At 37.9% G+C, this 144,179-nt stretch overlaps 1 protein-coding gene across 9 annotated transcripts; it reads left to right on the forward strand.

Annotated features, from left to right (window-relative positions):
* Nucleotides 1-21,182: 21,182 nt before the first annotated feature.
* EPB41L2 (erythrocyte membrane protein band 4.1 like 2) lies at nucleotides 21,183-106,758 on the forward strand. Of its 9 annotated transcripts, none has more exons than XM_058171864.1 (21): nucleotides 21,183-21,265; nucleotides 47,063-47,502; nucleotides 49,224-49,415; nucleotides 58,893-58,997; nucleotides 63,586-63,628; nucleotides 66,722-66,797; nucleotides 67,548-67,766; nucleotides 68,886-68,973; nucleotides 70,691-70,843; nucleotides 72,635-72,732; nucleotides 84,350-84,522; nucleotides 85,687-85,844; nucleotides 89,890-89,952; nucleotides 92,340-92,486; nucleotides 97,585-97,638; nucleotides 97,861-98,406; nucleotides 99,535-99,657; nucleotides 100,631-100,723; nucleotides 102,366-102,446; nucleotides 103,828-103,933; nucleotides 105,351-106,758. In XM_058171864.1, exons 2-20 carry the CDS (start codon nucleotides 47,077-47,079, stop codon nucleotides 103,930-103,932), a joined length of 2,943 nt encoding a protein of 980 aa, XP_058027847.1. In that variant the 5' UTR covers nucleotides 21,183-21,265; nucleotides 47,063-47,076; the 3' UTR covers nucleotide 103,933; nucleotides 105,351-106,758. The 9 variants fall into 9 exon arrangements, with proteins under 9 accessions (XP_058027847.1, XP_058027840.1, XP_058027854.1 ...); XM_058171857.1 differs by lacking the exon at nucleotides 21,183-21,265 and adding an exon at nucleotides 21,272-21,471; XM_058171871.1 differs by lacking the exon at nucleotides 21,183-21,265 and adding an exon at nucleotides 21,887-22,001.
* The last annotated feature ends 37,421 nt before the right edge of the window (nucleotides 106,759-144,179 follow it).

Raw genomic sequence — 144,179 nt, forward strand, 5'->3', positions numbered from 1 at the left:
TACCAGTTTCCAGATTTTGAATTGGTTGGGAGGGAAAGATACTTATAGTACTGCAGTTTTAATTACCTTGTTTCTTTACTATTCAATTCGGTGATTTTCAAGGTATGTTATAGCGTTCAAATTAAAGAGCAGGCTTGAGATATCTTTTTCATCAAAATTAGTATTCTGCTACAGAATGTTAAAAGACCAGTTGAACCTGGCCTGGTAACCAGCCTGAGTTCCTTATTTAATGGCTCTTTTCAAAGGGCAAACCTAATTGTTAGTGACTTACGTCCTGACTAAACTTGCATATTCCACTTACTAATTACCACAAAGATTGTATAAAGGCAGCAAACTTGCATTGTACATGGAACAGAAAAATGGAAATCTAAACACCAAGAGCCATCACCGCTTAACCTTTATATAGCACACCCTACAACAGGAAATGCCATTGAGGATTTATTTACTTATGGATTTGTGATTGTGGATGTAGGATCATCTGAGAAATGGATTAGTGATTGGAGTCTAGACTTCATAGTGATTTGTGTGTCTTTTATAAAGCTAGCAGATGTCACTTCATCTGACGGCTGAAAAATGGACAAGGGAGGAATCAATGGTCATGGTATATCTTGCCATTAATGTTTTTTGTTTTATTTTTTTTTGTTTTACATTTATACCCCGCCCTTCTCCGAAGACTCAGGGCGGCTTACAATGTATAGGGCAATAGTCTCATTCTATTTGTATATATTTACAAAGTCAACTTATTGCCCCCCCAACAATCTGGGTCCTCATTTTACCTACCTTATAAAGGATGGAAGGCTGAGTCAACCTTGGGCCGGGCTCGAACCTGCAGTAATTGCAGGCTTTGTGTTCTTAATAACAGGCCTTACCAGGCAGAGCTAAACCGGCCCAATGTTGGCTAAATGTTATGGAGAAATGCTGAAATATAGCTAAAACAGACATAATGGAACCCTAGTGAAATGGACAGAGCTAGTGAAGATACAAATTATAGAAATGAGAGGGAAACAATTGAAATTTGTGTCACTTTGTAGTTCAAAAGAAAGTAGTGAATATGCTGTGATTTCAAGCTTCAGCTTATATTGACCATATGTGACTGGGAGCCTACTCTCTACAAAATAATAATAATAATAATAATAATAATAATAATAATAATAATAATAATAATAATAATAATAATAATAATAATAATAATAATATAAAAACATGGAAAGTTTGCTACCTTAACTGAATGAATTTGCTGAATTTATGCTATTTCCATCTTTCAGTTTGCATTTCATTTTTCTAGTAAATCATTTTGTGCTCACTGGAGAGCATTATGTAATGAAATGTGCGTTGTTCTTAGCCTGTAGGCTTGAGCTGCAATGTTATGAATTTGGGATGTTTACTTTTTTAACTATTGCAATTAAGTTTTCAAAACCATATTCTTGTGGCTTTTCCAAATTCCCTAGCATGCTGTAGAAAGTTAGCACTCATCCATCTCCTAGAAGAATGAAATATTCTAGGAAATATTAAAAAGGCAGAATATTATACCTCTCTGGATGAGAAAAGGAGAAACATGCTCTTGGAAAGCAACCCCCACCTTTGTTAATAGCCCCAGAAAGGCTGTACCAGCTTATCTACAACACAAAAGACCTTCACCCTCAGAACATAATAGGATTAGCTCCCTACCCATCTCAACACATGACACCTGGGAAGATTACATCACCCAGCAAGATTCAACCAAGCCTAGGACTCAAGACAATCTACAAAGCTACCCCTGCATGGCCCCGTGGGAGTCTGACAACCAATCAGAATACATTTCTTACACAGGAACAGGAAGCTCCAAGACGGGGCCCAAGAGAGGGTATAAATCTCTCTCTCTCACACCCATGGACTCTCTTTTTTTGCCCAGGAGCTCAAACCATGTGGTCCTGTCCACCATTAAACCATCTTTCCAAGCAATCTCCATGTTTCCAGTGTCTTTCTTTCCACTTGGAATTGAACCCAGATGGACATTTCTTTCAACAATGCTATGGAAAACTGGTGTTTACAACTATTATGGCTTGGTGTTTTGGTTTTTTTAATCCTCTAAGATATGAAGACAATTGTTGCAGTTGTCTTACTTTGAAAACATGTAATCTTATCTTTTGTATGGAAACAAGGAATGATGATGTCTCTAATTGGGCTGCAGTGACGCATGGCTTTTTGATGGAGCACTTCTGTTTACTTACAATTGATCTGATCCTATCAGAGAGCTTTCTGTATGCTTAGGATCCAAGACACTTCCAGGCTTTATTGATCCCCAAATATATTTCTCAGCATTGTATGGTGAAGGTTTATTACTCTTCTAAGCAAAATCCATATAGCATACAGTTTCTGAATACAGAGTTTTGACACCATTCCAGCATGCCACATTGCATTACTGTATGAAGTCAGCACAAAGCAGGAAACTGCTTCAATGGGATGTCTGTTGCCTTTTTGTTTCCTGCCTTTCGAAAAGAAAACGTATCTCTAAGTAGAAGGATATGCGCTTGAGAGGCCATTATCAGAAGTTATTCACCAAAACAAGATGCTATGAAGCAGCTCACTAAAATCCAAGAATCTCATACTTTTGAAACAGGTTGATGGGGGAAAATGTGCCTCTCTCATACAACAACACTGGCAAATCTTTGCACTCTGAAGAGAGAAGGGAGGTGGGGAAGGGGGATGGAAATCTTCCAACGCTGTAAGTATTTTGAATTAATCTTCAGTCTCAAATGGACTGCAGAGAAAGTGTGTCAAACAGATCATTAAAAAGCAACATCCAGAATAAAAGGCATAATTTCAGCTTGATGCATATGCTGTGCAGTGATTCCTTTTCCGAGAAAAAGACTAGATTTTGCATTTTTGCTCATATGTATACATAACTGTCCTTTCCAACAAAACAGAGCACTCTTAATTGATTTCGCTGGGATTTTCAATGAGGAATGCAGAACTGGATCCAAAAATTTTCTTGTTCCAGTTGGATGAGATGCATTTTTGCAACCTAGTAAAACCATTGTTTTAAGAATAAATTGATTGTTGGATAAAAATCCAGATGTAAAACCTGCTTCCACGAGATTATTTTTTGTGAAACATTGTGGTTTCTATTTTTCTATGTATACTTTTTCAAAATTTATCCTTCATTGCAGTTATATCTTTTTTAAAAAATCCTTTTGAGATTTTGACTTTTTTTCTGACTAAAGGGCTATGTTGTGAAATAAAGGATATTGTTATCTCTCTATTTTTTTTAGGTGCAGAGGATATTGACAGTAGCATTAAGTAGGATGCCATGAAATATCTTGCACAACAGGGAGTTCACACTGTATAGAAGGATAAAGAAAATAAATGAGGGATACAATGAAAAGACATCTTAATAATAACCCGTAGCTACAGAATGCTAGTTGACCAAAATGAAAAGAAGTTTATAGAAATTTTATTATTTAGATTTTTTATTATTTAGATTTTGCTGAATACACTGCAGCCTCTTTTAAACTCAGCTTGCTTGTTTTTGGTCTCATTTTGCAAGAGCTCCTCTTTCCCCATATAGTTACAAATTCATTCATTCATGTATATCTGAGTGTGCACAAAAACACAGAAAGACACAGGTAGACACTCTCATGTAGAGTCAGTTATTTTTATATCACACACATTTTGAATCACAAATTCAAATTTTCATTTAAAACTTCAACAATATTTAACAAAAGAAATGCAAAAATACATGTTGTTTAATACATAATGAGGAAACTAGGCTAATACATGTAATTTAGGAATACATTTATATGGGAATATAGAAAAAAACAACAGTGGTAATCCTTTGTTTTTATAGAGGAAAAACTGGATCATTTTACAACTCTTCATAGCATATGAACTGGCAGACTAACTTTCATCCTAAGGTCTGAACGTAAAACAAATATGGGCGTCCATTCTATGTTTCTCTTTCCAAGACTGTTCCACATTTGAAAGGGAAAGTAGAATTGTACATTCCTATTAAAGATCATCTTATTAGATCATGCAAGTCTTTTTTAAGGGAGGGGAAAAACTTGCAGCAAAATAACTCTTTTCGATAGCAATATCTTGCAAATTTGTGCAACGAGATACAAGTTGCCATCAAGTTTGTTCTGAGTATAGATCTCTCCATCCAGCTGCAGAAGCTGGTTTTCTCTATTTCTTCTTGCTCTTTGCACTGTTTGCCTTTGCTTCCTGCTTTCTCTTTTATTTTCTCTGCCCCCAGTTCTTGACTCTAAGCCCTGAAAAGTATTACTCAATAACTATGATCGTTATTGTTATTTATGATACTATTAAATTAGTATTTATTAAATTATTTTCACATAATGGATGTTTGAGGGTCAATGAACAACCTGAAACTTCATGAAAGGATTGATGAGCTGAAGAGTTTGGGGACCTCTGATCAGGCACAATCTTGCTAGACAATAATATTAACTCAAAATTATTGAATGTACGTTGCTAATTTAAATTGATTTAGTATGGGTTTTCATAACCTAAATATCAGTTGTAACAACCAAAATGTAGGTCTCTATCCTGTTTTTGATTATAGCAAGTCAGAAGGGCCCAATTTAATATTTTGTATTGCTACACTTAGAGTGAGGTAACTAAAAGAATAAATATCAGAAGTAGTCATCTTCATCATCATCATTGTCGTCATCATCTTCATCTTCTTAGATGCAAGTGCAGGATCCGCTTTTTGGATAAAAGAACGCCATCTTGAAATGACAGCATCCAGGTCATGTCTGCATTTTGACAGAGATGGCTGTAGATGGGTTGGGACAAAAAAATTGACCAACCGGCTTATCATCTCGCTTTATGTTAGTTTGGTCTGTGTTCACCTTAGCACCGCCCTGGTGAGTGGGTAATATCCAGCAGTACCACTAAGAGTAGCAGACCTCACTGCCAAATATCAAAAGTAGTGATGGCCACATTTTTTAAATTATCACAACATTTATAGATTCCTACATAGCACTTAACAGAAAGTGTTCTGTGTTGTAGTGTTGTACCTCATGCATCTCTTCTCTGAACATTTCTCATCAACTGGCCAAAGTCACTTTGACTAAGGAGATCCATCACCCTAAGACTCTTAAGAGCCAGTTTTCCTTTATTACACAAACATTTGAACGTAACTTTTGATTGTCTTTTCTGACAGAGCCAGCAGCTAACCATCATGGGAAAAGCAGATAGACTTTCACTCGTCTTTGCCAACACAAGCTGGTTATAGTCTGTGTCTTGGCATTTTTCTGAGTCTCTTTATTCTGGGTAACGTTACTAGAGCAGAAAAGCCTATCTTTTGTCCTTGTTTATAAAGGGATATTTTATTCACAAGGATATACTGTATACAGTACTGATTTGCAAGAGAACAGCTGGACTGAAATTCAAACCTATAATATTGTACTTTGGCGATGGTCCCTGAACAGATAGTTCCATATTCTGGGTTCCATAGAAACAAGAACTTTGTTGAGATAAAAACACTAAGCTAACCTCTTTAAAAAGAAAATTAACACTTTAGTCTCCTTCCATGTTTTACCTGGAGAATATATTCGAATCATGAGTTGCATTAGTAGCGTATTTGTATACCTAGGGGATAGGTAATGTAAACCATCGGACTGGAAATGGAGAAAAAGAACATTTGCTTATAGTGATGTTTTGAAATATGTCATACTGTGGATTAACTTTTATTTGTAATTTCACAACAGGGTGCTCTGTCCCTCAGCAGAGATAACTATGATTGTAGCTCATTTGATTTCTTTAATGTTATTTCCACATTGTAAACCAGATGGTGAACAGAATAAGACACTGCTCTAATGATTTTTGTATTGTTTTATTCTTTTTAACATTGTAAGCTGCCCAGTCACCAATGAACAAAATAACGTAATTTCCCCCACCCCTATTGAAATCACCAAATTCTTCAAAGCCAGTGGGCAATTTCTTCCTGTACATAGGTACTATTGCAGAAGTAACTGCTCATAGATGAACATTGAAAAATAGATGATATAATGATGCTGCAATATATAATGATTGTGGCAACATAGTTGGCAGGATTGCAGAAGCTATGCACCGATACACAGAAATTTATTTATATACTTAATTGGAAATATATAAAGGGAAGGGATTCCAAAAAGAATTATTGGGTGAGTAGTACTGTGTATATATATATATATATTCTTATGTCTGCACATCCCCCAATTAATCAGAATAGTTACATATGTTACTAGATAATTCTGCTTATGAGGAGATATCTACATCCTTGTTCACATGAGGGCTTCTGAATTGGGACAAAGCTGGATGGATTTCATCTGTTCGCTTCAATCCACAGTTCTCTCTGGGGTCTCATGCTGCCACATACCTTCTATTTGCAGACTTCGTGAAATTCACTGTACAAAGAGATCACACCTTGCTGCTGTATACAAATGGAAGGCTTCAGCAATTAAATATGTTCCCTGCAATAACCGTGTGCTTAATACAATTCCATGTTCATAGTGTTTACGAACTGGAATAGACTTCTATACATTCTGGAGTACTAGTGTTAAATCTCGATAAAGTTTCTAGGAAGATTATCTCTTTTTAACCACTTTATGATGGCATTTAGAATAGAATAGAATAGAATTTTTATTGGCCAAGTGTGATTGGACACACAAGGAATTTGTCTTGGTGCATATGCTCTCAGTGTACATAAAAGAAAAGATACGTTCATCAAGGTACAACATTTACAAAAACATTTGTGGATATTCTAACTTTAAGTAAAGATTTTCATAACTTTTCTAGTATCTATTTGCTTAAAAAAAATTGGCCATGATTTTTTTTAAAAAATAAAGGTGATATGAAGAGAGCCAGGGTGATATAATAGTTCAGTTATGGGACTAGGACTTGGAGGTTCCAAGTTTCAAGCCCACCCTCAGCTATGGAAATTCTCAACTATGGAATTCACTGGATGGCTTTGAGCCAGTCATTCTGTCTCAGGCTAAACTTGAGAGGTACCCTGTTTCCAATTGTTTCTCTCTGGCCACCAAATGTAAGCACAATGGGTGTTCTCCAGATCCCTTAAATGTTGCCATTTTGTGGGACTAGGGACACATGTCTTTTCTATCATTCTCCCTGTCTTCAGGAACAGCATCCTTCCAGAGATACACATGGCGCATTTTATTTATTTATTTAACTTATATGGTGCCCATCTCACCTAGAAGCTACTACTACTCTAATTAAGTTAAATGGTGCTCTTGGAGGCATTATTGGATATAAATATAGAGCAGGTAGTCCTTGCTCACTGGCTATTTGTTTAGCAATCTGTTGAAGTTGTAAAGACTGGTCTTTATGACTGAAGTGCTGGCCACTGTAGCCATCCCATGGTCACATGATCACAATTCAGGTGATCCACTTACATTTTCAATGGTTACAGCATCCTGCAGTCCTGTGATTGCCATTTGCAACTTTCCTTGCTGACCTCCCACAAGCAAAGTCAATGGGGAAGGTGGCAGGGAAAGTCACCAATTGCTGTGGTAAGTCCCCCCTCAGGCTCATGTGATCAGGGCCACAGTGGCACAGCGGTTAGAATACAGGACTGCAGGCTATTTCTGCTGACTGCCGGCTAACTGCAATTTGGCAGTTCAAATCTCACCAGGCTCAAGGTTGACTTAATCTCCCATCGTTCCAAGGTCAGTAAAATGAGGACCCAGATTGTCGGGGGCAATATGCTGACTCTGTAGACCACTTAGAGAGGGCTATAAAGCACTGTGAAGTAAGTCTAAGTACTATTGCTATCAGTCCCTGCCTGCACCATCCTCTCCCCATCCTTCTTGTGCTTGCGCCCTGCTACACCATCAACCCCTGACCTTCCTGCACTCACATGCAGCCTGTCTCCCCTATCCCTCCTGCAACACCCCTCCCACCGCACCATTCCTGCAGTCATTACCTGGGATGCCCAATGCTTCTTGCTTAACAACTTATTATGTGGATCTTGCCCATCTTGGGGTTATGACAACAACTGTCAAGATTATCGCCCTTAAGTGATACAGTCTCGTGATATCGTCCTTTACCACTGCATCACTTAGTGACAGCAATGCCAGTCCCAATTGCTGTTGTAATGAGGACTACTTGTACTGTCAAATAAAGGATTGTTTTATTTCATGCCAGCCCGGTCTGCAACTGAAATGATGAAATGTAGCACTACTGACATTCAGATATGGTAAGCAGCCAAAACTGGTTATTGACTGCAATAAGTATGGGCCTTGATTCAGCAATAATCTGTAATTAAACTGTTAGGACTGCTTATATGTGAACACCTGGTCAAACGTTGCATTGGGACAATGTTTCTTAATCACAGGGAGCTCAGTAAATTATTCATATATCGTGTCAAATATAAACTATAATTAAGATTGGTCATCCTTATACATTACAATTGAACTACTTTGTCTTACCTATCACTTCATAAATGGTAATAAATTGGGGGAGAAGTTATTTTCTGCAGTCTTATAGTTATAGAAATAATTGCTGATAGATGTTGAAATTGCCAACTGGTGAGTCTTTATTTGTTCTAATTTGCTCAGCAATACCAATACAACATTAATATTGACATGGGTTGTTATGGTAGACCTTACTACTTCAATTCAAGTCTCAGTGCAGCTTTCTTTTAGGCCAACGGAAAGATGATGAACATTTGTGTGGTTGATACTGTTCCCAACCGGTATTAGTTATGATTCAGAAAATGGACACTTCTTTTCTACCTTTTATTCATGCATAAATTCATGAACAATGTTAACTGAAATTCATTTCTATAGACATTTCTGTAGCCTCTCTTTTTAAGAACACTAGCTTTTATTAAGAATAATGGCACCTGCATTATAATAGTAAGAGCAACGTATGGAACATGGCCTTTTGCCCAATTTAAACTGTTTATGAAGTCATTGCTTATGAAAGAATTGTGTATATTTCTCAGATAAAATCATATTGTAATGGTACATGAGAATAATCTTGGGAGACAGGAGGAATCAGATCAGAGGCAGCTTAGCCCACGGAAGGAGAGGGGCTATAGCAAACATTCCAGAAGAGGCCCTCTCTAGTTTCTTGGATTGTAAAGTTGAGGGAGATGAGAAGATGTGCTTTCAGACGTGCAATATTCTGTTAATGCAGAGATGGGCAATTAATTTTCCCAAAGCGCCACATGAAAAGTAAGGCTGTTGTGGAGGGCCGAATCAATATGGTTATGAAGGTGCATAGGCATGCAGGCACACACATACTTAAATTGTGGGGGGTGGGGGGGGGGAAGCAGTCGCCTTCAAAATAAAGGCAATGTAGTTATTATTATTATTATTATTATTTATTTGATTTTTATACCGCCCTTCTCCCGAAGGACTCAGGGCGGTGTACAGGCAAAGTAAAAAACGAACAATACAATATACAGTTTAAAATGCAAATTTAAAAAACTTATTATAATTGGCCTGAAACTTTAAAAATATATAAAAACTAAAACCCCATTTTAAAAATTAGTGGTAGAAAATTTAAAATCAATAAAATTTAAGCCAGCCCCGCGCGAATGAAAAGATATGTCTTCAGTTCGCGGCGAAAGGTCCGAAGGTCAGGTATTTGGCGTAAGCCCGGGGGAAGCTCGTTCCAGAGTGTGGGAGCCCCCACAGAGAAGGACCTTCCCCTGGGGGCCGCCAGCCGACATTGCTTGGCGGACGGCACCCTGAGAAGTCCCTCTCTGTGAGAGCGTACAGGTTGCACTGCAGGCATGGCATACACTTATTTGTATTTTTAATTTCTGACGGGGATAGCCATAGTGCCAGATGTGGCCCTGGAGCCATCAAATGCCTAGGTCTGTTTTAATATAACCTTACAAGAAAGTTAGAGCTATTACTTCTGGGTGTGCGTCTTGTCTGGACTACCTACTACTTCGAAATGGGTGCTGGCTGGGCAGACTCTACTGTGGGAAATGAGGCAAAGTCTTATGAAGCTTGTAGAACCTGAGAAAGGGAATAAGAGCCTTTCTTTTGTAAACCGTCCTCTCTTGGCTCTTTTGGGGTGTGAGCATGTAAATTATCACTTTTTTATTGAGGGAGAGAAGAATGCTGCCTGCCTTGAAGATGGTGGGAGTCAGAAGTGATATTCAGCAGGTTCTGACTAGTTCTGGAGAACCGGCAGCGGAAATTTTGAGTAGTTCGGAGAACTGATAAATACCACCTCTGACTGGCCCCACCCCCATCTATTCTCTGCCTCCCGAGTCCCAGCTGATCGGAAGGAAATGGGGATTTTACAGTATCGTTCCCCTGCCATGCCCACCAAGCCATGCCACCCGCCAAGACAATGCCCACAGAACAGGTAGTAACATTTTTGGAATCCCATCACTGGTGGGAGTGTACTAGCACCCAAAGATGCTCACTTGATCTGACCATTTCTGATAATTATTGCTGAATCTCCCACTGTTCCTTTTTAAGGGAAGGCTATTGGGAAGGTAATGCAATTCATATTCAGAGGATCTTATAAGAAAAAGTTTATCTGAATCCTTGTCATTTAAGCTCCAATCTTAATCATTTTTACATAATTCAGAAATGGCTGCAGTTCATAACTGTCCCTAAGATCTTGATGGAGGGAAATCACCACTCTGGGCCCCATTGGCTTTTGATACTGTCAACCATGGTGTCCTAATAAACCATCTGCAAAGAGTTGGGGGCAGCATACTTTGACAGTTGATCTTCTGGATGGGCAGTTATAGCATGTAATCATGAGGGACTATAGCTGTAACCCTTGACTGCTCCAGTATGTGCCAAAGGGACCTGTGCTGTCTTCTTTGTTATTTAATGTATTTATGAAGCCATTAGATGATATTTATTTGTCACTTTAGGTTGATATGTTATCAGTATACTGATGACACGTTTAGAATAAAGGAGAAACAAATCTATAACATGTAATAAATCTAAGTTTCTGGTTTTTAAGAAAGATGCGAAGTGTTATATGTTAATAACAACAATATGGTACTCAGTTTCCACTGATGGAACTTTCTGTTCCATCAAGGAAGTCTACTGCATCAGTGGAATCAAAGATGTTGCTTTCTGTATTATTATCTGAGATTCTATTTCTGGAGGACTTGTAGACCTCTGGAGCAATTTCTTTTCAAGACAGGAAGTATGAGCACAAAATCCTGTTACTGATGTGAACATCTGCTTTTACAACATTGGATCTTGCTCCCAGAAAAAGTCTTGTTTATTTGACTGTCAGCATAATCCAGTTTGTGCAAACCAATATGTTATGATCTCTGAACTCAATTGTACTGAATCTCAAATAAGATTGCAGCTGATATGTGAGAGATTCCCATCCCAGCTTATAAAGAATGGAATTTCAAACTGTTTTGTACTCAAATAAAAAAAGAACACTTGCTTTTGCGTCATCTCACTTAATGCTCTAATTTATGGTTCCTTTTTCATTTTGAGCTTGAAATACATCTATAGCTATTAAAATAACTACTGAAAGAATCATAAGGTTTGTGGATTATTTGATATAGATAACTAGGAATACTTTATGCCACTTACATGCTGTTCATTTCAAAGTATGTAATTAGTGGCACAGTAGAATAACAAGACTAGTGATAGTTATATATTAAATATTTTAAGGGGTTGCATTAGAAGTATCACAGATAAATAGGACAAGATTTGCCAAGAGCATAATTACGCATAAACAGACACTTGACAAAGACTGGTTTCCTCAATGGAATAATAAAAGACCAACATCTAAGGTGAAATTCTATTTAATAACATAAATAAATAAAAAATAAAGGAGTCAGTTTTGAGTTGCATGCAATATTTTCATCTGCTGTATTTTCTCTTCCCTATAATTTCAAATAAGTGGTGCCTACAAGGTTGATTAAATACAGTATGAAGTTCATTAAATACAGTTTAAGAAGTTCATACAATGACCGAAAACACTTCATACAATTATACCACGACCAGTGTAATGGCTTTTTGTATATTTGCAAATATTTTTTATTTTGTGTGTATCTTTTGCAAAAATGAAATTATATTGGAAATAAATGCGAACATTACAAGCTTTGTATACATGTAGCAGTTAAAGTATAGGCAGTTTTGAACCTGTACTTTAATAGCCTGTACTTTAACTGCTACATGTATACTTTATTTAATACAAACATCTGTACAGGATCTAGGAGGTTTCTTTAGCCTGGGCTAAGCATATGGGGGGGGACTTTTGCTTGTTACAGCTGTTAAAGAATTTTGTTTTCCCCTTCAGAATGATATTTAGTTATTAAACTTATATGCCATCCGATTTTATATGCCATCTGATTAAGAACAAGAAAAAAATAATCATATTATTCAAACTGGAAATTTGTATACTGTAGCGGAATTTTACATGCTAATCCTTAATAATGTAATGAACCACTTAAATGATATTTCAAGGATTATCAAGTCAGAGCCAAATCAGTGCAGGTGAATTTGGGAATGTTATTTGATTAGTTCATGACAGCTGTAAAGTCACCAATGACAACAAGTAAACTATACCAGACACACAATGATCAAAATACAATTGAACAGAATTTTAGATAGTCTTTCATCTCCTAATCAAAGCAATTTGTGCAGGGTGTGAAAAATATTTCCTTGTTTATTTATAAAAATAGAAAGATCTATGTAGCATGCAATATATCATGTAAAACAGCATTATCTTAGGTAACAATGAGTAAGATCAAACAATGTTTCCTTTCTGTTTTAATTAGGTTTTATTTATGTGTTAAAGAGGAGGATTACAATGAATTAAGCTGAAAATAACTGAACTGCAAAACAAAAGTTGAGTGGAAAAGCAAATGTTTCATGAATAACAAAAGAGAACAAAACAATATTTGTAGCCAAAAACCTGTTTTCCCATTTGGTTTTAGCCACACCTCCATTAGATATTTGCACTGTCAAAAGTGGATATAAATTAACTGCTTTTATTTTGAAACAAAAGCAGCTTTAAGGGCTTGTTTTGAAATATGCTTTTAATCCAGGCCAGGTATGTGACAGATGCCTGCTGTCTGACTTCTGACTGCTATTTGCCTTTCAAAATGTTGCTTGCAAGAAGCTACGGTATTTCAAAGGCAATGGAATATTTAATTGAAAGTTGAGATGAGACTTTATCATGAATGAAAGCCTAATGGAGGTGCTATCCTGGATGTAAACTTGTCGGCTTGGGGAAGAGAGATTCTGCATGCAGTTAACAAACATCCCAAAAAGTCTACATATAGCAGACTGAGTACAAAACAAAAAAACTATTTCCACCATTTTTAGTTGCTGTAAGAAAACCGAGAACAAAACATCTGTATGAAATCTTGAACATCTGTTACGCTGAATGACCTCCCTAGATGAATGTTTTGGTTATTACTGTTCTTCATTGGTCATAGATAAACACAGTGTTGGGTTTCACTTATCTTTGCTACCGGTTTGCTTGCGCCACTTCTGCACATGCACAGAAGCTTCTGTGTATGCGCAGAGCATATTTGATAGAATAGAATAGAATAGAATAGAATAGAATATTTTTATTTATAGACCGCCCTTCTCCCGAAGGACTCAGGGCGGTGTACAGCCAAGAATAAAATACAGAAAGAAAACAACAATACAAAACTAAAAACAACCCTTAAAAAACCTATTTGATATGGCTACTTATAGATAAAATATTACCCTCTAAAATTTACAAAAAATTTAAAACCCATAAAATCAATTTGATAATTTAAAATTTAAGCGAGTCCAGCAAGACGAAATAAGTAGGTTTTAAGTTCGCGGCGGAAGGTCCTAAGGTCAGGTATTTGTCGGAGTCCAGGGGGAAGCTCGTTCCATAGGGTAGGAGCCCCCACAGAGAAGGCCCTCCCCCTGGGGGCCGCCAGCCGACATTGCTTGGCTGACGGCACCCTGAGGAGCCCCTCTCTGTGAGAGCGCACCGGTCGTTGGGAGATAGACGTTGGCAGTAGACGGTCCCGTAGGTATCTCAGTCCAGGTGAAGCCTCCCGCCACCACTACTATTGGTTCGCCCGAACTGGGGCAAACCGGTAGCAACCCACCACTGGATAGCAACAACTTGCCAGACTAGACATAAAAGGGATGATTGATACTTAACCAACTTTAGATGGAATTACTATTGTAAGTAGCCTGTATTGCGCCTGTTCATGGCTTCAATTTAAACTTTCATCCAAAGGTCTCATCTGTGAAGACTCTCCTTTATCACATTCTCAGTTATCTTCTCAAAGTGTGCCTCATACTGGAGGTATCAGAGCTATTCGTCCTCAATGTAACATCATTTGCCATAGGTCATAAAATTGACTTTGTCTCAGGATTATTTTTCCAACTGAAAACCTTTCCATATGGATGGAAAGTAGAGTCTAGGTGATGGGATAAGTGTTGCAGAATTTGCAAGAATTGCAGGCTTGGTATTGCAATCAAAGTCCTGCCTCTTTTGTACATGCTCACAGGTAAAAGGGGTTGGGATTCAGTTGTGAAATGGAGAATGCCAGATTACAGATTCTCTCCTCCCCACCCTGCCCCTTGTTGATGCCCATGGGTAGAAAGGGGTTTTTCCCCCCCAATGCAAATTGACTAGACTAAATTAGATCAGGCCATCATTCTGACAACGATAGGCAGAGAAAGCAAGCATAGCAGTGGAGAGGCAAGAAGTGACACATAAGTTGAACCTTCTTACTTCTTTCTCTCTATAGTTTTCTGATCAAATAGCTGGTTCAGACTACGGTATAGTATTAGCCTTTCAAGATGGGAATGGGAGAACTTGCCACAGCCAATTCATCATGGCCAACTCACTGTGGGACGACTTGCCATGGCCAATTCGCCAGTGGTGGGATTCAATTTTTTTTTACTACTGGTTCTGTGGGCGTGGCTTGGTGGGGATGGCATGGCTTGGTGGGCATGGCAGAGGAAGGATACTGCAAAATCTCCATTCCCACCCCACTTCAGGGGAAGGATACTGTAAAATCTCCATTCCTTCCCCATTCCTTGGGAAGGTTACTGCAAAATCCCCCTTTCCTCCCAATCAGATGAGACTCAGGAGGGAGAGAATAGATGGGGGTGGGGCCAGTCAGAGTTAGTATTTACTGGTTCTCTGAACTACTCAACATTTCTGCTACCGGTTCTCCAGAACTGATCATAACCTGCTGAATATCACCTCTGCAACCCTCCGTGGGAAAACTCACCAAGGGACAATTTTAACAATTCTATTTAATTATTTAAAATAAATAAAATTATTTTAATTTTTTCCATTTTTGCCTCTCCACTGCTATGCTTGCTTTCTCTGCCCATCATTGTCTCTCCTTTTCCATTCTTTCTTTAATGACTATTCCACCAATTCTTTGATATTATTAGATATTCTCTTGTCCTGCGGTGAGTTGGCTGTGGCAAATTGTCATAGACTCCTTTGAGGTAGTCCAGGTCAGAGGCATAACCACGAGTACTCCCCCCCCTTTCCTTTCTCTCCAGAAAACTAGAGAGGGTCCCTTCTGAAATGCTTTCCCCACTTCCTCTCCTGTGAGCTTTTATATGCCAGTTGTCCAGTCTGCAGCTCCTCCTCATGTCTCCTAAGGTTATTCCCACATACTATTACATCTAGCTTGGGAGGGGGCAGGAGCAGGAGTTACAGGCATTTGAGTCTCAGGTGGTGTCCCTGCTTCCGTACTTATAGGAGCAGATGTCAGTGGTTGGCTTGGTGGGGGGCCGGACCTGTCACCGCCTTCAATTTACACTTTCAAGTGCCACTCTTGCTTGTTCTTCAAAGAAAAACAATTTTAAACGATACTTTTAAGAGTGTGGGCCCCATATTTCTCTTCATGGCTTAGGATACAATAGACTTTTATCTTTTTTCAATTAAGGAGACGTGCTGTACATATTACCATCCACCTTTCATCCAAGCAATAAATGTTAAATGCTCACAGATGATTTAATGAAGCTATTTAAATATGCAGCTTCCAAACCAAGCTAATGTGCAGACATTGATTAGACAGTAGGTAATAGCATTAATGCAAGCAGAAAGAAAATTAAAATGACCTGGAGGTGGGAAGCATTACCCTACGGGGCTTCTACCTCAAAAATACACTTCTGCTTAGTTAGATTTGATGCCATCCAGAAATATATTGCTGTTGAAGGCCCAACCCGTTAGCTGAAAGAATGGGCTAGCCATTATGATCATTATAAATGGCAGTAGAACTGAGTTAGTACATCCTTGGATGTTAGCGCCTTCCTGCTAATGACTTTCACATCTCCACTGAGGTATTACTAATTCAGTACCGGTAAGGCTGGACAGGTGCCTATTAATATGGAACTGGAATCCTCTACTTTTCAGGAACAGGGAAGAAATTTTACCGAAGTCCCAACGAGTTAATCATTCAGAGAAAAGACAATGGGGTGATTGGCAGACTTGAAGGAAAATGTTGATGTTCTCTTATGTATTCCCGATAAAATTATGCTTGCTTGTTCCTTCTAAATACCTCTAACATTAATTTATGTATTTATACAGTATATAATTCCCTTGAACCTGGGACCCATGACATAAATCAAAATAACGGACAACATAAATACTTGTTAAAGTCATATTTTAGCTGCCATTCCACCAAACTGCAGCAGAGTGTGTTGGAAACCAATGTTTGCCTCCAGAAAAAGGTTCTCAGAGGTGCAGTTGTTTTAAGTTCCTCTTTTCTCTAAATAGATTATTTTGAGAACTTTATGAATTTGTGCCACAGTTAGTTTTTCTTCCTTCCCTCCCATGCCCTTTTTATTCTATGGAAACACAAAAATGCAGTTATTAAAATCCAAACTGTTGTGTCATTGCCAAAATAAAAAAAAATGGAAAAAAAATAGAAAGCAGAAGCAAACAAAAGCTAAAAAATTCTAGTTCAAGATCCTGACCATTAATCCCATTTGGTAATAGACACCCCCAGATTGAACGAACTGTTTAAACTTTTTATGGAACTACAGTTTAATTTTTGGCGCTGAAGGCTGTAAGGAAGCAATGTCCCTCAAAAGCTTGCTTAAAGCTCATAAATTCCTCTTTGTCAAAGCATAAGTGAAAAGCATGACGGAGCAAGGAGACAGCATTGTTGTTTAAACCAACATTGCTGACAGCTAGACTGTTTACTCTCTGCCGAGGTTTTTCTTTTCTCTTTATACAAGCCTGTGTCAGTGGGTCACATTTTCAGCCAAGACAAATGGCTTTAAAAACATGAGAAGTATCAGAACGGAGTCAAAATCTGTGCATGCAATGGAAGGAATGTTAGATACCAAGTTTCTCCGACTATTAAGACAACTGGTTAAGGAAAAACGGGGAAGAAGAGACCTGCAAAATGCTTCCTTCTCTATTTGGTTTTTGTCTTGTCCAGGAAAACATCTTGCTAGTGACAATATGCTTGGGAGGCTTAATTGAGAGAAGGGGCTCATAGCTCCAGTTGTTTATAACACGGTGTTAATTAAACCTGCTGAGGCTAGTGTCATTAAAATCATTAAAAGCCATTATAGCATCAGAGTGAAAGAGGAACTGGCTTGCATGTCTCCTATGCATCTTCAGAGCTTCACAATCTTTAAGGGCAAAAGTTGCTGCTGCTTCATGGGTCAGTGTTGGAGAACATTCTTCCCATTCTTTCTGAGATTTTCTAAACCCTAGGGAAAATAGAAATGTGGAGAAAACACATAAGCTCTGTTGACTCAACTGCAAGTGCAAATCTTGCCAAGAAGTACGCTGTTGAGAAGTAATTGCTTTGCTCTTCTATGGTTCAAACATAGCAATGGCTTGGTTAACTACGAATTACTATGCTTAGTACCATAGGAGGTATTGTGCTATTCAGTTTGAAAATTGGTATGAGAAATGACATTTTGGAAGGCCCATCAGGTAAAATGAAACTGAATTAATTCTTAACTGATGTGTGACAAATCCCCATTTTAATATAAGTGGATTATGTTGATTTCTTTAAGGCCGCAGGCAACCTTAACCTGCCAGATGTTGGACTGCATCAATAATTATCCCACATCCATGACTTAAGAGTTTTGTAATATCAAAAGGAAATGTATTTTACTAAATACATTTTTGCAGGGGAGTTCATAATTGTAGATGGTAAAGTTAAACAACTTTGTGTTAAAATTCTATGCAATTGAATTTGTTTTATTCTCCCAACTTCACATCAATTTATGTCATCATTTTGGGTGATATGATACATGATTTATTATTTTAATCCTTTAGGTATGTGAAAAGCAAATAGCTATCCATGTATATCTATATACTTACACATTTATACTAAGCAGAAAATAAATGTTGAATATTGGGCTAGTATTCAAAGATTTTGCAAAAGAGCATAGATGTAAATGCTATGGGGGATAAGTCACCTTGAACAGAGAATTATTTTTTAAAATAAATATGATATAAATAATTTTAAAGTATAAATGGAATGAAAGAATGAATGAGATTAATCCAGGTGGACTTGGGGATTTCCCCAACAATTTGGCAGGCACCTTTATCCACATCTAGTAGATTTTTGGACTATGAAGGGAGCAGGGCACAGGATGAAATTGTTGTAGAAGCTGGGAAGTTGAGCTTCAGCCATTCCAGAGTGGGGTGATTCATTCCCTGGCTCTAGGTCCTTTCTTACTTAACATCTATTTGATACTTACTTGTCAGTCAGAGGTGAGGTACCATATATCAGTATGCTGAAGATCTGTTTATCTGTTAACTGTTTATTAGTCAACTTGTTTATTGCCATCCTAGCCAATCTGTGGATGCTATGGAAGTTCAGATTGGTGTCCAGAAGTGAAAGGAACCTGTGTGAGGAGAAATGAGTTCAAATAATTCCTACCAAGAAAGAATTGTAAGACTCCAGCAGTATGATAGGGTTGCATTCCAACCCCCGCCCCCTGCTTCCAATGCTTGTCTGTGACTTGAGCATCGGCGACTGATTGGTGCAAGCTATGTACCTTTGCCCAGCCCCAATTGCTGTGTCACTTATGGCCTGTTTTGGACCAAGATGTTCAAGGGATATTTATTTATTTATTTATTTATTTATTTATTTATTTATTTATTTAGTCACAACAATATATGTAGGTATCATACAAAAAGATTATATAGTGTATAAACATATATGAGTAAATATAAGGAGGTATAAGCATATATATAGGAAGAAAAAAAAATAGGACAGGAACGGTAGGCACGTTTGTGCTCTTATGCACACCCCTTATTGGTCCTCTTAGGAATGGGGTGAGGTCAATAGTAGAAAGTTTTTGGATAAAACTTTTAGGATTATGGGAAGAGACCACAGAGTCAGGTAAAGTATTCCAAGCACTGATGATTCTGTTACAGAAGTCATATTTTCTGCAATCTAGATTAAAGCGGTTGACATTAAGTTTAAATCTATTAGTTGCTCTAGTATTATTGCAATTAAAGCTGAAGTAGTCTTTAACAGGAAGGACATTACAATAGATGATTCTGTGAGTTAAGCTTAGGTCTTGCCGAAGGCGACGGAGTTCCAAGTTTTCTAAGCCTAGGATTTCGAGTCTGGTGGGATAGGGTATTCTATTGTTTCCAGAGGAATGGAGAACTCTTCTTGTAAAATATTTCTGGACACGTTCAATTGTATTGATGTCAGAGATGTGGTGAGGGTTCCAAACAGGCGAGCTGTATTCTAGAATTGGTCTAGCAAATGTTTTATATGCTCTGGTTAGTAGTGTGGTGTTTTTGGAAAAGAAGCTACGCAAAATTAGGTTTACAACTCTTAGAACTTTTTTTGCTATGTAGTTGCAGTGGGCTTTGGCACTTAGATCATTTGACATGAAAACTCCAAGGTCTTTAACGGGATGGGGGTCGTCTGTAAGGTAATTTCCATCTAGTATGTACTTAGTTTTTGGGTTCTTTTTTCCTATATGTAAGACTGAGCATTTGCTGGTTGAAATTTGGAGCTGCCAATTTTTAGACCAAGCAGTTAGATGATCAAGGTCGTTTTGAATGATAGAAGTATTGTCTGTGATGTTAAATAGTTTGACATATAATCTGATCCCCATAGAACTGGACTATTTCGCCCTATTCTACATAGGACTATCATTGAATTCAAAATGGAAACTACAACTGATCCAAAATTTGGAGCTAGGGAAATTTGCGATTGTAGAATTATATCTATTCTTAGATCTACAGGCTACCAATACTCTACATATAATTCAAATATGCTGGTTGTGGCTATTTCTAAACTGTGGCACCAGGATATATCCAGAATTGCCTTGCCCATCAAAAAAGCCCTATGGAGAATCCTGCGTCCTCCTGCACCCATCAGAGATTGGTGTGGTTCAGACAAAATGTCAAGCCCTTTTAATAAGACTCACTGCCTCATCTCCTTCACCTTAGGAATATAGCAAGTCTTCCTTTTATTCAGAAAAACACTGATTATTTTTTGATGCGTGCCAGTGTGTTCACAGTGAAAAAAGTGTCAGTAAAGGATATCTTATTTATTGCCTGGATTTCAAGATACCAGAGCCCAGAAAGGGCAGCTTATAAAATGTGGGTCATTATTATATTAAAATTAATTTTAATATAATTTTCCCTTTCGAATTTTGGGAATCATTTCGAATCCTAGCCATTGGGATGATGCCCCGGAACAAATAAAAACGAAAAAATATTAAGTGAGCTAACAAATCGTTCTACTTGGTCCCCCATTCGGTGCAAGTATCTCACATGGCTGCGTTTCTAGTCATCCCGAGGGCGATGCATATGGGACGCGACGGATGACATAAGAGACATTAAAAGCTCCTGACCTCAGTCATCGCGCTGCATCCCTGATTTATCTCCCGCCTAAAATTGCAACAAACGATTTGGCAGGAAAAAAAGGAACCACTGAAACATTTTAAATCGCCAATTCACTTAGGGCATCTTATCCTCCCACCTCCCACTCCCTTTGCATCTCTCGTCCCCAGAGCAGAAAACATTAACGCGAAGACAGCGCGCTCCCCGCGGGCCCGAAGGCGCGGTTCTTCAAACTTCAAGTCTGGCGATTGCTGGGGCGTGGCTAGAAAAAGCAGGAGGGAGTCAGGCAACTCGCCGTGCTTGTGATTGACGGGCCAGGGGAAAAAAAACAAAACCAAGAGGACATAGTCCAGAGCTGTCCCAGGCCTTTGATTGGCTTAGAGGCGCAAAGGGGGCGTGGTTCCAGGCGGAGGCAGTTTAGGGCTGGGGTGGGGCTGACGGCCTCGGCCAGGGAATTTCAATTTTGAGTCAGACTGAGGGAGACGGTGCGTGGGGACGAGCTGGAGATAGGCAGGTAGGGAGCGCTCAGCGCGCGTAGCCGGGAGCGAGTTGTGCCTGTTGGCGGGCTGAGCGCGCGGCTCGGCATCAGGCGCCTTCTTCTCTCCCCTTGGGGGCTCGGAGCGGGGGAAGCGTGTGAGGCAGGCAGCGGGGCACCGAGCGAGCGGGAGAGGCGGAGCGCAGAAGGCGCTGGGCTTCCCCTTCCTTCTTCGGGAGCAGGAGGTGAGTGGAAGTCTGTCGGCTCTGGGCAGCGGTTATTGCCTCTGTCGGGAGGTGCGGCTCCTGATCATTTTCAGTCCCAGACTTAGATCGGCTCGGTGGGGCATGTGGGCAGCGCTGCTTCTTGCTCTGCTCTGCTTTCCGCCTCCCCCCACCCCGTTCCCCCCCCCCTCCCCCCTCCGGTCGCCTCTTCGTCCTGTGGGCCAGATCGGTGATGTAGTTCGAATCGGTGGCGCCTCCGCCTCCGCCTCCGCGAAAGTCCGCCTGTCGGGCTGAGGGAGAGGAAGAGTGGGGGCTGCAGCAGTTCCGCCAGGAAGGCGCTTGTCCGCTCGGCCTCGGGGAAATCCGTTTCTCTCTTTTCGTGGGATGGAAGAAGGGGATGCGGTCTAGGGACGGGGTAAGGGACGGACGGACGGACGGACGACGAGGCCGCAACTTTCGGGCCGAGCCGGGTCCGAGCTCTTGACGAGTTGTTCGGTGGAGTGAGATGTAGAGATGCGCCGACGGCCGGGAGACGTTTCTTTCGAGCTGAGGTTGGGATCGGCGCCTTCAGTGCCAGTTGCAAAAAAAGAAAGAGAGAGAGAGAGAGAGAGAGAAAGAAAGAAAGAGAGGGAGAGAGAAAGAAAAAGAAGGAGGAAGAGAGAAAAAAGAAAGGAAAGAAAAAGAGAGAGGAAGAGAGAAAGAAAAAGAGAAGGAGGGAGAAAGAAAGAAAGAAAGAAAGAATCTCCTGCGCCGTCGGAAACTTCCTTTAGTTAAGCTGCATCCTGACGCTGGTGTTTGTTGAACTCTCCCTCCTTTTTTACACCTTGCCGCCGTATGTGTGTGTGTGTGTTGTGTGTGTGCGTGTGTGTGTGTGTTGAATACCCAAAGTGCACCCTGGGGCGAGTGTGAGAATGAGCAACGCCGACACTTTTTTGGAAGTTCGCCCACAAAATCTCGGGGCCGTAACTTATTAGGGAAGCCGATGCAAGTGGGAAAGGGGGAAGATCTGTCAACTCTGTTTTTACACGTTGGAGACAGCTGCTGTGGTTCGTTTTGGGGGGAAAAAACACTGGGCAAGATCACCATAAAAAAAGTGTTTAAGAGGGAAGGCGGGAGTTATTATGAATGCAGCTAAGGTAGGAATCTTATCAAAGTTATTGAAAAATGATGGTGATTATTCTAACAGTTTTGGAAAATATTGCAGTATTTGTGAGGATTATATCCCATCTAGTCTGCATCAGCCCAAGACAGTGGTCAGTAGGTAGTGCTCTCTCCTCCCAGAAACCCTATGAGGTAAATTGGACTGAAAAAAAATTATCCAGAATGCTTTGGGTGAAGATGTGCTTGAATTTAGGCCACTCCAATTCTACATCTACCATCTTCACAATTATGCATCAGTGATTCTCTTTAAAAATCTAAAACCCACAATAGCACTCTTATAATGATATTTTAAAACAAAAATTGTAAGCTTTTTCTTTTTGTTCCGTTAATCTAAATATTGAGAGGGTGGCATTATACAACAAGTTTCATTGAGGATTTTTCTATTGAACATTGATAGGACAGAAGAAGAAAAAAACTTATCCTTCTCCCCAAAGTAGTGGCGCTTGTAAAATCCTAAATTTAATTTATGAAATTTAAAAATGAATATTAGGACAGATCTGGTATTAGATTATGCTAACATAAGTCTGAATCGGTATGAGGACATGTACATACAGAAATGATCACTAGGATTATATGCACAATCTCTGCATTAAAGATTAAAGTGATAATTCTGGTTTAGGGTAGGTAAGATAGAGAATATAGGGTAGGTGAGATGGAGATGACTGAAGTCACCAAGAGTTGGGCTTAATCTGATGAAGATATTAGCTTCATACTTTGAAGAGTGAAGACCTATGAATATTATGTCCCATCTTTTAATTTTACCTAACTAATTGTTTTTTATTCCTGCGAGATATTCCAGGCTAGGATATTGTATGGTATGAGAAAATGGAATGGATGGAATAGGAAAGCTGTGACTTGTTTATTTTATAATGTTATGGGGAAGCATTGTTTCTGGATAGCTTGTTGATGAAAATGAGAGAAAGTGGCTAGGGAACTATTAAGGATGGTGGAAATATAGATAATAACTTTCTTTTATTTCAACAGAGCTCTGTCTAGATTGGCTTCAGTTTTGAATCTCAAAGGATTAACTAAACTAATATCTTTCTATTGTGACATACTCTAACAGGTTCAAAAGTATGATACAAAGGATTTTGTCTTTATTAGCTTTCCTTAATGTTTTCCTTCTTTGCTTTTTTCAGCATACTTTGAAAACATTTCTCTCTCTTTAACCAATCTTCTGTCCTGGAAAAGGCCCAATGTACATATCTTATATGTTATATAAGAATGGTACAGATGTGGCTTGAATACTATCTATATTTCTTTGCCATACCCTTTTTTCTGAATTTTTGTTCATCTTGTCTAATGAAAAGTTTTTGAAACCTTGATCATAGAATTGCTTTCTAAACTTTCAATTATTTTAATGAATATAGTATATTATCTCAGTATAGTTTATTTAGTGGTTTGAAATTTAGTTCAAGCTGTTGATCAGTTTTTGGAATAAGCTTAGAACATACTAGAAATAAAACTACAGTCTTAAGTAAAATGCTTTCAAAGTTGTTTTGGGGTGAAATGATTTGATTATTATATTGATTATTCAAGGCAGGGGTGAAATCCAGCAGATTCTGACAGGTTCTAGAGAACCGGTAGCAGAAATTTTGAGCAGTTCGGAAAACCAGCAGCAGAAATTTTGAGTAGTTTGGAGAACGGGTAAATACCACCTCTGGCTGGCCCCAGTGTGGGGTGGGAATGGAGATTTTGCAATATCCTTCCCCCAGGACTGGGAAGAGAATGGGGATTTTGCAGTATCCTTCTCCTGGAGCGGGGTGGGAATGGAGATTTGGCAGTATCTTTCCCCTGCCTCTGCTACCAAGCCACGCCCACAGAACCGGTAGTAAAAAATAAATTGGATTTCACCACTTAACATAAGCAACTTATGCAGCAATAATTTTGAGCAATTTTGTCCCTTCTCCTGGGAATTGGTTGAAATTTAGTAAACATACAGTACAAAGACGTAACTAGATAATAGAACAGAGAAAAATTGAGAAGTATATTTCAGTTAATGTAGGTTTTATAATAATATTTCCAAATTACTGAAAAGTTAATGATGTCCAGATGTAGCATGAGCTCTTGTACATGTAAACAGCAAAAACACCGCTAATTTTTAATCTCTCATTTCTATGAATTATTTCTAAATTTTATAGTACTGAATTTCCTTCAAGATCTGCAACGTATTGATTACCGTATGTGCCATCAAGTCAGTGTCAACTCTTTCTGACCACATAGATTTTCTCCTTGATGATTGGTCCCTGACTTTATTCTTCCGGTCCTCTACCAGTATCTTCAACAGAGCCACTAAAACATTCTTCCAGATCTACAGATGGGGGTGGGGAGGGGTTGGTTATGATTGGACTATCAAAAGTATTTGGAGTAAATTACCTGATTTGGGATGTATGATTGCTTGCCAGGTTAGGAAAAGTAAACATATTACCTTCCATTGTTTGAAGAGGAGGAATAACAGGCTTCCTTTTGAGACTGTTTACTTTAATTGTCTTGCTTTCCCTGTTTATACACAAAGACAATGAAAAGTGTAATGAGCAAAAAAGGATGCCTGCCTTATGAGCATACGTGTAGAATTATAGGTGTAATTATAGGTGTAATTCTGAAATAAACATTTTTGTTCTTTTTATTCAGTTTTACTGAAGTGGCATGTTTCTTTTAAAACCCAAGGGAAAGTTCGGTTCTTTTATGCTTTAGGAAACGTGTCTTTGATTCTTCTAGTTTGAGAAGAAAACGGCTAACATTCATGTGCTGAGAACCACAGAATGCCATCTTGCAAAACTAGATGGGCCTTTTTACTTCAGCACATGGAATGTAGTCTGTTCTGATATTAGTGGTGTCTTATTATTAATAAGTGGTGTCTTATTATTAAGACATTATTAATGAAGATCTACCTTTTCATAAGAACTTCTCTATATGAATGTTGCATGAATAGTTTCCTTTTTTTTGTTTTCCTTCCCATCTTTTAAAAATAAATGCTATTTTTATTCTACTTTAGCTTACTGTATTAAAAGTAAAGATTCAGGTTGAGCTTGATCCTGGGTGACTGCATGGGCAAATCTATGTCATTTTCTTGGCAGTCATTGAAAGTGTTTTGTTATTGTCTTTTCCCAGGATGCTGATTAGTTTTCCTAGCCTAATTTAGTGGTCTTTCAATGTCATCCAGAATTATCTAGTTGCTGCAACCTATCTGGCCATATTGTATTGTTATATTTTAATTTTCCTATTATAAAACATTCTGACATTTGCAAAAAAAAAGAAAAAGAAATTCTAGAAATCTACTCTTTGCTATCTAATTCTGTTATATAGTATAATAAAAACGTATTTACATTGTTAACATTATTTGTGTTAATATTATTTTTCTATTTAGCAAACCGAGATTAATTTAATCTGGCCTTTCCAGGATTTAATTTTTCTCAATGTATACCCTTTGAAGTGCCTTAGAATTTTTACTTGTTTTTTAAACTTGTTTCTTCACTTTTACATGCATGTTATGAGACTTGTTTATTAGATTTATATTTCACATTTCGTCCAAAAATTCAAGGCAGCATACATGACACTTGACCTGTAACTCTTGACTTTCAAGAAGATAAAACTAGAATACAGGTAGTCCTCGACTTAAAACAGTTTATTTAGTGATTGTTCAAAATTACAACTGCACTGAAAAAAAATGATTTATGACCATTTTTCATATACGATCATTGCAACATCCTCATGGTCATGTGATCAAAATTCAGAAACTTGGCAACTGACTCACACAACGATTGCAGTGTCCCGGGGTCATGTGATCTCCTTTTGCAACCTTCTGACAAGCCAAGTCAATGGGAAAGCCAGACTCACTTAACAACCATGTTACTAACTTAACAATTGCACTTGTTAAGTTATTATTCACTTAATAACTGTGGTAAGAAATATCTTAAAATGGAGCAAAATTCATTTAACATCTGTCTCATTTAGCAACAGAAATTTTGGACTCAATTGTTGTAAGTTGAGGACTACCTATATGTTAAAAAAGCTTAAACAAATCTGTGCTTATAGTTCTAGTTCCCACAGAATGTTTTAAATTTAGAAACTGGGAAGTTTATTTTACTAGAATATAGTGCGATCTAGTTCTGCCTACTGATTAAACTTCTTCAAAGGGAATGTGAAAAGGATAGTATAATTATTAAAGCTCATTGCTTGGTTGAAGTAGGTTCATCTAAGTTTAGCTTGTGGCCTTTGTTATAAGAGGATATTGATACTCCTTTTAAGATTTCTGTTAATAGCGAGGCAGTATTGTATATCTTGTACAATAATTTGTACTGGTTTATAACTTCATAGGAAATAATCCTGTTGAATCTGTTGCTATTAATTATGTGATATGCTGTATAAATATTTAATATGATTTACAGAATAGTTTTATATAACATTGTATCTTAGAATTTATTAAATATAATACCAATTACAAAATCAATTTATTATTCATTTGGATTATTTTATGATTCTAAATTTCCTCAAAGTTTTAGACATGTTTCAATTTGTTTATAATCATGGCAAACACAGCCCTTTCCATATGTGAAGCCACAGAGAAGCAGATTTCACCTTAGAGATAAAGGTACAAAATATTGCGAATATTGAACTGCTTCTGGTAAGATTGGATCAAGTTGCTCTAATGATAAATTGTTCTAAAGCTGAACTCAGGACAAGACATTTGATCAAAATATTATAAATTGCATACTTCTATTATGACATCTGATTACCTGCTATTTTTTATTAGCTATTTTTGCTATCTTGGGAATAAATGAAAATGTATGGGCCAAATGTTTTTGCCACATAGTACTTTCTTCAGCAAGTGGACTTAACAACTACCTATTTATATGGGTAACCTTGAATTACTTTTCACTTTGTTTAAATAAATTATTGATATTAAATATAACAAAGATTCATCCAATCCATCTCTTCCCATGAATCAAGTTATTTTAAAATAGTGTTAAAACAAAAATGTAGCTTTAAATATTAATATTCCTCTGCCTCATGGATATTGCATCAACTCATTCATTGGCCGCTTATCATAGTCTCTTCAAATAGTTTTAAGCACATCGCCTTTGCTTCAAATCTGGGACTTAGGTGCCTAACTCCTAATAGCTTGTGTGCTACAAAAGTAAGTGGTTTAACATCATCATGTGTTATTTTGGAATTGATAATGTAAACCTTTGTATTCTAATTTGAAGTCTACTGTTGAGTTATCCTATTTCAGGTCTACTCTTCTGTTTCCATGGTAGTGTTTTGTTAGAATAACATTCCACACTGGGTATAATTGTTCTTGATATCTAGAGAGTTCACCTGGAGAAGATTTAGGCTATGGATGGGTGAAAATGGAAGAGATGTCTTGCTATGTAACTGGAAATCCACATGTTGCATTGCTTGAAATATCTTGTAAGGAAAGATAATGGAGAAATCTGTTACCAGTTATCTTTATATATGCACAAAGCAATGTTAGGGATTTTTTAAAAATATAATTTGAAGTAGATTGAATCTGATTTTCAGGAAACCTAGTAGTAGGCCTGCAATCTAACCTTTGCCTTTTCATATGTATTCCAAATGGCAGCATCATACTTGTCAGCATAGTGCTGTATGATCAGAAAGCTGTTCTTTTGTTTCCTGCTGATGGTTTGTTTCCTCTGTCTTGCGTAAGTAGTTTTTTTTTTTAAATACTTCAGATATGTTACTAACATATTGTGATTCTTTTTCTTTATTCAGCAAATGTTGAAACTGATGACAGTGCACATTCGTGGAACGCATGGATGTAAGCTGCTGTGTATTTAAATAAACTGGTTATGGATTACAGCTTGTGTTTGCATTAAAAAATCAGGAAGGAAGGGGGAGCTAGCTAAAAACACTTTCTTACTCTTATTGGTGTAGGAGTCTTCATTCATGGAATGATAATTTTAGCTAGGTGGTATCCCCAATTTCACTAAAATATAAGAGTTTTTTGCAATTTGGAAACTCATTGCTGAACCATCAAGTATACTACTCCCCTACTCAATGCAGGAGTCTAAATTAAAATATGTCTGACAGATGGATGTCTAGTTGCTTTAATATATTCAGAATCAGAACTCATGACTAGCTGTTGGACTCTCTTGAAAGCAACTGTTCTGTTTTTCTCAACTGGTACAAAATATTTGTATTTGTTTTGACATAAAATCAAAGTGTTTTATTGCTGGTATGAAATATATCTTGAAATCTAGTGTTTTGTCAAAGCTGTATAGCATAAAGGAACTGCATTCTTGTGTATTAAAATGCATAATAATGAGCAAAGTTTTAACCACAATTAGTTGAGCAAGTCATAGTTTACATGGTATACAAATCACAGTGGCTGGACTATCACAACATGCTTTCTCAAAGAAAACTATGTTGTGGTGTAGCATAAATTTCTTGTCTGTCAAGTTGGCCCATTCAAAAACAACATGGGAACTAACTTCACAAGTTTACCATCTTTCATTGAATTTGAAATATAGGTAGTCCTCAACTTATGACCCCAACTGAGCCCAAAATTTATGTTGCTAAGTGAGATATTTGATAGTGATTTTGCCTCATTTTGGGACCTTTCTTGCCACGGTTGTTAAGTGCATCACTGCAGTTGTTAATGAGTAACATGGTTGTTAAGTGAATCTGGCATCTCCGTTGACTTTGCTTGTCAGACGATCACAAAAGATCATGACCCTGGGATATTGCAACCATCAAAAATATGAACCAGTTGTCAAGCATCCAGATTTTGATCATATGATCATGGAGATGATATAACGGCTGTTAGGTGTGAAAAATGCTTATAAGTCACTTTTTTCAGTGCCATTGTAACTTTGAATGGTCGGTAAATGAAAGTCAAGAACTACTGTAGTTTTATATTGTATGTGTGAGTTAAGTATCTAATAACCACTTTTTATATAGTTAAATCCCAAATTGCATGCACATTTTTCAATAAATAACTTCCCATAATTGCATGTAATTCAAAAGGAACCCATGCCAGGCTTTTCTTGAGGTGATGCTAAGTTAGTTCTGTAGACATGAAAAAAACCTAACGGTTCCTTTTGGGGTGACAACTATTGTTGTTTACCAAATAATTTTGCTGGATGATTGGAAATACTAAATGCTGGCCATTAGTGTGAACAAATGCTAAGAGTTGCATGCTTACCAGATCTATAGCAATATGATTAATGGAATCTGCTTGTCCCATTTATTTATTTTGCAATTTTATTCAAATTTTAATGGAAAATAATCCCTAAATGGAAAAATTTGCAATGCAAAAAGAAAAATTCAAGTACAGATTTGCAAGTGTTCCTTTACATATTTATCAGTAGTGGATTGCAATCCATTCATTTTTAATGAAAATGTGTATGTTTATTAATCTGAATGACAATGATAATATTGAGTAAGGAATATAAAACAATGTTAGTTCAGACAGTGATGTAAAGCACTTATGGAATGGTATCTATATATATAAAAGTGAAATACCACTCATGCATCATCACAAAATCTCCAGAACTGTAAAGCCTACAAACTTGAAATTTGCCACATACAGTATGTTCCTCTTGGCTTCTAGGTGCTCACTAAGAAAGTGACCCTCAGAGCATTAGTATTTCCTATATTATTATTAACACGCTCTGATGCTAAGGAATTCTACTCCCCCTCCCCACCTGAAAAGAAATCTGTTCCAAATGCAAAACACAAGCAGAGGAGAGGAGTTTCAGTTTCAGTTTTACTTTCACAACAGCAAGCAGCTTTACTACAAAACAGTTGAGCTAAGCCACCTCCAGGCTCTTTCCTGTCTCCTTGCTCACGCAGCAAATACTGTTTCACTTTCCAAACAGCCCTCTGATGCTAAAAAGTTCTACTCCCCCTCCCCACCTGAAAAGTGATCTGTTTCAAGTGCAAAACACAAGCAGAGGAGAGGCATTTCTGTTTTACTTTCACAGCAGCAAGCAGAGGATAGGATAGGGCAGGCTTCTGTGGGGCAAGCCTGAGTGAGAGAAGGGGATAGGATACGGGAGGCTTCTGTGGAGCAAGCCTGAGAGAGAGAAGGAATAGAATAGGAGACGTTTCTGTGGGGCAAGCCTGAAGGAGAGGGGGAGAGGAGAGGCTAATCGTAATTTTCAAGCTGTAAGTGTCAATTTATCAAGCCCAATCACATAGTTTTGTAGCAGAGCACATTTAGCTAATATAAGTATAAGTGCTATTGCTATTATGTCTCTCTCAATAGCTTTATTGCTATTGGTAGTGAGTGACCAGTCTTTAAAAAGATCCATGAAGTTGTATTTCAATCAAAGGAGAAATAACTAAGCACATGATTGAACAGGCTTTACTGAAAGTAATTTATCAGGGCATTTACATCTTATCAAAATTTTAGGGATTTATTTTGTTTAGATCCAGCAGAAATATGGATGTAGGTGACCATGTTGACAAAGCATGCTTAGATTTTTCACCAGTGCTTAAGAAAACAATGTTCATGAGATTGCAAAAATTTCTTGGAGAAATTTGATTTGATTTATACTGTATCTTTACATTTGTAGTGTGATAGTGTTACAAATTACGTGAAAAACGGGGGCGTTTTTGCCCTCCCCAGCCCACAGAAGCACTCTGCAGGCCTCCCAAAACCTCTGCGTGTCCTGTTTTTGTGAAAAATGGGCCCGTTTTTGTGAAAAAAACGGGCCCATTTTTTACAAAAATGGGATGGGTGGGGCTTTGGGAGGCCAAAAATGTCTGTATTTGGTGTATAAACATTTCCATCATCTTTTTTTGGGGGGGAGAGTGTGTCTTGTACTCTGAAAAGTACGGTAAAACCAATATAGCTGTGACCACAGAATACATGTTTTGTTTTTGCAATTTTTAATTATTTGTAGCTAAAGAAGGAGTCTGCTTACCAAGAGGGAAGAATTAGTTAAAGTAAAAGTTGGCTGGAACTTTGGAAAAAAGTAATCATGTTATCTTTCACAATTTCAAGGTCAGGAATAATAGCAAATTGGTATGATGGATTTTAACATAGTAGTAGTTTACATGAACTTAGAAGAAGATAAGAGCACATCCCATGGCTTGAAATCCTTAATGTTAAAAGTATTTGACAAGTTTGGGAAAACCTGCAAATTTAGATATTTTGCATTGAGATATTGCACAATTGCAAATAGTTCTTTCTAGAAGGAAAATATAAGCCATCTAAGGACACCATGTTGATATTCACCAGAGTTTCTGAAATGCTGGAAAGGAAAAGAGGCATCTATAGGAAATGGAAGGAGGGATATATTACAAAAGGAAGATACAAGGCAGTTTCTAGAAATAATAAGAATCAGAACAACTAAAATGCAGAACTGAACTGAAGCTTTTATGAGATAACCCAAACAAAAAGAAAGTCTTCTCAAGTTTTTAGTTATGAAAGAAGCCAAAAGAAAGGTAAATAGGCTGTTGGTTCTGTTGACAGAAGAAAGTGATGAATTTGTAACAGGTGACAAGGCAGAATGTCTTGTCTTATATTTTATAGTTATCTTTTCTTAGAAGACAATTAACTCCTAGGTTGCCATTATTATGTCTCTAGTAAAAAGGGGGGGGGATTGCAACTTAAGATGGTCAAAGAAAGATTAAAAAAATACTTAGCTAATTAAAATGAATTCAAATATCCCAAGCCAGATGAAATGCAGCCTACGATTTTGAAAGAATTAGCAGAGGTTAGCACAGAACCAGCATCTGCTCCAATTCTGAAGAAATCTGTTTGGCTAACACTCCTATAATAAAAATGTTAAAATCAAAATGAACAACATAATTTACTATGATAATTATAATTATAGTAACATAGACGCAGAGGAACAATCCAGCATCATGCCAAAATCCTTAATGGAGGTCCATTACTCAAAGTTCCACTTCCAGAATTCTCTTGATAGCTTCCCTAAAACCCAATAACATGGGATTTGATCTTGAGAGGTCCAATTCATTGCTCCAATGAATGAGAGCTGCAGGGAGAATACATGGCCCCCTTATTAGTCTTTAAGAGAAGCAATCTGGAGGGAACTTATCTTTTTTAATTTTATTGGACCCAACCATCACTTTCAATTGTATCCAGAAATAGTTTGTGTTGTAAAGATGTAGAAGCTCCTTCCACAACACCGGTAGCTGAATTTTTGACCATTTGAAGTTTCTGGATACTCTTAAAAGGCAACCGTATGTACAATAACTTCTTAAATGCGAGTTAATTAAGGCATAACTGGAAACAAGGGCCTGAAATCGAAGAATGGCCGTTATTGATGCACCAGATGTAGCTGTGCAAAAGCCTTCTTAGCCACACCTGCTACATAGTCTTTGAGCATGAACTGTCAGTTAGAAAACTCTCAAATTACAAACCATCACCTCATGAGGAAATGTGATCCAGAAGCAAGGATTTATTATCTCTGGAACTGGAATGTTTTCTACACCCACAGTCACTCTGTTTACTGGAATTAAACCTGATCTTGTTCTTCCCCACCCAGATCATAAACCCTCAGACATCCGATTAGCGCTTTTATTGGATCTCCTATTCAGCCTGGAATTGAGATGTACAAGTAAATATCGTGCATGTAGTGTTGATACCTGGCTATCTTCCATCCCCCCCATCCTAGTTCTCTTCAAAGTTGCTTCCAAGTTGAAATAGGAGGAGTGAGGGTTTTAAGAATTGTGACATCTCAATCCGAGTATCCTTTAGGCCAGGGTAATTCACCCAAATTACCATTGACTGGGACCTCCCTGTTATGAAGAAATGAAAACATTGGAAATCAATCGAGAGTGATCAGTGTGATTTCAGCACCACATCTAGGCCTGAATCCTGACTAAAAGTGACTAGATACGTTTCCTCCCCAACTGAATCTGTTGTTCTCACAATCTATAGGAAATGGAAGGAGGGATATATTACAAAAGGAAGATACAAGGCAGTTTCTAGAAATAATAAGAATCAGAACAACTAAAATGCAGAACTGAACTGAAGCTTTTATGAGATAACCCAAACAAAAGAAAGTCTTCTCAAGTTTTTAGTTTGTACAATACTGCACTTTTAGTTAAAGTAAAAGTTGGCTGGACCTTTGGTAAAAAGTAATCATGTTATCTTTCACAATTTCAAGGTCAGGAATAATAGCAAATTGGTATGATGGATTTTAACATAGTAGTAGTTTACATGAACTTAGAAGAAGATAAGAGCACATCCCATGGCTTGAAATCCTTAATGGAGGTCCATTACTCAAAGTTCCACTTCCAGAATTCTCTTGATAGCTTCCTAAAACCCAATAACATGGGATTTGATCTTGAGAGGTCCAATTCATTGCTCCAATGAATGAGAGCTGCAGGGAGAATACATGGCCCCCTTATTAGTCTTTAAGAGAAGCAATCTGGAGGGAACTTATCTTTTTTAATTTTATTGGACCCAACCATCACTTTCAATTGTATCCAGAAATAGTTTGTGTTGTAAAGATGTAGAAGCTCCTTCCACAACACCGGTAGCTGAATTTTTGACCATTTGAAGTTTCTGGATACTCTTAAAAGGCAACCGTATGTACAATAACTTCTTAAATGCGAGTTAATTAAGGCATAACTGGAAACAAGGGCCTGAAATCGAAGAATGGCGTTATTGATGCACCAGATGTAGCTGTGCAAAAGCCTTCTTAGCCACACCTGCTACATAGTCTTTGAGCATGAACTGTCAGTTAGAAAACTCTCAAATTACAAACCATCACCTCATGAGGAAATGTGATCCAGAAGCAAGGATTTATTATCTCTGGAACTGGAATGTTTTCTACACCCACAGTCACTCTGTTTACTGGAATTAAACCTGATCTTGTTCTTCCCCACCCAGATCATAAACCCTCAGACATCCGATTAGCGCTTTTATTGGATCTCCTATTCAGCCTGGAATTGAGATGTACAAGTAAATATCGTGCATGTAGTGTTGATACCTGGCTATCTTCCATCCCCCCCATCCTAGTTCTCTTCAAAGTTGCTTCCAAGTTGAAATAGGAGGAGTGAGGGTTTTAAGAATTGTGACATCTCAATCCGAGTATCCTTTAGGCCAGGGTAATTCACCCAAATTACCATTGACTGGGACCTCCCTGTTATGAAGAAATGAAAACATTGGAAATCAATCGAGAGTGATCAGTGTGATTTCAGCACCACATCTAGGCCTGAATCCTGACTAAAAAGTGACTAGATACGTTTCCTCCCCAACTGAATCTGTTGTTCTCACAATCTATAGGAAATATGGGCAACAGATGATAATTATTTCCTTTTCCTAAAATTCTTATCTCTGAATAGCAGCTGATCAGAGATGAAAGTTTCTGTCTGTCTTGCAAGGCTTTAGAAAAGTCCTAAATGTTATTGGAAGCTAAGTTCAGAAGAGTTTCCATTTTTTAGCAACATTGAGACATCCTCTAAGAAATTTCTTAGAGTGCTATAGTCAAGATTTAAAATAGCCTTCATGTAAACTGCTTGGTGCAATATGATCTTTTGGTTAAAAAAAATGAGTTTCTGTACTCACAATATTTACTTTGTACAATACTGCACTTTTAGTTAAAGTAAAAGTTGGCTGGAACTTTGGAAAAAAGTAATCATGTTATCTTTCACAATTTCAAGGTCAGGAATAATAGCAAATTGGTATGATGGATTTTAACATAGTAGTAGTTTACATGAACTTAGAAGAAGATAAGAGCACATCCCATGGCTTGAAATCCTTAATGTTAAAAGTATTTGACAAGTTTGGGAAAACCTGCAAATTTAGATATTTTGCATTGAGATATTGCACAATTGCAAATAGTTCTTTCTAGAAGGAAAATATAAGCCATCTAAGGACACCATGTTGATATTCACCAGAGTTTCTGAAATGCTGGAAAGGAAAAGAGGCATCTATAGGAAATATGGGCAACAGATGATAATTATAATTATAGTAACATAGACGCAGAGGAACAATCCAGCATCATGCCAAAATCCTTAATGTTAAAAGTATTTGACAAGTTTGGGAAAACCTGCAAATTTAGATATTTTGCATTGAGATATTGCACAATTGCAAATAGTTCTTTCTAGAAGGAAAATATAAGCCATCTAAGGACACCATGTTGATATTCACCAGAGTTTCTGAAATGCTGGAAAGGAAAAGAGGCATCTATAGGAAATATGGGCAACAGATGATAATTATAATTATAGTAACATAGACGCAGAGGAACAATCCAGCATCATGCCAAAATCCTTAATGTTAAAAGTATTTGACAAGTTTGGGAAAACCTGCAAATTTAGATATTTTGCATTGAGATATTGCACAATTGCAAATAGTTCTTTCTAGAAGGAAAATATAAGCCATCTAAGGACACCATGTTGATATTCACCAGAGTTTCTGAAATGCTGGAAAGGAAAAGAGGCATCTATAGGAAATATGGGCAACAGATGATAATTATTTCCTTTTCCTAAAATTCTTATCTCTGAATAGCAGCTGATCAGAGATGAAAGTTTCTGTCTGTCTTGCAAGGCTTTAGAAAAGTCCTAAATGTTATTGGAAGCTAAGTTCAGAAGAGTTTCCATTTTTTAGCAACATTGAGACATCCTCTAAGAAATTTCATTCCTGTGCTATAGTCAAGATTTAAAAGCTCCTTCCACAACACCGGTAGCTGAATTTTTGACCATTTGAAGTTTCTGGATACTCTTAAAAGGCAACCGTATGTACAATAACTTCTTAAATGCGAGTTAATTAAGGCATAACTGGAAACAAGGGCCTGAAATCGAAGAATGGCCGTTATTGATGCACCAGATGTAGCTGTGCAAAAGCCTTCTTAGCCACACCTGCTACATAGTCTTTGAGCATGAACTGTCAGTTAGAAAACTCTCAAATTACAAACCATCACCTCATGAGGAAATGTGATCCAGAAGCAAGGATTTATTATCTCTGGAACTGGAATGTTTTCTACACCCACAGTCACTCTGTTTACTGGAATTAAACCTGATCTTGTTCTTCCCCACCCAGATCATAAACCCTCAGACATCCGATTAGCGCTTTTATTGGATCTCCTATTCAGCCTGGAATTGAGATGTACAAGTAAATATCGTGCATGTAGTGTTGATACCTGGCTATCTTCCATCCCCCCCATCCTAGTTCTCTTCAAAGTTGCTTCCAAGTTGAAATAGGAGGAGTGAGGGTTTTAAGAATTGTGACATCTCAATACGAGTATCCTTTAGGCCAGGGTAATTCACCCAAATTACCATTGACTGGGACCTCCCTGTTATGAAGAAATGAAAACATTGGAAATCAATCGAGAGTGATCAGTGTGATTTCAGCACCACATCTAGGCCTGAATCCTGACTAAAAAGTGACTAGATACGTTTCCTCCCCAACTGAATCTGTTGTTCTCACAATCTATAGGAAATATGGGCAACAGATGATAATTATTTCCTTTTCCTAAAATTCTTATCTCTGAATAGCAGCTGATCAGAGATGAAAGTTTCTGTCTGTCTTGCAAGGCTTTAGAAAAGTCCTAAATGTTATTGGAAGCTAAGTTCAGAAGAGTTTCCATTTTTTAGCAACATTGAGACATCCTCTAAGAAATTTCATTCCTGTGCTATAGTCAAGATTTAAAATAGCCTTCATGTAAACTGCTTGGTGCAATATGATCTTTTGGTTAAAAAAAATGAGTTTCTGTACTCACAATATTTACTTTGTACAATACTGCACTTTTAGTTAAAGTAATTTTCAAGCACATTCCCAAGAAGTGTTGCTTCGGAAGACTAATAAGAAAACCTGACCAGCATTCATCAGCTGGTTTAGTATTGGAACAGCAAGTACTATACTTAGTTTAAAACTCAGTTTTATATATTTCTTTTAAAAATACCATCGATCCATTGAAAACATCAGAAGAAAATATCAGATATCTTGCCCACTAGCAATGGATGATTTTGTCCTCCTGTGTTTTCATGTAGATATTTAACAGGAATGGAAACAGCACTGATCTCTGTGACCCCACAAATGAAGGACTAAGGATGATCAACACCAATTGGTATTGGGCCTGTAGGAAGGAAGAGAACCAGCACAATACAGTTGTACCCATTCCCAATCCCTGGTACCAACCCAGAGGGTTATCCTGGTCAAGGATATTGAAATCCTCCAAGAGATCAAATAGAGCCAGGATGGATGCATTATCCCCATTCTTCTCCTGCCAGAAATCATCCAAAAGTGCAATCATTGCCATTTCTGTCCCACGTCTGGGCCTGAAACCTGACTGGAAGAGATCCATATAATCCACTTCATCAAGGATCTGTTGAAGCTACTGAACAACCGCCATCTCCACAACCTTCCCTAAAAAAGAAGGTTGGACACCACTTGGTATACTGGAAGCCAGCAATAGCTTCTTGTGGAGGGAGCGAATGCTCCTTGAGCAGGGATCTAATGAGCAGATGGCTGAACTTGCTGTCATAAGGGCCCTCTTCTCTTCTTCATGTCCAGCAGATTCAAAATGTTCTCAGAAAAGACAACAAGATTGTCCCAAGGCACCTCCTTCAGACCTGCACAAAGGTTGCCATCTAACTGGGAATGAAATTGAGCAATTTTGTCCAACAGATGCACTGAAAATTCCTCTATATGGCCTTACAGTTGAATCTCTAGGTACTCCTTACCTAGAAGGGCTCAAGTCACTTGGAACAAGACTGCCAGGCACACTTACCAGCTCTTAGCAACACCTTAAGTGTGGCTGTCACTGGTGTTTGTTCAAATTAATCCTTCATTGGCCTCCAGCGATAGTCTAGGTATCTATTCTCCCATTTCATCTCTCTCTTTTGGGAACTCTTCAAAATCTAGCAGTCACCAAGGGCTGAATTTTATGGTTACCAGGACATGATGTGACCATGATAAAGGAGCTAGAGGAAGCTTCCCCAACTCCAGATCATGTTGTCACTGCTGCAACAAGAGGACCAGATCAGGTATTTGACCATTGATCCATGTGAGACACTGGATGACCTGTAATAGGCCTATAGCTATCATGATAGGCATGAATTCCTAAGCCACTTCAGCCTCTACTCTTGGGGAAGGCAAGTCAAAATCTTCCAGGACTATAAGCCTGGGGAATTGCATTGCCAACCCTGATACGCAGTTGAGGAACTCAAATAAAGAGACAGCCACACAGTAGAGAGATTACTACTGTAGCAATACTATAAATTATAAATATTACCTATCAACTTCAGAATCTTTTAGAAATAGAGATACATTTCCATATAAGTATAACAAACAGGCAATTTTTGTCATAGGTTTTTGTCTGATAAAAAATATTTTCTCATAACTAAAACATCCTTTAGATTGTTTGAAAATGTAACAGATGGGTTGATTTTTCTGCCATTGCAGTATAGTAAAGCAGCTTACACCATTAATCTAAGGATAAAATGCCCTGCTTCCTATTCTGTGTTATATAAATGTTCTTGTAATCAGCATATAAACCACAACTCTTTAGATTTTTTTCTTATTGTCTTCCAGATTTTCAACAAAGTAATTCTGGGTTTATTTTGATTTTTTAACTAATGATTTTATCTATTTCTATAAATACTAAATAGCAGCAGTTTTTAATCTTTAGGCATATCCACTACCACTATTTTAGATATCAAACAAATAGATCAAAATATATATGAAATGTATCAGTCTGCATTCCATTTCTTGAAAACATGTATTTTTCCATTAATCTGTATTGTACTGTATGTGTTATTCTGTACATCATTTAATTAAATATTCAGTAGTTCAAATTGTCTGCAGCATTTTGAGTGTTCATTTCTTTATATGGGCCATGCTTCTCTTTCTGCTTATTAGAGGATTGACAATAATATTTGGGGGAAAAGCCCCTTATGGGGTGGGAGGAAACATTGGGCAGTAATATAGCCAAATCTACTGCAGTAACTATTAGAAGTGCATCTAAACCCTTATGTAAATTTTGAAATTTCCCCCTTTGTAATGAGGGATATAGAATATAAAAATCATAACTGCAGCAACTGGAAAGAAAGTTATTTGTTCATGAGTAGCAGAGGCCTAGCAAATTTATGCAGATATTCATTGATTTACAGTCTGTAACTTAGTGACTGTTCAAAGTTATGACATCTCTTCCAAAAGGTACTTATGACCTGGTTCCAGTCTTCCAACAGCCGGAGCCAGTGGTGGGCTGCTGCCAGTTGTAACAACCAGTTTGCCTAGCCCCGAAAATGTGAGCGCACGTGCATGCGTGAAGTCTTCGGCTTCAAAAACATGGCTATATAGGATAGAATAGCACCAGGGTGGGGGGGCAGGCCCGTCCCCGGGTCGCAACTACCGGTTCATTCGAACCAGCAGCAGCCTACCTCTGTAGCCCTCCCCATAGTCATGTAATCACATTTGGGACAATGGGCAATTGGCCCCAATTTACAACCTTTTGCAGTATCCTGTGGTCACATGACCACAATTTACAACAATTTTTGTTGCAAACTGGCTTTTGGTTTTGGCAAAAGTGCCCCATAGCAAACAGTGAGTTTGTTTCATGACCACAGATTTGCTTAATTATCACAAAAAGGTAATAAAATAGGATTGGTCATGTGAGTAACCTGCTTTATGACTTAATGGGCAGGCTCATTATGACATAAATCAAGGATTGTAGTGAATTGTTCATATTTATGAGATGAGATTGAGTTTTTGGACTTTGAAAGTGGCTGGGTATGGCTGGGATATCAATTTTAAAAAATCACTTGATAGGAAATATTAAAAAATTAATGATAAAATAATTTGTTTTAATAGTTACAAAATAAAATAGATTTATTTACTTATGCCTATTTAATATGCCTATTTAAGGCAGGGTATAAATGTAATAATCTTGTAAGGCTTCTTAAGACATTTTTCATATATTTTTGCTTGGTTTGCATCATAAATTGCATTGTTTTTCTTTTCTAGTGAGCCTTCAGAATGTGATTAGAAATATTCTGCTTTACTTTCAACAGTAATTTTGCCTGAAAAGGGGAATTGCAATTTTAATTATGACTCTCCAAAGGTGCTGGATTAGAATTAAAAACCATGTGTTGATCTTTGCTGTTTTTGGACAAAACATAGTTTAACCATGTTATTTCATAGTTTGTTCTTTAATTCGATTTTTTATCTCTAGCATAGAAATCATTTTTCATAAAATAGCATTTGTCGTAGCCGTTTATGATACACAATAAAACATCCCCCATGTATGATTTAAACTTTAATACTTTCATAGTAAAAATATAAAATAGAAATAGAAACAACTAATTCAGAGTAGTTTTTTTTAAATTTTATATTTTTATTGTGGAAATATTAAATATTCTACCATACATAGGGAATGTTTTAAAATATACATAATCACAATCCTCCAAAATAAAAATGATGTAACAAACTACCTACCATATCCTCTTCCGAAAAACTCCATCTTGAGTAGCTTGTAATATAGAATGTTAAAAGAAATGGGGCAAACCTTTATTTATTCATTTATCATATTTATATAGCTACCCATCTCACTAATAGCAACTCAGGGTACATAATAGTGACTATATAATGGTATGCAACAATCAAATAAAATCACAAATACATAAAACAATCATTAAAATATTTTTAAAATATCTTTATTAAAAGAATGTATTATAAAAAAATAATATAAATCACCAACCTTGTTCTAAGGGAAGACTACTCCACAGAGAGTTGACTCCAAATGAAAACCATTCTCTTTTCAGAGGTAGGGTTAATATACTTGGACCAAAATAGTCTGAAATTTTGGCGTGGTAATATTACCAAAGTGGTATGACTTTTGGCATGGGATTAATAGTTAACTGATGAACCATATATAGTTCTCAACTTACAACAGTTTGCTTAGTGACCATTTGAAGTTACAATCGCACTGAAAAAAGTGACACGATCATTTTTCACACTTAGGACTGTTGCAGCACCTCCATGTTCCTGTGATTTACATTTAGATGCTTGACAATTGACTCACATTTATGAAGGTTGCAATATCCCGGGGTTATGTGATCACCTTTTGCAACCTTCTGAAAGCAAAATCAATGGGGAAACCAGATTCATTTAATAACCATGTTACTAATTTAACCACTGCAGTGATTCACTTAACAAATGTGGCAAGAAAAGTCATAAAATGGGACAAAATTCGCTTAACAAATTTCTCACTTAGCAAGATAATTTTTAGGCTCAGTTGTGTGTCAGGCCTGGAAACCATACTAGACTTTAGGGTTCCAGACGCTGCCACATTTTTCCCCTGAGGGGAAGAAGGGGGGCTGAGGGGTATGGTAACATTCTTCAAGCGGTCAAGGTCGGATGGTGTTCACATCTGCAGGAAGAGTGGCGAGAAGATATTCGAATGAACTGGGAGAACGTGGGACCATGTGACCATCAAAGGGGTTAGGGGGGTGGGACTCTTGGGGTTTGTATAACTGGGAAAAGAATCCGGAAGTTCAGTTTTGGAATTTCACTCATTGTGTGCCAGTTTCCTCATGCTAGTAAAGAACTCTGAAAAACAATGGCTTCTGAGTTTTTTATGCAGAAGAGGTTTTTCTGGAACCTTGACATTGTGGTTGTAAGTTGAGGACTACCTGTAGTCAAAAAAATTGAAACAGCAGCAATAACAAATACGAGCTAGAGGCAAATGTAAGGAAGCAAGATTCATATACCCGTAGCTTTGTTGAAATGAAGAGAAGAACATGAGTATTTGTAGGTATTTAAGTGGTTTAAGAGGGATGTATTTTTGCAGGTTTGGATTGTTGCTGCTTATCTTTAGAAAAGACCTGCAGCTGCGGTTGATGCTTCAAATTAAGCAATAATGGGTTTGGCTTGGTTTTAACTTAATCTATATTATGACTCCAGTTATTGTGAATTGTAAACCATTGTAGGTTTCTTTGCTCAATGCATAACCCAGCCATTGGGGTCCATTTAACAATGGTTAAGGAAAGTTCTATAAAAATGGTGATCTTAATGAGGGTTCTTTTCCTGACAACTGTATTTTTACACATCCCCCATACGAGTTCAGTGTTATGGAATTTGCATTTCTCACTTTGAAAAAACATGGTGTCCTTTCTTTACTCTTTTTATTTTGTACCTGAATATCGTTATCATTATATCATTATTTCCAGAGTAAAGGGAAAGCCTATGTCCAAAGCAAATACAGACCAAGAAAAAATGTATATGAGCCGAAGTTGTATATGCTATGCATACAAATAAACATATGCAATGCAACTCTGTTACAATTGAGCAAATCCCAACATGTCCCTGATTACCTCTGAATGTAAGTCAACAAACAGAAATAGTGACTGAGAGAAAAACTAAAAACATCAGTGAACTGAATGAACTTAAGGTCAAAAAGAAGTGGGAAATGACTCATCAAACCCATTTGCTCTGGTATTTTCATGAGGCAACATTAAGTTTCTTTGTACTTCAGATTTATCATGACAGACAAATGAAGTTTCTCAGTAAATAAGGAGAATGAGTATACAATTCTATTGCCTTTAGCAAGCCTTTGATGGTTGCCTAGAAAAATTTTATTTGCTACAGTTGGATAATTCAAGGTGTTAATTACAAATCTAACAGAATGATTTATGAATTTGAGTGTTTCGTGGAGAAAGGGATAAATTGGAAAGCAAACAGAATTTCAGTATGGCAAAGGCAGAGGACCAAAATATAATTCAGATGAAACCTATCAAAATTCTGGAGTACTTAAGAATTGCTAATATATTTTTGTAATGACAAATAACCTGGACACAGATTTTCAATCATTTAAAATAAATCACAAACCAGAGTTGTAACAAAGTAAGAGAATATAAAGATTAAAATGAGATTCTTGTTTAATTTCTCAAGCATTGCCATTTAATCTACATTACAGGTAGTCCTCAACTTACAACAGTTCATTTAGTGACTGTTTGAAGTTACAACAGCCTTGAAAAAAGAGACTTAGGACTTTTTTTCGCACTTACCACTGTTGCTGAATCCCTGTAGTCATGTGATCAAAATTCAGATGCTCGGCAACTGGCTCATATTTTTGACAGTTGCAGTGTCCAGGGGCCATCTGATCCCCATTTGTGTACAATAAAACAGTCTCAAAATGTTAGAGAGATTTTTGCAGCCGTATCTTTTTCATTTGTTGAATAACTTTACATCATTTATCAGGAAAATGATCACATGTTTAATTAGGGTCGTGACATGTTTTAGAGCAGGGGTCGTCAACCCCCAGTCCATGGATTGGCACCAGGTTGCAGCATGCCAGAAACCGGGCCACAGAAACAAGTGAAACCCCATCCGTGGGATGCAGACAGCATTCAAAACCATGTGCCCTCCCGTCCGTGGAAAAACCTGTCTCCACGGAACCAGTCCCTGGTGCCCAAAAAGTTGGGGGCTGCTGTTTTAGAGTGCTGTTTTATACCCCTATCCACTCACTTTATGTCAGTATTGGTATATATAGACAAAGTTGCTTCCCATAGTTTCAAACTTGATTCTTTACCAATAGTGCTTGAAGAAGACAGGAATGAAACCCAAATCCTTGGGCATTCAAAGCAGAGAAAAATTCATCATACCAAGGGATGGAACAACACTCATGGACAATTGTATAGATTTACTCTGTCCTATACGATTTTTGTGCTACCCTGACCTCTAGGTACAGAGTATGGCAGGGCTGTAGAGCACTGGATGGCAGGGGAAAATGGGGTTTTGTGCTGTGTTCTTGTGCTGGCTGGCTGTGATATGGGGCTTGAAACAGTATTTCTCAATGGCAGTATGGGGATGAAGTACAGTCAGTGGCAGCTAGCTGACTCTACTTCAGCCCTAACCCTACCAAGGAGCACTGCTGTGCAAGATGGCTAAAAGGACATAGATAGAGAGACGATAGGTGGAGGAATTGAAGCCCCATTGTGATCATTAATGTAGACGGGTTGCCAAGGGCTCAAATTTTGACCATGTAATTGCAGTGGCTGCAACTTCGGAGATCAGTTGTAAATCCCTTCATTCAGCACTGCTGCAACTTAAATAGCCTCTGAATGAATAGTCATAGGTCAAGGATTATCTGTATGCAATTAATAGATTACCTTGAAGGCCTGGCATAATGTATAATCTCTCAGCAGTTCGGGCCGTTGTAAAATGTTTACCCCTCCACAATCATGTAACTACATTTTGAGGACTTAGCAAATGGCTCATCTTTATAACCACAATTTGTGGGGGTTTTTTGGTCCACTTTTTTGTCAGTTTCCAGCAAAAACCCCATTCAGAAGAATGGATTTGCTTAACAGCTGTGCTGTTTCCTTAACAACCACATGATTCACTTAATGACCACAGTGATCACTTGAATGCTTTGATTTTATGACTGCAACAACTTACAACCAAATTTCAAAAGGCCAACAGGTTGGGGTAATTGTCAGTTCTCAAGAGAGAATGTTCCAGAGGCCAAGGGCTATGTCAGACAAGACATGTCTTCTAATCTCTGCCAGCCAGCATTCCTTGACAGGTGGAACTGTTGCTTCTAAAAAGACTAGAAACTAGTTATTTTGAGTTTGCACATACTATAGATTAAGAATATTTACATAATTATTTGGTTTGAGTTCTGAGAACAAATTTGTGTACATTTCAGTAACTGAATAATAGATCCAAACAGCAGCAGATTTTTCTGGTAACTAGACATGCCATGGTTAATTGTTTTTGTTTGTTTTGTTTCATGTTTTCTTTTGAGATTAGATAAATGGAAAAAAGGTTATCTCATACTTATTTATGATAGAATGAAAGGAATAGAAAACATTTTCTATTTTCTGTTAAGGTTGAATTCGCCAGCAAAGTTGGGGCTTGGGTAGCACTACTCTTACTCGTTATAGAGCCTGGATTTTCATTTTACAATTGCATCATTTGAAGTATCTAAGACTTGCAAACCACTGATTGAATACACTGGTTTTTATTTCCCTAAAACTATATATAACTTCTGCTGTAGAAACTAAATAAATCAACATGTCAAAAAAATTCTGAAATAGAATTTTCAGTAATAGGAAAGCATGAATTGATTCCAGTCTGTTGCAAAATAAAAGTGTGTTTTTGACTAATAGTCCAAGTTTATATACACAGTTTTAATATGAATAGAGTAATGACTGGTCAAATTGTTTATCCTGTAATAAATCAATTAGTGTAGTTCAAAACCATATCTTTGCGGGTTTTTTGTGTCATTTTGTAATTATAGGCTAAAACATATAAAGAACGGTTGCAGGAACTGAGTATGTCTAGTTTAATGAAAAAAATGACTAGGGGTGACATGATAGCAGTCTTCCAATATATCAGGGGCTGCCAAAAGAAGAGGGAGTCAAGCTGTTCTCCAAAGCACCTGAGGGCAGGACGAGAAACAATGGGTGAAAATTAATCAAGGAGAGAAGCAACCTAGAACTAAGGAGAAATTTTCTGACAGTTAGAACAATTAATCAGTGGAACAACTTGTCTCCAGAAGTTGTAAATTCTCCAACGCTGGAAATTTTTAAGAAGGGATTGGAAAACAATTTGTCTGAAATGGTATAGGGTTTCCTGCCTAAGCAGGGGGTTGGACTAGAAGACCTCCAAGGTCCCTTCCGACTCTGTTATCCTATCCTATCCTATCCTATCCTATCCTATCCTATCCTATCCTATCCTATCCTATCCTATCCTATTCACTTTGAAATGGTAAAAAAATGGTATAGTGATACATCAGCATTTTTACTAAAATGTAGTAAATTTCTAAGAAATGGTAAATGCATCATTACATCTTATTTTATTCCACTTCTGTCATTCCTTCATTAACATCCTTTAGATGTGGTCTATCCATAGAAATAGACCCCATTACTGACAAAGTTGATAATGTGATTACTAATTTATGGCTCCATTATTTAAAGATCCCTTTTAATATTTCCAATGTTTTCATGTTTTGTGTCATTTTGTAATTTCCAGTATTAATTGCAATAAAATTCAAACTGAAAACGGCCCACAGTAAATGCCTTTTAGACTTCACTGCTAGTGTAATTCTATAAATGTCTACTTGGAAATGAGTCCCACTGAGTTCAGTTAACATTTTTCTTAGTAAGGATGATGATCCAGGTGGAAGAATGAAATATGTTCCTTAAACAGTATTTGAGGAAATGCATATAAACAGCTTCTAATTATATTTGTAGGGATTAAAAACTGGTGCATCTGATGACACATGTCTGATATTAATCTTTTAAAATGTGAAATATATAGTACATGTGTACATATGGTTAGCTACTTTCTGCATTTTATTATCAACTTTTATTACCTATACATCATGCTAGTTACTTTGCAGCATATTTTTTGCATTTTTACCACAATGATTCAGTAACTCAAAATTGAGCTTTTGATACTGTACTTTATCTAGAGGCCTATATTAATTGATAGGAATTACCAAAAAGTCATATATTTTAAAAATGTTCTAAACAAAAAAATTATATCGTATCTTTGTAGGGCAACCAGTGATAATGACAACTGAAGGTGGTTCAGATAGTGAAGTAAAAGAATCAGAGAATCTGAGGACTAACACAGGAAGTGAAAATGCTGGGGATGCACCCGAAAGTCAAGAAGATCAGAAACAAATGGAAGAAGGTTCTCCTGTCCTTCCAAGTGCAGCTATCCAAAAGAGCCTTAAAAGCTCAGGTGGAAAGGGCATTTCTCGTTTTATCCCCCCCTGGCTTAAGAAACAAAAATCATATAGCATATCAGAACCCAAAGATGAAACTAAGAAAAGAGAGCATCTAGCATCTGAAGAAGAGACAGCAGTGGAGGAAGGAGAATGTCATCTTTCAGAAGAAGAAGCTCAATCTAAAGGAAAATTAGAGGACATTTCTGAGAATCTTCAAGAAGCTGAAGTGGGTGGTGATAAAGAAGAAAAATATGCTGAAGCACAGGTACATCCTAAAAAGAAAAACAAAACAAACTTTAGGAATCACACTTTAGTGGCCTCAGCATTGTTTGGCTACTGTTATGTTACATTTTCTTTTGTTAATATGAATTAATACCATTCATTCTGAGGTATATTTTTATTTGACAGTGAATCTTACTGTTCATTCCTGCCTAACCAAATATTATAATTTTGTTACTTCAGATTCAGCAAAATCTAGCTATTGTACTATTTTAAAAGGCCATGAAATTTAAATTTACCTAATCTTTATAAACTAGAATGCATGTTTTTCTTGTTTGCTGATGGTTAAATAAGAAACTTAGGGGTTGTAATGGCTCAGCCGTTAGACACTGAGCTTGTAAGCTGGAAAGCTGACAGCCCCGGTTCGAGACCTGAGCGCCATGTTCCATGCGCTTCGGTATGTAGTCATGCTGGCCACATGACCCTGGAAATGTCTTTAGACAATGCTGGCTTCCTTGGCTAGGAAATAGAGATGAGCACAGCCGCTGAGAGTCAGACATGACTGTCCAGGGGAAAGCTTTACCTTTAAATAAGAAATAGTAAGACAACTAATACTGTGCAATGTGGTGGGTTGTTGGGTAGGTTGATGACAGGTGTCCATTGGTTTCTGAGGGTTGTCTGAAAAAGGTCTGTCCTGAAATCCAAGGATTTTGGCACAGAGTGTTTGCAGCATGAGGTGTGCCAAAATCCTGCTTGGATTTCAGGACAAATCTTTTTCAGCGAGCCCCAAGACAAAAGGACTCCCTCTTGTTTCTAGCAGCTGGCTGTAAATGCCACATGCTGCAGATGTTCTGTGCCAAAATCCTCCTTGGATTTCAGGATGGGCCTTTTTCAATCATTCCCCAGAAATGAGAGGCGCAATCCATGCTTCTTATCTGGGACTTTTTTTGCTTAAAAACCCACAAAATTGCTTAATAACTTCAACTGAAATTTTGGCCACTGAGTGAAGTGGTCATGTGACATCTTGCTTAATGACTGCTTCTTTCAATGACCAAGATTCCAGTTGTGGCAGTTAAGCGAAAACTACCTGTGTTGCCATCGAGTTTGTGTCACTCTTAGAGACTATGTAGGTAAATTTCCTCCAGGATTTGGGTAGGTAAGTAAAGCACTTTTCAGGTTTTCTCCCCCCAAACATTGTAACTTTGGGTACATTTTTTAATTTCAAACCTGATGATAGTTTCATTTTTCAAATATGTTTAACTATGAAAATTTTCAGAAAAGTCTACTTGCCTAGGTCTGATTTCTATAATCAGCACTGTAAAACAGGAAAATAAGGGTTTGGAGTTGAGTGTTGTAGTTACTCCCCAATCAGTTGCTTTCTCATAGTAACATATTAATATGATTCAGTTTTCCACAACCTTTAATCTGCAAGCCAATTACAACAATGAAAAACATACTCAGGTTGCATCATCCTTGCTTTTTCTCCTTGTAATTCTTTTTGCTCAGGTCCTGATTCTGATTTTTTTTACTTGCCTGAAGTATGAAAAATATTGTTTTATCATTAGTGAAGCATGCTTGATGCCTCCTGCAAGTTTTTTCTATAGAAAATTTGTATTTTCTCAGGGCAAAATGATAGAGAAAACAGATATATGTATATTTTAATGATTATCTGCTGTTGTAATTTGAAGTGTGTGTGTGTGCATTTGATTAAATTTAAATTCTGTAACTATAATATTATTGTATGGTAATATACATTTCCTTGCACAGTCTGATAAAGAAGAGAAAGAAATTGTTTCTGAAGCTACTGAAAACACTGAAGATCGGAAAAGAGAGACAAAAGAGGTGCAAACAAGTGAAATCAAAATAGAAAGAGTGCTTCAAAAAACTCCTAAGAAGATCAGGATAGTACAGGCTAAAGTTGTGCTTTTGGATGGCACAGAATATAGTTGTGACCTTGAGGTAAGCTACTGAGCTTTATTTTTGTCTCTTAAGAAGTAGTAAGTGCAATATGTTTAGAGAAATGAGAACTAAAACATGTAATGTGTTACATGTTAATAATATACAGCATCCCAATGCAAAGTAGATTTATATAAAATATAAGTACACAGTAGATTTATATAAAATCTTTTCAGTGTTGGGGTTTTAATTTTCTGTGTTTTTTTCCTAATGATCCATAGCATGGAATTTTTCTTTATAATAGTTATAAACAGTATTAATTTAGCCATCCACTATAACCCCAAAAGCATTTTTTCTGGTTACTTACAAGCAGTTCAGTCCTCATGTATGAATTTAGGGTTTTTGCCCTAGTGTGCATTACTTTGTTTACTTAAACTGTACTTGTCATTTGGTAAACATTTACCAAATTTTAAAAAAATGTCTTTAGGATTTTCTTCATAGTCACTTGGTTCTTATGACGCCAGACTGCTTAATATTATCCAGAAGTCAGTAGCATTTAACCCATGATAAATAGCCCATTTGTCATTTGTTCATAAGCCAACATCTTAAAAATCACTGCTCCAAGAATCTTCTTATGTCTTTCTATTAAAAAGTTATCCATTTAATCACTCTTTTGTATTTTTATCCAATTAGCAATCCATAAAAAGCATTTCTTCTTATCTTATGACCACTAAGTTTCAGAACCATTAATGAAGAACTTTGTTAAAGACATTTGAAAATTCAAGTATACAGTAACAGCAGTGTCACCTCCATCCAGGTCCTATTGTTTTCTTAGAAAACTCTGAAAGTTTAGTTTAGTTTAGTTTATTCGTATTTGTATACCGCCCTATCTCCCGAAGGACTCAGGGCGGTTCACAGGCAGATAAAAACATTTATGTACAAATTAAGATAACCATTAAAAAACTTATTCTAAAAGCCAAATTCTTAAAAAATAATATAAATATTAAAACCAATTTAAAACCCCTATAAATTTAAAATCTAGTCCAGTCCTGCACAGATGAAAAGATGTGTTTTAAGCTCGCGACGGAAGGTTCGGAGGTCCGGAAGTTGACGGAGTCCTGGGGGGAGTTCGTTCCAGAGGGTGGGAGCCCCCACAGAGAAGGCCCTTCCCCTGGGCGTCGCCAGACGACACTGCCTAGCTGACGGCACCCTGAGGAGTCCCTCTCTGTGAGAGCGCACGGGTCGGTGAGAGGCATTCGGTAGCAGTAGGCACCAAAGGTTGGTGAATTAGGATCTGTTTATGCTAATTTTTCTTAAACAAAGCTTATTCTTCTATGAACCTATTTATTTTTTCTTTGATTACCACTTCTGTCAAGTGCCATAAAGCAGATGTTAAAATGGCAGGACTATAATTTCCTTTCCAGATCTTGTTAAATCTCTTTGAAACTTGGTATTATATCAATTACCTTCAATTTCTTTGGTACTGAACCTGTTTTGAATGTTAAACTACATACTTTTGGAGAGGATTAGCAATTATCTTTGAAATTCAAATGTTTATTATATTGTACAGCTGATTAATAATAAGTTCTTTCATTTGAGTTTGACATGCATTTTTGTAGAAGATGCTCATATGTAATTTATAAAACAGCTTTTTAGACATAGGTATGTACCCGAATTTATTAATTTATTAAAATCAGAATAAAAGTTTATAATGAATCTCATGTCAGCAGCACATTTTTACATAGTTTAATAGTTTTCTATTTTCTATAAAGGAACATTTTTACCAGCCATCTGAAATTCTCCTGATTAGTGGAACCGGCAGCCAGGCATGGGATGTACTCTGTCTGATAGCCAATGGGACCGAGTCTGCAAGCTGACAAGCATCTCTTCCTTCTGCTTCCCAGCTTTCAGACTCAGTCTGATTGGGACAGACATGCCTCAAAGCTGCTCCAAGGAAGCCTTACCAGTGACTTACCACAGCCCTTATTAAATATATTTTGCTTTTCCTTGCTTGTTAGAATTGCAGAAACATATACAGGGATCACAATCCCTGATGGCATTGGGTATGTGAACAATTGTTATAGAAGGGGACAGAGTTTTTTAAATTATTCATAGAGATTAGTGTCAGTTCTATAAGTCTAGATTCTAAGCATTGCAAACCATTTACTGTGGATTGTTTCAACTTGCAACTGGTGTATTTTGGGGCATCTTCAGTCAGGAAAACAAGATTATATTAATTTAATAATCCATGCTTGCTCACTGGATACATCTGATATCAAGGCAGCTTTTCCTTGATCCCTAACTAGTCAGAAAATTTACAGTTGAACAAAGTGGGCAAATTACTTTTTGTATTATTCGTTTTAATCAATGATTGAAACACATAATGCATCAATTTATTTATTTAAAAACAGAGTGGATAAAATCAATTTTTTTAAAAAAATCAAAAAATCAGATTTTTAAATTTAAATCAGATTTTTTTGGTTTAAATCAAATTTATTTTAATAAAAAATTTTGGAGTAAAATCTATCTAAATATAGTTTTCTATTTAAGATACATTAATAATTTACTTTATTCAGCATGAAATGGAACTCAATTATGTAGCATGAGGCTGTATACTCTAAAATATTGGGACTGTCAGTGAGTCAACAGCAGGTCAGAGGAGGAGCTGCTGTGGGAAAGAGATGACAGTTGTTCTTTAACAATTATAATTTAAATTGAGTTGGTTGAAATCAAGCCACTTTACTAGTGATTTAAATCATGATTTAAATTGACTTGAAATCACATCCACCCTGTTTAGAAACTTTAAGTGCTTCCAATTGTACATTTTGTGACATAACTGTTTTCTACCACACTGTTTTGCTAACTCAAAATAAAATTTGTACTCATTTTGCTGATAAGAGCTGAGAGTAGGATTAGTTTAGATTCTCAAAGGAAAGCTGTGTGCAGAGGAGGGAACTTTGGTCATCTATTAATATCAAGAAGGGATTATTTGCCATGCGTTGTGTACCTCCCCCCCCCCAGTAATGTCATCAGGGACCCCAAGGCTGGGCTTCCTATTATGACACCCTTTCTGAAAATTTTATCTCTTAAGACTAGGAAGGTTTCTTCCTTTGGCTGTTCTGGAGGGCTTTGGGAAAGAATTGGATATTGAATTGACTCATGATTCAGTAGTGCCAGGATGTATTTGTGGGAGGTCCAAATCCAATGGCACTGGCTCTTTAACACTTCATGATCTACTGATCACAATGAGGCAGTTGGGTCTGGATAGAAGGATTACTTTAGATCTTTGTCCATCATTTTAGACACTCTTTTGTCTAAAAAATTTGCTAATTTGTACTTAGTTCCTTCTGTCTTTCCTTCCCTGGTACATATATACAGAACATTTGCTTTTTTAAAAAAACTCGCCTACTAGTATGAATTTCCTGTCCCTAAGTTGTAAAGAAATATCTTTTCTGCTATACTTATAAAACCTGCTTCACTAATCATCAGTCAAGTCATATTCTTTGTGTTGGGAACATTCACATGCCCATGTAGAACTCTTCAACTTCTAATTTTAAAATTGTTGTACATGTTAAATCAGCAAATTTTTCTGCCACAGAACCATCTATGGGACCACAGTGAGGAGTATTAATGCTTTTTGGCAGATAAAGTCACTTGGAGTTGGAATTTGACTTGCAGTGCAAGACACAAGTTGAGTTGCCCATAGCACAAATTTGTAAAGTCATTTGGACTGAATTCAGTTTTGTAACACTGAGTACATGGATAAGGTTCTTTAATCTGCTGGTTCAACCACATGATTGTTAAATCCTGGGCTCTCCTGAATTATCAGGGTGGCTTTGGAGATGTCCAACGGATAATTCCATGCATGTTATTCCATGTTATTATCGTTTTTGAGGTAGGCTGTAGTTCCTCCAGCTTTGGAATAGTTGATAGTATATTCTCTTCTTAAGAGGCCATTACTGGAGCACTCCATTCAGGACAACCATCAACAACAAAAATCTCAACAGAAAAAGAACAAGGCAAAATGCACAATTTACACATTGTATTATTTCTGCTGATATTGGTGCCATGGCCAGAGTATGCTCTTGTTGTCATCTGTTCTTATTTACTACCCATTTTTGCTATATGAAGGAAAAGGTCAGGATGGAGTAATTTGTAACCTCTACCTAATGAACTCTTCAGTTTATATAGCAATGATGAAACTATTGCAAACAAAATCTGGAAGAACATCAGACAGTACAACTGCCTTTTCCAAATGACATTTTTTGGTGCCAAAGAAATCCTTACAATGTGGAATGAATGGAATCCTTCTGGGGCTTTTCAAGGGCAAATCCATAATTCAATCAGGTGTTTAATGCCAGATCCCAACCAGCAAATTACATTTATTTATATTTACTTTATGGATCCTTAAGACATGCTAAGTTTGGAATACCAAAAACAAGGTCTGTCTCATTTGTACTCTGCTCTGGCCTGATGAAGCATCCAAGCCAAGACCACAAGATTATGATACCCTGTTTCCCCCAAAATAAGACAACCCCTGATAATAAGCCCAACCGGGCTTTTGAGTGCATGGCAATAAGGCCAATAAGGCTTATTTCAGGGTTCAAAAAAAAAGAAGAAGACGGGGTCTTATTTTCGGGAAAACACATTTGTGCAAGCAAAAATACCAGACTCAAATGAAGATCCAGAGCTGCATAAATTGGTATTGAAAGACATATTGCAGTAGAAACTCTGTTTAGAAAAACAGTACAGGCAGTAGGAGATACCCAAAGCCATTTAATGAGCATAAAAGGTGTGGTGAGGAACTGCAGGAGATGCTCTTCAGAAATGGGAGAATATGAAGGATTTGAAGCAGGATAGAGTTGAACTATAACTTCTCAATGATGGTACCAGATAATGCACAGTGTTCAACTGTCATCTCAGTGTCATATTTTTAAATAAAATAATAAATATGCCACTCATCTCACCAAATATGTCATCAAGTAATAACATTGTCATGATTCCAAGAATTGTATTTATCAATACAGTCATGCTTTGTTCTCACTATACATAGAGGACAAGGACAAACTATGGAAATGTGCTGATTTATTTGAAGAAACCAATATTCCAACATGGTTAGCTAAATGTCACTTTAAACCAAGCAAAAAGAAGTGAAAATGTTGCAATATTCTTTAAAAAATGGCAGATCAACCACAGATGTTGCAATCAAAATGTTCTTTATAAAAAATGGGGGAAAAAACATATTTGTCTTGCTGCGCATCTCTCTTCTTTAATACAATGTTTTCATTTTAAGTTTAAAACCAAACCCATAGCAATCTGCCCATGCCCTTTCTGTTTCAGTGTTTTAGGTAAGAAAATATCTCTGAAAGGATGACCCCACGGATCAGAGGTTCCCTAGTTTCAATTAATAAGGCAGCAGATGCAGCTCAAATGATTGAAATTAGGCCACATTTCAACACTAGAATAACCTTGGAAAATGTTAACATTGACATTTATGACTTGCCTGAGAAATCTATGTAACCTATTGTGTTTATCACTTTCCCTTTATGGAAATGTTACAGGTATATTTGTCCAAATTAAGAAACTTATTTTGTCTCTGACTGCTATGAAATATTTGAATGTTAAAAAGAAGAGTTGCAGCCAGGTCATAAGAATATTGCATCTTCACAAATATGTTTCAGACTATTTCCAGCTTCCTCTCTGCCCCTGCTTCCTTCTTATAGATGAATTACTTTCAGTCTTATGAAAGAGGAATAAATGTTAATGCTTAACATTTTCATTGCTGGTTCATGGTTTTTTGCAATTTAGTAGAACATAGGGTATAGTATTTGTTAATAAGTAGAAAATAATAAATACAGTAACTGCACCTTTTATTCATTGAATTAAAATATCTAAATATATGTTTGAGATTATGTACAAGCTTTATTATAGTTCATTTTAGGCACCCAATCATATAACTATTTATCAAGTCTAAAGAATGCCGTAATGAGATCTAGGCAACCAACGTATTGTAAAAACTCTTTCCAAAGCAAATACAATTTTCATTACAGCGTTTTACACAGGGCATTCTGTTCTAATTAAAATGTTATGACAAGGACATTTAAATATGAGTGCATGGCTATATTTTATGCACGTCTGAACAACTGAAGTGTATTGAGCATGACATAACTGTTTCAAGGATTTTGTAGTTTGCTTGATTGAAGTGCAAGACTGCACTTGCTATCTTATAAAAAATTAAATGCTCAAGTACCATATGTCTTGCAATTTGCCAGTGATTTCCTGGCCATAATAAGCTATATCAGGCATGTTTTTAAACATGAAGGTTGTTCAGTCAATCTTATTATGTTCCATCAAAATGCTAAAATGAAATATTTTATTTATAGTTTAAAACTTATAAACTCTGTTTAAATTATTCCAAGTATTTTTCTTGTCTCAAATTGTGCTTTCTATAAAAAGATTTGGCAATCATGAATATATAGTGTTAAATTTAGAAACATAGCTATAATAATGTAAAATGAAATAACATACTTGTTTTATTTTCATTTTAAATTTGAGGTAGACTAAAGCTGTATATAAGACATCTGTTCTGACAGAGTTTTTCACATTGATCTTTTAATACAAAATACGACTGAGAAGCTTCCATTAGTTTATGCCATTTTTCTGCTAAACATTGTCATTTTGCTAGTCCATAATACTAGTCCACGATGGCTCATTGATCTGATTAAATAGAATTTATTTATTTAAATATTTTCTTATAAATCAGTTTTTAAATGATAGATGATAGATTTAAGATCAATATTTTTTCAGCATGAGTACATTTCCTTTGGATTGTTCTAGCAAAATCTTCAACAGAAGTAACATTTTTTTATTTGTACCTTCAACAAAACACTGTTAACTAAATACTACCCAAGATTATAATGGTCATATAATGTATGTACATTATAGAATTTTTGCTCATATAAGAGAATTTTTGAATGATAACCTGCCAAGTAAAATTATGAAACCTAAGCTTAAGGTTTCAAAAGTAATCATATTAAGTAAAATTGGGTGGCAAATTGGATTTTATAATTGCTGAGAGTCATTTGGCAAAATTGTATTTATACAATTTATAGTGAAATGGAAAATATCCAGGGTTTTACTTATTAGAATCTTAAATATTATTTGGCTGGCAAAAATGTAGCACCAGAAGCGCAAAATAAGAATACAAGATTTAACTAGTTATGTACACTATGATTATCTTCTGGACACTGAAGATTTAGCAGCTGTAAATTCAGCAGGAAGCATAATAATAATAACAACAGTACATGACTTATGTGATTGTGTGATAGCTAACTTTATAGCCAAAAATATTTCACTCCTTTTTAATCCTTTTTAAAGTTTTTTTTACATTAGAAAGAAAACTTATTTCAATTTAATATGTTTGGCACATAGATGTCCTTTTTTCAATACAAGTCTAAACTGGAACTTTCTACATATTTAATCCAATTTAGATTATTTAATTTCTTGAATTTATTTGTTATTACATTTTAAAGTCCTGCTTAAGGTGACAGGTAAAATCTCTTGAGCCGTAAATACAAGTTAAAAAACTACATCCCCCCCAATTGTACCTGAGTATATTATTAGAAATAATTTTGCATTGCAGCGGGTTTATTTGCATTATTCCTTGTGTTTCAGCTGATGAGATATAAAACTGAATGATCCAGTTAAAATTGTAAATGCTGAATATAAATTGAGCAGTTCAGTTCGGTATAAATGTGCTTTGATTTCTTTTGGACAACAAACAATGCTTTTATTGAGCTTGGTAGTTTTATTGCATACCTTTTCTCCCTTGTCCTTTGTATTTGTACAGTGTTTCTCACAACTACTGTGTAGCACATAGCTCAACAGCATAGATAATTCGTTCAGTTTAGAGCTTTCTGTCTCTGACTGTCAGGCACAATAACTTTAGTGTTGCAAGAGCCTACACATAGGCACTCGAAGGGACTTCTCTGGAATTGCAGTGGCGTCTACTAAAATCTGCGTGATAAGCAATTGCAAAAATGCCTTTCAGTTGCCAGGTCTCAGAAATGTCACATTATAGTTGCTTTTTAAATGCCATAAATAGCCAAATAGGGATGTAGGACTTGCTTGAAAATGAAAGGCACCATACTGTACCTCTTGAATTCTGCCAGTATCAGACACTATTTCAATGTTTCAACAAATCTTGAAAAGCCAGAAAGGCGAATTGTCTGTTCTCATTTATTAATGCAAATCAAACTACAGTACTTTGAATGCCTCAAATTTTCTCTTTTGGATGTTATTATATATCGTCCTGCATTTCATTAATATTAATAATTAATAAAGATTACTATTTAATAGTACTAATTATACAATATTCGATGCAGAAAAAAGAACAAACCTTAGAACAAACCTTTTGACATGTTATCTATTTGCTTGTTGTATACTTTTGCTGCCCCAATTTATTTAAAACTGTAATACAGTTTTCTCTGACATTCTGTATCATATGGAAATATCAAAAATCATATAAGTCAAAGCAGTTATTTCTGATAATTTCTTTTTATCAGTATCTTATATCCTATATTCTTTAAAATGTTAACATTTTATTTATTCTTTTAATTTTTAGGTATTTGGGGGAGTATCTTTGTTAAAGTGACTTGAAAAATGTTGGTTCTTACATGTTTCACTTAGCCACTCTGAATCATTCTATTAACTTTTATTATCTTCTAATCGATTTGAGTTTTATTGAGGCTATATGGTCATGGTTGTAAGTGTATCTGAAGGTTATATTTAATGCAAAAAGAAAAAGAAAACTAATGAACTGAAATAAGATTCTATAAATCACTTAAGTGTTATATTTCTTCATTACAAATCTAACATTAGACAGTAGTACATTGATTGCTAACAGTTGTTTTAAATATTTAAATCAAAATCATTAGACTTTCATTAGTCTAAAATTTAAAGCAAACAGCAAAAATAATGAGGTGTGTGCTACTTACCAAGATATCAGATAATTCAAGGCTGAGTATGTAGCAAAAGTCCTTGAAATGCTGTCTCATGACCATGGAGGTGTGTCGTACTCAGAAATCTGGATTGTAAGTACTTTTTGTTGTCCTGTTGTAACAATAAGTGATAGTCGTAAGTTGAGGATTATTTGTATTTGATAATTAGCAAGTCCTCAGATAACAAACTCTATATATCTATATAACTCTATATAACTTTTAAGAGACATTGATGATTCCTAAATATACACCAGTATTTCAAGTTTTTACGAATTACTGCTGATTTTTCATTTTTCCTACTTAAATTTCAGTTATCCAAATAAATATCTCCCCTCCATTGGTTTTAATTAGCGCTTTCCTGTGTGCTGGGTATAGACCATGAAGCATCTATTCACTTTTTATTTATTTTCTGAAATAGCAAATTGAAACCAGTGATAACAAATACAGAGTAGTTTTCTTTGGTATTGGTGTGTTTTAAAATAAAATATATTTAGCATTGTATTATATAAATGCTCCATTGATTTATCCTATTTTTTCCTAGAAAAAAGCAAAAGGGCAGGTGTTGTTTGACAAAGTGTGTGAGCATCTTAACCTACTGGAAAGGGACTATTTTGGCTTGTTATTCCAAGACCATACAGATCAGAAGGTATGTATTAAATGTGTAAGAATGACATCTAAGAGACACGGAACTTTCATAATATATAGAAATTTATTACTGAACTTTAAGTCTTTTATAGTCTGGAACCTAGTATTCTGAGCAGAAAAGGTGATGACTATAATGCTATCTGTTGCTGTCATATTTTGAACTGAGCAATTTTTCCATTGGGGATGGTGAGGAGGAGCACACAACCTAAAACACTTGCATGTGCAGTTTACAGTAGAGTTTGTGCTTCTGTGAGAATCTAATACCTGATGATCTGAGGTGGAAATGTGGCTGTAAATACAGATCAAGTTTTGTTCACTTGCCTGCCGCTCACCTCCATCCATGCAGCCCAGTTCCTAACAAGCCACAGACCGATACTGATCCATGGCCCAGAGAGTGGGGACCCCTGGACTAGATGCGGTATGGATGGATCAGCTGAAGGAGAGAATAGAATAGAATAGAATAGAATAGAATAGAATAGAATTTTTTATTGGCCAAGTGTCAGAATGTTGACTGAAAGCATTAAAACTTCAAATTTCACTTTTCTTTTAAAAATACATTTGCAATAAATAACATCATCATTGTTTGAACAATTAATTAGAATGTAACACTCACTGATAATCTTGTCTTATGGGGGTGTACTTGCATATAAGGTCTGGTAGATGAACAAATTTTAACTTGGGCTGCAGAAGAGGACCAGTTGTTCATTACGCAGAAATATATAATTTCATTTAACAGAAGATGAGACATAAGAAATATCCTTCATGTTTTCCTGAAGTATTGGAGTTCAGTTTGGTTAAGTGGTAATTTGTACAATAGACAAGGAGGCAAGGATCAGATCTGTACAGTTCTAGCCCTGTAGTTTATATCATACAGAGGAGCCTTATGCTTATACTATGCTCTGTTTAGGAGTCTGCCCCTGCCATTGCTATATATATCAAAAGATGTGATTCCATTTCTCATCAGTTTTTGACTGCAGAAATGATATGATAGAAGAACTTTATTATCTCTTTGTTTCCTTAGAAGACAAAGATTGCTTGGTAGGATCTCTTGCTGAGTTTATAGATCAAGTCTTAAGGCCAGTATTGCTCTCCTATTACTTGTTGGGGGACCTCATTCTAGGTTTGCAGGAAGGCTCAGGAATTTGTAAATGCAATAGTGACCACTTGTAATTTTCACCCCGATTATATAAATGGTTGTATACTAGATCTTATGTAAATACAATACTCCAATGTATGTAAATGATCATATTCTAGATCTTGTGTTCATCTAAGATCAGATAATTAACAATCTGGATAAAAATGGTATTCGTTACCTTGAGCCTTTTGCTGGGGTCAGTGATTTCCTGGTTCAAATAAAATTGACTGTTAACTATGCCCTCCAATGGGCAAACAAATCTAATACAATAAATGATCTCAAGTGGATCTAGAGAGATTTCCAAAGACACTTAGGGAATATCTCAACAATTTGGCAGCCAGTTCTGTTGCTTTTATAATGAACGACTAGGTACAGGAAGGTTTAATGAGTTTGCTTTTAAGTAGCCTCTCTTTCTTATTAATTCTGATTGTCTCCTTGGTTTATTAAGAAGCTCCAAGAGTCAAAGTGACAGCAAATCTGACTGAGTACAAGTTTAGATTTAGACCTAAATTGTGATAGTAACAGAAGCTGTTGACGAGCTGTTGCCTGATTGGCTTGTTTAGTGTGGCATCTCCCAGTTTGAGAGAGTGTTATCTTCCACTTGGCAGCTTTGACAGTTTTTCACAGTACTTTGCCAACAAAGTTGCTCAAATTTGCCAGAGGTTGAACTCTTCCTGCGATTATCTAGAGCAGCGGTTCTCAACCTGTGGGTCACGACTCCGTTGGGGGTCGAATGACGATTTGCCAGGGGTCGCCTAAGACCGTCAGAAATATGGGAAGTATACTTGCGAATCGAAGAATCGCGAATTCGGCTTCAGATGCGATGAATTAAAAAAGAGAGAAATCTTTGCTCTGATGTCTCCCTCTCAAGCCAGCTGCAATCACTCCCAATCGCTAGCCTAATCTGGCTTCAGACGCGATAAACTTAATAGGGGAGGAGTCTCCACTTTAATGCCTCCATCCTCAAGGCAATCGCAAGCAGTTCAGATCGCTAGCCAATACGGCTTCAGGCGCAATAAATTCAAAAAAACAGTTTGTGCTTTTTCCCCCCTTCTGCGGCTGCTGAGGCGCGTTGAGATCTCTGCCTAAAAAAAAATAATTTTATGGTTAGGATCGCCACATCGTGGGGAATTGTATTAAAGGGGTCGCAGCACTATAAAGGTTGAGAACCACTGATCTAGAGTCTATCCCAGTACCTGGGATAACATGTTGTCATGTTGGCTGGATTCCTTTAAGCTTGTACAGTCTTAGGAAGTGGATGGTATGAGCATTTTACTAGTATACAGAAGGCAATAAAAAGGTATTTTTTATTTATTTGCAAGAAAAACCTATGTATCAAAGGTTTTCATAGAAAAAAAAGTATCTTATACATAAAAAATTAATTGTGAAAGCTAGATTTTCTGCTTTGTAAAAGATTAAATATATTTTATTCTAATTTTAATTGCCGTTCTATGTTTACAGAGAGACTGAACATCAGAATACTTATACGACTAAGTCTGAAACTGTTATTTTCATGAACTAGCACAGAAAAAACAGTATCTGTAGAAAAATAATTTATAAGGAGAAAAACAGTAGAGGGCAATCTAATCTAAAAGGAAATTCTCTCGTTATCTGCATATTTGAAGAAGCAATTAAATTATCTTTTATGACCATAAAATCTAGTATCTTTGAAAAAATGTTGTAGATACTTGAGATCTTTGTGTTTCTTTTTTTAAAAAACATTTTATGCCCTTTCACTTGCTCATGAAAAGACAGTGATTTATGAAAGAGAAAGAGTTCGTAAACATCTAGCTCACTAGCAATCTTCAGCTAGAGAGAAAGCCACAAACAGGAAAATATGAGACATATCTCTTTTTCATTTTATAGTCTTCAATAAAAAAGCAAATAGCTTGCTAGTATATATAGATAATAATTTTACATTGTCAGCTAATATAGGCACAGAGAACATCAGTCTCTGAGTTTTCCATCTGGTTTGTAAAGTTATCTCCTCGTTTCTATCTTTGATGTGCATATCCTTTCCTGAGGGAAAGAGCAAAAGTCATCTTTCTTGCTCAGCAACTTATCCAAGATAAAAATTATTCCTTATTCATATCTAAATCACACTGAAAAGGAGGGGACAATAAAAAAGCATCAGCACAACATGGCTTTCATAACGTGAAGCTCTTAAATAAGTCAAAATGATGGAAGTATTAGATCCTGTAGATACCTCTGCCTGCGTATAAGTTTAAAATTGCCTCATCGGTCTATGACTTATTTCAAAGAACTGTGTCTCTCCCAAAAATTATAGTGAGAGAATTTGAACAATATACTCAGTTGTGTAACTATTATCTTATTAGTTTCAGGAACATTTTATAATTGTATAGAAATCTTTTACTTTTGCAGAATAAAAGATAACTATTTTGAATACTCAGAGCCTACCGTTGATAAGTATTGAAGTATATGGAAATTGGACATTTTTTTTAATGAATGAAGAAATTAACATAAAGGAAAGTTAAAAAAAAAAAGTAATTCAATTTAAATTGCGATCTCTTTGGGAGCCCTCCTGGATTCTCAGATCCTAGTTCAGAGAGCAAATGACTGTAATGGCTAGGAAAGCCTTTGAACAAACTTACCTTGTATGACAATTGTATGCTTGGCAGGCCATTCTCACAGTCACTCATACCTTAATCCTCAAATCCTGTGAAATGTTTTATATGGTGCTTCTCCTGGAGACTACTCAGATACCATAACTGGAATGTGGCTACACAAGTAGTTACGGATTTTCCTTTTTTGTCCATGTAACATTTCTACTCTACAAGCTACAGAAGACACTAGCTGATTTCTGGGTGCAGTTCAACATATTGTCTCTTTTTGAGCACTGATTCGCCTAGGACTTGGTTATCTGCAGGGCAGTCTTTCTCTTGTCATCTCTTCCTGTTCAGTAAAATCTTTAAGGGTTGGCACATTTCACATCCCAATTATAAAGCATTGTGATTTTGTGAGACCTAGGCAATATTTATTTATTTTGTTAAATTTATTTATTTCCTGTGGGGCTATTCCATGCCTTCTCTGTAGCTGTATTATCTTGTGAAACATCATTTTCCCTGAGCTTTGTATGACCCCAGTGCTGTTGAGATGTTTAAAGCCGTGGAAGTATGACTCTTCTAATAGATATAGGAGGGATTAATTGATTTACTCATTGGCACTTTATTGTTAATGATAGTTTTCAGTTGCTGAATTTTCCAGGATGTGGGGACATCTATTACTATCAGTTTTTATATTTTATTACTTCTGTAGCTGTTTAAATCTTAACATGTAAGCCCAAACTTTCTTCAGTGGTTGAGGCAGTTTAGAAATTGATAGATGAAAAATTCTCAGAGTATTATATACTGATTTTGAATGAATCAATAATAGTTACACTATAAAACATACATTAAATATTACATTTCTCATTATATGTCATTTCTTTTTTTAGAATTGGCTGGATACTTCAAAGGAAATCAAGAAGCAAATTCGCAGTAAGTGCTCCGGTCATATCTATTATTGTCACACTACAGGTAGTCCTTGATATATGACTGTTCATTTAACAATAATCTGGAATTACACTGACCTCAGGAAGGGTGCTTTACAGCCTGTAAAGTATTTCTGGTTGTCACATAATGTTGCATCAATAACCCCCATATGATTGTGATCTGGATGCTTGGCAACCTGTTCTCACAACTGGTTGCTAAGTGCTGCACGATCATGTGATCGCCATTTGCAATCTTTCTTGCCAGATTCCCCCAAAAAATCTTTTCATCTCTGGGGGCTGGGAGCTGAATTCTTTCGGTAGGGTGCAGAAATGGAACTAGTTATCTTCCATGCTCTGGATTTGGATTTCAGCTCCCTCTTGTTTCTGGGGCATGGCTGCAAGAGCTGCCTGCCCAGGGATTTCAGCTTCCCTCTATGACTGGAGGGGAGCTAACTCCTTTGGTGCGGTGTAAAAATGGGGCTGAAATCCTGAGATTCTCTTTTTGTTTGTTTTTATTGCCTAAATACGAAAAACAGATGACTCCCTTCTATGCTTTAAGGCTGAGATTGCACACTTAATTTTGTCAAATCTCCTTATATAATGTTACATTTTAAATAAAATGTTTATAATAAAGCTACAAATTAATATAATAAAAAATTCAGAAATTTATAATACTGTATGTTAAGATTAAGATTGTTACCGTAGAAATCTTCTGTGTGCTCAGTGTTAAATGATCTAGATCTTTATAGAATAAGAAGAGTTAGAATAAATCTTTATCAGTATATATTGTCTTAGGTTCTGGTGAACTTTCCAAGTCATCTGATAGAAAAATTCCTAGAAAAATCAGGCTTTTGAAAAGGGAACAAATGCAAATACTTTATCAGTCTGGCACAATACTCCAAAGCTCATTTGGTAAAACTGCATAATCTAATCAGGTATTAGTAGTACAATGTCTGTTAATCCTATTTTGATTTTCATATAAAGAATGCAAGAAATTTTTGTCCTCCTTTGTAACTTTTGTGATTGGAACATACTGATCAAATTGCCTGTTTCCTTACCTTTAGCTAAATACATTTCTTTCATTTTGGTATATTTTAGGGTTTGTTTTTTTATTGTGAACATTTTGTAAGAGTTGTGAGGCTGCTCACAAGGTGTTATGCAGACAAATAAACAATATGTACAGTGTCGCCTGTTGTCCATGCTTTTTGCCTCCTTTTTGTATATTTATGCATGTGGAAAATGATGAAAAGGCTTTTGTGCATGTTTATAGTACTTGTTTCACAGCCTCATTACCACTGTTGTTCATCTGGAACAGAAGCGCTGCAAATGGGTGCCACCTGTACAGTCTGTTTTAATGATTTGCTTGCACAGCAGCTCAGGAGTTTTAACAATTCATTGTTCTGCATTGATACAGTTCATTATCAATAGAGTAACCTTAGACAGATCGATCAAATATTTTTAAAGTATTTGCATTATTAGAACAAATATTAATGAAAAATAATGAAACGTATAAAATTTAGAAAAATAAAAAATAGGCATAAAAATTGGAGAGATGGAGGGAGAAGTGAATAAAATTGGCTTCCTCTAATCATTAGCAATGGTTTTCCTCTCTGATAATGACTCATATTCTGTTTTAGAGATGACCTTCAACTACAATGTCCTTCTGTATGCCCTTGGTAAAAACCAAAGTTATAAGTGAATAATTTTAACTTGTTTTTAACAATTCCTCGAATAATCAATTACCAATAAAAATCAGTATTGAAATAGGCTAACAGAATTGGCTCCAGAAGACATCTGATTTATGGAATCTCCTTTTTCTATTTCACTTGGCCCTGATGGATTGTCAGGAGATTTTATAAAGAATTTAAAGAAATTTTAATACCTGAATTTTTATTTTTAGGCAATGCTTTGCACCAAGGGGATCCTTTACTAGAGTCTTGGAAGCAGTCTAATATAATTTTGATCCTTAAGTTGGGCAAAGATTTCCAGGATTTGACACCATATAAGTCCATTTCATTTCTTAACATGGACTGTAACCTGTACACTAAACTGTTAGCTATCCAACTGATTGTAGGTACAATTATTTTTATGGATCAATCTGTCTTTATTTCAAGTTGAAATACATCTATCCCATCAAGAAATTATTAAACATTATGCAATATAGTCAAATTAATCTTCCCTAGCTATTTGTTATTTAGATATATGAAAAGTTTTGATTCTCTGGAAATACAGATTTTAATACAAATATTAATTAAATATTTATTTATTAAACTGAAGTTCAGATAAGATTTAATAATTATGATTCAGATCCCATTACAAATTTAAGAGGTACCAACAGTGTTGCTTTTTATCCCGTTTATTGCCATAAAAGTGTTGGCAATAACATTTAGATCCAGTAATCAGATTTGTGGGATGAAAATGGGAGGTAAGACATAGCTTTTAAATCTATTTTCAGATTATATGATTTTGACTCTCTCAAACACTTCTTACTCAGCCAGCTATACTAAGAAGGAGTTAAAGGAATTTGCAGAGGGGCCAGGACAATAAGTTAATTTTCATAAATTACCACCTGATGCTTTTTCATATACTCCCAAAAATTCAAAAGGTTCCATACTTTTCATACTTGCAATTATTCCAATTACATTAATATCATTAATACTTATATAGCTATTTATCTATTGATATAAATCTATTAATAAAAAAATTATCAATAAATCTATTAATAAAAAAACCTTCAAAATATTTCAATGTTTTAGATATTTCAATGCCTTCCAGTGGTAATTCCAGTACAGGCTTTAAGACATGGGGATGGGGAGGAAGAATACTTATGTTTCATGCAAAATCATTTGAGAGTAAATACAAGGACTCTATACAAACCTCAGAAACAGGGAGATGCATTAATCTCAAATGGTATGGGCAAAACAATTTAAAATCTGGCATATTAGTAATTTACAATATAACAAAACAGTTTCTTACAAAAGAGTTTCTCTCCCATCCTTAGTGTCTACATTTTTTTCCTATTTGTGGATAAAAATAATGTTTACTTTGAATGTTTTCATTTTTTCTCCCATGTATTCTCTGGGGAATGTGTTAAATGTAGATTTGCCATGGCAGTTCACCTTTAATGTGAAGTTTTACCCACCTGACCCTTCACAATTAACAGAAGAAATCACCAGGTATGCTATTAAGCATTATTGAATGGAAGTCCTACGTTATTTAGGGTCTCTTGGAAAATCTGTAAAATATTACATTTCATAAGCCTAAAGGAAATGGCCAAATTCAGAAAAGCTATTAGCTGCTATTGTTTATCTTTGTGTTTGATTTGTAGTATTTTTCATAAATCTAGTATACAAATTACTGCAGATAATTACTGCAGATAAATATCATTTAAGAAAAATTAATCATTTAATGGCAATGCTTTTATTGAAAAAAGAAGAATAAGTTAAAAAAGAAAAGCAACAATATTGAATCCACGACAGATATTTAAAATATAGATCATAACCTGGGCAAATCATGGAGGAAACCCTATTGTAACCCTGACATTTCTATGGTTATAGTTAAAGATGTGTGTGTGTAGTCTTAAAAAGTATACTACTTAAAAACTAGTAGTCAGAATAATTGCACTTCACTGATATATAATTTCCAACTTTATATGAGAAATAGGTTTTATTTGGGGTTTTTTGCAGTTACTAAAATATAATCTTTTTATAATAAATAATTTCTGTGTTTGCAGATTGCTTTTGATGTCGATTTTTAAAATGTTAAAAATAGAGAAAAATATTAAGCTTTTTGTGGGGAAAATGAAAAGAAGGAGTATTATGAATGTTTGCTAACTTGAATTACATATAAAGTAATAAATGGAATAGGATAAAAAGGAAACAAATAAATAAAATTTGTCAGACAATTATCATTGTTCTTTTTCCTAGGTACTTCCTTTGTTTGCAGCTTCGTCAGGATGTTGCTTCTGGACGTCTACCATGCTCTTTTGTGACCCATGCTCTGCTTGGTTCATATATTTTACAAGCTGAACTAGGTGACTTTGATCCTGAGGAGCATGATAGTGGTTACATACAGGAATTCCAGTTTGCACCTAACCAGACAAAAGAGTTGGAGGATAAAGTAGTAGAATTACACAAGACACACAGGTGCGTCATGTTCCAAGTAATTGATTTGTATGCTTTTTTGTTTGCTTATGGCAGATAATGCTCATGCAATTAAAAACAAAATCTATAACCCTAGGCTGTAGTCAGGCATTATGTAATATAACCCTGCCACTCCCTCATAAATAGGTAAATTAACCAAGAGATTATTATTAATAGCATACAAATAAATAAGGAGAGAAAGGAAAAAAATAATGAAAATACTAAACTTCAATCATTCGCTGAACAAGGGGAGAGAAGGAAATGAGCGTTAGAATAACGTTTTGGGAGAAAGATCCCATAATATTTCCCAGAGGGCAAATCTGCAGTTAAGAACCAGTGGTAACAAAGTTTTAATTTGCAGGATACAAGTAAGCATAACAGTAAAACATATGGAAAAAAATTCATAGGAACACAGGAACTTAAAAATGCAAGATATTTTTCAGCTTCCATTAAATAAATTCCATGAAATTATTTCTGAATACTATTTGGAAATTTTAAAACAAAGATGACTAGAAACTAGGGATTTCTCTCCCCACCCTTTCTTGATTATATCAAAGAAGCTCAACAGTACAAAAAAGATGTTCAATAATGCAGGGAGTACTGTTTGAGACAAACATCTTTATTACTTCATTAGGATTTCCATAAAAGCGGTAGCCCTGACTATTCTTCACCTTGAGAAATAATACAGTTTGAATCCCTCAAAAGCAAGTTCCGTTCTTTTTTTCTTGCTTAAATAGTAGATATTCGAAAAACACCAGGGCGTTTTCCTTTATTGTTTGAACATTTAAAATTATCAAAATGTTGGTAACCAACTATCAGATATTGATGTAACACTTTTTTTTTTGGCGTGCCTATTCCAAGTATGTTTCTACTCCAGTATGTTTTGGTAGTTTTCATAAATGCAAAGACTGGAAGTGATTATATTTGAAAATAGACTCTCCTTCAACATGAATAATACAATGTTTGAGATGTTTAAAATGGATGGGATTGAAAGCAGTGCTACCCCTTGCAAAAACTGGCCATATCTAGAACATATCTGAGTAGCAAGGGCTATGTTTTTATATATTAATAAGAACACATCATAATATTGATGTTTTATATTTATTTTCTAAATATTCGCAGGGGTTTGACTCCAGCACAGGCAGATTCCCAATTCATAGAAAATGCCAAGCGGCTATCCATGTATGGAGTGGATTTACATCATGCTAAGGTATTAGTCAACATTTTTATAGAAAGTGAAATTTTATTTAGAAAATGTAGTAGATTCATATACTTAAAAATACCTATTGTACAATATGCATGATATTTTTGTTTGTGAGGAAAGGAAGAGAGTGTTGTTGCTGGCGCCAAATCAGTCTGAAGGGAGATTTGATTAGAATACGGGAAGTAGATATGTGATTAGAATACGGGAAGTAGAATTCCTGGCAGATGTGTGAATCAATCTAAATCTATCCTGTATCAGAGATGTTAGTCTTGATATATTCTATTTCTCCTGCTTGAAAGACAGGGATATTTGGAGAATAATTTGAAATCCATAGTAGATATTTTTAACGTTTTTCTTGCATATATGTCCTTTCATGCTCGTTTAGGCTTGTTTTAATCAAGAGCTGTATCTTCTGAACACCATTCTCTTGCCACATTCTCCCCTATATATTCTCTCTGCCAACATTTACAAGCAAATGCAGAGTTGCTGTTTCTTCCATGATCTTATTATTACCTTTCCCCGGTGCTGCTGCTTCTGTAATAGGGAAGAGAGAAGTGATACTATTTGCAGATAACACCATTTCTAGTTCCAGATTCTGTAAACCAGCTATGTAAATAGTAAATAGTACATTTACTATTACAGGCTTTGGAATTTTGAGATCAGGTAGGGGACGCCAATATTCTAGTCAGTGTTTTTTTTTTCTAGCTGATTTGCTGGCGAACATTCTACTGAATCAGAGCCTTCTCCAGCAAGTCATTGAAAATCCTGGAATGGCAAAATGCCTATTTCATCCTCTTCTTACCCAGCAAAGAAAACAAATTGCCAGTCTAAGTATCCAGAACTTTTTTTATCCCATTGCCATTTGAAAAAAAGAAAAGAAAAAAATCTGAGCACCTGCCCTAAAGGGATATTTGTGAAGCTGTCAAGTTGCTATTCACCCAATACATTTAAAGGACCATTGTTAACTGTATTAACGAAAGACTATCATGCTGGCAGTTTCACAACTAGGAACTTTTCCTTATTGTTATAAGCATATTGCTGCAGTTAGTACAATGGAGGAAATGGGGAAGTAGTGAACATTCCAAAATGATCTGGAAAAGTAGGTGGGATGAATGAAAATTCCACAGTGAAAGTATTGTACACAACTTTTAGCATATAGAGTGTGTATATGTTTACTTTTCCCCTCAAAATTGCATCTATAAAATACTTTATTGTAAAATATTTATTTTGAAAAACTTGGGTTCTCTCATGCTTTTGTTTTAAAGCAGTATAGGTCTCCTGTTTTACTAATAGGAAGACTACTAGCCAAATATTTGGATAGTTAATGACTTGAAATATTAAGTACAACGATTTTGTTGCATACTACAAAATTGAATAGATTAAACAATTTATTGCAGATTATTGATCATTAAAGCTTTTTAAAAATGTGTTTTGTTTCCCTTCATATGATGGGATTTCTATCTTCTGTGTACTGTTGATATTCAGTTAGTATATCCAACTTTATATAACAAGGCAATGACTTATAATTTTACAATATGTCCTTCATTATCAACTGCCTAGCTGTCCACTTCCGAAATATTTTCTTAGATTCAGTATTGTTGCTCAGCTAAATTTCCATGTCTTTTAAGATAATCTTCTCTACTCCTGCTGCTTCATTGTCTGCCTGCCTGTGTGTATTCCTACTGTAATCAGGTTGAAATTGCTTTCATTCTTAATTTGATAGGATTCTGAAGGTGTGGACATCATGTTGGGGGTTTGTGCCAATGGGCTACTCATTTACAAAGACAGACTTCGAATAAATCGTTTTGCATGGCCCAAAATTTTGAAGATTTCTTATAAGCGCAGTAATTTCTATATTAAAATCAGACCAACTGAAGTAAGTACATGGATATCATGATTTAAATGTCAGAAATTGTATGAACACATGTCAGGTAGTTCAGTAGTTCATAGTGTGATATGTGTCTGCCTGGTAAAATGTTTTTTAAAAAAAATCATACTAGATCTGTTGAAGAAAAGATTCAAAAAAATTAGTATGAAATCTAATCAATTGTAACTTGTTTTTTGATACTTACCCAGATGTATACTGTATGCAGTTCATTAAATCAGTGCAAAGCTTAATTATACAAAAATGAATGCATGTTTTTGCCTGAACATTAACTATAATAGGAAATAGAGACACTATCATTTTCATTCTTAATTCTGTCAGACCAGTTTCTACTTTGCAGCAATTTTGTCTTGTTTGGAAATATCTTTTTTGTATTTTAAATGTTATGAAAAAGACTTCCAAGAAAGCATTTAGTTAGTCACCTGTACAGGTAATCCCCCGATTACGAACATTCCCTTAGCAACTTTTGAACTTATGTGATAAGCGCCCCCTAGCATTTGCGAACAAGGCCTGAAACTACGAAGCACTACAGCAGTTGTTTGCCCTTATGGACAACTGCAGGGGCGCTGCAACATTTGTTCATGTTCCCAGCCGAAATGGAGTTTCTGAGGGGCAGATCCAGCCCTCTGCAGGCTTCCCCTGGCCCATTGCAGGCCGAAATGGACCCTCCAGGGGGCAGATCTGGCCCTCAGAAGCTCCATTTTGGCCTGTAATCTACAAGGAGATTACTTGCTAGATCTTTATAAGGTAAGTGACCCGCACAGAAGGTTGGGTGGGGGAAAACAATTGTGGTGAGCATGAGGTATTTCAGTGGGTCGGGGAGGCCATGAGTGGTCTTAGGCAGATGACCTGTTCCATAAGTAGGCCCCCCATGTCCTTCCCCACCCTGAAATACCTCATGTGCCTTTAATAAGCCTCACATTCAATTAGTGAATGTGTGGGTGAAAGGAGGGAGTGATCTCATTCAAGGTATGAAATTCACTCCCTTGAATCCTCAGGGTACGAATGGAATGGGCAGGCTCCATTACATTCGTAACCCGAGAACTACCTGTTTACATTATGTTTGAATTGTAGCCTCTGAGTGAGGCATTTGAGCCTCTGGTTTAGAATTGTTAATTAAATTGCATTCTAAGAGATGATGGTGACAATGATGGTGATGATGATGATGATTTTTATATTTAACTCAAGGCATGAACATACCCAATACTCCTGCCTCTTCCCTCCACAACAACAACTGTGAGGTGGATTGGACTAAGAGAGGGTGACTGGTCATCAAAGTCACCAGGCCTAGAACTCTCCTGGTTTCTAGGCCAGCACCTTAACCACTGCACCAAGTGACTGAAAATGATTACATTACGTTTAAGAGTAAATGAAATCAAATGCTAACAAAAATTAATTCCCACTGATTTAGTCTGATAGATACAGTACATACAATTGGAGCTGTAATCTTTATTATTTTAAAATAAAATTTAGTTTTTATATGAAACTCAATTAAAATAAACAAATTTTTTTTACAACATTTATAAGGCTTATTGAAGGAAAGCAATGTATGAAAAGTTGTCAGTACAATCCGGGGAACCAGCCAGTAAAGACATCCAAAACTTATTTATAAACACCGGGGAGGGGTGTTCTTTATTATACTTTATTAGTATATGTAATTCAGGACAATAATGAAAATGAATCATAATATGAAATATAATATTGAAAATGAGGTCTAAACAGTTAGCTAGCGCAAATGGTTTTCAAAAATTGTAATAATCTGATTGTATTACTTTTTTTCAGCTGGAACAGTTTGAGAGTACTATTGGCTTTAAACTGTCAAATCATAGGGCTGCCAAACGATTATGGAAGGTTTGTGTGGAGCATCATACTTTTTATAGGTAAAACTTACATTTTTAATTAGTAGGTTATGGGATTTCCATGGCTTTTATATTTTTGAGGAAAAGTTTTAAATATGAAAAGAGCTTTTGATAAATGAGCTTCCTTTCAGCCTGTAACAAAAATACACATTCCTTATAAACTACCTTTCAGTTGTGTGTGTCCCATATGCAGTTTGATTTGGTCTTAATTTATTCCCTTGGTCTATGATGACATGGTGTTCAGAGTGTAAAATTCTTTGTTTTGCGAATCTATTAAAAATAACAAAACAAAAGCCATCTAGCTCTTTTCCTTAAGCTATATGCTGGATTTTTCTCCTAAAATATTATTATAATAAATGATAAGTTGATTATTTCTTTAGTCATCTGTAATATGATACAGTGGGCCCCATCATGGTTGTTTGCAAAATGTATGTGGTAGCCTATCTGTAATATATTGATAGATACCTAGGGCATCAATAGTAATATAGACAATAAATGACTCAATAAATAGAATGAAAGGTTTCTGGTAAAAATAGATTTTTGTTTTGAATCCTAATATTCTCCCATCTTTAAGCCACATTTCTTCAAGTAGATTCTATTTTTTTATTTGCCAATCATATATATGATAACAGGCAAAAATATAAACATAATTTGGATACATGGAAAGGGTAAAGTAAAAAAAAAAAGGGAATATTAGAACAGGAACGGTAGGCACGCGGGTGCACTTATGCATGCCCCTTTTTCTCTGTATTCTGTACATATCCGTTGATAAAATGTAGGCTGCAATAACTTAGCTATGGTAATATAGAATATTTTGTTAGAGGGAATTTGCCATAGAATTTTGAGTAAAAACACTATGGCCTTATTATTCCAGTTTTCCCTGCAGACAGAAAGTGCTGCTACTGTTCATTGGTTTTTTGACCTGCAAACCACGTCTACTTTTTGCTTTCCAGTGAAAGCTTCAGCAAATTACTGGACTCAAGAACTAGATTTATCTCAGGCTTCTTTTTCCTTCTACTGGGAATTCAGTTTTATCTGCTATTTGTTTTTCTTACCTTTTCTTACCTAAAAATGCTACTTGTCCAGTTTATACACTCTATAGCCTGCTTGCAATTTAAATCATTGGGGTTTGATTATACACTTTATGGAATACTGCCCTTATATATGATCAAGAACTCCCAAGCACAAAATGCAACGCATATGTTTGTAGGAGCTAAGTGATCATGTTAAGCTTATTTGCTACATCTGTTCTACAGGAGTTAGGTTGTTTTCATTCTAATTTAAGGAGCTAGTTTTAGCCTCTAAAACCTTAAGTGGTTTAAGACAAGGTTATCTGAAAGAGCATGCCTATCAATATCAAACTGCCCAGCATATGGGGCTATTTTCATTCATTCCTGAAAATGATTTCACTGGGGGGAAAAATTGAATGGGGCTGGGTGATTGCAACTCACAGCTGTGTGCAAATAAAATTAAGTATCTGAATTTGTGCATTCTGTTGATTAGAATTTCATTCTGTTGTATTTAAAAGCCTGCTCAGGGTGGCAGAAAATGCTGGGATCTTGAAAGCATTAATGCTAAAGACTTTTTGATTCAATCCTTATACAAGAATAAGCCAGAAATCAATAAAGTTTTATTAGAGGTGGAAGACAGAAAAAAACCCTAACAGTGGGAAAAAGGAAAATAAACTGCACAAAATGCAGAAAACTTATTGTCATGTATTAGTATCTTCTGGCATTGCCATTTTAATTATAGCATTGACAGTCTTGAAATTTATCAGAAAAATTGTCAGAAAAATGTTCTAGAATGATTTTCTTCCAATTGGAAACATTGGTAATTTATTGGAAAGAAGCAAGGCTCTGTAAGGAATGACTTGGTATGGAGGAAAAATTGATGCTCTTAATGAGGCTTTAACATATCTAACGATCCTAAATAATTTATTTTGCATGCATTTTATTATCAGGTAGTTTTTATATTTGTTACATTATACTTACATATTACTTGAATTCTGGATTGAAAATATGTCCTGAGATTGCATACCTTTTTTCAGAATTGCCCATTTTGTGCCTGAATCTACATTTTTAATAGTATAAAAGATCTTTAGGATTATATTAATGCTAAAAATTACATTAATTCTAGTTAAATTGTGGTTTACTAACCACAATTGCGACCAACAACTCCATCACTAAATGAAGTGGTTGCTAGGAGGAAAATCATGTGACTGGACTGTGCTTTCATTTGCCTGTTCCCCCCCCCCTCCAAATTGGAGGTCACTCGAGAGGTGCTGGGAGAACTTTCACAAAACTGACCAGATTAATCAGTTTCACACTTTCAGTTTTTGTTTGTTTTGGAATGTTCATCATAGCAATGGGATAATTAGCAAGAATTAAATTAATGTTTGTATTTACTTTCATTGGAGGGTAAGGCATTACAAGAGAGTAAAGAGGCACATGATGGGGAATGCACATTGGAAGTAGTGCACTGATGCCAGCATATTATGCAAGTCTGGTTTATTTCCCACTCTCCAGTCTCTGTGCTTTGCAAGAGAGGAACAGGTCACGAATAGGTGAGATTGCCTATTGATGTTTTTTCCTTTTCCGTCTTGCGGATCAGAGAGCTTGGAGTAAGGGATTATAAAAGAATAAGCCGGCCTATTATGGGGAATTGTGACACGCTCACAACTGCCAATGCCAGGAAACTGCTTTCAATGCATGCCTTCTTCTCTGTTGTAATCCCATTCTCTCAATCTTTGCTCTGCAAGGAGGAAAAAACAAGTCAGGCACAGGATAGCATTGAATGCAGTGGTGGTCACATGAATGAGGGTTGCTGCATAGGTTGTAAATGAAGGCATTACTCGTGAAGTTATTTTTTTCCCAGGACCGTTGTAATTTCAGTCACTGAACACAGCAATTGGTGAGGACTATCATATTCAATCTAGTGACTGACTAATGCTTTGGATTATAACCGTTAGAAATCTGTATATCAGTTTTAATCTTTTTTCCCCTGAAGATAATTAACACGAGGAATAAGCTTACTGATATTAGTGTTCAATCTACCCGCAGAAACTGCTTTCCAGACAATACATATAGAAATGTTTGTAACGGGAGTCTTCCTGCTACAACATATTAGGGCAGAAATCTTAGTTTTCTGACTTTAGATGCTATTGAATTGCAACTTTAATCATACCACATATTTAGCTGGCAGGGTCTACTGAGAGTTGTATTTCAGAACCTGCGAAGATTTTAAGATTTCATAGCCATAAATAAACTTCTTTGGTCCTATATGATGTAAAAATGACTTTCCATGAGGCAATGATTAGCAAGTGAAGATGGATAAGGCTGCTGATGGGATGAGGGATATCAGTGGAATGTCCTAGGAAGAGCTACTCTCACTTGTGAAGATGCCAGACACTTATCTATAAAGCCACTAATAATTGTGTCTGATTCAATTGTACTGAATTTAATTCTGAAGCACCAAATTACACTTTGCTTTAGCTTAAAGCCAGCATTAAGAAAAATAAAATCAAAGAGAAACTAAAAATTTGTAGGAATTTAGTGCTTAATAAACTGCACCAGTGTTACAGTCAGTTTTGGAGTCTGGTATCCATTTTTCAAAATGTACACACACAAGCAAAATGTTGGAAGTAGTTAACTTTTTAATACAATAAATGCATAGTGTGTGTCCTATCTCAAGCTGTATATGCAAGAGAAGTGTTCTTAATGAAAGCTTAGTATCTATGTTAGTGATTATAGTCACCCAAGAAAATAGGAACTACTCTTAATTTTCCCTCCATGCAGATTTTTGTGCCTGCTTTCTGTGACACTTGTGAGATTTCAAGGACTTTTTCTGTGATGGCCCAATCACTTTCTACTGATCTTTCCTACAAACAATACAAAGTCTTTTCTTTACAGTACTGTATTAGTTATCTTCAGCTAATGTAGTTCTTTTTACTGAACAGTGTTCTTTGTTGATTAATGAATTGCAAATTAATGTCTTTAAAATTTCTCTTTTTTCTGTAGTTATCTGTCTGTCTGTCTGTCTGTCTGTCTGTCTGTCTATCTATCTATCTATCTATCTATCTATCTATCTATCTATCTATCTATCTATCTATCTATCTATCTATCTATCTATCTATCTATCTATCTATCTATCTATCTATCTATCTATCTATCTACCGTATATACTCGAGTATAAGCCGAGTTTTTCAGCACGTTTTTTGTGCTGAAAAGCGCCCCCTCGGCTTATCCTCGAGTCTACGCCTTCGGGAACCCCGCACAGGAGGGGGTACCGAACGGACTCCCATGGGAGGGACGGGGAGCGGGCCCGCCGAGGTCTCGCGGGATTTGTCGCCCCCAGGCCGGCCCCCATTCCCGTGTCTGGTGGGCGGACGGCGCAAACTTGGCGGGCTGTGCATTGGCGCGGGGAAGCCCTGGTGGTGCAGTGAGAGGGCTGGGCAGGGCCGCCAGCCTTCTCGGCTGAGGAGGAGGTTTCCCGACCGCGAGCTTCGCCGCGAGAGCCACCCAAAGGCCAGAAGAAAAGGTCATTCCATCGGAGTAATGGGCGAAGGCTCCTTCCTCTCCCGCCTTACCCATGCTGTGCGAGCCGGCTGGGCTGCAACACCGCCGCCGCCGCTCCTTCCTCAGCCTCCCGGGCCTCGCGCTCTAGCAGCCGCCAAGCTCAGGCGGACTCGGCAGCTCCCATCAGCACTCGCGGGCGCGATTCGGGCAGGAGGAGTCGGGCTCGCTCTGTGGTGGTGGCGCCTCCGCCGCCGCCACCGCCACGGAGCGAGCCCGACCTCCTGCCCGAATCGCGCCGTGCTGATGGGGAGCTGCCGAGTCCGCCTGAGCTTGGCGGCTGCTAGAGCGCGAGCCCCGGAGGCTGAGGAAGGAGCCGCCCATTACTCGATGGAATGACCTTTCTTCTGGCCTGGGTGGCTCGCGGCGGCGGCCGGGTCGGGAAACCTCCCTCAGCCGAGAAGGACTGCACCGCCAGGGCTTCCCCGCGCCAATGCATAGCCTGGCGGGAGTTACTGCGGCTCACCCGGCTCCCGCCCCAACTGGTGGTGTCGGGGCAGCCGCTGCCGCTTTCTAGCAAAAAGGTCGCTCGCCCAAAACTCCTCGCCTTCTCCTGGGAAGGGCTGGATGGCTAGCCGGGAAGGGTTGAATAAGCCAACCTCCCTCCCTCCCTCCCTCCTCTCCCCCGCAAGCGAAAGAGCGTTTTCCCGTTGGAAGAGAGAGAGAGAGAGAAAGGAGGGGCCGTTCCTCCCCTTCTTTCATTCTTTCTTCTCCCTCCGTGCTTCAGAAGCTGGGCGTGTGTGTGCGCGCCTGTGTGCCCTAGTTCCCTTCCTTCTCTTCGGCGGCGCTGGAAGAGAGAGAGAGAGAGAAAGGAGGGGCCGTTCCTCCCCTTCTTTCATTCTTTCTTCTCCCTCCGTGCTTCAGAAGCTGGGCGTGTGTGTGCGCGCCTGTGTGCCCTAGTCCCCTTCCTTCTCTTCGGCGGCGCTGGAAGAGAGAGAGAGAGAAAGGAGGGGCCGTTCCTCCCCTTCTTTCATTCTTTCTTCTCCCTCCGTGCTTCAGAAGCTGGGCGTGTGTGTGCGCGCCTGTGTGCCCTAGTCCCCTTCCTTCTCTTCGGCGCGGGAAGGGAGAGAGAGAGAGAAAGGAGGGGCCGTTCCTCCCCTTCTTTCATTCTTTCTTCTCCCTCCGTGCTTCAGAAGCTGGGCGTGTGTGTGCGCGCCTGTGCCCTAGTCCCTTCCTTCCCGTGGGGGTCTGCCTTGCTGGTGAAGGTTATTGGGGCTTTTGAGCAAGGGAGGAGGAACGCGAGCACCGCCTTTCGCTGGCATTCCGGGATTTCCTTTGTTTAGAGCTGGGAATCCTCCTTCCCCTTTGCACTCCCTCCTCCCTCCTCTCTCTCTCTCTCTCTCTCTCTCACACACACACACACACACACAGACTTCTAAAGTCGATTGGCACAATGCTAAGCAAACACAGCAGTGGGTCAAGGGTGAAGGGCTAGGAACCTGGCAGGTGAAAGGTTGAGCGACATGAAAGGCAAAGACCACAATTGTTTTAAGAAAGAAGCTTTAGCAGGAGGGGGATGGGAGGGTGTTTTAAGTTTTGGCAAACAGCCAGGCCAACTGTATTGGAGAAGGTCACACAACTGGCCTTAACATTTTAGCTGCTGTCTTTTTCCTCACACTTGGGTTTAATGATATTAGAGACCCTTATTGCCCTGCCAAAAAAAAAAGAGCCACCCCAACGTCTATGAAAATTAACCTTCTCTGCCAAGAGACACTGTGCAGGGTATTTTCACTATTGGTGTGCATACAGGCTTAGATTTGTGCTGGGTTCTTAGTGCTTAGAGCACTGACCTTCAGAGGCACCCTGGTCCCTTGGAAGCTAAAGGAGGACTCATTTTCATGCTTGCAGTTGTATTGTCAATTTCTGTGAGACAATGTTGTTGAAGTAACTCACTCACTCATTCATTCATTCATTCATTCCTTGTGTGTCCAATCACACTTAGCCAATAAAAATTCTATTCTATTCTATTCTATTCATTCATTCATTCATTTTATTTTGTCAAATACATATTAAATAATTATATAAATATAAGCATGAATTGAATACATAAAAGGAATACAACTAAAGGGAACATTAGGACAGGGACGGTAGGCACGCTGGTGCTCTTATGCACGCCTTACAGACCTCTTAGGAATGGGGTGAGGTCAATACTAGATAGTCTTTGGTTAAGGCTTTGGGGATTTTGGGAAGAGACCACAGAGTCAGGTAGCACATTCCAGGCATTAACAACTCTGTTACTGAAGTCACATTTTCTGCAATCTAGATTGGAGAGGTTCACTTTTAAGTTTGAATCTATTGTGTTCTCGTGTATTGTTGTGGTTGAAGCTGAAGTAGTCATTGATAGGAAGTACATTGTAGCAGATAATTTTATGAGCTATGCTCAGGTCATACCAAAGGCGGCGTAGTTCTAAATTTTCTAAAGCTGGGAATCCTCCTTCCCCCTTTTGCACTTTTATTGTTTTTCGTTCAAATAAATATTCATGTTATTTTACTTGGCTCTATCTTTATTTTTTACATTGACCAGTAGCTGCCTCATTTCCCACCCTCGGCTTATACTCGAGTCAATAGTTTTTCCCAGTTTTTGTGGTAAAATTAGGTGCCTCGGCTTATATTCGGATCGGCTTATACTCGAGTATATACGGTATCTATCTATCTATCTATCTATCTATATTATCTACTAGGCCATTGCTGTGACTTCACTAACATAAAGATAATTGGAAGATAAAATCACTCGTATGGAGTGATAGTTGGAGTTGGAGTTGGACACCAGCTGGGCAAATCCAGCTGAGATAACAAGTTTATTTCTGGAATTATCTGGATTGTTTTCAGCATATGACTGCTAAGAAAATAAGGCAGTGATATCTGGATTGTTAACTTTGCCATCTGTTGATTATTTCCTTGCTCTACCAGGTTGGTGAAAGCAGCCAGGGAGCTGATAGGAACTGGATGTAGGTAGTGGTATATGCCCTCCATCTTGAAAGAGGTGATGGTAAAAACTTGTCCTCCTTTGAGTAATCATCGTCTAATCCAACTATTTTATAAAACTGTTGACAACTGTCAGTTACAATTTTGGATTGCCCTAGATGAAATAGGCTATCTGGATCCTATTTAGTTAGGAATCGGGCCCACCAAAACAGCACTGATTGCTCTTTTTGATATTTGACAGACTGAGGAAAGAGGTAGTAAAATTATCTTGATCTTCCTTGACCTCTGGGTGACCTTCAATGCCATGACCATGTTGATCTTTTGTACCAACAGCCAGGGTTGAAAGTTGGAGGGGCACTGGTCTTTGGGAGTTCACCTGCTTTCTGAGTAGCTGCTTCTAAGTGGGGAGCAGGGAGAGATTGCATCCTCAGCCACTGTGTATGGCATACTATATGTTATTTATTCATTTAATTTGTCATTTATTTATTGGAGTTTGTATTTCTGTCCAGCTCTAATAATGAGGTTCACATAAAACAGTAACAGCGAAACAGGATTTATTATTCAATTTGTATAGCCACTCATCTCACATTTGTGACTCCATTCACGCAATTAAAAACAACCAAAGAACACAATCAGTAAAATTCAGGAAAGCAATAAAAACACAGCAACCTTTAAAATCAAATAAAAAGCCTAATTAAACCAAAATTGAAACCGAAAACCCAGAAAGCAGGCAAGTACAAGTTATGGATCAATCAATATAAACAGCTAGCCCTCTCCAAACTATGACCAGATCTGAGCCCATTGACACAACCATGTTTTTAGAGCATTTCAAAAGGTAAACAAGGTTGGGGCCAGTCTAACTCCAGGGGAGGATATTCCAAAAGACAGGCACTGTGGCAGAAAAGGCTCTCCTCCAGACGGGTGAAATCCAGCAGGTTCTGACACATTCTGGAGAACCAGTAGCGGAAATTTTGAGCAGTTCGGAGAACCGGCAAATACCACTTCTGGCTGGCATTGGGATGGCAGTGGGTGGCTCAGGCTGTAAGACAGCCTGTTATTAAACACAACTGCTTGCAATTACTGCAAGCTCAAGTCCCACTAGGCCCAAGGTTGACTCAGCCTTCTATCCTTTATAAGGTAGGTAAAATGAGGACCCAGATTGTTGGGGGCAATAAGTTGACGTTGTATATAATATGCAAATGAATGATGACTATTGCTAACATAGTGTAAGCCGCCCTGAGTCTTCGGAGAAGGGCGGGATATAAATGTAAACCAAAAAAAAAGTGGAGAGGGAATAGGGATTTTGCAATATCTTTCCCCTGGAGTTGGATGGGAATGGAGATTTTGCAGTATTCTTCCCCTGGAGTGGGGTGGAAATGGAGATTTTAAATATCCTTCCCTTGCCATGCCCACCAAGCCATACCACACCATCAAGCCACACCCACAGAACCAGTAGTAAAAAAATTTGGATTTCACCACTGCCTCCAGAGTTCTGTCAGATGATATTCCTTAATTGATGGGAGCCATAATCTGCACTTTCTGCTTGCCATGATGGGATGGGTAGATGTAACGGGAGAAGCAGTCCCAAAAATAACCCAGCCCCATGCCATTTAGGTCTTTATAACTAGCACCTTAAATTGAAGCTGGAAGCAGACGGGCACCCAATGCAGCTCATGGAGTATAGGCTTAATATGCACCGAAGCTTCTGGATGTTTTTCAAGGGCAGCCCCACTTGAGGTAATCCATTTGGGAGCTGACCAGGGCCTAGGTAAGAGTACAGCCTTCCAGTTCAGGAACAGGTACAAGTGGTATATAACATGAAGCTGTGCAAAGACATCCGGGACATGATTGCTAACTGTTCTTTAAGTAGGAATCATGTGTCCAGAAAATTCCTTAAATTGTGCACAGGGTTTGGGGTAGTGCAACACATCCAGCTTCAAAAATGGTAAGCTCCCAGAACCTAAGGGCTCAGAAACCAATCGGTCTTGCTAGGGTAGAGCTGAAGCTTGTTCCCCACCCAAATTCCCACAATCCCAGAATTATCATGTGTGTCAGTTGTGGCCTTTCTTGAATCAAGAGGCTTTACTCATAGTCACTCATGCCTGTGTCACTTCACAGCAGAGAATTATTGCAATGTGTTTTCATGGGATTACCTCTAAAGTTCATCCTTGAAGTTTCATCTAGTGTAATTATGTCTGTTCTAAGGTTTACCCATATAATACTATTATTGCTTCCAGTTAAGGTGCTGGTTGTCATCTTTAAATCTGAAATGGTTTAGGGCTGGGATACCGCTGCGGCTGCCTTCTCTGAATTGAATATGGTTGTTTAGTGCAAGGTGGGAGTGTGGACTTCTAGATATTTCTACCATGGAGGAAGTGCCATCTTCAGGGAGCCCAGACTCAAGTGTAATCAGCAATGATCCTCCTTCTTGGGAATAGCTTACTCCCAAGATATTTGAATGAAACCATCCTTATTACATTAATGGGGAGCCATAACAAAATGATCCTTCAGAAATGCATTTTTAGACTAGTAAGATCATATTGTCTGCAAATGGTGGCCATTAGATTTAATTACAATCGTATTCTTGTTTTTTATAAGCCTCACAGTCTTCCAATATGAAGCGGCATGCAAACTATAATGATTGTGATTAAGACAACGTTCATCTTCCATGTGCTCCTTGAATACTGTACCACCAGATAAGAGCAGTCTCTTATTACTGGCCTCCGTTTTATTTAAACTCAGAGATTTTATGCAGGTGTCTTCGAAATAAACAGTAATTCATGTTATGTCTTCCAACTAATGATATATATTCATGGTGTGCTTCTGAGGAGCTGGCGTGCAAAAGAATACAAACGTTCCAACTCATTAATGTAAGCGGCTTAATCCAAGAGTATCAACTTCCTTCATGATAGTTAGGGTTAGAGTTTGCCTCTTATTTTCTTCTCTCACTTGATTACCTTTTATACATTTAAATACAGACCTTCTAAAACTTACTTTCTCTGTAATACTAAAATAGCCTTGTATTGTACTTAAGTTCTAGGATTCTTGCTAGGAACAAGAAATTGAATATAGAAAATGGGAATGTGGTAGAAAAGAAACTGTACGAACACTCAGTCTAGTCTCTTAAAATGGGTGTCAAACTCAATTTCATGGAGAGCCACATCAGAGTTGTGTTTCACCTTGGGGGGGCCAGGCTGGGAGTGGCCAGCTTGACATCACTTGTGTCGGGGATGCCTATGGTGGCCGAGCGCTCTGCCAGCAAAAATGGGCTCCGAAGCTCTGTTTCAGCTGCAACCCTCTGCCAGAGAAAAGGGAGTTGGGAATGCTACCTGCAGTCCTCGCGAGCTCCATTTTTGGCTGCAATGGTCTCCTGCAACCCTCTGCCAGAGAAAACGGAGCTTGGGAGGTCCGCACACAGCCTTCCCCAGCTCCGTTTTCACTGGAAGGGGCACTGTGGGCCAGTCCTTTGCTGTTTCCAGGGCGGCCCCACAGGTCAGATCTAAGCAACCTGTGGCCTGGATCCGGGCCTCGGGCCTTAAATTTGATATCACTGCTCTAAAACATGAAGACTGCCATTGGAAAATATTTTTGTCTCTGTTTCATAGTCCTCTAGCATGCTGGCTGGGGAATTCTGGAGCTGAAGTCCACATATCTTAAAATTGCCAAGTTTGAAAAGTACTGCTCTAGCTCAAAGTTTTTGAAACTATGTCTCATGTAACTCTAGACTTCCACAAAAACTTGATAGATTCTATGAGAGACTTGAGGGGAGAAATTCACTCATATGCTGCCAGTTTTTTCACTATAGCTTTGTCTTGCTCTGGGGTTCCAGTATTTTTCTTTCATTATTTTCCTTTCCTTTCATTCCATGGCTTAAAAGCATTTGAAATCTTGCTCTAGCAGATGAATTACAATTTTTGGCAGGAACTTTATAATTAAATGTCATCCTTGTCATAAAAAAAATAAAATATGACATATGGAGAAAAGACAATATTAAAGAAGAGAATATTTTCAGAAATGTACAGACTTTTATAATTCCTAGAAATCAGTTGATACAATATATTAAAGAAAAAAGGAAGTACTGTGTTTAGTGACTATCCTTTTACAGTCTGGAAATGACCTTGTTCACTTTTTCATGGTTGTAGGCTTGTATCACCAGAACAGCCTCCAAAAGCCAAATTTCTGACACTGGGCTCCAAGTTCCGTTACAGTGGACGTACCCAAGCACAAACCCGCCAGGCTAGCAATCTCATAGATAGACCTGCCCCATACTTTGAACGAACCTCAAGCAAACGAATTTCCAGGAGTCTTGATGGTGGTAAGAGCTGGACAGAAACTATAGTGATTTTCTTATTTATTACTTATAAAAGAATCTTATAAATTGGAATAGTGGTAACCCTGTTTGTCCTTTAGCGTTCATGTAGTAAGTACATTTTTCATAGGTCTTGCCAAACCTGTTTTTTAAGAGAGAACTACTGTTGAACTTTTTTTTAAAGATAGAAATGCTACTTTTTTCAGTATATAATAGATTGGATTGGATTAAAAATGTATGGAAGAACTGTTCTATAGAAGTTGCTGCTAATTCCTATTTGTCCATAGTTTATTTACAGCTAAGTATCTCATCCAAATTCAAAAAGTTGGATTGACCAATTCAAAATTAATTGGAGAATATGACCCAGATTAACTGTTTTTTGTTCTATGTATGGATTGACCAAACATACCACAGGCAGTAGTTTATAAACTGCCATTTAAGTGAGGAGCATTAGACATGGACTAGAACATTCAGCAGTAAATCCAAAGCTTACGTAATATTAATTTATAGAGCAGTTTTCATCTTATGCATGCATATGCACAAATATGCAGAAATAGTAGGATATGTTATAAATACCGCAACTGTAACATGCTTTATTATGATAAATATAGTTTGTTTTTATATTTTACCTATATAACATGTATCTAGTGATATTTATATTCTGTAACATTTGCTTATAGTCAAACATTATTGTAATTTTATTGTAATTCTGTCTTACTGTGTTTAATTCCCCTTTGTAAAGCTTCATTGACATAGTATATTTTCTCAAACTATGTGACATCATAGTCTCCTAAAATAATAAACTCCACCCACCTCACATGGATAAACTTTTTTCATTGGTGATAATGTGGGTAAGAAAGGAGTATACAAGTTTTAATTTCTATATCAAAGTCTATATCAGATTTGTAGAACGACAGCTGCCTTGTTGGGGCACAGGCCAAATGAAGAACAAAGGCCAGAGTGAGCTTTGACATTAATTCCCAGTTAACCATGCAAGACTAACCAGGTTTGTAAAAAATATGACCTCCTACAGCTGCTCTTGACCACCAGAGAGTCTGAACCCGGATGTACCCACTTATTCTGGTGGAATGCTTGTTTGTTTTTAAAGGAAACAAGTCAGAATTCATATGAAAACTAATAGGGGATTTTTTAAAAAAAATATTTTTGCAGCTCCAGTAGGCATTGTAGACCAGAGTCTGCTAAAGGACTTTTCTGTTGCTGCTGGTGAGAGGACCTTTGAAATATCTGGACAGCACAAGTTAAAAGATGAGGAAGGCAGAGATGTGGATGCAGGCATTACTAAAATGTCACAATTAGAAGATGGAAAGGTAAGATTGTTGAAAACAGTCTATTTTGTAGAAATAACATTAAATTGGAATGCTATCTAAGTTGTAGTAGTTATAGTGTAGCTTCAACTTCTATAGCTGTTTTTATAATTACCACCCTATGTTGGAGAAGGTGTGGACATGTGTACTGACTGACATAACGTGAGATCAGATTATGATCTACCTCTTAGGATTCCAAACCACTGAGTAACTGTTGGAATAGCAAATGTGTGTACTTTAATGCTTAAACATTCACAATTCTAAATATTTAATTGCTTTGTAAGAGTGACTTAAAATCTGGATTTTTTTCAAGATTTATAATTAGAAGCATTTTGTGTCCTTGTGCTGCCGTCTCCCCTTCTGCTAAAGCTTTGAATGTCTGTCTGTTTCCATTTGCACTGCTCTTCACAGACAACAAAAAGCTGTTTTGAGATGACATCATCCAAATGTTTGGATTGTATGTTGTTTAATTAGATAACAAATGGGGCTTTATAAATGTTTATACATTCATATTCTAACAGTACTGCTTATCCTATTTTTGAATAAAAATTCTCACTAACAAAATTTCTCCCTTCCCCCTTCTCCACATTTTTCTTCTGCTTACAAATACACCTTTATATTATAGTCATGTCTGCATCTAAGATTAGACTTTCTCGTACCACTATACTCCTCCCATTTTGCTTTCCTCCTCTCCCTCTTCACTCAGTATTTTATGCATTTATGCATCAGCTTTCACCTTTCATTCATTCCCTTTCATCCCGTTCCTCAAACTTAATTGATATTCATGAAATGGACATGCTTTTAGATATTTTAGATTATAGTAACCTTAGTAAACCTGCACGGAGAGCAGGAACTCTCAGTCTTGTGGCTGAAAAGCCAGAATGCAATAGAAATGAAGATAAATCATTTACCGGCTACTAGCTTGTAACCCTTGGGAGGGGGGCATTTTTTTCTTCCTGCAATAGACAGAGAAGGTAATAAAATTACTGAAAATGAAGATGCTGTATTTAGTTTGAGAAAATGGTTTTCTTTAGTTTCCGTGCATGGTTTGATAAGGATAGTTACGTTGGATCTCCTAGTTTAACAGAAATGTACATTTCCTTCCTCCCACTTCATGTTCAGCAGTATCTTTCTGGTACTTCTCTCTCATTTCTTCTCCTCTTTCGCATTACCGGTATTTGTGTCATTTCTCCTTACTTTCTAATCAGTTCCTTTTTCACTCACATTGTCCCTTCCTGTCCTTCTGTTACGTTGCAACCTGGAGCCTAAAGCAACTTCTCTGAATATTTTTAATGGCGCTACTCTAACAGACAAAGCAAAGGAAGAGAAGGTGTGTAACCTTGTTGCCTAATTGTCTTTTGCACATAAATTTGCTAATACATGTTCAGAGGTAATCTGTATTTCTAGAATGAGGCCAAGGTGGCTGTGTGTTTAGTGCCATCTATTGATACATAACCATCTATATAAATTCTGCAGTATTAAAAAGTAGACAATAGTATGGTTTACTTGACACTATACTTACAGAAGTTTTAGAACACAAGGTACATTAAGATGTTTTCTGGTATGTTTAGAATCTCATAAATCAAAAATTGCATTGCCAAAAACTGGCTACCAGATTTCAGAAATGCATTCTTAGGCTACTGGAGGACCTCAGATTGCACACCCCTGAATTAAATAAACCCTTTTTACATTGAAGCTTTGCTTCATGCTTGTAGCAATCAAGTCCATACAAATCTATGCATTTAGGTGCTATTATGACATATCTCTTCCAAAATGGATTAGGTCAAGGCATTCCCAAAGATGAAACATACAACTTCTGAAACAAGCAGTTGGCCTTTAGACATAATATTCCGTAAATTATTTAGCATTCCTTAGTCATATGAAAAATAATTGAACTGGTTTCCTTTAATATGTGTTCTTTCCTCCCTATTTCTGTTAGATATTTCTGCCTCTTTCTTTTAGATACTAGTGTCTCATATTGACAAATGCTCAAAAGGCTTTGTTCAAATGTAACAATAAGCAGTTGTGTATTATGATTAGAACAAGGCTTTATACAAGTTTGTGTGCTATCCCTTCCTCCAGCGGAGATATAAGAGGAAGCTGGAAGCATTTATTTTCACTCATAATAAATCACAGTCTTAGTTAGGGTTTGCCGATACAAACCAACTTCAAAGCAAGTTCTGTGAAATTTTGTTGTACATAAATGACTTTTAAAGCTGATATGGGGAATTGTTCAACAGGGGTCACGGGTCAGTAATTCAGTAGCTAATTCCGATTTTCTTTTTGTCACATCATGGCAAAGCTGCATCTGGCTTTTGAAACTTTAGTCATGGCTTCCTAGTTTTCCAAAACTCTAGTAACTTATTAGAACTTATTAAACCTATTGAAAAGCAGACTTATTAAATATACTTATATTTAATTAAATGTTAATGAAACCAAAATAATCATGAATCGATCCTTTATTGCATCTTGTGTGCCATCATATCAAATATAACTCTTGGGCTAGAAAAAGAACTGAGAGAATAGTCTTGAATTCTGTATATAGTACATTTAAAGCAGGCCCTATGTTGGAACTATATTTCAATGCCAATCAGAATGTGAAACAATATTTCTGGGGGAGGGGGGGCTTAGGGGAATTTAACTTTACCAAAGCGCACATAAATATATATCACTTTGAAATGGGCAAATGTTAAACATGCTAATCTTGTTGAAGATAACTTGTCATTAGTTGTATTTGGCATTATATTTGAATAATATTTCATAAGTCAAAGGGCCATAATGTGCTACCTCTACTTTGGTGTTTACATTGGCCCCATTCCAACTTCTCCAATAGGGGTTATACAAAATCAATAATTTCCTCAGAAAGCAATTAAATATTATTAAACCTTCTGAATTTTTTCTGGTTATAATTGCTCTACAAGTCTTTGGATTTGAATTTTCTGTCCAGTGTTATCCTGAACAGCCTCTAATTCAGTAAGATTAACTACCAGATTTTTAGAATACAAAATGCTATAGGTTAACAAGGGATTCCAGATGCCCTCTTTTGATTGTGGCAAGGGAAGAAATGATTCAATGCTTAACAACAAACCATCTGTCAGTATTAATATGAGTGAGCTGTGTATTTGTGTATTTTGTGTAGTGTCATTATTTATCTACTCCAGTAATGTATTGTCTTACTGTTAATGCAGATCAACTGCATCTAAAGATGGTTTGTGCTTCTTCTTGTGTAAAGGACTGCCAACCAGTTGCAAATAGTAATTTGTATTATTGGTTTATGCAAGGAGTAGGCAAAATGTTTCAGATTCAGAATGACTTGAAAACCCAGTTTGATATTATATATGTACCAAGATCTAATCTATCAATTTTATTTGGACTATGCTGTGTTCTTTGAATGATCTCTGTTGATTTCAATCATTTTAACAAAACAAAGAAAATCCTGAAAGACCATTTTACTGAGCATAGACAGCAGACTTTATTCAAATTATATTATAATTAAAATAGCTTATACAAACTCAGAGAGTTCAAAATTCAAAAACTTATTTTTTCAAACTTTTCTGTTTTTACAATTCCTTTAAAGTTATGGAGAAAAATCTACTAATAAAAAGTTCTGTCTGTAGAATGACAGAATTTCCATTTCAGCCATTACTACAGTGCTGTAGGTAGATGACTAGTGGTTTAATACACTTTGCAATATTTGAAGCCAATACATTCTGTGCTTGTAAATAGGTTCAGTTGTTTGCAGTATTTCCAGTTAAAGACTCTGTTATGCTCCAGTAGCTTCCTCTAATTCTCCTTTTTTGCTGATCTCTGGGTGATTCCACTACATAGACGGAAATGGAAGAGGACGAAATTCACAAGAAGGTTGCTGACTGCATTATTAGTGTTTGAAGCTTCTATAGTTTATGTTTGCATGGTGCCCTTCTGTATTTAATTTCAAAGCCCTGTTTATTGAATTTTTAAGCACTTTTTTTGGCCTTTTTGATGATCATGGGCTTTTTTTCCCCCCCTTGTTCTCTTTTATGTGTGTGTATGTGCTTTAATTTTACAGATTTATTCCTTGAGAGTAAATGGGGAAAATATTTATGTCAGACATAGCAATTTAATGTTGGAGGTCTGTATAATTAAAGGAGTTCTTTTTGTTCTCATGGGCTGCTAGGCTGCATGAGATGGGAAATCACTTGCAAGCTGCTCTGGGCACAATGCATGAAATGCATGGAGAGGTTCAACTTGAACATGCATGTTCTATTTTGGTAATTTTGTAAAATGAGCTACATTTTCAGCTGTTAAAAATACTTTGCAGTGGCAAGTGGAACATGGCCCTGTTTAGATGTTAAGACTTAAAAGAAATAGGACTTTTTAGAAATGTCTATCACTTTATCACCACCCAGAACTTTCAATATGTTACAACACTTCCTACATCTACTGGAAGTATAAGAATAGAGAAAATGTGGCTTTCAAGTTAGAACAGAAATTCTGAGTTCTCTTCCAAAGTTTTTTGTGGGCAACATACCAAACTTTTTAAAGCATTGTAAGTTTAATTTTATAATACTATCAATTAATTTTTGTGATACCAAGAGGTACCGATTGCCAAGGGTTTGAAGATGAAATTGTGGATGTAGATTCTTTTGGCAAAATAATTTGTAAATAAAAAAAAGTATCATCCAGATGGGGCTATTTCCAATATTAAATTTAGGATACCTCAGAGATAGGTAGATATATATTGTATAGGCCTGTAGATTTACAGTAACCTTACTAACATGTTCCGTTGCTTTCTGGCAGCTTCTGATAATTTAATATATATTGGCGTAACTTTACCAAAACATTGTTGAGATTATTGCATAACATTGCATTGAACAAATCCAAGAAAAGTGCCTAATCTTAAAATTATTTTTTAAATACTATTTTGAAACTATTTGTAATAAATTCAAATTGATTTCCATTTTTTAGATTCCCATTAAAATTTTAATTGTCCCCTGAAATTTTTGTATTTATATAGCTTATCTTGTCATAGATTGCTATGCTTGAATCTTGTCAAATAAGATTTTTGTTTATACAAATAGCAACACAAAGCATCTAGTTTCCCCAAAACTGTGGGAAAATATTTTCTCTACTTGTTGTTTTAACGTTCTCTTTCACCAGCATAATCCTGAATCTGTTTTCCTTTTTTCCTTAACATATATAGTATATTAGTTTTCTCAGTTTTCCCTATTATATGTTAGCTTTATTGCCACAAGGATAATATAAAAGAACAGAATGTTATTTCTCAGTTTAATTAAATTAATCAGCCCAATTCTTTACTATTTCATTTGTTTTATAAATTAATTTGAAGATTAATTGCCGAGTAGCTTTTGTCCCTCCCCTTTCATGTGTCATTAACAATGACATAACATTTAAAAGGAACTGCAGAAGTCAGGTTTATACTTGAAATATTTCATCAGAAAGCTCAATAGGTGGATGACAAAGTCATTGCTTTCATTAAGCTATATTTTGTTCTATTAAAAAAGATAATAATGGAATTTGCTGCTTCCTCCTAGTAAGTTCATTGGCAGACAAGGAAAGATTATGCTTCTTCCAGCAAAATATTTCCAAATGAATTATTTTACTTTTTTTCTATAGTGGATTGTATTTCTGCACATAAATTCAAATTCATTGATAAAGTTCCTATTATAGCAAGAGCATATTCTGGCTCTTATTCTAATAGCTAAGCCAAGCTACTCTAATTCTCAGTCCCTTTCTTAGTGATGTATGTGATGTATGCTTCGCTGATGTAAAAACGAATCGTCTGATTCTATAATTTATAACAAAGGCAATTATAATTACAAGGTAATGTAAGAAAGCTTAGAATATGCAGATTCACTGCAGCAATTAATTTGTTGCGTAAACATCAGTTCCTCATAGTTGTAGAATTTATTTCGTTTTAGTAGGTAGCATAAAGCCTCTGGCAGCCACTTGCCCAAGTTACTGTGTTTTTGTCAGATTCCAAAACCCAAGAAAGACATGCAGGGTTACTTTTAAGAATTTCTTGTATTGTTCCTCACATATAGGCATAAATTTTCCCAACCAACTACTTGCTTCATTAAAGATATACTGAGAACTTCTAAGGAGGACCTGCCTCCACCCTCTTTCTCTCAACCAAACTGTCTTAACTTCACTGTATCTTGGTTTTCTGGAATGCAGCTCCTCCCTCCTGGGAATCCAGGCTACATTTCACCAGAGTTTTGCAGCAGGTCACATCACGGTGCATAAAAGCTTTAAAATGTGCTAGTAGTACGGCAACACCAATTTTTTATTTCATTTGAAATATGTGCATTACATAATTATCAACATTATAATGGAGATAAAAACAAGGCATTTATTTTCCTGAAAAAAATATAAATGAATATTTTTAATTGATAAACTGCTGTTATATTTTCATACACTAGGCACTTTTCATGGTGTTTTTAAAAAATTGTCTTTGTTGTATGAATTCCCTGCTCTTTTTACATTACACATTGGTAGGAACTGGATAAGACTCAGGATGAATTACTGAAGCATCAGGCTAGCATTAGTGAACTCAAGCGCAATTTTATGGAATCCACTCCTGAGCCACGCCCCAATGAATGGGAAAAACGGCGTATCACACCTCTAACTCTACAAGCACAAGGGGTATGTCATTAAAGACCCTTGTCAGCATTCCATAATAAGCAATATGTATTATTTCATATTAATAAGAAAAATAAGAATCGTCTTTTCATTGCTAACATGAGATTTATTTGCAGCTAATACTTATTAACTTTGTGTGCATGTTTCGCGTTGTTCACAAGTTGTAAGGAAACCAGAGCTAAAGATATTGGTCATAACTCATTAGAGTAATAGTGCAATTCTAATCACATTTGTTCAAAGTTTTTAAGTAACTTTGTTGGTTCACTATAAATGAACCATTTACAATAAATGACAGGACATAATCTATCAGAAAAAGGAAACTAGGGGAGAAGCATCATTTACAGCATTTTCCCTCCATCTCAGACTAATATGTTTAAAATTGCTGAAGAACGCAATGTAGTCAGAGTATCAGGGATTTATAATTTTAGAAGATCTTGAAACATAATAGCATTAAGGGTATCTATGGAACTTTAGTATAATACCTTCAATATTCAGTTAGGGATCATAGTTAACAATTGTGTAGAAAAAAAGGATACCAACTTAGAAGAAGGGTACTTTGAAATACATATATCCTTTTAATAAGTTGGCATTTAGAGATTCTTGTTGGAGATTGCTACTAACTTGAGTATAGATTAGTGGAATTTGAATTTTGAACCAAATATTTTTATAGTGCTTTTCTAATCTGTATAAACCTTGAAGTCCTGAAATTGTTGACCTTGGGGTTATCCTCTTGATTTGACCAGGACTTCATTATAAAATATATAAGCACTTGAAGACTTAGAGTCTTTTTGTCATTTTTCTGTAAACTAATTCGTGCAATGTTATAAATTCATAAAATAAGTTTTATGTGTTTGTATAGTGTAAATGATATCCTATACATAGTGAGATTAGTCATTCGTATCTTGAATATTCTGGGAAAAGTAGCATGTAGCTTCTCATGTAAAATAGCATATAAGTTTTTAGCAAGTTGACAAGACACTGTTTTTCAATGTTGTATTGGCACTTTGCTAGACATTCTTGTCTGACATTTCTGTGGATTTTGAATACAAAAATTGCATACATTTCAATGCCTGTGTTTCTGAGAGGTACCCTACCTTGTGGGTTGATACTTTGTAAAGCTCTTTGACTCTCTTCTTCCATGTTGATTTGGAAAAAACAACACAAATTTCCCACAATGAATGTAAACTAAGAGCAATGGGAATATGCCTTCAGTGGAATTGGAATGGACTTAAAGGGTCTACTGGTTGATAGAAGAGCACAAAGGAATGGTAAATGAGGCTGCCTACAAACTTATCTTTTATTCCTATACTTCCAAGCATCTGGGGCCCTGTTATCTGTTGTTATTACTGTACTTAATCATTCAATGTCTTGTCTTTTTCCCCCTCTAGCTGCAGATAGCAATTTCTTAAGTAGATATTCAAATTAAACTTTAACAAGCTATCCCCAGCACAGTGGCAGTTCTTTTAAGTTTGAAGAATACTTGTTTTTTCCCCCAAACTCAGAGTCCTTGGTATTCGGAATTTTCATCCACTATTGCCTAGCACAGTGCGTAGCACTATTGCCTAGCATTTTCATCCACTATTGCCTAGCACAGCATATGTGATAGAATATATGTAATGGAATAATTTTGCAAAAATTACATAACCTTCAGTAATCTGGATTTCCTTAACAATAATGTTAACAATATATTTCTTCATCTGGGTATATATACCAAATTACAGAGCAGAAAGTGAATATAATTCTAATGTTGTAGTAGTTAATTTAATGGCACCCATTTAATGAGATAACTATACTAGTGTTAGCCTTCATATACATTTTCATTCATGTAGGCTAGAATTTATACGTAGCATTAAAATCCGTCATATTTAAACAGATTTACCTAGTTTACCTAAAATCTGTAAAGTTTACAAACTGAAGGATCTACTTCTAATTCACTCTTTTCTTTTGCTTGTCTTTTACTCTATGCGCATGAATGTTATATGTTATATGTAGTTGGACAATGTTGCTATTTCAGTTTCTTCTGCTGCATCCTGTCTATCACTTAGTTCTGGTTTCAGTATCGTTTTAAAAATCAATGCACTATGTAGTTTTAATGTTTTAATATGTTCATTATTTTTTACTTGTAGATCTCCCAGAGTTACCTTATAGGAGAGATGGACAGCATAAATTTTTTAATAAATAAATAACAGCATTGATAAATCTTATTCCTGAATTTTATCATTGCTATTGCTGTAAAATGTGTGTGTGTGTGTGTGTGTGTGTGTGTGTGTGAGAGAGAGAGAGAGAGAGAGAGAAAGAGAGAAAGAAAGAGAAAGAGAGAGAGAGAGAACTAATGGCTTGCATGCACACACACACAAACACAAATAAATGGGGCATATTAAAGTGAGGCAACATCAGTAATTATTTCATATTGCTTTTACCTATTTGAAAGCACAGGATCTTTTCAGGATAAGTAAATATTACAATAACCTGTTAAAACAATGTTAGGATGCTGTAATATAGTCTTGATCAGTGGTGGGATTCAGCCAGTTCGCACCACTTCGGGCGAACCGGTTGTTAACTTTCTGAGCAGTTGGTGAACTGGTTGTTGGAAGAAATCATTAGGGCAGAGAACCGGTTGTTAAATTATTTGAATCCCACCACTGGTCTTGATCAAGATATACTTTAATTTTAAACATATCACTATTAGACATACTGAAAAATCTTGATGTATGGCAAATATACTAAGTTTAATCAATAAATATAAATGTAGACCTTTTGCAACCTTAACAAGAAAATGAAGTTAGAGTTTTACAAAAGAAGAGAGATATTTTGTAGTACTTAAATATTTTTTTAAAGAAAATTGTGGTGCCCCCCCCCCTTTCAGAAAGCTGTAATTCTTTCTTTCAAGGACTATCCAAATATCTTAAGGTACTTTTTTGCTGTACTTTGAAACAGACTACAGTTGTTTGCTAAATGCTCCTATTTGATCCAACTTTTTTATATATATATGCAAATCATTTTATCCAAAAATAATTAAACAGGCAATCAAAATTTAGCATTAGTTCAACTGTATTCGTGTTACAAACTAACTCCAGCTTTACTGTCCATCTTCCATATTGAGGTGTTGTACATATATGCAAAAGGGTAAATTTTTAAGTAAAATTGCAGAAGTAAGCAGAATAAAATAATTTGGTTCATATTGATTATGCAGGTTTATTGCACACATTCATTGTTGAACCTACTCTTACCTGTAGCATTAATATTACAATGGGAGTAAATTTATTAAACAAATTCAATTAATATGTAGAGCGGAAAAAATTGAAAATGTGATCAAATTTTAATGGACATGTCATGTCATGTCAGGGTGCTTTAATTTGAAATTTATAGTTTTAAAAATAGAAGATGATTAAAAGCAATGGCAAATATTGAATTAACTTTAAAATATATTTTTGTCATAGAAGTAAAATAATTTCTATCTTTCAGAAAACTCATTTGAATATACCATTCTATGTATTTCTCTTTTTGCATGATCTTTTTTCCCCTGTTTCTTTGTCTTTTTCTTTCTTTCAGCTCACTTCTATCTTCTAGTGTTAATTTGTTGATTTCCACTTTCTAACTTGTCTAGAGCCTAGAAGAGGAGATAGCATCCATTTTATTTAGTAAAGAGGGGTTTTCCACTAGCATGAAATCTGCCTTCACTTCAGCTTTCTCGTGGACAGCAGAGGGCGCTGTTGGGAAAGATAATGTACCTTCTGAAAAACACTCTGCCTCATCCATCTCTCAGCTATTACCTGAGGTGCTCTTAAACATTTCCTTTTCCCAAATCAAAGCATAGAGTTGTGGCTGGGTGGACGGGCAATTTTTAACATGTCAGATAAATGCTTATGTCCCATAAATTCAATGTCCTATCATATTTTAAAAGATATGTAGGCTGAAATTACTTTGAAAAGCTGAAAACATTTGCATGGTGGGCTTTTTCCATCAATGCTATTTCAGAGTTACCTCCCCAAATGCATTGAGAATAGATCACTAGACGACAGGCACTTACATTATTCTTTTTAAAAAATTGAATATCTAATGAAATATTAAATGCAATATGTTTTGTAGAGCAAAAAATAGTAAGGTAAAAGTATTTTACCAGAAATCTGTTTCTTGGAGGTAGATCTTAAAAATTCTTTTTCATTATTTGTGTGTATACATAGATATACATACACACATATAATGCCTTGGAAAAAAACCCATAAACATCAACTACATCAAACTTTATACTTGTTAAAACCAAAATTCCCTATTATGTCACACATGCTGTGCTAGATTTAATTGAACAAAAATACCATTTTCCTATTTGCTCATATCTCTGTATCATTTAGCTTTTAAGCTCTGTCAACCAATTTGTTTATATTGTAGGACCTGTAGCATAGGTCATAAAAGATGCTAAATGTTAACAGTTAATGTCAGTTACCATATAGCAGAAAATCATTATTATGTTCTAGTCATATTGCTTTATGCTTCTATTATTAAATAAACTCCTTCGCCTGATGAGTATTGTTATGGACAAATTTCACATTTCTTTAGAGCTACATTTGCTCTATAGTTCCTACATTATAATAACTTAGAAGTCTTATTACTTCACTCAAATGTGAATATTTTGGTAGTTGTAGCAAAGTAGTCAGAAGTCCCTATCAGTTAACTAGAAACTAGTACTGCATGTACATGTATGAAATTTATGAACCTTTCTTTGATTTGACTGAATGAAGTCTCTAAGAGTTAGCATTAGCATGGATGGTTTGGCATTTGTTATTTATGAGAGAAATAGTATTTTAATATCACTATTTGAGTGTGTGTGTGTGTGTGTGTGAGAGAGAGAGAGAGAGAGAGAGATATTTTATATTGGTATTTAACATAACCCATAATAAAGCCCTGGTAGAATCACCAGCCCAAGGTTTATATATATATATATTTTCAATGTTCTTGTTTGTGATCTAACGAAATTGCCCCATAAATGTATGAATGTATAGTCAGCTCCCCTGTGCTGTTGTAAAATATAAAGGCAGATGTTTGTGTCAGTTGAGTGTAAAAAAGTATTTATATCTCTTCCAATTGCTTTTTTGTTTCACAGAAATTTACTTTCCAAACAGAAGAATCTTCCATTGGAACCAGCAGGACTATTAAGGTTCTAATATATTGCCATAGTCCATTGAGCTTTTACATTTCAAAATCTTCTTTTGTCTTTTCTTTGTTTGTTATTGTTGTGTTTTTATTTTTCATTTAACAATTGCAAATCATCTTTGTTTTTCGTATGACCTGACCCACCTATCCTTTAATTTTATGTTCGTTATTTTGTTTATTCATGTGCTCTACTTTTTGTTTTTTCTCACCCATTTGTTTTGTGCAGAGTTCACATGAGACTCTGGACATAGTGGAGAAGAAGCAGGCAGAGGTTGGGATAGCAGAGACAATAGTTACAGATGATACCAACAGGGGGAAAATGCCACTTGTCTGTGGTGGTGGGGAAAGTCAGAAGATGGAACATCTAGCAAAAAAAGACTCTTCATCACTGTCATCCAATAGCAGCAGTAGTGAGAATGAAGATGAAGTAGGAGAATATCAGCCACACCAGCAGATTATACAAGATACTATAAAAGAAGAATTGGAAGAAAATGAAGCTACCAAAGAGGAAGAACAGAGCTCAACAGCAGAAGTTTGTGTTAAATTTTCAGAAGAAGTCAGTCCAATTCAAACAGCAATTGAGCACAAGCAGTTGACCGAAGCTCTGGTCCAAACAAATGAAGCTTCCATAAACACATCAGAAAAGACAAAGTTAAGAAGATTGGACGATGAAGGCCCAAAAGAAGAAAAGGAGGAAGATCTACCCAAACTAAATGGAGAAGCATTGCATATTGACATTGATGTTTCACCACAATTAATTTGTTGCTCAGAGGTAAATGGTAGAAGAGGAAGTGACCCAGAGGTGTCTTCATCATAGGGTCAAATATTCCTGCCTTTCTTCTTCTCTATCTTATTCAGATTTCACAATATTGCAGATTGGGGGAGTCAAATTTTTCATTTCTCTCAGAAGGAATATGTTCGGGATTATATCATCTTTTTTTTCTTTTTTAAGCTACTCATGTTCCTCTTCTGTTTGCATGCTTTATGAGTCTTCAAGCATATAGTTGATTGATCTTTCATGAGAAAATATGAAGCTTTATAAGGTGTATGGCAAAAACAGCCAGCATGTTTAATATGATATTTATCTCTTAAAACACAAAATTTTCTAAACATTTGTGAAAAGTTACTGTTTAGAGCTTGGCAGAATGTCACTTCGCTTGTACATAGATATTTGTGCTTCATAAAGCATCATTGGATGTGATAATTATCAGATTATTGCTGTTTGCATTTACACTTCTCATTATTTTATATCATATAGGCAGCTCCGTAATGACTTTATTATGATAGATGATAAACCAAAGTTTTCTGAATCCAAAATATACAGTCAAATTATAGTGAATGATAGGGAGTAAAACAACCTAAAGTATCCTATTGCACATGATAGGTTTAGTGAGCATTCTTGTCAAAAAAACAATAGTGCCAATCAGATAAATCTGAGTATATGGAGGGGCAGGGATTAAGCAGCATAGACTCATAACTGAGTGTCATCTTTAGTAGTTTTTACTTGACCATTCCTGGTCAGGCATTACTGGTATATTGCAAAGCCAAACAATGCCTGATTTATTCTATTCTTCATACTTGTTTAAGATATTTTTGGAGTTGCATATTTAAAGAACTTGGACATCTTTCATCTTTTTTTCTTAACCAGTTAACATTATCCATTAATATAGAATGGAATATCTACTAATATAGTTTGAAAATGCTTTATAGGTAGGTAGGTTATTGATACTATTGTTTGTCAGGATTGTGCACCTGGTATTAAGATTTGACTTTAAAAAATTGAAGATATCTTTACAATAACCATTATTCTTTCACGTCAAGCTTGATTGTAGTCTATATACTGTATACTTCACTGTTTCATGACTTTTGAATATAGTCTTCTATATTTTCTGAACACTAGCCTCCACTTATTAAAACTGAGATGGTGACGATTTCAGATGCTTCACAAAGAACTGAAATATCCACCAAAGAAGTCCCAATTGTTCAGACAGAGACTAAAACGATCACCTATGAATCTCCTCAGGTACAGATGTTTAAATTAAAATAGCTACATTTAATGAACGTGATCATGCTGCCTATCTAGATAAGAATTTAAGAAGATAGAAATCACAACAGTCATGATCACAACAATCATGGCTTCCTTTCCATATACTTCCCAAATGTTTGAGAAAAATAATTGCTTTTGATCCTATATAGGTGACAGAATAAGTTATATCACATTTACTGATTTCTTCCATACACTGTGCATTAATTAGCTTGTCTAAACAAATCGGAATGCCTAGTACATTTGCAACATGAGTAAGTTACTGTCCTGTCTGTAAGCCCTATCACAAGCCTATCTTTACATTTCTGATGCCATTACTCGCTATAAACGCTTCCCTCTTCGTATATCCTCAGCACAAGACAATATTGTTCTGTTCCTTGATAAATTGAACTCTTTTATAGAATCATTTCTCCTCAAGTTCCTGCTATGGTGCCTCATTGTGGTGGTAGTGGTGGGATGTTCCTGGGAAAACGTGCACAAAAAATGTCCAGAGTTTATCTGTTGACCGTATTTTGGAATATTTGTGTTGTTCGATGACACTGATGGATTCAAGTCTTTGGAATAGCTAATCACTGATTTTGCCTAACAGGAAATAATACCTGAATTCTCTACAAAGAGAACTATTGAGCAATCATGAAATAGAAGAAGCACAAACATGGGAAAGCTCAACATAATGAAATAAATCAACAACACATTGATATCTTAGGCATCAGCAAATTGAAAAGGATTGGAATTGGATATTTTTCTGTCCGAAGATCGTACTGTTTACTACTCAGGTTACAAAAAAGAAATGGCATTGCTTTCATAATCAGGATATAATCAGACCTTGTGCTTGAATACAATCTAGTTGATGAGAGGCAGCATTTCTTACCAGATTGATTCTGCTTTAAAAAATCATAAATTTGTGTTTTATTTAATTTTTAATCAGCATGTGCTCTTCTTGCCTACGTAGTTTGATGATGGTGGTGATGCTGGTATGTTGTTGAGTGCGCAGACAATCACATCAGAATCTGTTTCTACTACCACAACCACACATATCACTAAGGTAGGAGAAAAGAAATAATTTAGAGTGAAGCTTTTCGTCACTCAGGTTTTTTTTCTGAGTCTTTGAGTTTTATAATTCTGGTTTAATTGCTTCTATTTGATTCCTCCTGCTAGGGGCGCATCTCAGCAGTTCGTAATGATCTTTGTTCTTTTCCTGACTGAAGCTGGAAGTCATACTTGCATGTTCATCTAAATAAAGCATAAAAGTTGCTTTAATATGCTATTATAAGAGAATGCATGAAGCCAAAGTAATCATTTAAATAAGCATTTTTGCTCACTATGATATGTTTATGCTTCCCTAAAAAAATAATCATTTTAATGGTAATTGGCTTGGTTAGAGATGGGTTGTGTAGTTGGCTTCTCATGCATGAATACTAGATTTGTAAGGTTCTTTATAGTTTTGTATGTTACTCTATGCTAAGAAACACAGTTCTTGCTAAGGCTTTTCCTTTTTTTAGTATTTTAGCAAATACTTCTATAGGTACTGAACAATAAAATTATTCAAGTAACATACAAAATAATATATTAACTTAATAAAAGTATGGACCTGTCTCAGAAATAAAAAGTGAAATAATATTTAATAAGCAACAGAGCAAGTTAATTGCATCACACTCATATCAGAATCACCGTGAGGTTGAAAGGGTTAGCAATGACAACTCCATTTCCTGGGGGGTTGCCCAGTTGGAGCCTCCTCTCCTGTCCCTGGTAGGATCTGGAGCGAAAGACAGGAGCCCATCTGCCCCACAGCAGAACATGGGTCTTGAACTCAGGCTTGCTAACCTCCAACCCAGCGTCCTAGCATGTGAGCCACCACGCTCCTATAGAGCAGTTGATAAAAATACTGTAAAAGTTGCAGCCAATCAAGAATTTACAGAAGAGTATTCCAAAAGCTCTGCAAGGGTAGAACTTTGCTGACTATCTTAAAGTAGATTAATTTTTTTGCTTCCCCCCCACCCTATTTTATTGTTTCTGAACTTTATATAAAATGTTAATTTCCAGATAACTTAATAAAAGCTAGGCAACTGGTATAAGAAACGTTTTTTTCTAACCTGGCATCGGGAATAGTATATATAGCTCAAGAGCCCAGTCTGTCTCTCCTTTATGGGTTTCCTTCTCAGAAAGGGTTTCAAGTTCACCTTTGAACAAAATTCCCCTTCCCTCCTCTCTCTTTGATTAAAAATATGAATCAAATGAAGCCAGCGAATTTTGAATTCTGTTTTTTAAATGATAGACTGGTAAAATAGCAAAATGGTTCCAAACCCTTTTTCAGCTGGGCATATTTTTTTAAGAATTGTGTTTCCAGTTATTATTTCTTTCTTGTACCATTAAAATTCTCTAGCCATTTTCCCCCCTAATATGATGCATTCAGAGGAGGGTGTGCTGAAGAGAGGTTAGGAATTATTGCAGTTATCAATAAAATGCACTTGTAGCAGAAACAGTTCTAGATAGCAGGAATATTAATCTAGAAGTGACAATGTATTTAGCTTTTTCCTCTTTACTCCAACGGCATTTGAAGTATGTGTTATAGCTATTCTAATTTTGCACAGATAGATTTCTGTTGAATATCTTTTTCGTTGCAATATTTGTCAAGTAAATTCACAGCATTATAGGATTAAATAAACTTTTTCTGGTGAAACCTGTAGATGGTAAAAGGTGGTGTGTCAGAAACCAGAATCGAAAAGCGTATTGTTATCACAGGAGATGCAGATCTTGATCATGATCAGGTGAGATAAAATGACTGCTTATAATGAGGGAATTATATATGGAGGAAAGGAAGATTTAAGAATACATATAAGGTATAAGAAATGGAACTTGGGATAACATGAACAATAGTTAAAATATTTAACTTGCAAAATGCTTTATTTTCAAAAAAATTGATTATTGTAGATAAAAGAAATACAAAAAAAATCATGAATGTTCAACAAACTCATAGCATGTCCTTATTAAACTCTTCATAAATAAATGTAACCAGGATTTAATTTTAATTTCTTAATGGTAATGCATCAAGGCCTCCAAATAAATTTAATCTGAGATTTGGAAGTGTGTGACAAATTCAATCTCTCCTTGAAGCTTGAAATGAAATGGCAGAGCTGCTTAGCAATCTGAGAGATATCCATCCCAACACATGCCCAGTATGGCTGGGGAATTTTAAAAAGTCAGACATGTTTGTTTTCATAAAATTTAAAATTATCATCTCTATTTAGGAGTCTGTAAAATTATGACATCCTAAAATAATTGTGGGACCTATGCATTTGTATGGATTTAATCCATAAAAGTTTATTTGTGTGTGTGTAAAATACATGAGTGCTTTTTTCAGTAGTATGCTGGTCATTGTTTCTGTGATAGACCTTTAAATAGCAATCATTATTTATGCAGTTGTACTCTTTTTGTTTCCATACATTCTGAAAAACTTACTGCTAAAGAAATGTCAGGCAGAGAAAAAAAATATCTATTTGTATATTTCTCTGTGCTGTTCCTTAGGGTTTGTTTCTGCATTTTTTTCAGCTGAAGTTTAGGGTAATTATATATAGAAAGCAGTTATTAATTTTGGCTTAGGGTTAGGGTTTATGTGGAGATCGCTGACCTTTTCCACACCAACAAGTAAAATTTTAAAGTAAAATGACTGTCTTGTGCTCTGGAACGCATTTTCCAAATTCTGCAGTTAACACATTAGCATAAATTGGAGAGAGGAGGACAAAATTGTAGAGTAGAAATGATGGACAAGAAAAAAATATTTAACTCTTCCAATTGCCATTTGTTTGCTAAACTGTATTTCATTAGTTTGAGATTGTAGATCAGCTCAAGTAGGGAAAAATAGGGTAAACATTAGAACACGGCATATTGGAAACTACAAATTTTAATACTTTAAAACATTTCATATCATTCAGCAAATTTGTAAATGCATTTATAGCTTTCAATATAACACTTTAAAAGTTTTTTTTCTTCTACAGTTGGTTGTTTTATTACGGGAATGATATGCTTAGTTTAATATTTAATTTAAATTGTTCCAGGAAGATAAGCATTAAGAGCTTTGCTAGCCATTACACATTAAACTCTGTTAATTTTAATTTGCCATATATTTAGTCCATTTTTCTGGCATTGCAGGCATTGGCACAAGCCATTAAGGAAGCCAAAGAGCAGCACCCTGACATGTCTGTAACAAGAGTAGTGGTGCATAAGGAGAGTGAACTTGAAGAGGAAGGCCATTAAGGTATGAATCTTCAGCCCATAATGTATACAGCAATCGTTGATATAACAATTGTAGGAGAATTTCATCATAATGGCTTTAGAAGTGCTGATTGTTGATACCAACCATAAGAGGAAAAAAGGCAATTTAGTAAAAAATGTTTTAATATAGTTTAAGATTTATAACAATAATTGTATTCAATTGCTTGCTTCCTAAATAACACAGCTTTTAGAGAGCATTATCTTTCGTGTGAAAGCCACACAGGCCCTTTTAATAATAACTAGGCAGGTTTTCCTATGTATGACTATTCGTCACACAGCTTGTAACTTTTGGAACTGACCTCCAGATGGTATTCAACATTTTTTTAAAAAAAATCTGACATGTGGTAAGAAAGTTTTGCGTTATTAGATTCAACAACATGCCTTTTTTAAATGGCATGTAAATGCTTTAGGTGAATTAATAATAATATGGATTTTCAAATAATTTTGACATATCAAATTGAATATTTATAAGCTAGAACAGTGTAAGAACAGTATACTGTATTCCAGTGTTATCAGTCGTCTTGATTGAAACGTGGAACTTTATGCTAACCCTGTGTTTTCTAAATTGCAAGCCTTGAACTTTAATGTAGATAATACCAAAAAAAATAGTACCAGTTTTTTACATAATGGAGGCAAAGCATTACCTCTTGCATCCTATTCTGATTAATGACTGTACTGTAAATTAAGTAGTAAAAAACTCTTGATGCTGCCTTAAAATCACAACCATATTTGGATGTCAGGAAATTAGTATCTATTATATTCCTGCCCTTAGAATGGTAGATCAGTATGACAGCACCTTGAGAGATTCCCAGATTTCAAAGCAATTTGTGGTCTAGATTGGCAGAAATCAAGTTTCTGTGTTCCCACCACAGCTTTTCCAAAGTTACCCAGATGTGGAGGAGAGGTAGTAACATATAATACCTGGCTTTGTCTCTGACTTTAAACCAGGCAGAACTGGGCATGCCTACCTTAAAAATTATGTTATACCTAGTGATTTTAATTTTTATATCCTATATTTTGTGATACATTGGTGATGAGAGGAGATTAACCATTTGACTACTGGTTGCTTTAGTAACTTGAGGCTAGATGGGCAGCAAATAATTTTAAAAATAAATAAAACAAATGTGAGATATTTCCAAAAGTAGGAGTTATCTAAAGAGGATTTTTAACAATAGATGGGTTTTAGGTTCTACACTCTTAAGTATAATACTGCTATTTATAATTATAGAATAAAGTAGTAGGTTCTGTCCACCTCCAGCTTAATGGTGGTTGTACCAATTAGAGTCAGAAATTTATTGGGAAAAAATATAGCATGAGGCCTTGGAAAGGAAAACTGATTTCAAAAGAAGAAAAAAGGCAATTTAGTAACAATAATTGTATTCAATTGCTTGCTTCTTTAGATTTATGAAGAATGCTTTGAGACTATGAAGAACTTAAATAATTCCAAGTTGATATCCCAGCCAGTCTTTCACTGAATTCACCAAGCCTCACCACAGGGACCAAACTTCTCTAGACCGAATTACCAATCTTACAGTTTTTCATGTATGTCTTTGTTTTCATAACCAACTTTTAACATTCTTGGATTTTTTTAATGAGGTATAGAGAATTTTTTTTGTGTTCAATTCCCTGCTATTTTTGTATAACTGATTTCTTGTTTGCATGAAAGTAAGCAAAAATATTTAGAAAGCACTGTTTACTTAAGCAATTTTAATATGCAGGGAAAAGGAACCCTGACTAATTTAGATATATAGACTTTTCAAAAACGTCTCAAAGACTTAACTGGAAAAATTTTACTTTTTCAGATAAATATCAAACAATACAAGAAAAATATTCTTTTTATTAAAAAAATACAAAATGTTCTTATAGCTTGGCAGGGAAAGTAAACTGAAAACCTGTATGATTTTATATAGATTCCTATATTAAAAAAATTCTGTTTATTCTGATGATCTATTTTTTGAGGGAACTGGTGCTGATATCATATACAAGCGATGTTTTAGTTATATAAAAAAAAATTCTACTGACCAACCACTGTTCAAGTAGCCTTTTGTTTGCACTTCACTGTCCTCAGCCAGTCCCTTCAGAGAGACCCAGAGGGGTCTGAAACATTCCAGAGTTGGAAGGACTTTGCTCTGTCCTTCCGGCAAATTTAGGCAGCTTAAAACTTAACGCTTTTCTCTTAGTATGCTAAATGTCAGAGACTCCCATTATATAAATGCATCTGCAGAAAAAGCTTGCTTTGCCTAAAAAAAAGCAGGGCTGGCAGCTCTTCTGATTCAAATGCAGAAAGCGTTTCAGAGCACACACTGAAAACAGCATGCAAAGTATCTCTCTGCAACTCCTTAAACAAAGCAGAATTTTTCCATAGGTTTGTCTGTGCGATCCCAGGGATAGACATATCTCACTTAAAGAGTTGCAGTCCAGCACCACAGACGGTCTCTCACTTGGACTCTTTGAAGTGCCTTTTTGTCTTTGAATCTTAAGTGCTGCCCAGCCCTAATAAAAAATCATTAACTCCTGTTGTAACTGACATTTGTTGAGCAGTTATTGTTTAAGTAGCTTGCCTAATAATAGGAACAGGTTTTGAGGACCAGAAGGAACCAGATATGGCCTTAGGCCCATTATCAGTGGTGTCTGCTACTGAGGAGGTCTCTGTGAAAACCTGTTGACTATATCCAGTTTTCTCCATTGTTCACCATATGAACTGTATAGTTACGATGCCATATTAAATTTATAGCAGCTTGAAGTTGTATTAAGTGATATTTTGCTTGCATAATACTGTTATAAAATAAAGTTTCTTTATTCTCTAAATGTTTCTCTGCTTTTAATACTTGACATTAAAAATAATGTAAACTTATCTTAGGTTTTGTGTTGGGATTAAAAAAAACTTTATAGGAACATATTCTTACATACTTAAATACATATCTCAAGTGCTTTGCTTTTGTCCTTTTTAAAATTTAGAGAAAATATGTTTCTGACTCTCAGAGGATCTTAGAACTGGGGAAATGGAGTTTTTGCCCACTCTATCACCTTTGATCAGTTGGCTTCTCTAAACTTCCTTTGTGGCTCTTTTCAGCAGGTACCTGGATCCAAAAGATTTGGACTGAAATGTCACTAGTGTGTTGGCGACACTCTACCTCTGATTTCCAATATCAGATCTCAAACATACATGGACCTGTTGAAAATATTGATGTTTTACCGTTAGTGTTAGGTAGTATTTATACCATTTGTTTCCATGAAAGATCTTATTTTTATAAATAAAATAACTAGTAACTAAAGAAGAACTATGAAGAATTTATTAGTTCATTGAAACAAGTGGGCTACATTAATTCAGATTATAAGTGAAAGCAATTGTAAAGTTTTTAAGAAATACAAATTCAAATAGTGGAGTAATCAAAAAACATAGCTTGTTTATGAGTTACAAACTTTTGAGTCAGAACTTGGTGATTGCCAATCCTGTCAGCCTGGCCCATGTGATGATCCACAGCTTTTTCAATGACATTCCAATAATGCCTTTGGTCCACTCGAATTGTAACTATTTTCCTTCCCTTTTTATGCTTCTCTCAAAAGATATTTGGAAAAGATCTTTTTTCTAATTATCACCTGCTCATATCACATGACCAAAATATGTTTCTGTTTGCTGATAATTCTCTTAAGGGAATAGTCAATTTTTATTTCATCCAGGACATATTTATGTTTCTCCCAATCCATTTTTCTGTTAGCAACTGACTTAACAGACTCTAAAATCCATAATTTAAAGTATGCTGAGTATCTTATTAAATGTTGAGTATTTTATTACTCAACAGCCATATACTGCTACTGGAAAAGCCATTGCTTTAATTACTCTGATTTTTGTTGTCATGTCCTTAGCCTTCATTACCTTGTTTAAATTTGTAATTTGCGTTCTTCTCTAGGACTAATCTCATTTTTAATGCTTTACACCCATTTTTGTTGCTGAACACAAAAAAATACCCATAAGTATCTGTTTTCTTCATTGTGTAGGTTCACTAAGCATGCTGGTTGACATTTGTTGTCTCGTTATTTAACATTAGCCCAGATTTTTCATTTCACATTTTTACTTTCACAATGACCTCTTCTGAATCGTTTTTATTTTCAGATAATAAAATAGCATACTCCACATATTGCATTAGTGTCTAACCTCCAAATTTGATTTCAAGTTTCAATTCTGCCTGTCAGATTCTTTTAAACTATACCTAGCTTGGTGGGCTCAAGATACAAACAACACATCAGCAGCACAGCTCCCTAGACAACACACATACCATTACTCAATACTACTCACAAGTGGTGAAATCCAATTTTTTTTACAACCGTTCTATGGGCATGGCTTGGTGGGTGTGGCAGGGGAAGGATACTGCAAAATCTCCATTTCCACCCCACTCCCAGGGAAGGATACCACAAAATCCCCATTCCCTCCCCACTCCTGGGGGAAGGATATTGCAAAATCCCCATTCCCACCCCACTATGGGGCCAGCTAGAGGTGGTATTTGCCGGTTCTCTGAACTACTCAAAAATTTCTGCTACTGGTTCTCCAGAACCTGTCAGAACCTGCTGTATTTCACCCCTGCTATTCACTCTTCTGCTATTCCTATTCCTTACAACTACTGCTAGACAAAACATCTCTTTCTGGATGCTTTACTTCCAACAAACACCTCTTCCCAACATTCTCAGCTGTTTCACAGCATGGATTTTTATAGATGTCTGTCGTGCTGACACTGGGGAGGGAGCTTAAAGACAACAGACAGAAGCCGCACAGAAATTGTTTAAGCTCCCTACCACACATCTCATCTCTTTTAATAATAATAATAAAAAATAACCCTGTGTTTTTCATGAGGCTAATGCCATTTATTTCTGTCTCTTTTCCATGCCATGGGAGCAAATCAGCAATGACATTTTGCTGTCCATATCTTGATATATGATTTTGAATTGGCAAGGTTGTAATGTGAGACACCATTTGGGTTAACTGAATTGGTATCTTTCATTTGTTGCAGCCAAGTAAGTGGTTGATGGGTATTACAACAACTTCCCAACCCCATAAATATATACATAGAGAGCATTGATTGCCCATTTTAGTGCACAGGCTTCTTTTTCAATGGTGCTGTATTTTTGTTCTCTTGGGAGGAGCTTGAGAGATAAATTACAGGGTTCTCCATCCCTTCATGATTTATGGTGAGCACTGTGCCTAAGCCCGTTAGATATGTCTATTTGTAGGACAAAGGGTTGGTTTAAATTAGGCCATTTCAATATTGGCTTCACAAACTGTGAGTCTTTTATCAAAGGCCTTCTGTAAGGACCAGCTTCTCCCCTCCCTTCCAAGAAAGTACAAACTCTTGAGAACTTTGTATTTCAAAAGGAATCTTTTATTGAAAAGGATGAAAGCAAGTCAAAAACTCAAAGCAGGCTCTGGGGTCCCTCAGGGCATGCAGTTCAGGATAAAGGAAATTAGGAACCCCTGCCCACCTTCTGATGTGGATTCCAGCCAATCTGCAGGTGTGAATACGAATTCCATCAGCCTCTCTGAGAAACAGATAAAAAGTTTCTCAGGGTTCTTTTTACAATCCACTCGTTCCCCCTTTTTCTCAAGGTGTGAGATTTCTTAGGGATTCCTGGCGCCAGGCAATGGTTATAAATCAGGGTAAAGTTTATACAAAGAGGGCCAGGCAAGAAATTGGATACTCAAGAAAAGATCTAAATGTGACACTCCAAATCCCCCACTTCTTCCACGAAGAATGGCAGATACACGGATCTGATGCCTTCCTTTCATTTGAGTAGGGGCTAAAGGCTTCTTTAGACCTTTCTCCTTTAGTCTCCAAATCTTAATGCTTCCTACTTTCTGAAACAGACTTTCTTATTCTTTCTGCTATGTCTTCCAAACCTCTTCTGATCCTTTTGCTGCCCTTTGACCTGGTCTTGGGAGTACATGTAGAAACCGTTCTAAAATTCTCCCAATTTTTCTTTGCTTGTTTTCTTAAGGCCTCAACTATTTCCTACCTAGGTCTTCCCATCTTCCCCACAATGCAAGAATCCCTTCCTGTTAATCTTCTGTGTAGCTCCTAATCCTCTGCCTATAGGTGTAAGGAGTTACATAATACTTGGATTATCATATTAAAGAAGTAATCCTATACATTACTCCCCTGGTTGAAAGACTGTTAAAAGCCCTTCGAGCATTTCCTGATAAACGTAGGGCTAATCTGGCCACCCATTCATTCACAATGCATTATAATATGACAAAGCTTTCTATATCTTCCTCTTCTGTTAACCTAGGGCAGTGATGGCTAACCTTTTTGCCAGAGGGGGGAGGCTCTGGAGGCTGGGGACAGCAAAAAAGTCACTTCCTGTCCAACTGGAAGTTGGTAAAAGGGTCATTTCAGGCCTCCGGAGGGCCTGGAGAGGTGGGAAAGGCAGTTTTCCACCTCCCCAGACTCATAGAGAGGCTCTGGAGCCAGGTGAGAGAGAAAAACGGGCCTTCCCCACCACAACCTAGGCCTCTGGAGGCAGGAAACAGCTTGCTTCCCTACTTCTGGTGAGCCCCAAAAGCCCGAAAATTAGCTGGCCAGTGCGCGCATGTGCCGGAGTGAGCTCGCGTGTCCACTGATACGGCTACACGTGCCACCTCTGGCATGTGTGCCATAGGTTTGCTATCATGGACCTAGGGATTTTGAGATCTTTGGGACCATCTCTCCTCTTTGTATGTTCTGAAAACCCTAGAGGTGAGGTGAATGTGCCCCACTCCTGGTGACTGGACACTCTTCCCTCCATGCCTCCCTTTCATTCTTCCTATTCTAGCCTGTATTTCCATTCTCTCTTCAAAAGCTTTCCTGTTAAAAAGGGCCTTTCCACTTGCTGTTGCCTCAATATTCTTGTAATGATATCTGAGGTTAGCTGCTTTTCTGCCTTTTCTTTTGGCTAGGGCAGACATCTGTCTCTACCAAAATAATAGTCTCTTTTAAGGGAGAACCTGCCCCTTCTACTTTTTCCATTCCTGTTTGTTTGGTGCAGGCTCTAATGAGAGGTCCAGTTTCTGCAGCCGGGATTGTTGGCCGTTACCTGTAAAGTCTGAACTCTGCAAGAGCCAAACTCACTTCCTTGTGCAGCTAAGGTTTGGGTAGCCCATTCCATGCCTTTTGGGGTATCCCACCACTGCCATCACTTTGTCATAGGATTAAAAAAAAAACTACACACAATAAGGTGTGCTCAAGGCCAATAATAGTACAAGTCCCTAGACCAGGGGTCTCCAACCTTGGCCACTTTAAGACTTGTGGACTTCAATTTCCAGAATTCCTCAGCCAGACTCTGGGAGTTGAAGTCCACAAGTCTTAAAGTGGCCAAGGTTGGAGACCCCTGGTCTAGACAACACACACAGATTCACATACTACTATAGTCACTACTCACTCTTCCCCATTCCTATTACTGCTGCTATTCCTACTCATTGGGAGTTTTGCTATTGGAAACATCCCTTTCTGGCTGCAGCTGCTTCTTCCACACACAAAACACTTCTCCCCTCTCCCCCTTCCCCCACCCCTCTCAGCACACACCCTCAGCTGTTTCACAGCAAAGCTTTTATAGGCAACTACAGGAAAGGGCTTAAAGAGAAGAGTCAGAAGCAGCACAGGTGCTGGGAATTTGAGCAGCCCGCTCACCCACACCTCTATTCTTATAATCAGTGTAAGTTAAAACAAGTTCAGGGACAGTATGGATCCTTCTCCTACTCCCTACATTATTCTGAGTTATGTGTTTCTCCAAACTCTGTTATTAACAGTAGCTTCTTACCAGTGGTGGAAATCCAATTTTTTTTTCTACCGGTTCTGCGGCCGTGGCTTGGTGGGCGTGGTGTGGCTTGAGAAGGATACTGCAAAATCTCCATTCCCACCCCAGCCAGAGGTGGTATTTGCCGGTTCTCCAAACTGCTCAAAATTTCTGCTACCGGTTCTCCAGAACCTGTCACAACCTGCTGGATTTCACCCCTGCTTCTTACTCATTGTAAAGAATCCTCTAAAGAATAACCAAATGTTCTAGCACATCCATTGGCTCTATTTTCAAATTCTGACATGAGCTACCTTCAAAACAAACTTGCTGTTATCAATAAAACAAAATAAAATGTTTTAAATATTCTTAAATATCTTCTCAAATACTCCCTCCCTTTAATTTTTTATCTAATATGTACATATGACATCAGTAATTCATGAACTGGTCCCCACACTGCACTGATCGACTGGATTCTACTTCCCCATCTTGCGTTTTCTAGTATATTCTCAATTGTATTCCAATGTTTTCCAAGCAGTCACACTCAGGGATATAGCCTGTGTTTTGGTTGCTTAAAACAGGCTGCAGTGAACCGTGGATTCACTTTGAAAGGACAAATAGATTGGGAATACTGCACAATACGGGAGAATTGGTATAATTGGATTGAGAACAGAAAAAAAGAAATCGACAAAATAGAAGTAGAATTAAAATGTATAGTAAATATGTATAGAGTGTATTTGAATTGGAATGTTTTGGTATATAAATGGTCGCAGTCCTGCATAAGATGAGTAAGATTTGTTTATCTGTAAAACGCAATAAAATATTAATTAAAAAAAAAAACATTGCAGTGAACCATGGATTCACTTTGCTAAATTCTATAACCCTATTTCCTGCATTCTTGCATTTACAGTCCTCAAATTGAGATTTTTGTGGATTAGGGTGGTTTTAACCTGGATAATCCCTAGTTTTAAAGCAATGTACAAATACTAGAATTAAAATTATTAAATAGTAATAAACACTTCACAGATACCAAGGGAAGTAATCTATGCAGATGATACTACTAATCCCAGATGGTCCTGGCCCCATCTCTGCCTCCGATGCAGAGCCATCATCCGGGCCTTCCCCAGACTCCAGGACTGGTCCATGTTCCTCCCCAGCCTCCTCACTGTTCAACTCTGCTGCCAGCTCAGCAGACTGCTGGCGGACCACAACAATTACTTGCTGGCATCCAAGGCACAGTATGTAAATGATGAAAATAATACTATGCTGATACAAGTTCCAATGGTTCTGTGTGAACACTGTGTCATGTTGTCACTTTGCATGGAGAAAAATTGAGCTGCTTGTATGGTGACAGCATAAAATGACTTTCATCATTTTGATGAATGTGGTAGATCCTATGGAAGCTCCTGCTGTTGAAATCCATTGTTTTTAATTTCAGGTGCTTTGGCTTGAAAAATTAGTCCCCTTAGTTATGTATTTAGCAAACAATTTAAAACCCGTGGATCATTATTTTCTTGGTTCTCATAATTTAAATTAAGGTTGGTAGCTGAATTGCTTTTGTGCCTGCTGGGCTTTGTGAGCCACTTTCTTTTGGGGATAAGTCTTTCAATTAAAGCAAAAAAGAAGATTGAAAAGATGCACAGCACAGGTGTCAAAATCAATCGCATCAAATGGCATTACGTGACATTTTTTGCCTTTGCGGAGCTGGAATGGGCTTGGCCTGTGCTGATGCATCCGGCCCGTGGGCTGCCGGTTTGACACACCCTGACGTAAAGAAATCAAGAATTTCCACTTTTAACTAACAGTAACAGAACTGGAAGGGACCTTGGAGGTCATCTAGTCCAACCCCTGCTCACGCAGGAGACCTCTACTAGGGATTTGAACCACTGATGTGCCGACCTTTCTGATCGACAAGCTCAGTATCTTAGCCACTGAGTCACCTAGTCAGACTAACATAAATTTAACAATTTGTGACTAGTCCCTTTGGCTGCTAGTTTGTGAGATTTTAAACCCATACCTCTTACTACTCCAATATTTGGGCTCATACGTTACATTGACTCTCATAAATTTTATGTGGTTTATGTAGTCTCAATAATTCTGTAAATCAAGAACTTGTATAGTTTCCTTTTTATCAGAAGTCACAACTCCCTGAGCTACAGGAACTGATTTGGAGGTGTAGGAATTTAGCACCCACCCCCCTCCTAGAAGAATGAAATATTTTAGAAAATATTTAAAAGGCAGAATATATTTTCCCTGGATGAGAAATGGAGAAACATGTTTTAAAGACAAAGCAGCTTCCTGACTCCCACCCACTTTTGTCAATGGGTCAGAGGTAGAAACTCATTCTCCCCACCTTTCTCAATGGGCCACCATCATCTGCATCATAATAGAACCCATCTAGCAACTGAAACTCACCACATGGCACCTGGGAAGATTACATCAGCCAGCAAGGCTAGCTAAGACCCTCACCCCCTGGGGGTCTGACAACCAATCAGGATACTCTTCCTGTGCCCCAGAAAGTTCAAAGCTCAGAAAAAGCATAAAGCCAGGGAGCACACAGGATCTCATCCCCTTTTCTGTTCAGGAACTCAAGCCATGTGATCCTGACCACCATTAAACCATCTTTCCAAGCAGCCTCCATGTTTCCAGTGTCTTTGTCCCCACTTGGAACTGAATCCAGATGGATATTTCTTCCAACAGAGGGGAGGTTTTTGATTCCCCCCCCAATGACAGCAAGTATTTGTATTAAAAAAAGCTCTACCACAAAGTCCATGTAACTAGGAAAGTCAATACTTTGCAACAAAAGCCAAAATCAGTTCATTAGACCTAAGCAAGATAAAGACTAAAGCATCAGACAGAAAAAAGCAGCAGGGTTTGATGTATTTATTTTATTTTATTGTCATCTCTTAGCGTTTTGTATAAGAGCAGTTTATGCTGTATAAAAACATTTCATTTACTTCTATTTCTTACCACAATTGCAAATATTTCAAAATACAGAAAAACAGAATAAAATGCGAATGCTTCTATGTTGTGAAAAGTTTTATTTTTTCTCCCGAGAGAACATGAAGCTATTTTCTGAATTAGGTTCAAAACGCTGTGGCCTCATCAGAAGAAGCAAAATAACTAAAAGTCATTTTAAATAATGGTTTCTTTTTTATCTTTTTTTCATCCACATCAACGGAATATCTTTCCCGGGTTTTAAATAACAGTAAGCTGCAGTTCAATTTTTCCAGTAAATAGCTGAAGTTGAACCTATCGTCCAAAGTGACATTTTCTAAAGAAATTGTCATCTTCTTACTGATGATTTTGCTTTCTTTTTGAATTCCTCAATTTGCTGCATTTGGCATAGTACTGGAGGACAGCATCTGTGGGATTATTGGCCAGAGACAATTGCTTGTTCACTGAAAAGAATAAAAGAATAAAAGAATGCAGGTGTTGAGTGCCAAGAAGGCCAATTGGACACATTGGAGTAGAGAACCCTTCCGATAAAATATAAGGGGCTAACTTGAATATTTAACTTACGGCGGACGCGGGGGCCCATATCATGTTTGGGGAGTGCGCGCTCGCTGTCTACGAGCAATCACGCGCTCCGGTCCCCCTGGCTTTACCCGTTCCCCGAGTGGCCAGAGTCCCCAGGACCTGGACCTTCTGCTGTGCAATGCCAGGTCCGTGATAAATAAAGCCCCCCTCATACGCAATCTTATACAGGAGGGGGGGTGCAGACCTGATGGACATTTCGGAGACCTGGTTGGGCACGGAGGGGGGGGGTTCCCCTTATTGAGATGTGCCCGCCAGGTTTCCGTGTATTTCATCAGCTGAGGGCCCAGGGTAGGGGTGGGGGGGCGGCGGTTATTATTAACGAACATCTTGAACCGAGGGAGGTCACTGTCCCGCAGATAGCCAGATGTGAGTCTCTCCTTGTGAAGTGGGGCCTGGGGATGCAGGTGGGTATGTTGGTTATGTACCTGGCTCCTTGCTACGTGACAGCAGCCCTGCCCAAGCTGCTTGAGGTGATAGCCGGGACGGCGGTGGACACCCCCAGACTGATGGTTATGGGGGATTTCAACCTGCCGTCTGTAGGCGAGACCTTGACGACGGCTCGGGAGTTCATGGCCTCCATGACAGCCCTGGACCTGACCCAGTTAGTGAATGGTCCCACTCACATTGGGGGAAACACGCTGGACTTGATTTTTGTCTCGGGACAGTGGCTGAATGATCTGGAAATGGGGGACTTAACTACTGAACCCCTGTCATGGTCAGATCATTCACTCCTCCGACTCGACTTTCGAACCACCAACCCACACCGCAGAGAGACAGAACTGGTTCGCTGGTTCCGTCCCAGGCACCTGATGGACCCTGAAAGGTTTCTGTCAGAGCTTGGGCCGTTCCCTGAGGACCTAGCCCACGGCTCAGCTGAAGAACTAGTCGCCGCCTGGGAACGGGCGGTGATGGGGGCTTTAGACCGTGTCGTTCCTTTGCGGCCTCTGACCCAGCGCCGATCTCGACCAGCTCCATGTTTTCTGAGGAGCTGAGAGAGATGAAGTGACGGAAAAGATGCCTAGAGAGTATCTGGAGGTCCAGCCGCTCTGAATCCGACCGAACACAGGTAAGGTCTTATATTCAGACCTACTTAGTGGCGATAAGAGCGGCAAAACATAATTATTTTTCCGCTCTTATTGCATCGGCAGATAACCACCCAGCCGCCCTGTTTAGGGTGATCCGCTCCCTACTTGAACAGGGAGCTCGGGAGGACCCCTTGCAGGGTTGTGCTGAGGATTTTGGACAGTATCTGTCCGATAAAATCGCTCGGATCCGGGACGGTCTGGACGCTGATTGGGTGGATCTGGGTGGGATGACAGAGCTGTTCTTGAGAATGTTATCTGGGGAGAGTTTGATGCTGTGACTCCCGAGGATATGGAAAGGATATTGAGGAGGCTGAATGCGACCACATGTTTATTGGACCCATGTCCCTCCTGGTTGGTACTGGCCACACAGGAGGTTACGCAAGGCTGGCTCCTGGGAATTATCAACGCCTCCTTAATGGAGGGTGTCTTTCCTACTGCCTTGAAAGAGGCGGTGGTGAGATTCCTCCTTAAGAAGCCCTCCCTGGACCCGGCTATTATGGCAAATTATCGTCCTGTTTCCAACCTTTGCTTTGTGGCGAAAGTTGTTGAGAGTGTGGTGGCATGTCAGCTTCCCCGGTACCTGGATGAAACTGTCTATCTAGACCCGTTCCAGTCCGGCTTCAGGCCTGGGTACAGCACGGAGATGACTTTGGTCGCGTTGGTTGATGATCTCTGGAGGTCTCGGGACAGGGGTTGTTCCTCTGTCCTGGTCCTATTAGATCTCTCAGCGGCTTTCAATACCATCGACCATGGTATCTTGCTGCGGTGGTTTGGGGTTTTGGGAGTGGGGGGCACCGTTTTTCGGTGGTTCTCCTCCTATCTCTCCGACCGATCGCAGATGGTGTTGGCAGGGGGGCAGAGATCGACCTTAACGCACCTCATATGTGGGGTGCTGCAGGGATCAATTCTCTCGCCTCTCCTGTTCAACATCTATATGAAGCCGCTGGGCGAGATCATCCGTGGTTTTGGGGTGGAATACCATCTGTACGCTGATGATACTCAGCTGTACATTTCCACCCCTAACCACCCCAATGAAGCCATCGATGTGATGTCCCGGTGTCTGGAAGCCATGCGGGTCTGGATGGGGAAGAACAAGCTTCAACTCGTTCTTCGGGATAGCTCAGGCAGTAGAGAAGCCTGTTATTAGAACACAGAGCCTGCAATTACTGCAGGTTCGAGCCCGGCCCAAGGTTGACTCAGCCTTCCACCCTTTATAAGGTAGGTAAAATGAGGACCCAGATTGTTGGGGGGGCAATAAGTTGACTTTGTAAAAAAATATACAAATAGAATGAGACTATTGCCTTATACATTGTAAGCCGCCCTGAGTCTTTGGAGAAGGGCGGGGTATAAATGTAAACAAACAAACAAAAAAAAACTCAACCCATCCAAAACAGAGTGGCTGTGGATGCCGGCATCCTGGTACAGCCAGTTTACACCATCGCTGACTATTGGGGGCGAATCATTGGCCCACCGGGGGAGGGTTCGTAACTTAGGTGTTCTCCTGGACGATCGGCTGTCCTTAGAAGAACATATGACGGCCATCGCCAGGGGAGCTTTTTATCAGGTTCGCCTGATTCGCCCTTTCTTGACCGGGATTCCCTTCGCACGGTCACTCATGCCCTTGTCACTTTCCGCCTGGACTACTGCAATGCTCTCTACATGGGGCTCCCCTTGAAGAGCACCAGGAGGCTCCAACTGGTCTAAAATGCGGCTGCGCGGGTAATTGAAGGGCCACCGCGATGCTTCCATATAACACCGCTCCTGCGCAGCCTGCACTGGTTGCCGGTGGTCTTCCGGGTGCAATTCAAGGTGTTGGTCATCACTTTTAAAGCACTCCATAGCACAGGACCGGGTTACTTACGGGGCCTACTGCCACCTATAGCCTCCCATCGGCCTGTGTGCTCCCATAGGGAGGGCCTCCTCAGGGTGCCGTCAGTCAAACAATGCCGACTGGCGGCCCCCAGGGGGAGGGCCTTCTCTGTGGGGGCTCCAGCCCTATGGAATGAGTTGCCTCCGGGGTTGCGTCAACTCCCCGACCTCCGGTCCTTTAAACGCGAGCTCAAGACTTTTTTATTCCACCGTGCGGGGCTAGCTTGAGAAAATTTTAAGTGGGGTTTTAGGACTGTTTTTACTCTAGTTTTAATTTAATTGGCCATTTTAATTAGTTTTTTAATATGCTTTTAATTTTGTCTATGTGCTTGTTGTTTTTACTTGGCTGTGCACCGCCCTGAGTCCTTCGGGAGAAGGGCGGTATAAAAATCTAATAAAATAAATAAATAAATAAATAACTTATTGAAGAAAAACATTTTTATTAGTGCATCAGAGGCAGCTTAGATAAAAGTTCCACAATGCCTATGATAAATAGAATTATACTATATCTATCTTTGTTTCCATCTTAAACAATGGGAACAGTTGTGATTAGATTACTTTTTGGCTTTAGGGGCTATTCTAAGCATAGAATAGAAATAAATAAGAGAAATAATGACTTTCACATCTCAGAAAAACGCTTTGCACATTACAATAGTCAAATTCTTTTGGCAGATCTCAAAACAGAAAGTGGACATGAGGCGAAGGTTTCGAAAAAGATAGTTTGAGGCAGGGATAAAATGCTGCCCGCTCTATCCCGCTCGCGGGAGCCAGTAGTGGCAGTGGCAGGTATTTTGGCGAACTTGTAGCGCTGGCAGTGGGAGGCTCCGCCCCCCAAACCAGGATGTCATCACATCCCGGTTTTGACCATCTGCGCATGCACAGAAGGCTTTGTGAACGCGCAGATGATGGTGCGCACAGCGCGTGCACATCAGCGAACCGGTAGGAAAGGTAAGTACATTTCACCCTGGTTTGAGGATGGATAAACTATTTTTTTCACCAAACACTTGTCCAACTTCCATCAGTTCTAACCACAAGTCCCAGCAGTCAGATATGAAGGCATTGTATGTATCAGCATACCTTATCGGAACAGCTACTCTATGTTGGAGTGTATTCAGCATACCGTATTTTCTGGAGTATAAGACTCATCTTTTTCCCCCAAAAAAGAGGGTGAAAATCTGGGTGCGTCTTATACTCTGAATGTAGCTCCCCGACCCAGCTTCTCAAACAGAGGTTTCAGAGGCTGAAAAAAGCATCAGAAATGAAGCTTCAGAAAAGAAATTCCAAACAGCACTTCAGAGGCTTTTTTTCTGAAGCTGTTTCAGAGGCTTCCAGAGGCAGAAAAAAGTTTTTTTCTGAAACAGAGTTTCAGAAATTTCAGAGGCAGAAAAAAAAGGGAAAAAAAAAAAAGGCATAGAACTCACAACCAAGGAAACTCTTGCTAAAATTCACCTCTGGGAACAGCTGACTGGGGGTATTCCGGAGGCACCAATCAGCTTTTTTCTTATTTTCTTCCCCGAAAACTAAGATGCGTTTTATACTCCGGTGCATCTTATATTCCAAAAAATACAGTAACTACAAGTAAAATAGTGGATATTTAGCATTTCAAAAAGGAATTTGAACTATTCAATCCCAATTGATATATAACTGTATAGCAAATATTATGTTAAATATAATATTAATATTTATTTATAATATAATATTATAATAATATTTATATTATTTATTTAAATATTATTACTGTTATTTAATATTTATTTAAATATTATATTACAATATTTATAATATAATATAATATTAAAATTATAGCAATATTATGATATTGCTGCCTTCTTGCTTGCCTTTCAGACTCCCACAATGGTGGCTGACTTACCTTCTTTCAGCTTGATCCGGAGGTAGGCAATGAACAGTAACAGAAGTAAAGTTACCGGCAGGAAGATTCCAATGAAAAGAAACCAGCCAGGCACCTTGCTCAGAAACACTCCTAGAGTATATCCCATGGCCTAGCAAACACAAGCAGCTTTTTTAATGTAGGCCTACCAAACCACTGTCTTCATGTGTTTGCGTTCCCTGATAATCCTTGCTTCTGCCGAAGGGCCTTTGCTCAGTCCTTATGACATTTTCCCCTTTCTGGACTTTGTTTTGTTTATACAACCCTGTGATTCCTAATAAGAAGGCCACTTAGTTACAGAGTTACTCAGTGCAAAGTTTAAAACAGCATGTTGGAATTACTCTGAGCGGTCTAACTAAACTAGACTCTGAAAGAAGAGGCTTTGTTTTCTTTTCTGAGGTCAGTCGTTTTTTGGATATCTTCTGCCCTGGTCATTTATTATAATCAAGACACTTAATATACTGTAAGAGTATTATTTTATATAAGATCCATTTTTTGGCACTTGCCTTACATTGCTATGTGCTGAGAGCTAGCTTTCTGCACAGTTAAGGGGTGCATGTTACTATTTCTTATCTCTCATTCTGTTTCCAAAAATATGGTATAATATTTGGGGATCAGGTGCCATCGGAGAAATTCTGAAGCATGGTATTGCCAAAGAAAGTGGGATTACCATCCAAAGTAATATTGTGGACGTTTAAATAGAACTAGTGATGTAAACCGTAAAATAAAAGTCCTAGGATTGTTTTTTCCACCCTTAAAGTTACATTTAATCATACATGAAATGCCAACAAATTCATTGAGCACTGAACTCTCCTTGTCTCTTGTTCATCTCTTCTGCTATTTTCAGAACAGATACGATGATGTATCGGCTTGTTCCTTGGTGTTATTCTGCTCTAATTACAGTGCTTTTGATTCTGAGCTAAATAAACTATTTTATTTACATTGCCTTTTCTCCAATCAGAATCAAATAAAAATATTAAAACATATTGACGTATCCAGATACAGAACAGATTTAAACAGATTTAAAATTAGTTTCCACGTAATTAATAAAAATGCTGTGCATTGTTCTAATTACTCTTGAAGCTCCTTTATTTGGTGATTCACAACCAAATACAGCATAAAAACAAATTCCCTAAGGATTGCTGCTGAATTTTCTAAACCAGGGTGTCTCCAACCTTGGTCCCTTTAAGACTTGTGGACTTCAATTCCCAGAGTCAGGCTGAGGAACTCTGGGAGTTGAAGTCCACAAATTTTAAAGGGACCAAGGTTGGAGACCCCTGTTCTAAACTGTAAGGTGTCTGTAAGCAAGGGAAGCTTACAGTGGAAGACTGAACTTGATCAAATGAAAATCAGAATGAGAGAATAACAGGCAATTGATTGCTTATAGGGCGACCTGCTTACTTTATGGATCCCACATGCTCTATGTATTTGTAATATTAATGTTGCTGTGCTGACAGAAGTGACAAATCAAAAACATCTTGTCAATGACATGTTTTACTAAGCAACTGGTTTAATAAATATGACAAAATAAATATCCTATTCAGGAATTTTTAATTTTGTTCTGTTACATGGCTTTGGGAGTTAGTATTACTGTGTCATGTCGAAAACCATTACTTTCTGGCTCAAAATTGCACATGTCTAGTGTCATGCCCCAGCATATAACTTTTATATACTGTTGTTGCTCTCTAGCCCCATCTACTGGCCAGAGAATCCATCTTGCACATGGTCTGTTTTATTGGAGGATAGGTGGGTTTAACTGCATGTCGAACTGCACACAGATTAATGTGTAGTGACAACAGAACATCTAGCAAGAAATTTTACTTTGTTTCCTTCATGGGTGTATTTTAGTAAAAATGTCTTTTTTGAACTTGCGTTTCTTGCTTTATATGGTGTTCATGTCTTTCAGTATACAAATGGTACGTCACTTTAGCCACTTATTGAGTTGATTTTATGCCTATAGAAATGTAATTGTATTTGTTCATGTTTGGTCTGTTTGCATTCTGCTTTTGTTGCATTTACCTCTTACATCTGCTATTCTTGCTGATGTCTCTCTCAACCTGCATCATGCAAATTCTTTAGGGGAAACATTTTATATACTGACAAAAAACTGCCATCAGACTGATTGATCAACAATAAAGGGAACTGTTCTGTGAGAATTTGCCTATTGCTGGCATTTTTCACCATAGTCTAATAGAGATTTGGATGGGGGATGGAAGTAGTCTTCTTACTTATGGAACTGTCCCAAGAAGAGCTAACAGACTCTTCATTAATGGTTTCTATAATATAAGGTAAAGATAAAGGTTCCCCTCACATCTATGTTCTAGTCATTCCTGACTCTAGGGGGCAGTGCTCATTTCCATTTCAAAGCCGAAGAACCAGCACTGTCCGAAGACTTCCCCATGGTCATGTGGCCAGCATGACTAAAGGCCAAAGGCTCACGGAACGCTGTTACCTTCCCACCGAAGGTGGTCCCTATTTTTCTACTTGCATTTTTTACGTGCTTTCGAACTGCTAAGTTGGCAAAAGCTGGGACAAGTAACGGGAGCTCACACAGTTATGCGGCACTAGGGATTCGAACTGCTGAACTGCCGACCTTTCGATCGACAAGCTCAGCGTTTTAGCCACTGAGCCACCATGTCCCCATTTCTATAATATAGTATGTAACAATTTTAGGATTTTAGAATATTTATATAATGAAGATGCATATGATACTAAGTACTGTTATGTAGTTTGGATGATACAAGAACATCCTAGTTTTTTGTGCAGCACAACAATGCCCCTTAAAGGATTTGATAAGCTGATCCATGCTGAGAAGCCTGAATGGATGAAATTCATACATTGTTTTCTCTTTATATAACAGAATAACTTGCACCATTATCTTTCCATCTGGACTCATAAGAAAATGGGTTCAATTGCTAAATAATTTGTTATTTGCTAACTAAAGATAGGTTGTCAGCATTGGATGAGCCATTGTTAGTTTCCCTCAAAAGTCGTACTTTCACATGCAAACTGAAGATACTGGCTTAAGACAGAAGAAGCAAAGAAAGCCTATTAACACTAAGCAGTAGGTCCACATTTACTTTTTCCAGCTCTCCACCCTGCAATGAACTCTGACCAGATGCTCGATCCCAAGATTGTATTCAAGAAGACGGTACCAAATTAAATTAGGCTGGATGTATTGATTTTATTTGGACCTCTGAATTGTGTGATTTTTGTTTTTCTCCCTTAAGTTTTCCTATATTTCTATTTCCTTAATGAACTTTTTATAACTGGAGATTTGGCTCCATTGGCTTTAAAAAAGAACCATCCTATTTAATTTTTCATGGCTTTAAAGATATCTGGCAGAAGAGTTGTTAAATTCTTATCTCTGGACAAGAAAATCCAAAACATTTTTCTTTCTGTTTTTCTAGAGCTGGCCTTAAGGAAGAGATGTCTGGTAAGAAAAACTATCCAGCTGGATAAATTGGAGCGGTATTTGTCAAACTTTGCAAATTTTAGAATCTTGGAATTCTCCAGTTAAGTCCACACCAGTGGTCAGTTGTCCCCAGTTCGGACCGGTTCTATAGAACCTGTAGTAAAACCAGCAGGAGGCTCCGCCCACTCTTCTGTGCATGTGCAGAAGATTCTGCACATGTGCAGAAGAGTGCATGAATGGAGGGAGAGCGCGTGTGCGGACACGATGCAAACTGGTAGTAAAGGTAAGAACCCACCCCTGGTCCACACTATTTAAGTTGCCAAGTTTCAGAAACATGCTAGCTGGGAAATTTAGAATTCAGATCTCAAACTTGGCAACTTTAAGATGCCAAGTTTTAAAGGTGTCTGGACTTTCTTGGGTTAGGAGAAGTTTGATAAAACACGGGATTATAGGGAGTCTGGCTGATGGCAGTCTATCAAAAATCTTCAGGAGTCCTTAGAAGAATAGGTCTTGCAAGAAAGTTCTCCCATCTTTCCAGTTAGCAATTAGGATGCAATGTTTGATTCAAAGCTTAAGCAGTTAAATAGTTATTGGTTGCTTTAGGTTTATGATACCACTGGGATTAAGAGCTAGAGTAAGAATTAGGATAAAACTATCTGTATTAGGGTCAAGTTTCAGTAAAGGATTGCTTCACTGCAACATGGTTAAATCTTTTCTTCTTTATGTCTTTCCTATTTGTTAGGCTTACTACAGTGTTCAGTTTTTTTCACCCTGGGAAAATGACCTTGAGAAATATTTTGACTCCAAGAAAGTACAGTATGACATTTAAAGTACTTGCTGGAGTGTAAACCGACTTAGATTAATAAAAAAAGGGGGGACAAATGTATAACAAGCTGGGAAAATTACAACCAGATGTTGTAAAGTTTGTAAAAAAAATACTTATTCTAACTAATGAAAACTTTTTTTAAAGCCTAGATGTGGGTTTAAACAAATTTGTATTAGCAGATATCCAATTAAAGCATAGGGGGTAACTATTATGTCTAACAGCAGTCTTAATGAACTTTGTGGTAGTGCGGGAAATTTTATTTTTTTTCATAGTAATGATAGTTACTATTTATCTGATTAACTTTTATGGCCTCATTAAGAACATTCCTGAGATCGAGATCTCTCTCTCTTTCCCTCCCTCCCTCATTAAATGTAGACGCTCTGTGTAGTTTGTGCTTCTCTCCCTTTCCCCCCCAAAAAACCAATATTCTGCTCCCAGGCATAGAAGCAGCAAAAGTTTTCAAATATTTTCACAACATCGTTAGAATCGGAGCCATACAGCTTTCTGGTTGAAATATTTTGTAGCTGTCAACATATAATGTCTGCTAGACATTATAATGTCACTCAATATTCTCAATTATATAGAAGTGCTTAAAAATTATGTTCAAACAGATGTTGCATCCTTATCCTTTAAGACAGGATCTCCAACCTCGGCAACTTTAAGACTTGTGGACTTCAACTCCCAGAGTTCCTCAGCCAGATGTTGCATCCTTATCCTTTAAGACAGGATCTCCAACCTCGGCAACTTTAAGACTTGTGGACTTCAACTCCCAGAGTTCCTCAGCCAGATGTTGCATCCTTATCCTTTAAGACAGGATCTCCAACCTCGGCAACTTTAAGACTTGTGAACTTCAACTCCCAGGGTTCCTCAGCCAGCTGGCTGAGGAACTCTGGGAGTTGAAGTCCACAAGTCTTAAAGTTGCCGAGGTTGGAGACCCCTGCTTTAAGACATCATTAAAAACATAGTTGTTGCCTGAAATTTTGGAACAAGATGAATATGGAATCCCCTTTAGCTACCTTTGGTTTTGCGAGTGGTTGTACTGTGCTTTCAGTTGGATGTGCTTCCTTTTTATATATGCAATTTTCGTTTTATTTGTAAGCAGCCCAGAGCTATTCAGGAATTCAGACAGCCTCAAAACTGGAAAATAAATAAATTGGAAATGATCACAAGCATCTATATTAGAATTCAACTATTATTATTATTCTGTGCTAAAATAAAGACGCTGTGACACAAGGTGTAAGGAAAGCAATCTGAATAATTATCGAAATAGAATACCCCATTAGTGTAGTATATGTATGTGATCAGTGGTGGGTTTCAAAAATTTTTACTACCGGTTCTGTGGGTGTGGCTTGGTGGGCATGGCAGGGAAAGGATACTGTAAAATCTCCATTCGCACCCCACTTCAGGGGAAGCATACTGCTAAATCTCCATTTTCTTCCAATCAGCTGGGACTTGGGAGGCAGAAAAATAGATGTGGGCAGGGCCAGTCTGAATTTTTTCTACCGGTTCTCTGGACTACTCAAAATTTCCACTGCCGGTTCTGCAGAACTGGTCAGAACCTGCTGAAACCCACCTCTGTATGTGACTCAGTCAAATAACAAGTGAAGTGACATTCTACATTCTTGCGTTGAGAGAGTTGCTCTGTGCAATGAACCTGAGATTTCCCATGTTTAATTTACTTCTACCAACAATATTGATTTTTAGCATGGGGAGAGGATTTGAGATAATCCAACAGTTTGTGCTCTGCCAATCTGATCGCAACAAATCTCATAGTGACTGAGAGCAACTGCCTTCTTTTAAAAGTGTGATTAGGGTTGGAATAATATTTGTGGACTCCCAATGACCCAAGAGGGCTTGGTTTAAATATGTTGGAGTCTGTCTCTTGACTAAAACTGAAGCTGAAACCTTTAAACCCTTGAAAGGTAGGTCCAAGACTGCTATTTATGAATGCTGTAGACTTACTGTAGTTCACCCAGTTGTTAGCCATGGTGAATTAAATACCTTCTGTCACTTACCGATTGCAGGTGTAATGTGACATGAAATAATAAATGGCATTTGGCATTCATCATGGCATGCTATTCATTTCTTGTAAATGCTAATTTAATTTATCACATTTCAACCCCCTAGTACTATAGTTCTAGTTATAGCATTACAATGAGGCTCTGTTGTTTGCCTGTTCATAATCTTTCCCAGATAGGAAAGGCTCTATTTTGAGCCTCATCCTATTTTTCATCCTCAGTTTTCCGCCATATTATTTATAATAATAAATGATAAAACCTCAGTCTTGGTTTCTTTTGGAACCCCACTCAGATTGGAGGTTTAAGCTGAGTAAAACAGTAAATTCTAAGGGAAGGCTTTTGCACCTTATTTGCCAAACCATTATAAGTAACAGAAAGTAACAGAATTAAGAGAATAACAGAGTTGGAAGGGACCTTGGAGGTCTTCTAGTCCAACCCCCTGATCAAGCAGGAGATCTTATACCATTCCAGACAAGGGGCTGTCCAGACTCTTCTTAAAAGCCTCCAGTAATGGAGCACCCACAATTTCTGAAAAACAAGCTGTTTCACTAGTTAGTTGTTCTCACTGTTAGGAAGTTTTTCCTTAGTTTTAGTTCTGTGGGAGTGGCTTGGTGGGCGTGGTGTGGCTTGATGGACATAGCTTGGTGGGCATGGTAGGGGAAGGATATTACAAAATCTCCATTCCCACCTCTCTCCTGGAAGAAGGATATTGCAAAATCTCCATTCCCACCCCACTCTGGGGCCAGCCAGAGATGGTATTTGCCGATTCTCCGAACTACTCCAAATTTCTGCTACCGGTTCTCCAGAACCTGTCAGAACCTGCTCGATTTCACCCCTGGTCCTAGGTTGCTTGTCTCCTTGATTAGTTTCCATCCATTGTTTCTTGCCCTGCCTTCTGGTGCTTTGGAAAAATAGGTTGACCCACTCTTTCTTTGTGGCAGCTTCTCAAATATTGGAACACTGCTATCATGTCACCCTTAGTTCTTCTTTTCACTAGGCTAGACAAACCCAATATCTGCAACTGTTCTTTGTATGTTTTAACTTTCAGTCCCCTAACCATCTTTGTGGCTCTTTCTGCACTTGTTCCAGAATCACTACATCTTTTTTTATGACCAAACCTGAATGCAGTATTCTAAGTGTGGTATTACTAAGGCTTTATAAAGCAGTACTAATACTTCACGTGATCTTGATTCTATCCCTCTGTTAATGCAATCTAGAATTCATTGGCTTTTTTGGCTGTTATCACACATGGCTGGCACATATTTAAGTGATTTGTCAGTTGGATTCAGATGAATGCGTAGACACAGGTACTATTCTAGCTTCCCAAATTGCTCCTGTGCTCAGGATCAGGGATCCTGCTGAGAAGCAGATAATAGTAACAGAAGATAGGAATTCTTGAAAGGAAGGTGGAAAATCCACCTCTATCTAGTGGACTCCTTCTATGCTACATTTATAAGTCTCCAAATATTTTTATTAGGACTATTTTATTCATTTTTATGCTTTGTAATTTTAATTGTATTTCAGTTTAATATCATCACAACATATGTGTTACTTTGTTCTATGTATTTAATTATTAGTCAAATTCATATAGTTGCCCATCTCACCAAAAGCGACTGGGAGGTGCACTGTGTCACCAACTTTCAATCCTCCGAGACAATCCAGAAAGATACTATGATCATTGTTATCGAAATATGGCAATTAGCAATGGCAATGGCACTTATATACTGTATAACTTCACAGCACTTTACAGCTCTCTCTAAGTGGTTTACAGAGTCAGCATACTGTCCCTGATTCCTCACTTTACTGATCTCGGAAGGATGGAAGGCTGAGTTAACCATGAACCAATCAGGATCAAACTCCTGGCAGTGAGCAGTGAGTTATTTTTTTTTTTATTTACATTTATATCCCGCCCTTCTCCGAAGACTCAGGGCGGCTTACAGTGTATAAGGCAATAGTCTCATTCTATTTGTATATTTACAAAGTCAACTTATTGCCCCCCCCAACAATCTGGGTCCTCATTTTACCTACCTTATAAAGCAGTGATTCCCAAAGTGTGAGCCGCGGCTCCCCAGGGAGCCGCGCTATCGTCATAAGGGAGCCGCGAAGAAGCAGCGTCTGCTCCATACGCGGTGTTGCGAGATCCCAGATGCACAAAGCCGGACACGGCCGCAGCGACCGGGACTCGTACACCGCAACTTGGGATAACTCTAAAAGCCAAGGGACCTTTGCGCAGCCGCACTCACACCCTCCGCGGGGCAGGCCACAGCAGGTAGGAAGACGGCAGCCGCCGCCGACGGACTAAAGGAGAAGCGCGAGCGCCGGCTTCGCCTGCCCGTTTGAATCACAGCGCCTGCCCAGACGACGGACTAAAGGAGAAGCGCGAGCGCCGGCTTCGCCCGCCCGTTTGAATCACAGCGCCTGCCCAGACGACGGACTAAAGGAGAAGCGCGAGCGCCGGCTTCGCCCGCCCGTTTGAATCACAGCGCCTGCCCAGACGACGGACTAAAGGAGAAGCGCGAGCGCCGGCTTCGCCCACCCGTTTGAATCCAGCGCCTGCCCAGACGACGGACTAAAGGAGAAGCGCGGCGCGGCCGCCCGCCCGTTTGAATCCAGCGCCTGCCCTGACACGCTGTTCAACATGGCTGCGGCCATCACGCTCGATGGCATCGGGAAAGAGAAAATAGTTAAACTATTTTGCGCAGAAAATAGTTAAACTATTTTGTTGGTTCCTCCCAGGTGAGTCAGGCTGGAGGCGAGAACAGTCACCTCTTTTACAAGGCGGAGATTTGAGGGAACAAGGGGATTGTGAGAGGTCAAACTCCGAGACCGAAGCAGGGACTTTCATTTCTGGGAAAGTTTTGCAGAGGTTGCTCTTATCAAAGGAGACGGCGCGTCCATCAGCAAATCCAGACGGGCAGACCTTCTTTAAATTGTGAATTTAAAGCTCGTATTTAATTTATTTTTCAATTAACCTAACCTTAACGATCTAAAAAGTAGATTTCCAAATCCTTAAAAAGACAAAAATTAAAAAAAAAATCGGATGTACCTATTAAGGGAGCCGCGGAAAAAATCCGAAGTGTTATGGGAGCCGCAAACCAAAAAAGATTGGGAACCTCTGTTATAAAGGATGGAAGGCTGAGTCAACCTTGGGCCGGGCTTGAACCTGCAGTAATTGCAGGCTGCTGTGTTTTAATAACAGGCTTCTTACAGCCTGAGCTACCACGGCCCTTGCCGTGAGTTAGCCTGCAATACTGCATTGTAACCACTGCACCATCATGGCAATTGGTATTTGGCTGGATTTTAAAATATTTTGCACACCCCTGAACCAGAACAAGCAAAGAAGAGAAATTATGGAATAGATCAGTTTTCCCAACCCGGGTGTGCTTGGATGACAACTCCATGATTGTCCATCAACATGGTATTTGACTAGCAATGGGGCAGGAAGTAAAGATGAAAGAAACATCCTCATTGTAAAATTTTCTCTCTTCTGCTTTCACTTGGAACCAAGCGAAATGCTACCAGATCACATTTGCTTGAGAATATCTTTTCTGAGATTTTCCTCAGGGCTCTCCAACTCAGCCTTGCAATGCACAATCAAACTGCGGCCAACCTTTCTTCCTCCCCCTCATCTTGCAGCTGCATTTTACCACTATGAGTGGCTTTTCCCACATTATCTCACCACCTTCCAGCGTTAAATATTACCAAACTGACTCTTTCCAGAAAGAGTTTTGATATTTCTCCCAATTTAACAAGGGGCATCAGCAAATTTCTTTCCTGTCCTTTTTTGTCACATTATTGGAAGCAAGTAGTCCAATTCGCGATTGATAAAGGCTACACACAGAACAATGCCAAGTTGGTATTTATTTTTTTTAAATTTAAATAGTCCAGGAAATGCAATCAAAATACAATTAAAGGGGTTATGCTAGTAAGCATCTTCCGAAAGAGGGGGATTCTGAGAAGGGTGCTGGCAGACATAGTGGATTTAAACAGAAGCACAAGTGCCAACTAGTCATGCAACAAACTGAAAACTGCTTGGTGATAAAAAGTTGCTGCTAATAAAACAAGCCTGTTGTTGCTACTACTGCTGCTGCTATATGGGTCAGTATCCATGCCTTTAGACTAGCGCTTCAGGCATTTTTCTAAATGATTGAAAACAAGAGATTCATGCATTTCTAATATCCTCTTCTCCCCCTCCCTCCACCAACCCCCCTCCCTCCACCAACCCCCCTCCTTCTACTATTGGTACTAATAAACTTCTGTGGGCAGACAGGCATCCAGAGCAGGTATCTGTGTAGAGCATAGAGCCCCTCTTTCATTTTCAGGCCTTGGCCATCAGTGTATTAGCAAATTACCTTTGAGTGTTTTAGAGCAGAGGTCTCCAACCTTCCCATCTTTATGGATTGGTAGCGGTGGCGGGGAGAGAGAACGATTCCACGTGAGCAGCAGCAAGTGCACATGCAGCTCCATTTGCACAAGTGGTGAGCTCACATGTACACCACTTGCACAAATGGAGCTTTGCACCCATATATGCTCACACACCCTCACTCATGCAGGTGGAGCTGCGCCCATGCTTGCCGTCTGCTTATGTGGCCCAATTCTGAATGAGCTGCGGCCCAATACCGGGCCACAGCCCAGGGGTCAGTGACCCTGTTTTAGAGGGCAGATTAGAAAGTACAAACACTCCTCGATTTACAACCAGAATTTCACCCAACTTTATGACCTTTTTTGCCACAGTTGTTGAGTGAATCTCTGGAGTTGTTAAGTGAATCCGACTGGAAAGGTGGCAAATTGTGATCACGTGGCCCTGGGAAGCTGCAAACGTCGTACATACATGTTGGTTGCCAAGTCTCCGAACTTGGATCAAATGACTGTTGAGATGGTCATAAGTGCAAGGATTGAGTTGCCTTTTTTTCCAGTGCCCTTGTATCTTTGAATGGTTGCTAAACGAATGGTTGTAAGTCAAGGACTACCTGTAATCCTGATCTTTCCTACTGCTCATTTTTTTCCAGGAGGGAGGAAGTCTTTTGCAATCCCCCACCTTTCTTTATGGAAAAGTAACGCCGTTGAAGCTTTTACGGTTTTGCTTTCTCTGCTGTTTACAGATGCTCAGGTGTCATCTTCATCTTGACAGACTGTGCCGGCTTCCTTAATTTATTTTTGTTCCTGGGCGTACCTCGTTTGTGCCAGTTTTGACATTTCAGAATTCTAGGGCTTGTTAGGGATGCCTTAAGGGAAATAGTATTTGTTTAGCAGCTGTAGCTGAGATTAGGCACAAAGCCTGTGGAAGTAAACAGGGATTTTACCCAACCGTATTAGTTTAACTGAGTTAGGAAGTTCAGCAAAAAAAAAAAAAAGTTGAGCTAAATGTGATCCTTTAAAAGTTAGTCAAACATATGTTGAGATGAGTCATAGGAGAACTGAACTGATTGCCTCTGTAGAAGTCCCTATATTAGTCCAGGGCTCTTTAAATTGCTGACATTAATGGTAGATGGGTCAAGGGTCAAAAGAGATGGTTGTTGTAACACAGGCCCAAGTAGGTAGCAACAAACTCAGTCCGTGATAAAATAAACTTTATTCGAACAGCTGGGAATTACTTCATTCCCAGCATCGTGTAACTCGAAATAAAACAAAGGCCTCACAAACACACATTCTTCGGTTATCACAAACCTGAGTCCAATTAGGCAAACTGCCAAAGGCCCTTCCTGATAAATGTCCAGAAGTCAGAGCAGAGAATGCAGCAAAGAACGCAGCTACAACGTTGTTTTCCTGCAAAGCTGAAACACCGGTGCTGGTCTGTTTTAAGCCTTATGGGAGGGGCCAATCATCTCTTGGCCCTACTCCCAAGTTGTCCTCTCTGCCTGAGCTGCTCTTGCCTTCTGGCAGCTCTTCTCATGCGTGCATTAGGAACAGGCTCCTCCTGTTCCTCTTCCTCACTAATATCAGACTCTGGAGGCTCTGGAGTCCACACCTCAGTGTCATCACTGTCCAATTCCGTTGCTAGCTCCGTAGGCTGCTGACGGACCACAACAATGGTAGATGAAATGGGCCACCCCATTAAAAGGAAAATAACAGAGCAGAGCATAGTCTGCTGAAAACGAGGAGTACCAAGCAGACCTGAGAAACCAATGAATGCCCTGAATCAGGCTGTTGTGTCTTGCCCGCCCTCAGAGCAGCCGGGGCCTTCTTACCTGCTCCCGAACACTGAGGAATGTATGCCTCCCGGCCCAAGTCCTGGCTCCATGCCCAGACAAACTGCAGAAGAAGGAGCATCTCCCTGCCCCAGCCCTGACTCCATGCCCAGGCAAACGGAGCAGCTAGACCCCTCCCCCTCCTCCACAGCAGGTGAGCCTGAGGAGGGTTTATTCCCAACAACAGCTGATTGGAGTGACCCTCGCATCAGAAGATTGGAGAGGCGGAGGCAACAGAAGGAAGGGAGGGGCAGGCCTTAATGAGTGCTGAGTCATGGAGCCACACCCCATGGCCTATATAAAGGATCTACTTTCTGGCAGTCTCTGAGTCAGGCAAAAGTCGAACTTATCTTGCTGAAGTCACTTACTGGTCTCCTGCCTGCTCTGAGGACTTTGCTAGGACTTTGGGCAGAGCTGCAGAGGCAAGCCTGATTCGGATTTCCCTGACCCAGCCGTCAGCGGAGGAGTGGGACACGACATAGGCCAAACGTAACAGTGGCACTTGTCCCTCTAAGAATGGGGCCTAAACCAGGTTGGTTTGGTTTCATCAGAATCACCTCCAAGGGCAGCAATGCCACAGGTGTTCTTTTAAGCCTTATGGGAGGGGCCAATCATCTCCTGACCTTACTCCTGAGTTGTCCTTTTTGCTTTAGCTGCTCTTACCTTCTGGCAACTCTTCTGATGTGTGCACTAGGAACAGTCTCCTCCTGTTCCTCTGCCTCTCTGCTGTCCGCCTCTGGAGGCTCCAGAGTCCGCAAATCGCTCCCAGATGGCCCTGGCCCCATCTCTGCCTCCAATGCAGAGCCCTCATCCGGGCCTTCCCCAACTCCAGGAGTGACCCATTGTCCTCCCCAGTCTCCTCACTGTCCGACTCTGCTGCCAGCTCCGCAGGCTGTTGGTGGAGCACAACAGGATAGCCAAAAGTAGGAGAAGCAAAGAACCATGAGTTCATAAGAAAAAAATTTTTTTTGGAAGCAATGGTCTATTTGGGATCCCTTGCTCCAGTGGTGGGATTCAGCCAGTTCGCACCACTTCGGGAGAACCGGTTGTTATCTTTCTGAGCAGTTTTGCAAACTGGTTGTTGGAAGAAATCATTAGGGCAGAGAACCGGTTGTTAAATTACTTGAATCCCACCACTGCCTTGCTCCCAAGGAAATTTATATTCTGGGTAAAGTTCTAGTCATACCAATTGTTCTGGAGGTAAACCCTTGAAGGTTTTGTATAAAACTTGCCATTTTTGACAAGAGCCCAATGCTGGAAGCAATCTCTGTACTTTACATATTCCTGTATCTAGCTCTTTAATTCTGTCTTGGGCCATTGCCTTGATTTTTTGGACTCTGACCCAGTTTGGACTTTGACGCGTCTTGCCTTGTGCCTTTTGTTCCAGCATTATCTGCCTTCACTTTATTTAAACTTATTTAACTCTCTGTCTGCATGTTGATTGTGTCAGCAAACTTGGAAGCTCATGTCTGAGGCAGGACAAGTAAGCCCTGAAGAAGGGACCTGATAGAGTCAGCAGGATGTGAGAAAGAAATTTATTTCTTTCCCTTTGCCAAAGATGGGTAAGATATTCTCCTACCAAGAAGATTTATTACCTTGTGATTATATTTATATACCGTTATTGGGAAGCCAAAGACCAATTCCTGGCCATTTACACGGTATGCAACGCCAGATAGACTATTTTGGCACAAAATATAAACAGCCATTTGCTGTATTTTTAAAATGTATCAAAACACAATGATGAGTCATACTTCTCTCTGCTTATCAATAGCTTCATTCCAACACTGGGGGAATCCCTATTTTAGGAGGGAGAATGATTTTTTTTTTTTATTTGAAGAAGTAAAAATTATACCTTAGGCGTTTATCAGCCAAGGCGTTATTTTTATTCCTTTAAAGTCCTGATTCCTCAACTTTACAAACCATTTCACATATTTTGGCTCCACTCACCCTAAAGTATTCCTAAGAGATATGTTCTAGGCATCAGTTGAACTTGGACTTAATCCAAGGCTGGCCTCCAATAGGGTAGATAAATGTTGTTTCTGGAAATAATAGTGCATCATGGGTCAGCTGCAAGATTTGTTTTTCAAGTCAGGATTCCTTCAGAGACATGCAAAATTACAATAAAAGTCTCTGGGCATAATTCCACCGAGAAGCTATGAGTCACCAGAACTCGATAACAGGTGTGGCGTCTGGCAAAATTATGCTTTGGCTCTCTATAATAGAAATAAACTGCTAGAAGGAATGCATGGCTGCTTCCTGAGGCTTTTCCTTGGTGCAGTTTTCTAGTGATTTCTAGGGCGCCTGGAAATGCTGCTCATGATAAGAAGGTGGAAGCCAGAGAATCCTTGGCTGCAGCCACGCAAAGGGGAAAACCTTTGAAGAAATCACTTGTGTTTTCCAAAGCAAAGAGCCATTGTCACGGTCAGTGCAGTCTCAGCACACTTTATAAAGAGCAATTCTAAATTAAGCCTCACAGCATTGCCCTTTCTGAGCTAATTAAGTCATGATCTCCCCTGAGCAATATCTCCAACTTTTTCGTCTTCCTAATGAAGAATTCAAGATGCTCCATCAAAGGTCACTCTTCCTTCCTGTCAGCTCCTTGCATTAAAAAAATGAACTCAAAGAGTCCTCTTGAGATATTTTCCCAATCCAAGTTGGCAAAGTGAGAGACCTGAAAACAGTGCCAGAGACTCGCCAATATTTCCTAAAGATTTCCTAAAGATTAAGAATGTTGGGAAGGGTGAGGTTTTTTCCTGAAAGAAATGCTAGTATTTTTCAGCCATTCTGATAGGTGATAGATGGGTAGAAACACAATTGTTCTGTCTGGAAGGGGGAAAAAAATGGTTGTTAGACAAAGGTGCAATTCCACTTTGGCACAAGATGAGTTTCCCGGTAATCAAATATTATGGTTAGAGGCTTGCAATTGTATGAAATTCCAATATCTTCTCCTTGTTTAGAAGCACAAAGAACTGGTTTTTTTTCTCTTTGAAGCTTTAACAAGCCAATAAATAATAAGCAAAATGCGCTGACTCATCTCTTGGTGAAATTAGCCGGATTTTTTTCTCTCTGTAGAAGAGACAAAACAGAAAACAGGTCGATTCATCTGGCCTGTTGCTAATAAACTCTAGTCACTTCTATCCATGATCACTTGTGGTTTCTTGCACAGCCATTTTGTTTCACTGCAAGAGATGGCTAGAAGCAGCTTCCAAAGCAGCTTGTGAGCCATGTCTAGAGCGTTTGTATATATGTTATATTATGACATCTCATCTACATGCTACTAAAAGTCTCATCATGACCTTTAACTGAGCAAAATGGTGCCTAACAGGGCAACAATTTTTCAGCCAAGTTTGTGGACTAATTTACAAAATGTCTCCAAAATCCAGGAGCCATGACTCCCTGAGAAATTAAGTTTGGGGAAGTTGTGGCTGCTTCAGTGCTATTGGCTGCTACTGTGCTGCTGCAGCCTTGGTCACACTATCTTTATTTTCAATGTTCCGTGGCAGTTTCCCAGGCAGTCTCACAGTCCCTTGCTCTCTCTCCCCCATCCAGCAGTAGCTATAGTACTTACTGGAAAGGAAAGAGTAGGGAAGAAGAAAAGAAGGGAGGGAGCAAGTGGGAGGAAGACGGAGGAAGGAATTCTTCCTAACTCACCCCATCCCCACCACAGTCCTTAGTCTTACCCAACCTGCATCACCCCCTTTCACTTTCCCCAACCTGTGCAACACTTCTTGTGCACCCACACACACCAACCTCACCTGAACCCCTCCTGTGCACCCTGCACAACCCATGCAACACCACTTGATCAACCCCATATATCTTCCCATCCTGTGCTGCCACTCCATACACCATCAATGACCTGCATGATGCCTTTTGTGCATTCCTAGGCACCCTCAGGCATACTTCCCAACCCATGCTACTTCCCCTTGTGCCATCCTAGACCAGTGTGGCACTTCTTGCCTCTGTGACCCCTTGAATTGGGAAGGGAAGGGAGATTTCTGATGCTCCCATCCAGCTTCCCACAAGGAAATTCAATGGGGAAATTGGCAGGAAGTCAGAGGTTGCTGCTGCTTCCATTGATTTTGGCCTAGTGGGGGGTCATACTATTTCTCTTTTTAAGGTAAGGAAATATCTCTGAAATGATGAGCCAAAGGAACATGTATTGACTAGTGGGCGTAAAAAAGGGTGTTACGATGATCAGTGGTAAAATCCATTTTTTTTTACTACTGGTTCTGTGGGCATGGCTTGTGGGCATGGCAGGGGAAGGATACTGCAAAATCTCCATTCCCTCCCCACTCCAGGGGAAGGATACTGCAAACTCTCCATTCCCTCTCCACTTCAGGGGAAGGATACTGCAATCTCTCCATTCCCACCCCACTCTGGGGCCAGCCAGAGATGGTATTTTCCGGTTCTCCAAACTGCTTAAAATTTCCGCTACCGGTTCTCCAGAACCTGTCAGAACCTGCTGGATTTCACCCCTACAATGATGCCATTTTCATCATTTTGAAAAAGCTTAAGATCCCGAGATGACAAATCTTTTGAACAGTTTGCATAATACTTATGAAAGAGTCCTCATTTGCCCACAGTTAAAGCAGCTTAACTTCTTTGCCAGGTGTTTGTGAAAGATCTTGTTACTTCACTGGAGTTCCAAAGGTTAATGGATCTTTAAGCAAGATACATAAGAGCTCAAACTCAACCCATGCATTCCTTTCCTACTTGCTTAATCTGCTAAATTCTGATAAAATGGCTCAACTGGTACCCTTTTCCTCCCTCACTGAGAGAAACTGGGAGTTTGAAAGTGCTGGTTTCTTCTTTGTATGCAGGAAAGTATTGTTTTTGAAGATTGCTAGATCATGACATCCATTACCATACCGCATTCCCTGTTTCTTTGTTGTCTTGCATATCGAGTGATTAGTCTGTTAAGTGCAACAGCCTGTGAGTGCACCTTGAGCCACCTTCTGCAAAGATCTAGGACTGCACCTAATAGAATGTGTTAGCTCATCCATTTAGCCTTGTGAGCATTTGGCTAAGGAAGTGGATATTCTTCATGCAATTTACTCCAAGGGGCATTTCTGATCATGATGCTTAACCTTTTTAGTCCTTCCTGCACATAGCAGAGGCGGGTTTCAGCAGGTTCTGACCGGTTCTGGAGAACCAGTAGCAGAAATTTTGAGTAGTTCAGAGAACCAGTAGTAAAAATTCTGACTGATCCCGCCCCCATCTATTCTCTGCCTCCCGAGTCCCAGCTGATTGGGAGGAAATGGGGATTTTGCAGTAACCTTCCCCTGCCACGTCCACCAAGCCACACCCACCAAACCATGCCACGTCCACCAAGCCACACCCTCAGATCCGGTAATAAAAAATGTTGACCACTGGCACACTACCACTGGCACACAGTATCATGGCTTAAAAATATAGAGACTCTATATCTATAGATAAAAATGTAGACCATCTGCAGTGCCATCCCGCAAGGATTATAGCTTGCGGGGGAACAAACACTTTGCGTGAAGAAGATCCCAGATAAAATCATTGGCATCTGCCTTTGCAAGGATCAAAAAAAAAAAGTGATTAAGGCCTTGACCTGACACTCCAACCAGCTGTTGCCAGATGTTATGGAGTGATGGGAGAAAGCAAGCTGTTCTCCTTTTGCATCAGATTATTCCCTTTCCAGTTGGAGAATGGATTCATATGAACCCTACATTTTTCATATGGGAATTGAGGGGGCCTGCTTTCCAAAAGTACTGTAATTTCTCATTATCATCTATCCTCCAATTTGTCTCTAACTGCAACATAAGAATAGCTTATCTGCTATTAAAAACTGAGCACTTAAGTTTCATTCAATCCTTGATGTCTCTCTCTCTTGGCTTTCCTTTTCCATTCATACAAGAGCCTTTCGATTATTCAGTGAACATTTGGAGAGGCTGCACTTATGCAAGTGTGGTCTGCCTTTAAGTGAGACTTTAGGGAAAACAACTCTTTGACGTGTTGGAATATACATTGTTTGATGGTCCCATATTACAGGTTTACAGTTTTCAATAGCCATATACAGATAGTCCTCAACCTATGATCACAATTTCTCTTGCTAAGCGAGACAGTTGTTAAGTGAGTTTTGCTTCACTGTATGATCTTTCCTGCCACAGTTGCAGAGGTGGTATTCAGTCGGTTCAGACCGGTTCGCCCAAACCGGTAGCGAAAATCATGGGTGAGTCCACCCATCTGCCCCGGCTCTATGCCATCCTATTTAGGCACTTTTTTGAGGCCGGGTGTGAGTGAGAGAAAAGCGTATGCGCGGAAGGCTGGGCGCATGTGTGGAAGGCAGGCATGTGTGGTGAACCGGTAGTAACATAATGTGAAACCCACCGCTGGACAGTTGTTAAGTGAATCACTGTAGTTGTTAGGTTAGTAACACAGCTGTTAAGTGAATCTGGCTTCCCCATTGACTTTGCTTGCCAGAAGGTCACAAAAGGGGATCACTTGACCCAAACTGCAACAGGTCATAAATATGAGTCAGTTGCCAACATGGGAATGCTGCAACAGTCGTAAGTGTGAAAAATGGTCCTAAGTCACTTTTTCCAGTGCTGTTGTAGCTTTTGAACCATCACCAAACAAACTGTTGTAAGTCAAGGACTACATGTAGAGGATGAGATACTGAAGTTCACAGCTTTGTTGTACTTGCATGAAGACGAGCCTCCTGCTATCTCTTGACTCCAGCTTGCCAACATCTGTGGGGAACACTCTTGCAGTCCAGAAAGTGGAAGAAAGGAGCAAGGAGGGGGCACGGGAACCCTGCCCATCTGCCATCTCCTACTTCTCTCTCCAGTTTCAGAATTTCTAGTACTAAAGCTTGTTTTAATCTCTGGTTTGCTAACTTAATTACCAATGGCAACTGAAGTGAATGAAAACTGTGTTGATGCAGCCTGAAAACAGTTGGTTATGAGCCAAATGAGACGAAGCTCTGCAACTTCCTTTTAGTTGCTGTTTGTTCTGTGAAGCAGCAAAGAACCTTTGGTGTACTGTACATATGGTAAGCCTTAATGAGCGCTTAAGGGGATTTTTGTTGTTCCTTACTGTCATTGTGCTTTTGCCCCGTGTTGTTCCCTCAGACACACACTTTTTAATGATAGTTTTAATGGTATTACACCCCAAGTCCTCAATGAGATGGCAGAGGAAAAAAATATGGGAAGGATTCCAGCAAAGCTGCTGCCAAATTTTAGCTGCCTTAATGTGATGTGTAGAAGTATGAAGAGTAAACAAGGCCTCCAAGTGCTTGAAGGAAGCTTTCACAGAACTGTGGCTATCTGCTGTGTGTCCGTTTGCACCAGGTCTTCTTTTTATACTTAGTATTTTTATACCTGGCTTGTCCAAAAGTCAAGATGGTAAGACTTTGATCGTACCAGCGTGGGTGCTATTTTGACTTTTCTGACCAAATCTTGAAGATATCTCTGATTCTTCCTATAACAAACCCCCAATGTTGGAGGCACCATAGAAAGCATGGCAGCCATGTTTTTCCGAGCGTTGACGCACTCTGAGGGGACATGATAAAACCAATGTGACCTGTAACAAGATGACTCATGGAAAAGAAACTTCAAAGCTATTATAATCTTATCCTCTTTCTTCCCATCCATCACACATACTTTCCTTGGTCCCAGAGATCAGTCCAGTAAAATAAAAATAAAAGCCAACTGGAATTATGTACATGCACTGTAAGAATAACACAAATTATACACACAAATATGCACATGTACACATGCCCAAAAGAAGAAAAAAATCCAGAAACATTTAATATTGGCATATTTAATATTGTGGAAGATGGGCGGTTCAGAAACATGAAATATAAATAAAATAAATACATAAAATATCTATCCTTTTCATGGAATCTCTGGTGTCTGCCTTCTGGATTCTTATTTTTTTTTCTCCCAATCCCCTCCAAAGACTTAAAATTATTCATCCCGAGCATTGAATGCTAAAGTTTATGAGTTATTTAGATTCTGGAGATTAAATATTTTTACTACATTAGATCTGGAATAGAACAAGCAGCTTGTCTATATCCTCGGGCTACAAAAACTGAAAAGTATCTGTAACATTATTAGACAGTCATTCTGGCTGCATCAATCTTTGACTTCATAAACATTTTATCCAAGCTGGCATGGGTGCAAAAAAAATGTATCTATAAAATACGGTGCTAATTGCTCACAGTGGGCTCCAAGACTTCCAGTAATTGTCTCTGTTGGCCTATATCTAAAGAATGTTCCTTGTTGCTTAAATAAATACCTAAATAGTGTTGCTTTACATTGCAAAGAAGTATCACAGAAGACAGTTTTCTTCACTGTTAGAGAAAACTTTTATCTATTTATTTTTAATCACTGAGTTTCAAACAATAGAAAACAGAGAAAAAGCTTTGTTATTTAATACTAACACAACAATAGGGACTAAAAGCGGATTCCAGAACATTGGTTACACTACATCAGGAGTAACTCAAAAATGCTGATACAGTAGATAGCATATTTATACCTGCAAACCCAGTGGTGGATTGCTACCAGTTAGGTCCAGTTCTTGTGAACCGGTAATAACAGCAGTGGGAGGCTCCGCCCACCAACCCGGACGTCATCACGGATGATCTGTGAATCCGCAGAAACTTCTGCACATGCATGCGTGCAAACTCCCGTTGTGAACCGGTAGCAAAGGTAAGTGGAACCCACCCCTGTGCAAGCTACTCTATGTGAGCCCTATAAATAGTAAGTAGACTACCTCAAACACAAACTCTGTTCATTCCTTGGATCTCCCAGGGGACACTCTTGAGATCTGCACAAGCTGGATGAAATATGTTTTCCTTGCTGTGCTACCCACTGCTCATAGTACTGCAAAAAAAATTTCCCACCCTGGTTTTTATAAAACTTCTTTGAGTTGCAAGGTATAAACTATAAAGCTGAACTATTGCTACAAAGTTTGCATGGACCTGCAGAGGCCCTCAGGAATAAAAGACCAACCTTTTCTATATTGCTTAGATTATTATAATATCAGAGTTACAAAATGGGATGAGGAGTGGGATGTTAGTATCAAAGGGGAAGAGATAAGAAGAAAGAGAGAAGAAAATTTGCAAACATATAGGGAAGTTAGAAGAAAGTCAAAGGGATTGGTAAAGAAGGAACAATCCCTAAAAACAAAAAGTAGGAACTTGAACGATTGGTTCACATGGAAGCCAATCAGTAAGGTTGGCCTTCCCTTCAAGACAAAAATCATACTGGGCAGTCTTGTGGTGACCACAGTCTGGACTGAGGTTACATAACATCTGGGAACAGCATGGGAGCCAAACACTCAAGCTGCCATGCAGAAATGCCCTAAGATGCTCAACTTTAGTTACAAATTGAAATGAATGGTTCAAGCCTACCTGGGAAATAGACTGAAATTATTCATTCAATTAAAAAATTATGAACCACCCCAGAGTCAGTTTTTGACATGGAAAAACACTTTAAGGTGCCTTTTGATCTACCACCAGCTCTGCCTTCTATTCTTCATTATTATAACTGATGTCTCCAAAACAGAAGGTCTTCTGTTGTGACCCAGGCCCAACAGAAGGTGTTGGGCCTGGGTCACAACAGTGTTGGAGATGGCTCTGAAATATACATCGTATAGGAAAATAGATTTGTACTTCATGGATACCATCACAGATGGAAATGCTCTCCAGATCAACAAAAGAAAGAAGTTCGTAGGCAAAAGGCCCAAGTGGAGCTATTCTTATTAGGTCTTTCAAAAATGAAAGAACTTCTGAATTAGTTATTTTTGCTGCTAAAATAATTGGGGCTAACTCCTTGGGGGATATCTGGCAACTTTCTTTAATTAATGGGAAGCTTCAAGGAAGGAGAAATGGATAGGAGGAGACTCATATGAGTTGACAATTATTGTCCTATCTGACTTTGGCAATATATGGACATTAGGAAATTCTGGAAGTAAGACATCATTAATCACCATATTGCTCATGACGGATGATGATTGCTTTGCCTGCAGTGTCTCCTACTCTTCTTTTGCCTGTACTGCACAGAACAACAGTGTTAGTGTCAGGCTCTAAGTAATATACCCATCACAAATCAAACTTTGAGGCATTGCTTTTCCTGAAGGAATAAATTTATTTAGATACACCATCTTGGCGCTACTGGTGAAAAGCCAGTACTAAAGTTCCCGGATTTTTCACTCCAATATACATTTCAGTTTCTCAAGTTTCCAAAACAATCAGTCACATTGTCCAACCAAGATGACAGCTGGTTGCTTGATGACTTTCCTCCTCCTCCTCCTCCTCCTCCTCCTCCTCCTCCTCCTCCTCCGGTCAGTGAGCCACTGAAATGTGCACGACCCATCGACCCATCGGCCAGTTTTGTTGTTGTGACTGCAGGCTCCATCCTCCTCCAGCTCAAAATTGTGTCAAACTGAATTAAAGTTAGAACACCCCAGGGTACAAACAACCCCACCCCAGGTAAAATTCAGGCTTGACAGTTATAGTTGCTTGATAGCAATAGCACTTTGATGAACGTATCTTTTCTTTTATGTACACTGAGAGCATATGCACCAAGACAATTTCCTTGTGTGTCCAATCACACTTGGCCAATAAAATTCTATTCTATTCTATTCTATTCTTAGAATTATATACCACTTCACAGTGCTTTACAGCCCTCTCTAAGCAGTTGATAGAATCAGCAGATTGCCTCCAACAATCTGGATCCTCATTTTATTGACCTCAGAAGAATGGAAGACTGAGTCAACCTAAGCAGGTAAGAATCGAATTGCCGGCAGTCAGCAGTCAGCAGAAGTAGCCTGTAGTACTTCAGCTTGATAGTGAGGTGGGCATCAATATAAATTGAATGAATGAATGAATGAATGAATGAATGAATGAATGAATGAATGAATGAATGAATGATCGATCGACTGACCAATCAGTCAACCAACCAACCAACCAACCAAACAGTAGGTGCCACTGCAGTAAAGACAGCTCAAGTAGTCAATCAGGAAAATGCATCAGCAGTGAAGTTGTCATGATTCTGAGTTCCAACAAGAGATTCTTGTTTCTATCAACTCCCATGGTTTATGATCTGTCTGTCCTTTTCTGATTAAAATTTCAGCTGTTGTGTCTGGATAATGTTGATGAGAAAAAGTATATAATTTATGTGTCAACAGAGAATCAGCGCATCCAAATGTCCGTGAAATAACAGGATCGGGCTCTTCCAAGGCAACGTTCTTAAGGTCTCATTATGTGCAGTTTGCATAATATCTGTTGTTTAGTTCACTGAAGTGCCAACAGAGGAATATCATAGTGTTCCCTTAAATCTCATGAGTAAACTAAATCTATTGCTAAGCCTTTCTTTCCAAATTAATTTCTTGTCTCTGCAACAGCAGCATTCCGCAAAAGTAAGTGAATTCAGTTATATATATTCTGGGCAGCAAATTTATGTAATTAATTAATTAGAGTCTGGGATTTCTTTACTTGTTTTGCAAGAGTCCTGAAACTTAGTCAATGAAGGTTGTTTTCCAATTAAATACTATCAATGTACCAGGGACTATAAGTTATGAATCATTTATTCAAGGAACGAAGACCTGGACTTAGTTATAAATTCATGGCTTTCTTTCCTCCTCTTATAAAATAAACACAGTGGTGG

This window comes from Ahaetulla prasina, chromosome 1 (genome assembly GCF_028640845.1).
Source record: "Ahaetulla prasina isolate Xishuangbanna chromosome 1, ASM2864084v1, whole genome shotgun sequence".
In the NCBI taxonomy this organism is placed as follows: Eukaryota; Metazoa; Chordata; class Lepidosauria; order Squamata; family Colubridae; genus Ahaetulla; species Ahaetulla prasina.

Bases quoted from the DNA above. Each gene is read 5' to 3' on its own strand.
- EPB41L2 (XM_058171834.1), top strand. From the start codon at position 28,351: ATGTTGAAACTGATGACAGTGCACATTCGTGGAACGCATGGAT. The intron at 67,767-68,885 runs GTGCGTCATGTT...AAATATTCGCAG, and splicing joins GAATTACACAAGACACACAG to GGGTTTGACTCCAGCACAGG. The intron at 72,733-84,349 runs GTAAAACTTACA...TCATGGTTGTAG, and splicing joins GAGCATCATACTTTTTATAG to GCTTGTATCACCAGAACAGC.